We start from the raw sequence: 142,745 nt of genomic DNA on the forward strand, positions 1-142,745 counted from the left end.
AGCACCTTCCAGCACCCCCCAGGGACTCTAAGAAGGCTGGGTACTCCGAACTGCCACTCGGCGCATAAGCGCAGATGACAGTCAGGACCCGTTCCCCGACCTGGGATAGATAACAGTGTGAAGGAATTCCCAGACTTGGATGCATGACTTTGGGTAACCTGCATCAAAAGCGAAAAATGCTTTGAAGCAGTCATCAACAGACCTTAGATTGCTGCAAAAAGCAGTACCAGGCAAGGTTAACAATTTCTTTGGGGTTCCTTTGGTTTTGAATTCTTCTTCCTGATAAAAAGAAGCCTTTTCGTCACATTGCTTGGCACTCCCCTAGAAATCCAGTTGCTGGCCTAAAAGTTCCGCAAGGGCTGAACCATGCATCCTGAAATTTTTAAACAAAAGAAAAGGGTTGATAGAGTACAATTTAAAAGATTATTTGCAGTTGTTTGGTCAATGTCACGTTGTCTGTAATCCTGGAGCGATGAGCTCCAACACTATGGTTGACATTTACTCAGAGGACAAAACAACAATGAAATAATAAAAAAGTAATAAAGAATCTCCGTGAATCGCTACCTTATCGTGGTGGAGGGGTTTGTGTGTCCCTGGGATCCCAGGGGCTATGTTGTCTGGGTGTTTTTGCCCCCTGGTAGGGTCTCCCATGGCAAATTGGTCCTGGGTGAGGGACCAGATTCAGAAGACCCTTATGAAGAAAACATCGAGGGAACAGTTTACCCTGCCCTGCCCTTGAGCCAGGCCCGGGGAGGGTACCCGACATGGAATGTCACCTCTCTGGCGGGGAAGGAGCCTGAGTTAGTCCGTGAGGTTGAGAGGTACTGGCTAGACACAGTCGGGCTCACCTCTACGCATGGCTTGGGCTCTGAAACCAGTCTCCTGGAGAGGGGGTGGACTCTGTCTCAGTCTGGAGTTGCCCCTGGTGAGAGGTGGCGGGCTGGGGTGGGTGTTCTAATATCCCCTCGACTTGCTGTTGGGGTTCTCTCCGGTGGGTTTGTTCCCTGCACCTTAGGGTTGGGGAACGGGTCCTGACTGTCATCTGTGCTTATGCACCGAATGGCAGTTCAGAGTACCCAGCCTTCTTAGGGGGGAGGCTGGAAGGTGCTCCGCGAGACTCTGTTGTCCTTTTTTTTTTTTCTTTTTTTTTTTTGTGTGTCCCGTTTGGATCTATAGCCATCAGAATTGTTGTCTTAAGGCCAAGAAAGATGCCAAGCGGATTTACTTTATCAAGTGGATCATCATGGCCTTGCCATATTGGTCCATTTGATTGACCTTTATTATAATTATGAATTTATTTTATTTTCAGTTGCTACAAACGGGACAGACATGACTGTGGGATAGGACAGGGAGAGAGAATGAAAGAAAGAGAGGGAGAGAAAGAAAACCAAAGTGGGGAAGAGACGGTGAGAAGGGGGGGGGGGGGGGAGAGAGAAAAAAAACAAATAAACAAAAAAAAAAAAACACCTGGGTTCAAGGTTCAAGGTTCTTTATTTCTTTATTTGTCACATGCATAGTTATACAAGTATAACACACAGTGAAATGTAGCCTGACACGCTCCTCGACATGTGCAAAAATCTGGGGGGGGGGGGGGGGGTGTAGAGGAAGAACATTATATATATATATACATATATATATATATATATATATATATATATATATATATATATATATATATATATATATATATATATATATATAGTATATACACTGGGTGAATGTGCAGTAGTAGCAGCAAGCAGGTGAATTCTGTACATTAATATGAATAGACATCTGACTATTTTACTGGATAGACAATATAAACATATTTAAAATTAAAGGAATTTGGAATGTACATTGCGCCTTGGTTTAGAGTGTCTGGAAGAGACTCCTGTCTCAGTCAATTATAGATGATGTGAGAGGGCGGGTGTGTGTGTTTAGGGCACGGATGGCTTGGGGATAGAAGCTCCTCTTGAGTCTCTCTGTCCTTGCCCGGAAGATGCGGAACCTTCTACCAGATTGCAGAAGTTGGAACAGTTTGTTGCCAGGATGGGACGGGTCCTTCAGTATCTGCGCTGCTCTAGTCCGGCATCTCCTGGTGTAGGTGTCCTGAAGCGGGGGGAGAGCAATCCTGCAGCAGCGTTCTGCTGTACGGATCACTCTCTGGAGAGCTTTTTGGTCCTTCACACAGCTGTTCCCGAACCACGATGTCATGTTCTGTGTGAGGATGCTCTCCACAGCGCCTGTATAGAAAATCCTGAGGATCTTTGGAGAGACCCTGAACTTCCTCAGTTGTCGTAGGTGATACAGGCGCTGCCTAGCCTTTTTGGTCTGGACCTGAATGTGGGCAGCCCATGTCAGGTCTGAGGTGATGTGGACACCAAGATACTTGAAGGACTGCACCCTCTCCACTGGAGCTCCATTGATGATAATGGGCTTGTAGTCTCTGTGCTGACCCCTTCTGAAGTCCACCACCAGCTCCTTGGTCTTGCAGACATTCAGCTGGACGTGGTTCTCCTGGCACCACGATGCCAGATTCTTCACTTCATCCATGTAGGCCGCCTCATCGTTGTTGGAGATGGCACCCAACACCACTGTGTCGTCAGCAAACTTCACAATGGTGTTGGAGCCATGGGTGGCCACACAGTCTGAAGTGTAGAGGGAGTAGAGCAGTGGCGAGAGGACACATCCCTGAGGTGCTCCTGTGTTGATGGTGATGCTGTTGGAGAAGCACCTGCCCACCCTCACCACCTCAGTTCTGCCAGTGAGGAAGTCTAACACTCATGCACACAGACGGCTGTTAAGTCCCAGATCCCTGAGCTTTGTGAACAGTCTGCAGGGCACTATTGTGTTAAATGCTGAACTGTAATCAACAAACAGCATTCGCACATAGTTACCCTGTTTCTTGTCCACGTGGCTGAGAGTGGTGTGTAGGACGTGGGCGATGGCATCCTCTGTGGATCTGTTGGATCTGTAGGCGAACTGCAGCGGATCTGTGGTGTCTGGGATGGAGGAGGAGATGATGTTCTTCAGCAGCCTCTCAAACACCTTCATTACTACCGAGGTCAGTGCAACTGGCCGGTAATCGTTCAGGGATGAGGGTTTGCTGTTCTTGGGCACAGGGATGATGGTGGATCTTTTGAAGCATGTGGGGACCACAGACTTCGCCAGGGACTCGTTGAAGATGTAAGTGAACACACATGCTAGCTGGTCAGCACAGCAGCGCAGCAGACGGCCGGTGATGCCGTCTGGCCCCGCCGCTTTCCTTGTGTTCACTCTCCTCAGTGCCGCTCGGACGTCATGCTCTGCGATGCTGGTCACCGGTCTCTCGCTGATGACGTCACTGTCCTCGGTAGTCAGGCGGTAGATAGCATTAGCCGCCTGGCTAACCTCGAAACGGGCGTAGAACCGATTCAGCTCGTTGGTGAATGCAGAGTCGGCGTTGATCGGCGCAGTGTCCCTGGCTTTGTAGTCCGTAATGGTGCGTAGTCCGTGCCACATACTCCGTGTGTCGCCCTGGTGGAAGCGGGACTCCACACGTTCCCGGTACCGGCGTTTGGCATCTCTCACCGCGTGCCGCACGCCGTATGAGGCCGCTTTGTAGGCGCTCATATCGCCAGTGGCGAGACCCGCGTTGTAGGAGGCGGTCCTGGCGTTTACTGCAGTGCGGATCGATCTGTCCATCCACGGTTTCTGGTTTGGGAATGTGGTGACTCTCGCAGTGGGGATAATCTCCTCCGCTAGCATATTGACGAAGCATACTGCTACTTCCGTAAACTCGTTGATGTCGACTGCGCATGCTCTGAACATGTCCCAGTCGCCGTCGTTGAGTGCGTCCTGTAGCGTAGCTTCTGATTGGGCAGTCCACCGTTTTACCTCCCTCGTGGTCACGTCTTCCCTCCGTATGCTTTGTTTATACTGGGGAATGAGGAAGATGGCGTTGTGGTCAGACTTCCCAAAAGCCGGGTGTGAGACAGCTTTGTAGTCCTGCTTGTATGGCGTGTAGCAGTGATCCAAAATCCGATCCCCTCTCGTTGGACACGAGACATGCTGGTAAAAGTTTGGCATGACTTGTCTGAGGTTCGCTTTGTTAAAGTCTCCTGCTACAATGAGGGCTGCGCCCGGGTCCTTGTTTTGAAGCGAGCTCAGCACATCATGTAATTCGGACAAAGCCATACCTGTGTCCGCTTCGGGTGGGATGTAGACCACCGTGGCGATGACTGAGGTGAACTCACGGGGCAGATAGAAAGGGCGGCACTTAATGCTCAGGAACTCCAGATGTGGCGAGCAGCCGCTGGAGAGAGTAGAAATGCTCCTGGCATCACACCACTTTCTGTTTACCATGAAACACACTCCTCCACCTTTGGTTTTGTTCGACTTTGCCGTTCTGTCCGCGCGGAGCACAAAGAATGAATCCGACAGAGTTACGGCCTGGTCCGGCACAGTGGGGGTCAGCCATGTCTCCGTGAAGCACAGAATGTTGCAGTCCCTCATGTCACGTTGGAAGGTGACCCTTGCTCTTAGGTCATCGAGCTTGTTCTCCATGGATTGTACATTGGCCAGTAGGATACTGGGCAGTGGTGCGCGATGCGCCTGCTGTCTCAGTCTGTTCCTAATACCAGCGCGTTTTCCCCGGCGCTTCTTTGTTCTGCGCCTCGGATGAGCGGCCCGTCCTTTGTTGTTCTCCGCGCCGCGTAGAATCTCTGGCGGCCAGGAAGGGTCAGGTTTAAAAGTGTCCAAGATTAGATGTGCAACCTTGGCACCGATGTTTACAAGTGATCCGCTGTCGTATATTATAAGACTAGAGGATTTTGGGATGTAAACCAGAGCAAAAAATAAGTAAAAAACAAGAAAAGTGGATAGTCGGAGCGGAGCGGTCAGGAAGGCGTCTGGACGTGGCCGCGCCATCTTGGGTCACCTGTATGGAGAAAAAAAAACAGAAGAGAAAGCAAACAACAAAGAGCAACATAATAAGAAAAAAAAAGCACCATCACAATAAACTAGCTAACAGTAGATATCAATAGTTACTAAATAATAAACGATACTGTGCAGCACGCAAGATAGACAGCGCACAGTGTGCTTTGAGGCAGCAGCCAAGAAAGCTGTAGTCCGCGTCTGTGAATACCCATGTGTACACCTGTGTGCATACCTGTGTTCATTAGCATGCTTGCATTCCAAAGGTTTCTCCATGTAATGATCTGCTAGGGAGTGTGGGGAGCCACAGCCCTGTCCTCTATGGTATCAAGCAGGTATGGAGGAGATCAAAACTCCAGACATCCAGAGGCCCCCAGAACACAAGAGACCAAGGAAGACCCACAGAGGGGCAGCCGCACCACTGTCCCAGTAAGAGCTAAGGAGAGTCCCTGATGAGGGCTCACTCAGCAGCCGCGGAGCAGAAGCCAGGGGGAGTTGCAGTGACGCGCCCGTGAGCTCCGCCGGCAGCCAGCTGTGCCTGAGTGACCGAGCCCCAGGCCGAGAGGCCGGGGGCACCCCACCTCCGAAGTGGCCCGAGCGAGCCCCAATAAGCGGCCGCCAAGGAGTGAGCCGGTGCGTACCCGGACGCCCACCACCAGATACAAAGAACCACCAACGCACCGACACCTGAGGGAGTCCGCAGGGGAAGTGGTGGTGGGTGGAGATAGGCCTCCAAACCTTGGAGGGCCTGAGATGTCCCCAGAGAGGTGGCGTCTGATACCCAACCTGACATATAGACACAGACATACAGGCACACACAGACACAAACATCCATTCCCACCCTCATGCTCTCATATGCACTTACTCCACACTCAACCGACGTGGAGACAGACATAAAGAGACGCTGTATACACGATCACACTCCCCAAGCGTACTCTACGAACTGGGTCTAGGTACCCTTGCCCCTGGAGGGGGGGAACTGCACCCAGACCCAGATGGTGTTACCCTTTTCCCTGCGGTGGGGAGAGGCAGACCGCCCCAACTCCGCAGCAGCAGGGAGGCCCCACACCCCAGTCGGACGGCCAACTCCTCCTAGCCCCCCCGCTCCAGCAGGCCGCAGAGGACGGGGGTGGGAGAAGACTCCAAACCTCCCTCCACCCACTCATTGTAGTGTTGATGCATGTGTGTTCTAAGGTGCAATTAAAACCCAGGAGGGCATGGAGCTACCTGCCAGAGAGCAGCAGGTAAGTGCATAGTCCCTCCTGCTAGCCCTCAATGTCTACGTGTATTTAAAATTGAGAGGAGGGCAACGATGCCAGAGGTGAGGTGTACACCCTAATGGTAACTTGGACTCCGTGTATCGTGCCCACCCCCAAGATCCTATATGTATGTGTAATGAGGGTGTGAGTAATGTGAATGTCTAAGTTGTGGGATAAAATTGAGGCAGAGGCAGCCAGAAGGGGACAGAGGAAGAGGGGGGGGGGGGGGGGGGTAGCCTCCTCTGCACCCTGGTGACATACCCCTACTCCAAGGCCCTGCATGTGTGGGTGGTTGTGGTGGAGCGGGAAGAGGGAGGCAGCTGGAGATGGGGAGGGAAGGAAGGGAGGGGGAGACTCTGTTGTCCTGCTGGGAGACTTCAATGCTCACGTGGGTAACGACAGCGAGACCTGGAGGGGTGTGATTGGGAGGAACGGCCTCCCTGATCTGAACCCGAGTGGTGCTTTGTTATTGGACTTCTGTGCAAATCACAGTTTGGCCATAACGAACATCTTGTTCAAACATAAGAGTGTCCATAAGTGCATGTGGCACCAGGACGCTCTAGGCCGTAGGTAGATGATCAATTTTGTAATCGTATCACCAGACCTGCGACCATATGTTCTGGACACTCGGGTAAAGAGAGGGGCTGAGCTGTCAACTGATCACCACCTGGTAGTGAGTTGTATCAGGTGGTGAGGGAGGATGCTGGACAGACCCGGTGCACCTAAACACGTAGTGAGGGTCAGAGGCAGAGGCAGACATTTGATACACCCGGGGCTTAGCCCTAAAGGGTGAGGGGGGGTGAGAAATGACTGAAAGATTAATAGGGTCTGTTTTGAGTTTTGTTCAAAAAAGAATGACTTCATATAGGGAAAAATAAATATCACCTTAAACTTAAATTGGATAACATCTTGGAGAAGCTCACTGCGGTCGTGAGTTCTCAGAATCGGCTCTTTGACCACAAGAATGACAACATCACGGAACGTAAGTTTGGATAACATCATAGAAAGCTCACGGCTCTCCGACAGGAGATTGAGAGACCAGTGTTGGACTGTTAGAACAGCTTTGAAATTCATATGAGTTGTTCGTGTAACGGAGCGAAGGTGATTTTATTTCCACAGTGTTTTTTTTAAAGGAGGGAAACCTTCCTCCAAACGGACAGAGCAGTGGAGTTGCCAAGGGAAAGCACACGAATTAAAAACTGTATAGTTAAAATATAATTTATTATATTTAAATAGTTAAAAATATAAAATGTATTAAAACAACCCTGGCCAGGGAACAACACAATAAAAATCAATAAAACACAACATTAAAAGTCCAGTGGCATCCGTCACGGTATAAGAGTCACCAAGAATTAAAAATCCAGTGAAATGGTGCAGAAGGGAAACCCGGCGGCGTCCTCGCCTTCCTCTCCGCGTTCTGCGCTAAAGAAAGGGAGGCAGCGGCAGTCACTAGTCTTTTAGGCAGCTTTCATTCATTAAAAGGGGACAAGTCAAAAGACTTACCCCGGGTGGGCAGAGCTCTTAACTCTGCCCGCCGTTTCTTTGTAACTGACAACCGGCACCAGCCCGTCCGCCGCCTCTAATTTCCCCCAGACACGTAATCTGGCTTCCTGTTGCTGCAGCAGTCGGATCACTCGCTCCGCGTCCCTGGTTGCTGGCGCTGTATCCTCCTCTCTCGAACGCCAAGCTCCACATAGGCTACGTTCACACTGCAGGTCTTAATGCTCAATTCCGATTTTTTGATCAAATCCGATTTTTTTGTCTGCTTGTTCACACTACAAATAAAATGTGACAGCAAACGCGCTCCAGTGTGAACCCTCAAAGTGGCCCAGATGCGCAAAAGAAGACGTCACACACAACGCGCTCTGTTTAGTCCCAGACCAACCAGTATTGTTTGACTGATGGCCCTTAATATAAAGACTTGTTTCGGACTTTACGTTTCCCAATTTTGCTTAAAGTTATAAGGTTATTTTGTTATTTACATATGGCCTAATAATTATCCGTATTGCTGTTTTAGAGAGGAGCGGTGCTTCAAAGGATAGTTGCAGATTTCTGTCAGAATCTGCAGATTATACAGTACAAATAAAATGTTCACGTTTCTCCAACGTTGTCTTCCCAACAGTTTCACTGACATCTACACTGGACGGCCAGGAAGCGTTCGTGATCTCTTCTCCGGCGCTGATAATTGGCATCTGTCTTGTGTCAGTGACGTAAAAGACGGATTTAATGCGACGTCACCATTTAAACAGCAGTCGCTTTCTAAAACATCAGATATGTATCGGATTCAGTACCATGTACGAAAGTGGCCCAGGTCGGAGTTGAAAATATCGGATTTGTCCTGTTCACACTGTCATACCATGATCAGATATGGGTCGCATAGGGTCAAAAAAGTCAGATTTGATGCGCTTTCGCCTGCAGTGTGAACGTAGCCATAGTCTTATGTGTCACTGAGCACGCTCTGTAAATTACCACTGCTCCTTTCTCTCAGGTGTGTCAAATTAGTAAAACGGGGAAAAGGGGCGGAGTCTCTCCAGGACAAATTGACAGATGCAACCAAAACATGGAGGATAAATAAAACATTCCACAAGATATAACCAAAACATGCAATATAAAAAATAAATAAGCACACTTCACATTAAAATACAGCAAAGTAAAACAACATCCGTCCTTCCCTGGATGACATCCGCACTAAAGTAAAAACAAACATCACTTCATGCGGAGACCCCTTTGGTGCCAGCTGTGGTCTCAAGGCTGGAGCTGAACAACAACACCCTGGTAATGACTGTGTTTATCTTTCCTCATGTTGTGCTTTTCCATGTTATACCTCTCTGACCTGTCTTCCCCATGTGATGTTTGTGTAATGTATGCATGGTCGGATGGGCAAGATGGTGCCGCCATTGCGTACAATAGGTCGGCAGCCTTAACATGAAATTTCCCCTTGTGGGACTAATAAAGGTATAAAGGTATATCAAACTAGTTTTTTAATTAAGCAGCAAGGCAGAACAAAGTCAGGGCTGTATCAAGACACGCGGACTAAACCCCAATTCAACCAGACCCAGGACTGATCCGGAATTAAAACAGGACTACAACAGTTCAAAATCAGGACTACTTGGGACTTAACCAAAACAGAACCAGAATCAGAAGTAGATGATAGTAGCACTAAAAATCATCATAGACCTGCACTACACTTATTTTTTAATTCTACCAAAGTCCACTATTTAGAAAAGTTTATATAATTATTTAGCCTTGTTGTACAAACAAGCCTGCAGAACTTAATAAATGTAGAATTTGAAAAATAACAAACCTAAAAAGAAACACTAGGTATGAGCTACACGAGGACCTATGATACAGTGATACTTTTGGTAAACAACCATTTGACTAACATGTGTGTCTCACCTGCTCTTGTTCATCTCTGTTCTGTCCTCATTCTCCATCTCCCTCTCTGCTCCTCTCTCTCCCTCTTTGTGCTGTCAATCAATCCAAACACCAACATCATCAAATATACAGTTGAAACCAGATATTTACACACTCTTCAGATCAAAACACAAACACTTTCTTAATTGTAACATCAAATCAGGCTAAATGTTTATTTTTTTAGATTGATAAATATAAAAAACATATTTTTTAACTTTGACCTCCTAGGACCTGGCGTCCACATATGTGGACATCACATTTTGGGTTATTTAGGCCAAAATACTCAATTTTGCTCAACAAGGGTCTGATATCCACTTATGAGGACATTATACTGCTACTGTTCTATCATAATTTTAGACGAATACCCTCATTTGTAGGTCTTATTTTTCTTAAAAACAAAAATAAGGTAAAAAATAAATCTAATAATTCTTTGTTTTTATATTCATTGGGCCCCAATATGCCCAAATAAAAAATTAAAAATGCATGCCGTGGAAGAGTTCGGGTCTTAGGAGGTTAAGGGTAAAGAGAGAAACTTTCTGTATTTCTTAATTGTAAATGGCACCAAATTGTATTCAAACTGAGCCACACTTATGGAGCTCCACGGTTCTCTTCCTGGTGTTTTGGTTGACATCTCTTGATTTTCCCATTTCAAAGAAACAGGCTCTGTGTTTTGCCTTATATGCATCCACAGCTGTGCCACCAATTTACTCACATGGACTCTACTAACCAATCAGAAGCTTCTTCAGCTCAGAATCGAATCGTCTGGAGTTTTCTTATTAATTAACAATAAACTGGTAAATGGACTGGTTCTTATATAGCGCTTTTCTACTCTTCTGAGCACTCAAAGCGCTTTACACAACTTGTGCATTCACCCATTCGCACAAGCACATTTTTCCTAGGTGCTTTCTAACTGACATTCACACACATTTAGACTCCGATGAATGCATCGGAGAGCAATTTCGGGTTAGTATCTTGCCCAAGGATATTTGGCATGCAGACTAGGGGAAGCCGGGAAACGAACCACCAACCTTCCGATCAGTAGATGACCTGCTCTACCACCTGAGCTACAGCCACCCAACTTAGTGTACATGTACTCCTAAATTTGATGAAAGTGATAAAAACAGCTCTGTCTCTCTTTATTCTGACATTTAACTAATTCAAAATATATTTCAATATTTATTTATCCAAAACAAAACAAGTTTACTCTAAATTGATGTTGTACAGTAAAAAATGTTTTTGTGTTTTCTCCATAAAGTGTATGTAAATATCTGGTTTAAACTGTGAATATCCTGCTGTGTATTGAAGTTCCTCTTGTTTTGCATAGAAATATACTGAACAACATACAAAGCATAATATATAAAATAACATCTACCTGAGTTTTTTCTTTGAAAGAAGCTCCTTATGTCCATTCTTGTATATCTGTGCATTACTGAAACCGATTTATTTAGCCGTGGAGGGAAACAACTGAAAATATGAAATAAACATAAATGTAAGCTAAGACTCTCTAAAGAAAAAGCATTGTTGTTGTGCTTTTCATTTTGCCATTTGTTGATTCACTTGAAGTAACGTAATATGGGTAAAGTGATCAGTTTGATATCAATCTTTCGTGATACACCGTCATATTTACATTATTTGTACAGTACAAATGATTTTCTTTGGTACCTGGTCGAACTTCAGTTCTCCTCTGTCTGCCTGGCTCCGTTTCTCCAACAGCGCACTTGAAGCAGCAGCTCCCCCGCCCCCTTGCTCAGTGCTTAGTGCCTGAGCTCGGATCATACCAATATTAGGGGGGATTCACGCACAGTCGTAAATTCCCACAGTGTGCACTATGTTCTTTGAATATTGTGTGTAGTTTTTGTTTTATACAGTTGTCAGCCAGGCATCTAACTATGAAAAAATTACACTCCAAAAGACCCCGGGCTTCTGACAAAACAACCCGGGCTTAAGCCCAGTAAGCCACCCCCACGCTCCGCCACTGGTCTGAACAGAACAGCTTCTGTACCCAAACATAAAACATGAAATACATTAGAAAACTCTGAGAGAGACTTAAAGAGTAGATATGTGTGTGCTATCCATTTTCTTTGGTTTATTGTTGAGTTGCTCAGTTAGTCTTTGAGTGCTGATAAAAAATAATTTGAAGCTAAAAAAATAATCTTAACAAAAGCTTTGGATCTGGTACAAACGTATTTCTTATTTCTGTTGCATCTGCTTTAAATGTTGTGGTAATCATGGTGACTTATTATGTCTGAACTGGATTGTGGGCTATCAGAAATCAGAAAAGAGAATATGCAGTAAAAATGATCTATGAACAGATTTGAAGAGTTTATTGATTGTCAAATTAATGTAGATAGTATACAGGTCTACAACTTACGTATGAAATATAACTGCTAATAATTACTTACCAAGGCTATCCTTGGAAGCCTTGGTGTTCCTTCGGGAAGGTGGGAGGTGGTGGCCAGGGATGGGAGGTCTGGACTTCCCTTTTTAGGCTGCTCTCACCGTGACCCGGCACAGGAGGTGTAATATTTTACGCTAGTTGACAAATCGTCAACATGTTATAGGGCTTTGGAGCGTGATGTCACGGGGGTGGGCGTGGAAAGGATTTTGGCCCGATTCGCCATTTTGGGGGTCTAATGCAAGTGAAAAGGGAGCGAAGGCACACACAACAGCCATGGTTCGTATTTACTGTGTGGTCGGCTGCAATGTTCGATCACACGACCAGCAAGACAATAAGCTTGAAAATGGTTTATCTTTTCATTCTTTTCCAACCTGGAAGCAACATGAGGCAGCTCGTGTATTGATGTTAGCAAACGAAGGCGTGGATAGCAGCTGTGAGACGAGCTGATATCCAGTTCTCTTCCATCTCCAAATATCTGTTGGTGCTCCAGACATTTTCATTCCGGTAAGTTCTAAATATGTTCATATCACTCTTCAGAGCCTATTAGTTTTATTTTCTATGCACTCTGAGCTCATAGCAAATTAGAACAAACATCCTACTGAGTGATTTTGCAGAACTACCCTCTATTTAGGCAAGGCAAGGCAAGGCAAATTTATTTGTATAGCACAATTCAACAACAAGGTGATTCAAAGTGCTTTACAGAGACATTAGAAACAAAAACAAATAAAAAGCATGATTTAAAATTGATTAAAACAAGCAAACAAACAAACTAACTAAACACACACATTCACATTCACACCTGTTCGCGCGATCTGAACCCTTATCGTAAGGGGAGCTACCAGTCCTTCTGTGGACGAGCTACTTTCTATTTTAAATTCCCTGAATTTAAAATACTCTCTAGCTATTTATAGAGTTGCTAATTATTTGGCATTATTGCAGCAAACCAGCCGATGAAATGGATGAAACATCGTGACTGGGTTCCAGCGCTAAACAAGGGACCTGCTTCAAACATACCACCATGCCAATCAGATTACTTCTTCCATGTGAGGGTGAAGAGGTGACCCTTCAGGATAAGATGGTGAAGGTTTGCTGCGTTTGGTGAACAGTGTGATAATAAAACCAGGGAAGAATGAAACCTGCTCCTGTTAAATATTCTTAAGTCTTGTGCTGTTAAAATTGCTGTATTTTTTCAAAAGATACAGTAAATAAAGTAATGATAGTAGTGGGTGATATCATGTAAACACTCATGATTTTGTGTAAACATTTTGTCATTTGTAAACTATAAATGACATCATCACTGTAACTGATGTGATGTTCTGTAAGGTGGTTTTAATAAAAAAAAGAGGCAAAAATTAATTTGTTTCTTTATTCAACTTTTGAACAGTGGGACTCAGTCAGTACATATTCAGTAAATGCAAATTATTTACATGGCAGTGCACTGCAGGCATAAATCTAGACCCCTAGAAAAAACATTCTGGGTCATTCCCACAACCCACAGCTTTACTGTGTTCCAGCAAAATATCCAATAGCAGTGACAAACCCCTCCGCAGTAGCAGGTGGAATTTTCCTTTTTTGAGGACGGCTCCTTTTACCTTTCAATACAGATGGTCTGTTTATGTTTTGATCAAGAGCCTTTTTTGGGCAGCTGAAGAGGAGAAGTCTATCTTACCTCTGGCTGTATCTTGGTCACATTACCCAGCAAAACCCAGTATGCAGGTTCATCTGTAACAGTCCTCGTGCCACAGATCAACACTGTTGCTTCTACTTTAAACAGAAGAGCAGCGACATGGCTGCAGGTCTCTGCGACTCCGGCCTTACAGGTGCAGTGGGCGACTTCAACCTTCCCTGTGATGCTCACAGTGACCCATGGCTGCAATGCTGGTTCATTCAGTCTTTGAGAGTGCAGGACCTGAAACACACACAGACAAAGTTCATTTAAAGACAAGAACTATGAGCCAAGGCCGACACAAATGTGTTTAATCTACTTTATCATAAATGGAACAAAGTGTTTAGAAAGTTAGCACATACATGTGATTTTTCATTTCTTTATGTGTCCATCTATAGAACGCTGCATGTTATAGTGTAAATCTGTCTGTTCTCTGTCAGAAACCTGCCTGCAGAAAATGAACCTAAAGCATGTAATGCAAGGATGTCATCACTTTAGAGATGGAGAAAGCATAAAGTGACAATTATGAATCACTTAATGTGATAAGGAGATTCTGCAGGTCATTAATCAATGTATAAAACTAAAATAAAATGTATTTTTAGTGACACAGGATACAAATATGGAAGCAAGATGTATAATTAGAATTATTTATAATAAATATGAATAAATTAGTGCAATTTCTTTAACCATAGGGAATAACTAAATCCTTCAGGACAATGTCACATCAATGCACTGAACTCACTGTTATCCCTCTAACAGCCTCCACACGTTCTCACTGTAATTTCCCCTCATGAATGAATTTATGCTGCACTAATGTGAATGTTTGCAGGGAAATCAAACGCATTTCACACGCAGTACTCGAGCTGACTTACCTTTGTTTGAATGACGACTTGTACGCGCTGACTCCACAGACAAGGTACGAAAATATGTCAGGCTACGGTCTTCAGGGTTTCTACTCCACGGCCGTATTTCATACGGGTCCACATTTCCAATGCACGCTATTTTCTGCAAGTACCGCCGCTTCGCCTCTGGACGCAATCGGACTCTATACAGTTCACTCTCTTTTGAGCTGCTTTTAAGCATCTTTCTTGTAGTCGTCGTTCCAACACAGTGTGTTTGTTTTGATTCGTAGACCCCGAAAATGGCGCTGCGCTCTCACAATGCATTGCGGCGTGACGTCAACTCCAAAGCCCTATACTTCTGGACACCCAACACGTCCCTAAATGACGACATCGGGAAAACGAGGAAACATGGGAACCGTTTGGAATCAATACACACATGTTCCTTCATTTTCCTCAAATCGCTTTGGAAAACATTATTTAACATCATTAAAGTGCTGGTTAAGGTAATGATAAGGTTATGGTTAGGGCTGGAATACATGGCTGGAACGTGTTTTACCGGGGACCATCATTCTACTGTATTTCACTCATAACCCAGTGCGTACCATAAGAATGCTGAAGGTCGCCTATCGCGTTCCTCAGGAACACCGTGGGATGTGACAAATCGTCAGGATGTTAAGCCACGGGAGGGAGAACGGGCTGGATAAGCGAAAGAAAACAGAGAGATGGAAATGCTGTGTGTACATATGTGTTTATATTTTTAAACTGCACCAAACAAAAGAATGATAATATAAAAAAATAAAATAAAAAAAGTGCAGTATTAAAAACAAAGTGAGATGACATACGATGTTCTTTTATTGTGTATTTTAATAACTCTCTGGCATTTTAAATCTAATGCCTCACATTTTCAATAAATAGTAAGAAATGTAACTTTATCTTTTTGATCTCCCAATAATAAATAAATAGAGTATTATATTTTCTTGGGTATCTCGGGCCCTGTTCTCTGTTCATGTCAGCTGCTTGTTGTCTTTGGTTCTCTATGAACTCCTTCCCTCCTGCTGAGGTGGGGATGCAGCACCACTGTCGAGCAGGTGTTGTTGGCTGTAGGGGAGCAGCTGGGACATGGAAACATTTCAAACACTTCATGTATGAAGTCATATTTTTGAAAGGGCAGGGGTTTGTCAATCAGCTTATAGAGGGTGGCCTGTATTTAAATGATGAATTTATGTAGGTTTCACCCCTCGCAGTGCCCTCCACTCAGATCACTGGGTGCCTCCGTTTATTCCCAATGCGGCTTTGGAGCAAGAACTGAAGCGCTTTGGGAAATTTGCAAGTGGCTTCCGGACAGTGAGTCTGGGCTGTAAGGACGCCAAGTTAAAGCATGTTCAGTCTCTTCGGAGGCAAGTGTTCATGTTTTTAGACTCCCCCACACAGATACTGGATGTCTCCTTCCGTGTCAAACATGAAGAAGGGTTCTACATGGTGTATGCTAGTTCCAGGAATATGAAATGTTTTGAGTGTGGAGATGTGGGTCATAAGAAAATAATGTGACCTCACAGACAGCTAGCAGCGGGACCCACTGTGGGTGTTAGTGGGGAGGGGATTAACAGGCAGCAGGCGCTAAACATGGCTGTGTCTCCGGTGCGGCGTGAGGCCGCTGTTGCCCTAGCTGACTTACTTATTTTCAAAAGTAATTAATTACTTAGTTACTTTTTAAAAACACGATTTACAACCTGAATAGGTGATAAAGCGATAGATCTTTCAGCCCAATTCTACTTTTTCTACATAATCCATCATACAAAATGTAATCAAATGGAAAAGTCTCTTTTTAAAACTTGTTTTATTAGTTTTAATCTTTTAACTTTATGCATCAAGCAAAATTTTAATTATATGCAACCAGAGGAGGAGCCAGACATTCGAAACACCCGGGGCTTAGCCCTAAAGGGTAGTATGCATGTGGGATTTTTTTTTTTTTTTTTTGAGGGGGGGGGGGGTGTAGAAATGACTGAAAGATTAATAGGCTCTGTTTTGAGTTTTGTTCAAAAAAAGAATGACTTCATATAGGGAAATATATATATCACACATGCAGGACACCTTAAACTAGTTTTTTAATTGAGCAGCAAGACAGAACGAAGTCGGGGCTGTATCAAGACACAGGGACTAAACCCCAATTCAACCAGACCCAGAACTGATCCAGAATTAAAACAGGACTACAACAGTTCAAAAGCAGGATTACTGAGGACTTAACCAAGACATAACCACAATCAGAACTAGATGATAGTAGCACTAAAAATCATCATAGACCTGCACTACACTTATTTATTTAATTCTACCAAAGTACAATATTTAGATTGAGAAAAGTTTATATAATTATTTAGCCTTGTTGTGCAAACAAGCTGCATAACTTAATAAATATAGAATTTGAAAAATAGCAAACCTAAAAAGAAACACTAGGTACGAGATACATGAGTACCTATGATACAGTGATACTTTTAGTAAGCAACCATTTGACTAACATGTGTGTCTCACCTGCTCTTGTTCATCTCTGTTCTGTCCTCATTCTCCATCTCAATCTCTGCTCCTCTCTCTCCCTCTTTGTGCTGACAATCATCAAATATACAGTTGAAACCAGATATTTACAAACTCTTCAGATCAAAACACAAACACTTTTTTAATTGTAACATCAAATCAGACTAAATGTTTATTCTTTTTAGATTGATAAATATAAAAACATATTTGTTAACTTTAAGAGTAAAGAGAGAAACTGTCTGTGTTTTTTAATTGCAAATGGCACCAAATTGTATTCAAATTGAGCCACACTTATGGAGCTCCACGATTCTTTTCCTGGTGTTTTGGTTGACATCTCTTGATTTTCCCATGTCAAAGAAACAGGCTCTGTGTTTTGCCTTATATGCATCCACAGCTGTGCCACCAATTTACTCACATGGACTCTACTAACCTATCAGAAGCTTCTTCAGCTCAGAATGGAATCGTCTGGAGTTTTCTTATTAATTAACAATAAACTTAGTGTACATGTACTCCTAAATTTAATGAAAGTGATAAAAAATAGACAGCTCTGTCTCTCTTTATTCTGACATTTAACTAATTCAAAATATATTTCAATATTTATCTAAAACAAAAGTTTACTCCAAATTGATGTTGTACAGTAAAAATGTTTTATGTTTTCTCCCTAAAGTGTAAATATCTGGTTACAAATGTGAATATCCTGCTGTGTACTGAAATCCCTCTTGTTTTGCATAGAAATATACTGAACAACATACAAAGCATAATATATAAAATAACATTTACCTGAGTTTTTTCTTTGAAAGAACCCTCTAATGTCCATTCTTATATTTCAGTACATAACTGAAACCGAATTAGTCGGGGAGGGTAAGAACTGAAAAAATGAAATAAACACACGTAAGCTAAGACTCTCTAAAAAATAGCATTTGTTCGGCTTTTCATTTCGCCATTTGTTGATTCACTTGAAGAGCAAGTAAAATAATATTGGTCAAGTGATCAGTTTCATATCAATCTTTCGTGATGCACCGTCATATTTACATTATTTGTACGGTACGAATGATTTGCTTTGGTACCTGGTCAAACTTAAGCTCTCCTTAGTATGGCTGGCTCCGTCTCTCCAACAGTGCACTCACGGGCAGCAGCTCCCCCCGCCCCCTCGCTCAGTCGCTTAGTGCCTGAGCTTGGATCATACCAATATCAGGGGGGGATTCACGCACAGTCGTAAATTCCCACAGTGTGCACTATGTGCTTCGAATATTGTGTGTACTTTTTGTTTTATACAGTTGTCAGCCAGGCATCTAACTATGAAAAAATTACACTCCAAAATACCCCGGGCTTCTGACAAAACAACCCGGGCTTAAGCCCCGTAAGCCACCCCCACGCTCCGCCCCTGTATGCAACATTCTCTGACTTGAAGAAATTAGTTTAACATTTAAACCTATTTTCTGCACATTCCAGCACATATTTTTTGTGTTTACACTCACTCTTTCAAATAGATGCAAGTAAAACACAGCAGAAAATAAATAAAATCAAACACTAGCGGTCCTGTTGCTCTATTTTCACCTGTATAGCAGGACTGGGGTAGGCGGAGGTTTACCCTGGTGCGGGTGTGCCGCGGTCAGTGGAAGAATCCGCAAGTTTCTCTGTGAATTTCCCATTACGTGGTAGCTACTCAGTGCTTGCTTGAATGTTTAGGGAGTTTTTTCACTGTAAAAAGAAGTTTTCTTCCCACGCACAACGGACGCTAATGTTTTTGTCACTTCTTATGGAATCAAACTCAAAGTAAGGTCAGTGCTTCCACGCTTTAAACGCTGCACGCTCATACTCTCTCCCGCACTCGATATATTATCCATTGTTGATCTGCACACAGCTGTTGCCATGAACGTCGCACTTGCGTACGTCACTGTCATGAGACATTCTCGCAAAAAAATCACGGTTTTAGTAACGCAGTAACGCAGCGTTCCTACGAGAAAGTAACAGTAAAATAATTACCGTTTTTGCAGTAGTAATCCCTTACTTTACTCCTTACTTGAAAAAACTAATCGGATAACAGTAACGGTTAATCTCTGTTCAGGACATTCACTTCACCAGATGCACCTTGTTTCTTTTCCTCACCTTTGATTGGGTGTGGTGCTTTCCCTTAATTGCACTCACCTGTCACTCGTTATATAAGGACTGCACTCACCTACAGCTCACTCTTGGCGATGAAGAGTTTTTGGTGGTTTGGTGGGTTTTGATGGAGAGAGGACTTTTTCCAGTTTGTTTGAAAGTTGTCAACAGAGAAGCAGAGGAGGGAGGAGGAGAGGTCGGTCATGGATGGAGGAGAGAGGAAGGATGGCAGCGGCATCTGCTGGCAAAATTGGTTGGAGCAATGCCAAAAATTCAAACTTGGTTGGCAGTCCACCCGTGGCGGCGGTTGAACACGACTGTTCCGTGAGTGGGTCAGCTGTAGGCAGCTGGGAAGACCATGTTGATTTAGACGAAGAGGAGAAAATGCCTCTGGAGCAAGTACAAGGTGAGCAGAGGAGGAAAACCCTAAAAGAGGAGGGAGCAGTAGTGGTAGGGATGATTCTTTAGAAGCCAGAGAGAGAACAAGAATGTTTGTTGTTCTGAGATTCAATGAAAGAACACAAGTTGTTAATATTAAAAAACTGAGTCCGTTCGTGTTGACATCTGAACTTAACAGTAAAGTGGGAGATATAGTTTCTGCTAAGGTACTCTCAGATGGAAATCTTCTTGTGCAATGTGTAAATGAGGAGCAGCTCAACAAGGTTTTGAACTTGAACAGTTGGGGAAGTTTACAGTGGAAAATGCTGGGCAAGTGGGTGCACAGACGGGAGGTGGATGCAAGGGGGCAATTTCTGGGGGGCCCATTAGTGTGAAAATGGATTATCTGAAAAGCAAAATAAAATCAGAATCAGAATCAGAATCAGAATACTTTATTGATCCCTGGGGGAAATTATTTTTTGTTACAGGAGGAAATGTAGTACTTATTCTTCCATGGAATGCAAGGAGTCTCTTGGTCAATGGCCAAGAGTTGAAGCATTTCATCAAACTACTTGATGTTAAACCAGATGTCATTTGTGTACAGGAATCTCGGCTTTAATCTTCTTTGGATTTTGTGTTGTATGGGTACAAGATAATAAGAAATGACAGGGACCGTGGTGGAGGGGGAGGGTGTGCAACGTTTGTCAAACAAGACATTCCATATAGACTCCTGGGTAAAGGCAATGATTTGGAGTATATAGCTATTGAGGTTTGGGACAGGAATGAACCAAATGTTATTGTGAATTTCTACAATCCTTGCGCCAAATTGGTGTTGCCACGTCTTTGTTCAATTGAAGGAAGTGACTGTTGCAGTTATTTGGTGCGGGGATTTTAATGCCCATAGCAGTGTGGGGAGGCACACACACAGATAAAAATGGTAAGGTAATTGAGGAATTGATGGATACATGCAATTTGGTGTGCCTGAATGATGTTAGGGGGACCAGATGTAATGTTGTTAATGGAACAGAGTCGGTTTTGGATTTAACTCTGGTCTCAACTGTCCTTGCAGGAATAAGTCAGTGGACCATCAGAACAGACACTACCATAGGAAGTGACCATTATCCTGTTTTCTGTGATGTTGGACGGAAGATACAGGTTACTCTAAGAGAGGTGCATAAGAAGTGGAGTTTTCATAGGGCTGACTGGACAAAATTCCAAAAATAATGTGAGGAAACGATTGTCAAGGTTGATGAGTCTGGTAGCGTTGATCAAATGAATAATCAGTTTATTGAAATAATTATGGTAGCTGCCAAGGCCTCAATCCCAACCAGTAAAGGCAAGGAAAGTAGGACATTGGTGGGTAGACAGAGGAATGTCAAATTGCTGTAAAGGAAAGAAACAAGGTGTTTAAATTTCTCCAAAGAACCCTTAACATACAACCTCTGATTGCATACAGGAGAGCAGTGGCAGTGGTCTGGAGAACAGTGAGAAAAGCAAAGTGGAGTAGTTGGAGGTCGTTCTGTTCTAAAATATGAATAACCACTCCAGTGGGGGAGGCCTGGGGCATGGTATGAAGAATGTGAGGTGACCGGCGGGAATGGGATTACCCAGTTCTATCTTCAGGCCAACAGAACTTTGTAACAGCTCAGGAAAAAGTGGAGGTTATGGTGAAAACTTTTGCGATAGCTCTATAGAGTCATAGCTCTGATAACATATCAGTGTTGGGAAAAGACAGAATGTGCCAAACTGAAACACGGTATTGGGAGGCTCTAGTAAGAAAGGCGCACATAGACAGTACTTTGGATGCGGTGTTTTCTCTGGAGGAAATGGTGAGAGCATTTAAAAAAACAAAGCCCACAGCCCTGGGAAAGGATCAAATTTGTTATTTAATGTTGAAGAACCTTGGTACGAAAGCGCTTAATAAACTGCTGTGTTTGGTTAACACAGTCTGGATTAAGGGTGAGCTCCCAAGTACTTGAAAGGAGGCTGTTATTGTGCTGACAAGAAAGCCCGGGAAGGATCCATCTGAACCAGATAGCTACAGACCAATCGCTCTTACATAAATGTGTGCAAGTGAATGGAACGTATGATAATTGGCAAGACTGTCCTTTGAGCTGGAAGGAAAAGGGGCTTTAGCCAATTATCAAAGTGGTTTCAGGACAGCTCGGAACACAACTGATGCTATTATTAGACTTGAGACTGTTGTTAGGAAAGCGCAGGCTGGGGGAGAGTCATAGGAGAGGTGGAGAATAAACTTAACCTGGGTGTTTACCGTCTTGTGCAGTCTGGGAGATGATTGAATGTTAGGGTGGGTACAGTTTCCTCTGCGGTGGGGTCGGGTGGGCTGCCCCAGGTCCTGTGGGGCTGGGCAGTCCTGCTGCCGTAGGCCCCCATCTGGATGGGCCTGGGCTCCCTTGCCTTGGTGGGTGCCGAAGGACGGGGGTGCCTACTGGGGTCAGTGGGGGAGCTGGCCCCAGGGAGGGGCATCTTGCTCCTCCCTTCTATTCCTCCCCATCCCCGGCTGCCTCCCTCTTCCCGCTCCAACACAACCACCCACACAAGTAGGGCCTTGTGTCACCAGGGTGCAGGGGACGCATCTGAGCCTGGGGTGGTCTGCTTGCCTCCACCCCGGGGGAAAGGGTAATATCTCCTGCGTCTAGGTCCAGGTACCCTCCCGTGGCGAGGGTACCTGGACCTGGGGGTATAGAGTTTGTTTGGGGAGTGTGATTGTGTGTACAGTGTCCATGTATGTCTATCCCTACGTTGGGTGAGTGCTAAGTATTTGTATATGTGTGCATGAGGGTGGGAATACATGTTTGTGTCTGTGTGTGCCTGTTTGTCTGTTTATATGTCAGGTCGGGTATTACACTCCACCTCTCTGGGAACTCCCAGGCCCTCCAAAGGCCTATCTCCCCTCACCACACTTCCTGCCGGTGACTGATGCCCTCAGGGGTCGGTGCATTGGTGGTTCTTGGTGTCCGGGGCTGGGCGCTAAGGTAGGTACCGGCTCACTCCCGGTGATTACTTGGTGGGGACTGGTGCCTGTTGCCCGGTCAGGCCTCTTCCGGGGCGGTGGCCCTCGGGCCTCCGGCCTCTCGGGCCTGCGGCTTGGTTCACTCTGGCACAGCTGGCTGCCGGCAGAGCCGGCGGGCATGCAGCCCCCTCTGGTTTCTGCTCCATGGCTACTGGGTGACCCCTCATCTGGGGCTCTCCTCAGCTCTTCCCAGGAGGGTGGCACGGATGCCCCTCCGGTGGTCCTCCTTGGGCTCTAGCACTCTGGGGCCTCTGGATGTCTGGAGCCTGGATCTCCTCCATGCCTGCTTCATGCCCTCGGGGACAGGACTATGGCTCCCTACATCCTCTAGCAGACCATTACATGGGGAAACCTTTTGAATACAAGCGCACTGATCCACACAGGTGTGTACACGGGTGTTCACTGTTCATAAACATAAACTACACCTCTATTGGCTGGTATTTCCAAGCACATAGTGCGCTGTCGGTCCTGCTTGCAACACAACAACATTTTTTTTCTCTTCTTTCTCTTTTTAAGTGCCCTTTCTCACTGTCCCTCTTCCTTTCTGTTTTTCTTTTCCTTCATCTTTCTTTCTCCCTTTCCTATCCCTCAGTCATGTCTGTCCCGTCTGTAAGAACTGAAAATAAAATAAAATAAATAATAACAACAAAGGTTGATCAAATGGACCAATACGGCAAGGCCGTGATGATCCATTTGGCAAAGTAAATCCATTGGGTATCCTTGTTTGTCTTCAGACAACAATTCTGATGGCTAAAGAACCAAATGGGACAGGCAAAAAAAGAAAAAAGAAAAAAAAAAGAGATAGGTTGATCATATTTAAGATTGAAGCATTAATTAATGGCAGGACTTCTTTGAGCAGTTTTGTAGGAATGGGGTCTAAAAGACACGTTGATGGTTTGGAGGAAGTAATCCTCCCAAACATCTCCCAGGGTCACAGTGGATCAGGTCAGGAGACAACTGAGGAAGCTTTGCCCCAGAAAGGCAGCAGGCCCAGACAAGGTGTGTCCTAGGATGCTAAAGGCGTGTGCTGCTGAACTTGGGGAGCCGCTACAACGAGTCTTCAATCTCAGTCTGCGACTGGGGAGAGTGCCCGCCCTATGGAAGACATCCTGCATCGTCCCGGCCCCCAAAAGGAACCGGCCCAATGAGCTGAATGACTTCCGACCGGTGGCACTGACGTCACATCTTATGAAGACTCTAGAGCGGCTCTTCCTCAACCTCCTCCGACCACAGGTACAACATGCCCAGGACCCACTACAGTTTGCATACAAGGCGGATGTCGGAGTGGAGGATGCCATCCTGTACCTCCTGCATAGAGCCCACTCACACCTGGATGGGGGAAAAGGCATGGTCAGGATCCTGTTTCTTGACTTTTCCAGTGCCTTCAATACCATCCGGCCCTGTATGCTTCAGGAAAAACTGAACAGGATGGAGGTGGACCCCTGCCTGGTGGCTTGGATCTCCGACTACCTCACTGACAGACCACAGTACGTCAGGCTGAAGGACATCACGTCTGACACTGTGGTCAGCAGCACAGGAGCACCACAGGGAACTGTGCTGTCCCCTCTTCTCTTCACCCTGTACACCTCTGACTTCTGCTACAACTCTGAATTATGCCACATTCAGAAATTTGCAGATGACACAGCCATCATGGGGTGTATCTGGGATGATCAGGAAGAGGAGTACAGAAGTCTTGTGAGGAACTTTGTCGCATGGAGTCACACAAACCACCTTCAACTCAACACCTCAAAGACAAAGGAACTGGTTGTGGACTTCGGGAGGTCCAGAGAAGGTCCACTGCCGGTTCAGATAGAGGGGGAGGAGGTGGAGGTGGTCAACAAGTACAAGTACCTCGGGCTGTGGGTGGACAATAAACTGGACTGGTCATGCAACACAGAGCACCTGTATAAAAAAGCCCAAAGCCGACTGTACTTCCTCAGGAGGCTGAGGTCTTTTAACATCTGCAGGAAGCTCCTGAGGATGTTTTACCAGTCGGTGGTTGCTGGAGTACTTTTCTATGCTGTGGTGTGCTGGGGGAGCAGCACAGCAAAGAAGGACTCATGCAGGCTGGAGAAACTGATCAGGAAGGCTGGCTCTGTGGTCGGCATGAAGCTGGACACTCTGGTGACAGTGGCAGAGAAAAGGACACTAAAAAAACTGCTGGACATTATGAACAATGCTGGGCATCCTCTGCACACGGCCATTAACAACCAGAAGAGTCTGTTCAGTGACAGGTTGCTTCTCCCCAAGACAAGAACTAACAGACTTAAAAACTCCTTTGTCCCACACGCCATCAAACTGTTTAACTCCTCTCTGGAGGGGAGAGGGAGGGGAAACAGGAGGACAAAGGAGGGGGGAACAACTAAGCTGTAGTGCCTCTTCACCTCACTGTGCAATACCTTTTGTGCAATACTTTTGTTAATAGTCAATGGTGCAATAGACCTCAATACTTGAAATGTGCAATTCACTTGTATTTTTATTTTTATTCCTATTTATTCTATTTATCCCCTTTGTATATTTTATTTATATTTGTCTCTGTATTTATATATATGTGTGTGTGTGTGTGTGTGTGTGTGTGTGTGTGTGTGTGTGTGTATAATATTCTGTAACTCTGTAACTTCTGTCGGTGCTGTGCTTTTTGGAAACCGAATTTCCCAGAGGAACCCACCCGAGGGATTAATAAAGTTTTATCTTATCTTATCTTATCTCTTATCTTACTCTTACTTGAGTACAATTTTGGATACTGGACCCACCTCTGGTCACCAATGCGCTTCTCATAGGTCATATGATTGTTGGGCAGCTGGGATAGGCTCCAGTATCCCACGTGACCCTGAAAAGGATAAGCGGAAGCGAATTGATGGATGAATGGATGAACTGAACTAAATAAATGTGCAGCAAGATCATAAGTTCTTTATCCTGGCTTATTCATCAAATGGCCAGTAGATGGCGACACATCAGCAGTTATAGTGGCATTTGATGAAGCTGCACCTGGATACAGTTTTGGTTCCAGATAAAAAACTAAAATGAAATAAAATAAAATAATTACATAAATGAACAGATAAATAACTGGCTAAGATTATTGATAGGTTTGTAGCATAAACCTACTCGCTGGAAAGTTCAAGACACTTCTACACAGCAAAGCAAGACGAGCGATTAGGCAAAGTTCTTTATGTTTCTCGTGCACGAGGACGACAACTGGACAAATGCCGTTATGCTGTACTTAATTGAAAAAATTAGGTTAATTTTATATTTTCATATAAGGTATCCAGTCTATACATTTTAACATTTCATATTCTTTAAATCTCATTTATTACAGGTTTTCACCACATGCCATTTTAAAATCCAGCATATGGATATTTATGTATTTATGAGACATCACAGGAGCCTTTTCGGAAGTTTGTTGGTGTCTTGGAATCTCTGCAGCTCAATCACTTCTACTAAATTAACCTGAATACCTGAGATGTTTTTACAGAGGACCAAACACAAAACTAAAGACCTAACAATGTTCTGTTTATCCAAGAGACACCAGATGCACATTAACTTTGTTTTATTGAATTCAGCAATAATTTGTTACTATTTCACTTTACAAAATGAGCTTTCATTGATTTATTTTACCAAGATTGACCCCCCCCCCCCCAAAAAAAAAAAAACCAACAACAAAAAAACAAAAGCAAAAAAGAAAACAATTCAGAAAGCAATCGTTCATTCGCCAGTTTGTAGAGAACAAAGAAAAATTATGGCTAAAAATCAAAATTATAACATTTTTATCTACGAGTTTAAGATATCAAATAACTTCATGGTCAAACTATTTCTCATATCTTTACACTGGACATGATCTGACACATGACATTATAATTTCTGCTGTTTTTCTAACACCATGATCACTGTGTCCAGCAGCTTTTCCACCTGAGCTGAACCTGATCTGTTATTCTCAAAGAGAACACATCTGTTGCCCAACTGTTGAATCATTTCCTTCAGATCAGGTTGGCAACTATGCAGAACATCAGTCAGCGTTTTTCCAGAACGATGCAAATCATCTGATTTAGTGAACAGGATGATAGTTTGTTCTTTAACATTCCTCCCAAAAGCTTTTTCCAGTTTTTTCAGTATGTTTCTCTCACCATCTGTAAATCTGCTTATGTGCATCACAAGTACATACACACAAGGGTGTGACTCACAGAGCTCTTTGCACTGTTTTAGATATTTGTTCTTAACTGATTCTTCAATGTCATCATCAAACATGTCTGGAGTATCTATCACACGCACATGTTTGCCATTTATCTCTGTTTCTGCTATCTCACAATCTTTGGTGACTGACTTTGAACTGGGTCTAGAGAAGAAGACTGGCTTTCCAAGGATGGTGTTTCCACTCGCACTCTTTCCAGTCCCAGACATTCCCAGGAGAACAAGGTTCACTTTGTTGCTGGTACGCTTTCCTGATTAATGTATAACAACAGTTAAATGCAAATAAGTTCAGAAAAGTCAACATACTTATGAACAATGAAGTTGAACTCAATTGATATAAGTCTGAACAAGTCTGAAAGACAAGGTTTACCTGCCATTGCAATCTTAGTGCGTGGTGCTGGCAAAGGTGGAACAGGTTTATCTGTCATCCTAATGTTCAAACAAAGCCTGTTGAAGTAACATACCAACCCTTCCCTCACAAATACAATAAAAAAATATTACACTGTTATGTTATTTTTCATCCTTACTTTGTTTTTGCTGGCATCAGATTTCTGCTTTCAGCCAGTCTGTCGAGCTCACTGAAAACCTGTTCCATGGTGCAGGATATGAACGAGTAATCTGTGGGTTTATAACTCAGTGGAAGCAAAACCGTAAACTCTTCTGCAGGTTTTTCAGTCTTATTGCTCAGATGTTCTATCTGCTTCCGAACATCGTCTGGTGAAAAGCCATGTTCTACCACCAGCAGACACATGTCAGGATATCGATTAATACACAACAAGTCTTGTATGTCCTTAAATTCTGCATACAAGTCTGGCGTAAACATGACTTCATATATATCATTTACATAGATCTCAATCTTTTTCAAAGTTTGTCTTTTATTTAGTTTAGATAAATCTTTTCCCAGGATGTTGGTTATTAGAGCTTTCTTCAAGACTTCATCTCTTCCCAGGATAACAACTACAATCTTCCTTTCTGTGAAAACAATAAGTCACATGGTTAGTTTTCCCATTTGCTATGCAGTTCTTTTCATTTCAGCAAAACAACTAAAATACTATTTACAGAACATTTTCACCCACTAGAAGACATAGTCCTTCAGTCCTTCAGTCCAGTTTAGCAAAGTGAAGAAGACGAGCTGTGTGGCGTCTGCAAGCTGTGCAGATCTTCGTCTGTTTTAATAACCTGTTATGCAAATGCTGGAGGTGTGTCATGTGTGAAGCTATATATAACGTTTTTAACATTCAGTTGTGTCGTCTTTGTGGTGGAGAATTCGTCAGAAATTTGATTTTCATCCACTAACACCCAAACCAGACAAACTGAAGAGGTCACGAGCAAAAATAAATTGCGTGATGTGCTGAAGTCTCATGTCCTGCTGATTATTTAGGCTAGCTGAATCCAAACCCTGCAGAGAATTTGGGAATAAAACTTAAAATGTAAAAGACTGAAGTGAATAAGAATATAGGAAAGTTCATGAAATTATTAGAACAAAGAACCTTTTCATGATATTGTACTGTTATGAAATGCACTAGTACGATTATGAAAAGACTCAGTTTGCTTTGCTGTCTTCATTTCATCACATTCACTGTGTGAAAATTCTATCCCAGATATTTTAGTATATGTATAGTATATTTAGTATGGGGCGATCGTGGCTCAAGAGTTGGGAGTTCGCCTCGTAATCGGAAGGTTGCCGGTTCGAGCCCTGGCTTGGACAGTCTAGGTCGTTGTGTCCTTGGGCAAGACACTTCACCCGTTGCCTACTGGTGGTGGTCAGAGGGCCCGGTGGCGCCAGTGTCTGGCAGCCTCGCCTCTGTCAGTGCTCCCCAGGGTGGCTGTGGCTACAATGTAGCTGCCATCACCAGTGTGTGAATGGGTGGATGACTGGATATGTAAAGCGCTTTGGGGCCCTTAGGGACTAGTAAAGCGCTATATAAATACAGGCCATTTACCATATATACTAGAATATTCTTCTTTTTATTTTTTTTGAGGTTGAATGTTATGTCCCTTGGTATATCCTGATCTCATTGTGGTTTGCTATCCTTTATCTTTCTCTTTGTCTCTTACAATTGGGTTTGTGTGTGTGTGAATGTTAGGCTCACCTTTCCTGTAACGCAGCATACTTAAGTACTCAAAGACTGAAGTGAATAAGGAAAATAGGAAAGTTTATGAAACATTATTCATGTTAATGTACAATTATGAAAAGACTCAGTTTGCTTTGCTGTCTTCATTCCATCACATTCCCTGTGTGACAATTGATGAAAAAAAATGATGTTATCTCAAATATTTTAGTATATGACAGAATATTGTTTTTTTTTTATTGTTTGAAGTTTAATGTTATGTTCTTTGTTTTATCCTGATCCCATGCCTCCATTGTGGTTTGCTATTCTTTCTCTTTCTTTTGCGTCTCTTACACTTGGCTTTGTGCGTGTGTGAGTGCTAGACTCACCTTTCCTGCAAGGCAGCATAATTAAGCACTCATGCGCTCATGCAGTCCTCTGTCTTCAGATTACTTAGGTACCTGTACCACTCTTTCATTCACCGTGTCACCTACCTTCTCCCTTTCTTCCAGGGAACACCACTCCACGATATATAAACTTAGCACTAAATGCATGGACATTTATCTTGTTATGGCTATAATAAATTGCTAAACCGCCAACCACCAACTTCTATCATCCAATCCAATAAATGACACATAACAAGATTCAGCAGCAGAATAAGCTGTTTAGCATTGGCAGAGAAGATTTAACAAGTTTTTCATAGGCACAACCCACATATTTAAACTGTTCAACCCACAAATGTAGTCTAAGGAGCTTGCAAAGAAAAGCGTCTGGACTTCTTTAAGTTGCTTGAAGACATTTCACCTCTCATTTGAGAAGATGCTTCAGTCCTAAGGTCAAATGGTGGAGAGTCCCAAATTTAGGCCCTGTGGGAGTATCACATGAGCCAAGGTGTGAAAATGGGTCCTGAGGTCAGATGGCCAAGGGGGTGAGTGCCATTAAGGCGTCTGGGAAGGGATCTCAAAACTGGATTATAGATGGCAGACAGTTGGTGTCGTAAACCCCCGCCTCTGTTCAAAGATGGTCGCTCACAGTGGACATAGATGGCTTCTTTCACTCCTCTTTCAAACCATCTGTCCTCTCTGTCCAAAATGTGAACATTGGCATCATTGAAAGAGTGACCTTTGACCTTAAGATGCAGATGGACAGCTGAGTCTTGTCCTGTGGAGGTGGCGCTTCTGTGTTGTGCCATGCGTTTATGAAGTGGCTGTTTGGTCTCTCCAATGTAGAGGTCTGGGCATTCCTCGCTACACTGTACAGCATACACCACATTGTTAAGTCTGTGTTTAGGAGTTTCTCCATAATGTAACGTCTTCAAGCAACTCAAAGAAGTCCAGACACTTTTCTGTCCAAGCGCCTTAGACTTAAGATGACCTGGATGACTGAGAACCTTCATTGACAACCCACAAATGTATTTTCTTTACAAATGTGGCACCATTTGAAAGGAAATAAACCGGTGTTCCAACTTTATAACATTTCTTGCCAAGAAGCAATAAAATTTTGTAAGAAATATATGTTTGATGACAACATGGAAAAAACAGCTCTGTTAGGGTGCAGACCAACTTCTGATAAAGCCCTCTCTATAGTCGCAAAATAACTTAAGTCTCCTCATAGTAGATACAGACTCACAGACTGGCTACAGTGCTGAAGAGAAACCTGGGGTTGTTCTTATTGTCTTCAATCAGTGATGAATAGTAAGATGTTCTGGCTTTGCGGAGGGCTTTCTTATAAATCAACAAACTATTTCTCCAGGCTAAATGATGATCTTCTAAATTTGTGCCACGCCATTTCCTCTCCAGATTACGAGTCATCTGCTTTAGGGTACGTGTTTGAGAATTATACCACGGAGTCAGGTACTTCTGATTAGAGACCTTAGTTTTCACTGGAGCTACAGTATCCAGAGTCGTGCGTAGTGAGGAGGTAAAATTATTAACAAGATAATCAACCTCTGTTGGAGTAGCGTTCAGATAGCTGCTCTGCTCTGTGTTGGTACAGGGCATTGAAGATGATAACAGTGGGTGGATTATATTCTTAAACTTAGTTACAGTGCTTTCAGAAAAACATCTACTGTGATAAAGTCTACTCTCCACCGCTGTGTAATCAATTATTGTAAATGTTATCAGGAAATGATCAGAAAAAAAAGAGTGGTTTCAGAGAATACTGTCAGAACAAGATCTAGAGTGTGATTAAATGGTGGGTGGGGTCTTTTACAATTTAAAATAAGCAAATTGTGTCTTATAAACGATCAAATCCCCTCTTGAGGCTGTCATGTTTAGTATCTACATGAATGTTGAAATAATAATAATAATTTTTTCTGAGCTGGGAACTAAATCTGATGAAGAGTCTGAGAAATCAGAGGGAAACTGAGTAGGGACTACTTGGATGAGAGATAACAAATAAAACTACTTTTTTGAGTTTTACAGCTGGGGTGGACAAGATTAAGCATCAGGCTTTCAAATGAATTAAAACTCCGTCTGGGTCTTTGGTTGATTAGTAAACTGGCAATACTGACAATTAGTATGGCTTAATTAATTTAAACTAACATAAACTTCTTGTAACTGTGTGTTTTTTTTTAAGAGTTACACAAACTTGTTATTAATTATTGTTATATTTTATACAGTTACAGGTCATTTGAATGAGGTAGTTTTTAAATTTCTTCTTCAGAAAATGCAAGTTGCCAAGGGCAATTGAAATATAGTTTTCTGTGAAAAACAGTTGTTCTTATACTTTAAGCAACTACAAATCTTTCTTCTCCTTACTGTTTCCTCACTTATGCTGTGCTGCTCTGTCAATATTTCATAAACCTGTTATGCAAGTACTGGAGGCGTGTCAGCTATGGAGCTATAAATATTGAGTTCAACAGAAATATTCACATTCATAGCTCTCACCTCTGCCGGGACAATACTTCAATAAAATATGGCTTTATTTCCACAAGGTAAGCTCTACCTGTGTATAGTTAATATCCCAAAATGAGATTCTGAGATGCTGAGTTATTGATTTCTGACATCGTAAATAGTTCCGGGGAAATCTGTGTTTCAGGTCCTGACTATTTTCCTTTGAAAAGTGTCAAAATTTCCCAGTTTCACTGAGGTTCTTGTTACACCCTTGTGTATATGGGTTAAATCAAATTAGTTAATTGTGTTTCAGGTCCTGACTTGAGGATTGTGCTGATTGGAAAAACTGGTGTGGGAAAAAGTGCAGTTGGAAACACCATCCTGGGAGAAAAATGTTTCTTTTCTTCTCCCAGTTCAGAGTCAGTGACTGAATCTTGTGAACAACATGTGAAGAAGTTTGGTAATAGGGTAGTTAGTGTGGTAGACACACCAGGCATTCTGGACACGGGAAAATCCGCAGAAATCATCAAAAAAGAAATTGTGAGATGTGTTGAAATCTCCTGTCCAGGTCCTCACGTGTTCCTGCTGGTTATCCAAGTCGGTCGATTCACCAAAGAAGAAAAAAACTCTGTGGAAGCCCTGCAGGAGCTGTTTGGTCCAAGGGCTAACCATTACATGATTGTGTTGTTCACCCGCGGTGGCGATCTTGGAGACATGACCATAGAGCAATATGTAAATAAAGGCCACCAAGGTCTTAAAGACATTACCAAAAGATGTGGAAATAGGTTCCACGTCTTTGAAAACACAAACAGGGGCAGAAAGCAAGTGAATGAGCTAATCAGCAAGATTGATCGCATGGTGGCTGAGAACACGCGCATGTACTACACAGATGAGATGTTTCAAGAGGTGGAGGCCGCACGGAAAATAGGAATGCGTGTCACTAAGTACAGGTTCCTTGCTCCATTGCACCAGAGCGTTTTACGTTTTCATTCCATTCTTGCAAGAGATTAAATCAATGTGATAAACTGTCTAAACACAATCAACATAATGGAAACAAGACAGCCTGTGTACCCATATGTGAACATATGAAAATGTCTGACACACACTTCGTGTAGATAATTGTGTGTCCTTGGATGCTAATACGGGTATATTAAAGTTTAATAATAACCATAATGCAAGTTTTGGATCTGATTCTAATCATTAGAGAAAGGTACTTCTTGTATCTATTCTAAATGCAGTCCTAAATCATTGTAGTTTATATGTGTAAACACAACTCTATTATTTATTGTAAAAATATGTATTTAAATCCATTTTTTCATCACAATGTTTCTTTAAAAAGTTTAGTGTTCTTTTTGTCTAGTAAATGAAAGTCAAATTAAATAAACATCTATACCAAACAGTCTAATTTGTTGTGTTTCTGTTATTATTAAAAAAGTAGATTCTGTGCAGGTCAATTTTATGTGTTCTCTTTAAAAAAAAGAATATTCTTTTCCATTGTTTATGCATTTAAATATTAAGTTACTCATGTTGAATTAAAACAAACCTGATCTATTATAAATCTCATAAACGTTCATGTAACGCTACTGGTTTGTACAAAAACTTGTAGAATAAATCTTATTCTCTTGATGAGTGTAACGATAAGAAGTCACTCTTTGGATTGCTGACTAAAGTATAAAATTATTTTTCTGTCTGACCTTATGCAACACATGATCAAAAAAGGAATGGTAGGGATGAGACACTCGACACTGACGTTTCAACACAGTGTTACGCTTCTGAAGTGCAGATTTTTCTAAACACTGCTCTGAAGTGTGGTTAGAAACACCAAGGATGTGTGATCATAATTTAATTTAAGGTTTTAGTACACTTGACCTGATTTATTCAGCATTGTGCCCTCACTCAATCTACTCGATGGTTTTTTTCCTGCAATCAGAGTTCTGATCAGTGCAGGATGGCGAGCTGCCTGACCTCCATGCCATTGCTGTACGACCAATAAAATCCTTATGAATCAATAAATGAACTTAAACTCTGTACCTGTTTGGAACATGGCCTATCATAGGTCAAATGAACTTGACTGGAATTTGTCCAACTTACTTCTTGACCCAATTGTTTGTTTATCATCATTCTTATTCTTATTCTTCTTCTATTTCTTCTTCTTATTATTATTATTATTATTTACTTTACTGTGTTACATGTGGTGAGCCAGCCAGGTTTCTTTATGTGTGGGTAGTTTTGGGTTATACACGTAAATTCTTCTTATTTTTCTTTTGAAAAATCTAAAATGTATTCTGTTTACATTCCGGCATAAATATATCACAGTCTGTGATGCCGATGAGGAAAAATTCCTGACTGCTTGTGTAGCTGGCCCAACGACGATCGTCTTCACCTCCTGCCAGTCAGTTTTTCACTGACCAGCAGGGGGCACGACCCTGTCAAAGTCAGACTGCACCGATTCTGAGAGTGTACAACACTCAAACTCTGGTAATTGGTGATTCTGTTCTCAGACATGTGAAGGACCAATAAAATCCTTATGAATCAATAAATGAACTTAAACTCTGTACCTGTTTGGAACATGACACCAGCAACCATAGTCAATTGTCTTCCAGGGGCCAGAGCAGGCGACATTGAGGGAAATGTAAAACTGCTGGCTAAGGGTAAACATAAATACAGTAAGATCATAATTCACGTCGGCAGTAATGACACCCGGTTACACCAATCGGAGGTCACTAAAATCAATATTGAATCGGTTTGCAACTTTGCTAAAACAATGTCGGACTCTATAGTTTTCTCTGGTCCCCTCCCCAATCAGACCAGGAGTGACATGTTTAGCCGCATGTTCTCCTTAAATTGCTGGCTGTCTGAGTGGTGTCCCAGAAACGATGTGGGCTTCATAGATAATTGGCAAATCTTCTGGAGGAAACCTGGTCTTGTTAGGAGAGACGGCATCCATCCCACTTTGGATGGAGCAGCTCTCATTTCTAGAAATATGGAAAAATTTATTAAACCCCCCAAAATATGACTATCCAGAGTTGGGACCAGGAAGCAGAGTTGCAGTCTTACACGCCTCTCTGCAGCTTCTCTCCTCCTGCTACCCCCCCAAAAACCCATCTCCATAGAGACTGTGTCAGCTTCCAAAAAGACAAAAAACAAACTAAAAACCAGCAACAAACAACTTAAACATAAACAATCACAAAGAAAGAACAATACAGTATCCACATCTGAACCAAAGAGTAAAACAGTGAAATGTGGATTATTAAATATTAGGTCTCTCTCCTCCAAGTCTCTGTTAGTACATGACTTAATAATTGATCAACAAATTGATCTACTCTGCCTTACAGAAACCTGGTTGCAGCAGGATGATTATGTTAGTTTAAATGAATCAACACCCCCAAGTCATTCTAACTACCAGAAATCTCGAAGCACAGGCCGAGGGGGCGGTGTGGCAGCAATTTTTCACACCAGCCTATTAATTAATGAAAGACCAAGACAGACTTTTAGCTCATTTGAAAGCCTGATGCTTAACATTGTCCACCACAGCTGTGAAACTCAGAAACCAGTCTTACTTGTTATCATCTATCGTCCACCTGTGTCATGGTCCTGGGTCGTGCGACCCAGTGTTTTGTGTTTAGTCTGTTTTGATGTTTATTGATTGTTTAGGTTCATTTAGTTATTCCAGCTCATTTGTAATTATATTACCCTTGTATATAGCCTCCCTTGCCCTTCATGTGTTTATGTCCGTGTGTCTTGTGTTGTCAAGTTCATGCTGTCGCTTCTGTCATCTTCCCCTGTACTGAGTCTCCCTGGTTCGTGTGTCTATCTGTCATGAGTCATGTCTGCATGGTTATATTTACTTCATGTCACGTCTAATCTCCATGTTTCCTGTTTTACTTTGAAAGTCTGTATTGAATGTCAGTGTATTCAGTTTCACTCCTCCTGTCGTTAAGTTCATGTATATCAGCTGCGTTCCCATGTGTGGCCACTTCCCCTGATCATCCCTCATGTGTATTTAGTCTCTGTGTTTCTTACAGTCTGTGTCGCGTCGTCTGTGTTCCCACCCTCTGTGTTCCCATGCCTGGGCTGTTGTCTTCCAAGCCATAGCCTCACCATAGTTTGTTCCCAGTTTAGGTTTTTGTTTAGCCACGCCATCCCTGCTGTATTTGCACACCTTGTTTTCAGCCATATTAAAGGCTCGCCTTCTGTTAAAGCTCACTCCCGTCTGTTCACTTGTGTACGCACCTGGGTCCATTACACGCATTCTCCACTCGGTCCGTCACAGCGGACCGTGACAACCTGGGCCTTACACAGAGTTTCTGTCTGATTTCTCAGACTTTATATCTAATTTAGTTCTGAGCTCAGATAAAATAATTATTGTGGGTGATTTTAACATCCATGTAGATGCTAAAAATGACAGCCTCAACATGGCATTTAATCTGTTATTAGACTCAATTGGTTTCTCTCAAAATGTAAAAGAACCCACCCACCACTTTAATCACACTCTAGAGCTTGTTTTAACATATGGCATAGAAACTGAACATTTAACAGTGTTTCCTGAAAACCCTCTGCTGTCTGATCATTTCCTGATAACATTTACATTTACAATAACTGATTACACAGCAGTGGGGAGTAGACTTTATCAAAGTAGATGTCTTTCTGAAAGCGCTGTAACTAAGTTTAAGAATATAATCCACCCACTGTTATCATCTTCAATGCCCTGTACCAACACAGAGCAGAGCAGCTATCTGAACGCTACCCCAACAGAGGTCGATTATCTTGTTAATAATTTCACCTCCTCACTACGTACGACTCTGGATACTGTAGCTCCTGTGAAAACTAAGGTCTCTAATCAGAAGTACCTGACTCTGTGGTATAATTCTCAAACACGTACCCTAAAGCAGAAAACTCGTAAGCTGGAGAGGAAATGGCGTGTCACAAATTTAGAGGATCATCATTTAGCCTGGAGAAATAGTTTTCTGCTTTATAAGAAAGCCCTCCGCAAAGCCAGAACATCTTACTAATCGTCACTGATTGAAGAAAATAAGAACAACCCTAGGTTTCTCTTCAGCACCAGGCTGAATTTATTTTAGGTTCCAAAGTCATGAACTAGACCTTAGAGCAGCATTCGATACTGTTGACCATAATATCCTATTAGAGCGATTAGAACATGCTGTAGGTATTACAGGTACTGCACTGCAGTGGTTTGTATCATATCTATCTAATAGACTCCAATTTGTGCATGTAAATGGAGAGTCCTCTTCACACACTGAGGTTAATTATGGAGTTCCACAGGGTTCAGTGCTAGGACCAATTCTGTTTACATTATACATGCTTCCCTTAGGCAGCATCATTAGAAGACATAGCATAAATTTTCACTGCTATGCAGATGACACGCAGCTCTATCTGTCCATGAAGCCAGATAACACACACCAATTAGTTAAACTGCAGGAATGGCTTAAAGACATAAAGACCTGGATGGCCGCTAACTTTCTGCTTCTTAATTCAGATAAAACTGAAGTTATTGTACTCGGCCCTGAAAAGCTTAGAAATATGGTATCTAACCAGATTCTTACCCTGGATGGCATTACCTTGGCCTCCAGTAACGCTGTGAGGAACCTTGGAATCATTTTTGACCAGGACATGTCCTTCAGCGCATATATTACACAAATATGTAAGACTGCTTTCTTCCATTTGCGCAACATCTCTAAAATTAGAAATATCCTGTCTCAGAGTGACACTGAAAAACTAGTTCATGCATTTATTACTTCCAGGCTGGACTACTGTAATTCATTATTATCAGGATATCCAAAAAACTCCCTGAAAAGCCTTCAGCTAATCCAAAATGCTGCAGCAAGAGTCCTGACAGGGACTAGAAAGAGAGAGCATATTTCTCCTGTTTTGGCTTCCCTTGATTGGCTTCCTGTTAAATCCAGAATTGAATTAAAAATCCTGCTCCTCACATACAAGGTCTTAAATAATCAGGCCCCATCTTATCTTAATGACCTTGTAGTACCATATCACCCTATTAGAGCACTTCGCTCTCGCTCTGCAGGCCTACTTGTTGTTCCTAGAGTATTTAAAAGTAGAATGGGAGGGAGAGCCTTCAGTTTTCAGGCCCCTCTTCTATGGAACCAGCTTCCAGTTTGGATTCGGGAGACAGACACTGTCTCTATTTTTAAGATTAGGTTTAAAACTTTCCTTTTTGCTAAAGCATATAGTTAGGGCTGGATCAGGTGATCCTGAATCCTCCCTTAGTTATGCTGCAATAGACATAGGCTGCCGGGGGATTCCCATGATGCATTGAGTTTTTCCTTTCCAGTCACCTTTCTCACTCACTATGTGTTAACAGACCTCTCTGCATTGAATCATATCTGTTATTAACCCCTGTCTCTCTTCCACAGCATGTCTTTATACTGTCTTCCTTCTCTCACCCCAACCGGTCGCAGCAGATGGCCGCCCCTCCCTGAGTCTGGTTCTGCCGGAGGTTTCTTCCTGTTAAAAGGGAGTTTTTCCTTCTCACTGTCGCCAAAGTGCTTGCTCATAGGGGGTCATATGATTGTTGGGTTTTTCTCTGTATTTATTATTGTGCGATCTACTGTACAATATAAAGCACCTTGAGGCGACTTTTGTTGTGATTTGGCGCTATATAAATAAAATTGAATTGAATTGAATTGAATTGTTGCCATGAACATCGCACTCGCTTACATCATTGTCATGAGACATTCACAAAAAAAAAAATCACGGTTTTAGTAACGCAGCAACGCAGCGTGCTTACGGGAAAGTAACGGTAATCTAATTACCTTTTTTTGCAACAGTAATCCCTTACTTTACTCGTTACTTGAAAAAAGTAATTGGATTACAGTAATGCATTATGTTACTGCCCATCTCAGGACATGACAGAGCTAAAAGACAGAGAGCAATAAGGAGACAGAGAGAGATAGCATGAGGTGCAGAGAGACAGAAGCCCCAGATAATCATACAGAGACATGACTGGGGAAACAGGTGGCGGGGGCCAGAATGGAGAATTCCAACGCCAAAAACAGTGAGGAAGTGAGTCCAAAAACAAAGTAAGAAAATAAGTCCTGGAGAATGACCGCATGCTTCACAGGGGACTGACGGAAGTGATGGGACAGTTAAGGTGGCTTAAGTGGAGGCTAGCATCAGCAGAAGCAACAAAACTTGGGTGGCTTGGCTGGGGACTGACAACTGGAACTGACCACTGGCTTGGGTGGAGCAGGACAGGGCAGAGTAGGAGCAGACACTGCAGAGACAGACCAGGACCAAATGGCGTAGAGACCTCTAGCCGAGATAGAGCAGGACCAGATGGTGGGAGGACCTCTGGCTAAGACTGATGATCTGCCTGGGGCTGCACAGGGTATGCAGCAGGCCCAGGTGACTCAGGATGAGCTGGCTCAGGGGAGAAAAACAGTCTTTACATGTACAGCCAAAGGTCCACAAAAGACTTTAGAAGTCCAAGAGAAAGCAACATTCTAATTTATTTTAGGTTCCAAAATTAAATAAAGTTTGAAGTTTGTAATGCTCAAAGTTTTTGTAAGGAAGAAAGAGAATTGTATTGATTGAAGTGATTGTTGATTGAGCATTAAACACCAAGTGTTGTTCTTCTTTCAGCCCGAAGATCAAAGAGTTGGGGTTTTTAACATAAGCTTGTTGTCTTGAAATCTGAGTTTTTATCTGTGTGTTTCCTGTTTTATTTTGATAGTCCTTGCCCTAGATCAGTGTGTCTAGTTTTTCTTCTCCTTGTCTCATTATGTATGATAAGTCCCAGCTGTGTTTCCACCTGTTCCCAATCCTCTCATTATCCAGCCTGTGTATTATAGTCCTCAGTCTTCCCCTGCTTGTTTTTGTGTCATTAACCTTCATGTGGCCTCTCTGATGTGTGTTTTCCTCTGTGCTTCCTAGTTCTTTGTTCTTAGTTTTGTTCCCTATTAGGTTTTAGGTTTGAGTTTCATGTTTCTAGTTTCTTTTTTTTGGCTTAGTTTTGTATTAGTATGGACTTTGTTCCCAGCAATAAGGGTGCCGCATGGAGTTTAATTCCTCTCTGTGTATGAGTCCTGTGCTTGGATTCTACTTCCTGCCTGCCACACAGCATAAACATGACAATAGGATTAAGACAAAGCTGGAAACTTGGACCCTGTGCAGCTGGTTAGAAAGATTACGTAAAGTACCCTCTGAAGGTACTTTAGGTAGAAGATAGTCCGTAGTATGGATGCAGCACTACGGACAACCCCTACTGCGACCATCACCGAAATCAGCCAGCTGATCTACAGCATGGCATAGCAGTGATCAATGAGATGCTTTGCTACAAGATGAACAGCTACAAGGAATAGTACCCTCCATGGATAAGGAGACTAGATGCCAAGATCAAGGTAGCATGGAGGGAAGTTAGCCAAGTATTGGACCTGCAGAAAGGTTCAATGAAGAAGGCGCCTAGGAGGTACATCAGAGAGCTTAAAGGCAGGAGAATATGCCTGGAGTGAATAAGACATTGATTCACTTATCCACACCACAAGGATATAGAGCAACAACACTGAAATGTCATTCGGAGTGGAGAAGTGTAGTTGTATGGTAACAAAGAGAGGGAAAGTAGTCAGAAGTAAGGGGACTGCACTACCAGAAGGCAACATTGCAGACATCAAGGACAGCTACCAGTACCTGTGTCATGGCTGGGATGGCCAGTGTGCTTAAGGAGCGGACCTAAAAGTAGGAAACACAAGGGGCAGAACTGAAGCTAATTAAAAGCAAGAATTTTATTCTTGCTGTTAGAAAAACATAGAAACAAAATGGCAATGGTGAAAACTAAATTACAACCTAAACTGGGAAAGCTGAAGCTAGACATATAAATGTAAAATATAAACGTGAAAATGAGCATGCACCTAAGAAAACCGGGACTTGAGATGACATGAGTTCCAGGAACATGAGGTGAGGTAAACAGACGACCTGACAATGAACAGAGGGAGAAAAAGAGACTTAAATACACATGAGAGTAATGAGGAAAGTGCAAACACCTGGGGGAACACATGACGCCAAAGGGGAAAGAAAACTAAACACACTAACCATGGAAAATGGGACGCTTCAATATAAAACAGGAAACATAATGGGAAGTAGATATGGCAACATGAGCTTGACAACATGGAACACACAGATATGAATCACATGACAGTCTGGGGAGACATGGAACACAAGGAGAGACACATCAGAACAGATAAGGGAAACAAAAGCACAGGCATAACTAAAAGTTAAACATAGAGGACAAGACCGACTACACAGAGAACAGACAAAGACTCAAAACTAAAAGGACTTTGATATCATAGATTAGACTAAACCTTAACTAAAAATAATGCAATAACTTAACATATTCAAATATAACCTAAGAAACAAAAAAACTAAAAAAACTCAGAATGCTGGATCGTAAAAACCCAACCCCTTGACAACCTGGGAATCTCACAGGGAAATGTGAATAACGAAGAGGCCGCTAATAAAGCTACAACCACCAAATACCTGCAAGGCAAGTCCTGAGGAGTCAACTGAATGGCAAGAACAAGATCTGGGCTATCAACACCTATTACCCTGTACTGTAGCACTGTAAGCTAAGTGAACGGAAGTAGGCTGAATACTAGTGAGCGCTTAGTGAATACCTCATCAACAGAAACCCAAGAAAGAAAGGAGCAATAGGAGGAAGCATCATGGAAGGACCTGCCCCTGCATGGTATATACCACTGGCAGATAGAGAAAGTGGCTGACATCCAGAAATCCTACCAATGGATGAATAAAGCTGGATGGAAAGACAGCACAGAGGAAATAACCATGGCACCATAGGCTTAAGCTCTAAGTACAAGATCCATAGAGGCAGGGGTCTACCACACCAGGCAAGATGCCAGGTGCAGGCTGTGTAAAGATGCCCTTGAGATAATCCGACACATAACAGCAGGGTGCAAGATGCTAGCAAGCAAGGCATACTTGTAATGCCATAGCCAAGTTGCTGGCATAGTATACAAAAACATCTGGCCTGGAAGTCCCATGTCAAAAATGGGAAGGGTGGCCAAGAATGACCGAGGTAAGATCCTGTGGGACTTCCAGATACAGACAGACAAACTGCTGATGGCTAACCAACCGGACATAGTAGTGGTAGACAAGCAGAGGAAGATGGCAGTAGTGCTAGATGAAGTTATACCAAACGACAGTCGGGAAGTACCAAGGGCTCAGAAAAGAACTGAGAGAAGAACTCTAGAGGACGTGGAGGTTGAAGGTAATAGTGGCTACAGAGGTAATCGGAGCACTCAGTGTAGTGACCCCCAAGCTAGGCAAGTGGCTCCAGTAGATCCCAGGAACAACATCTCTGTTCAGAAGAGTGCGGTCCTAGGAACAGCAAAGTTACTGTGCAGGACAAGGTGTCTGGAAGAGGACCCAAGCTTGAAGGATAGACTGCCTGCAGGGGTGAGAGGGAAATTAACTTATATATATATATATATATATATATATATAAACACCCAGCACGCCCCTGCGGGCGGTTTATCCTTCAAGCTCGGGTCCTCTACCAGAGGCCTGGGAGCTTGAGGGTCCTGCGCAGTATCTTAGCTGTTCCCAGGACTGCGCTCTTCTGGACAGAGATCTCCGATGTTATTCCCGGGATCTGCTGGAGCCACTCGCCTAGCTTGGGAGTATTGAGGAAAACATCTTATTTTACTGTCACTGTATATCATTCATAAAGCACTGTCATTATTTCATTATTACTTCATTAGTCCGCATCAGCTTATCATCAATATTATCATGTATCACTTATCATTTAGTAAATCTGCTATAATAGAATTCTAGATACAATACTCTATCAGTTAGTAAAGCACCAGTTTAACTAGGGGTCCAGTCAGGCCGCAGTAAGTCATATGAGGACACTCAACTTTGGTTGGCCTGAACTCACAATATCACAAAACTGCACACTTAGATACACACTATTGGTTATGTTCCCAGAATACAGAGGAGTAGAAACATCTGGAACATGTTGTTGTTCTTAGCCATACAAGGACATAGAAGGGAGAACTGACTGATATACTTATCATGTGACTTGACGTCATCATTGCAATAAAAACCTTGTGAAGAGACTGTTCTGAGGGAGATTGACTTGTGACGCTCATCTTCCCCATATGTACATATGTATAATAAAATCACTATTCTGACATCTACTGAGGGACCATGGAGTCGTTTGTCTCTTCCTCAAATTCGAACCTTGACAGGAGTCACCGCACCTAGTGCTCCGATTACCACGGGGACCACCGTTACCTTCACCCTCCACATCCTCTCCAGCTCTTCTCTGAGCCCTTGGTATTTCTCCAGCTTCTCGTGTTCCTTCTTCCTGATATTGCTGTCATTCGGAACCGCTACGTCGATCACTACGGCCGTCTTCTTCTGTTTGTCTACCACCACTATGTCCGGTTGGTTAGCCATCAGCAGTTTGTCTGTCTGTATCTGGAAGTCCCACAGGATCTTAGCTCGGTCATTCTCCACCACCCTTGGGGGCATCTCCCATTTTGACCTCGGGACTTCCAGGTTATACTCGGCACAGATGTTCCTGTACACTATGCCGGCCACTTGGTTATGGCGTTCCATGTATGCCTTGCCTGCTAGCATCTTGCACCCTGCTGTTATGTGCTGGATTGTCTCTGGGGCATCTTTACACAGCCTGCACCTGGGGTCTTGCCTGGTGTGATAGACCCCAGCCTCTATGGCTCTTGTACTCAGAGCTTGTTCTTGTAGTAGTAGTAGTATTATTTATTGTCATTGTCAAGAACAATGAAATTGCGTTTGGGGCTTCCATACAACCCAAAAAAAGAAGAAAATAATAAATACCCCTTAAAACCCAAGTGTACATATTTAACCCAGTGTGACTCCAATGCAATAAGACAATCCTTAGCAATAATGTTCGTAGAAATTCAGACAAAGACCTGAGAAACATGACAAAATACAACAATGCAACCCATTCAATATTATTGTACTGTGAGATATGATATCAGCTATGATAGTTATCTATTTAAGAAAGAGGGGGGGGGGGGGGCAGGAGGGGGAAGAGAATAAAGATATGATGCACCAATGCAGACCAGTTCATTGCTATTAAGAAGTTGGATATGGTTATTGTCCGTGAGAGGGGGGCAGAGAGTTCAGGAGCCTCACAGCCTGTGGATACAGGCTGTTGGCCAGTCTGGATGTTCTGGCCTGTATAGACCTGTACCTTCTCCCTGAGGGCAGCAGATGGAAAAGGTGGCGCGCAGGGTGATGTTGGTCCCGCAGGATACTGTGCACCCTCCTCAGACAGCGAGTGGGGAAGATATTACTGATCTCTGGCAGACTTGTTCCAATAATTCTGCCAGCTTCCTTCACCACCCGCTGGAGTGCTTGCTGATCGGCCTTGGTGCAGCTGGGGAACCACACTAGAAATCCATACGTCAGAACGCTGCTGATGGCACAGTTGTAGAAGTTCAACATCAGAGATCTGGGAATGTGTGCGCTCCGCAGTCTCCTCAGGTAGTAGAGGCGCTGTTGGGCCTTCCGTGCAACTGAGGTGATATGGTTGCCCCAGGACAGGTCCTCGGTCACAGTTACCCCCAAGAATTTAAAACTGCTCACCCTCTCCACCGCCTCACTGCCAATGAAGAGAGGCAGATGGTTGTTATGACCCTTCTTCCGGAAATCTACAATGATCTCCTTGGTCTTTTTGGTGTTTAAGACCAAGTTATTGTCGTGGCACCATGACTCTAGTTGTTGCACCTCTGTCCTATAGTTTGTCTCATCATTGTTGGATATAAGTCCGAGCACTGTAGTGTCATCTGCAAACTTAACAATGAGATTGGACGCGCAGGAGGAAATACAGTCATGGGTGAAGAGAGTGTATAGCAGAGGGCTCAGAACACACACCTGAGGGGCACCGGTGTTGACCACAAGGGTGGAAGAGGTGTTCTTACCCACTCTGACACTCTGTCTACGGTTAGTGAGGAAGTCCACAATCCAGTTGCACAGAGAGGAGTTAAGTCCCAGTTGGTGGAGTTTGGGACGGAGTTTGTATGGCCGGATGGTATTAAAAGCCGAGCTGTAGTCTACAAAGAGGAGCCGTGCATAGGTGTTCCTGTGTTCCAAGTGCTTCAGTAATGTGTGCAGCACTGTGGCGATCGCATCCTCGGTTGACCGGTTCTCCCTGTATGCAAACTGGTGCGAGTCCAGGGATGGTGGAAAGGCAGCTCTGATGTGTTTAATAACCAGTCTCTCCAGGCATTTGGCGGGAATGGGGGTGAGTGCCACAGGTCTGAAATCGTTCAGGCATGTGACATTTGACTGTTTTGGGATGGGAACGATGGTTGCTGCTTTGAAACATGATGGTACCAGTGAACAGGACAACGAGGTGTTATATATAGAGGTGAAGACGTCCGCCAGGTCCGCAGCACAGTCTTTTAGCACCCGGCCCAGCACTCCATCTGGCCCGGCCGCCTTCCTGGTGTTAATGCTCCGGAACACACGCCTCAGCTCATGAGTGCTCAGGACTGGAGCAGGATCGGTTGAGGGGAGAGGGGGCAGGACAGGGTCGGTGTTCTCCCTATCAAAACGGGCATAAAAGAGATTTAGATCCTCAGCCAGAGTAGAACTGTCGGCTGAGGGTGATGGTGTTCTTCTTTTGTAGTCCGTGATAGCCCTGATGCCCTCCCAGACCTGCCTTGGGTTTGTGTTGTTCTCAAACCTGGCCTCGATACGCCTCCTGTGCTGCTGCTTGGCAGTCTTGATGCCTCTTCTCAGGTTGGCCCTGGCAGCACTGTATGCCTCCTGGTCCCCGGATTTGAAAGCGTTGTTCCTCGTTCGAATAAGTTGTTGAACTCCGTGTGTCATCCAGGGTGGATTATTAGGGAACACACGGAATCGTTTCCAAGTTGTTACATTGTCCACACAGAAACAGATGTAGTCCAAGACAGTGGAGGTGTAACTGTCCAATGCGACACGATTGTCAGTGTCCTGCACCTTGAATACATCCCAGTCTGTGCAGTGGAAACAGTCCTGAAGCATCGGAATAGCATCCTGCGGCCATGTTCTCACGGTTTTGGTTGTAATCCCAGTGCTCTTGATCTTTTGTGTGTATATTGGGTGTAGCAGAAGGGAGAGATGGTCTGACAGACCCAGGTGGGGATAAGCCTGGGCTCTGTACGCATTCGCCATGTTGGTGTACACCTGGTCCAGCGTTCTATCTCCTCTGGTAGCACACTTCACATTACGGTGGAAATTGTGAAGTACAGATTTCAGGTCCGCGTGGTTAAAATCCCCAGCCGCAATAAAGACACTGTCCGGGTGTGCTACCAGGCTGTTATTGATGCTGCTGCTCAATTGTGCTAACGCTAGCTTAGCATTAGCATCTGGTGGAATGTAAACAGCGCAGATGTAAACGGCAGAAAATTCCCGAGGGAGAACACCAACAGTTCTACCTCTGTACTGCACAGTCTTTCCGTTACCGTGACGTTCGTGCACCAAAAGTTGTTAATATAGATGCACAGCCCCCCGCCAGTCTTCTTACCCGAGTCCGCAGACCTGTCGGCTCGATAGGCGGTGCGGCCTGCTAGATCAATAGCCGCATCGGGAATGGCGCTGTCCAGCCAGGTTTCAGTGAAAATCATGCACGAACAGTTATTAAAAGTCCGTCGAGTGGCGATCTGCAGTCGTATTTCATCCAGTTTGTAACGGATTGAACGGGCGTTGGAGAGGAATATGATCGGGAGTGGTGGTTTAAACGGACTAGTCTTTAGCCGTGCCCACAGGCCTCCCCGCCTGCCTCTCTTCTGCCTCCGCTCGCAACGTCTCCTCCTGCGGCTTGCTGTTGCGGGTAGCCCCGGGGGTTACTTAACGATCTCCGGGGGGATGAGATACTCGGATGTTAGTTGAAGATCTCCACGGCTTAGTTGTAGTAGATCATCTCTGTTGTATTGAAGTAACCCCAGACTGTGTGAAATACACAGTACCACCAAAAGTGCAAAAGTGTAGGAGCTCCGGGCCGCTGCGTCTGTGCGCGCCGCCATCTTGTTTGTGCTGCCATGATTAGTGCCTCTGTGCTGTCTTTCAGTCCAGCTTTGTCCAGCCACTGGTAGGATTTCTGGATATCAGCCACCTCCTCTATCTGCCGGTGGTACATACCGTGCAGGGGCCTGTCCTTCCATGATGGTTCCTCGTCTCCCTCCTCTTTCTTGGGTTTCTGCTGCCTGAGGTATTCACTGAGCACTCGGTCAGTTGGGGCCATCTTCCCAATGTATTCTTGGATGTTCATTTTCTCATCCTGGACTGTGGTGCTGACACTCACCAGTCCCCGGCCTCCTTCCTTCCGCTTAGCGTACAGCCTCAGGGTGCTGGACTTGGGGTGAAACCCTCCATGCATGGTAAGGAGTTTTCTTGTCTTTATGTCAGTGGCTTCTATCTCCTCCTTTGGCCAGCCTATTACCCCAGCAGGGTACCTGATCACGGGCAGGGCGTACGTGTTGATGGCCCGGATCTTGTTCTTACCATTCAGCTGACTCCTCAGGACTTGCCTGACCCTCTGCAGGTACTTGGTGGTTGCAGCCTTTCTAGCGGCCTCTTCATGGTTTCCATTTGCCTGCGGGATCCCCAGGTACTTGTAACTGTCCTCTATGTCTGCAATGTTGCCTTCTGGTAGTTCAGTGGAGATTATTGTGGACTTCAGGAAGCACACAGCCCCACTCCCCCCCATCATCCTGACTGACACCCCCATCACCTCTGTGGACTCATTCCGCTTCCTGGGTACCACCATCACCCAGGACCTGAAGTGGGAGCCCACCATCACCTCCGTCATCAAGAAAGCCCAGCAGAGGATGTACTTCCTGAGGCAGCTGAAGAAATTCAACCTGCCAACACGGACGATGATGCAGTTCTACACTGCAATCATCGAGTCCATCCTCACCTCCTCCATCACCGTGTGGTACGCTGGAGCCACTATCAGGGACAAACAGAGACTGCAGCGTGTTGTGCGCTCTGCTGAGAAGGTGATTGGCTGCAGACTCCCATCTCTGCAGGACCTGTACACCTCCAGGACATTGCGGCGTGCAGCTCGGATCTCAGCTGACCCTTCTCACCCTGGACACAGTCTGTTTGACCTGCTCCCCTCAGGCAGGAGGCTCCGGTCCATTCGCACCAGAACCTCTCGCCATAAGAACAGTTTCTTCCCCTCTGCTGTTGGACACATGAACAATAACCATATGACTGTCCCCGCCACAAACACATGACCCTACGCTGTGTCACTGCATCATTCCATGTTTGGCACTGATCATCACCTGCACTCATGTATATATCTTTCTACGCAGCACTTTTAATTCTTATTCTCATGTATATATCTCATGTATATCTCATGCACATATCTTTCTACATAGCACTTTTAATTCTTATTCCTACTTTTATTTTTTTCATGTCTATTTAATCGCAATTTATGACAGTATGTTTGCACTGAAGCACCGCAGCAATTTCCTAATGTTGTAAACCTGCTCAACATTTGGCAATAAACCCCTTTCTGATTCTGATTCTGATTCTGATTCAATCCCCTCAGTTCTGACTACCTTCCCTCTCTTTGTTACCATCCGACTACACTTCTCCAGTCTGAACGACATTCCAATGTCATTGCTGTATAGCCTGGTAGTGTGGATCAGTGAATCGATGTCTCGTTCACTCTTGGCATACAGCTTGATGTCATCCATGTACAGGAGGTGGCTGACAACTGCTCCGTTCCGTAGTCGGTATCCGTAGCCAGTCTTGTTAATGATCTCACTGAGGGGGTTCAGGCCTATGCAGAACAGCAGTGGGGACAGAGCATCTCCTTGGTAGATCCCGCACTTGATGGTGACTTGTGCTATGGGCTTGGAGTTGGCCTCTAGTGTTGTACGCCACATCCCCATTGAGTTCCTGATGAAGGCTCTTAGGGTCCCATTGATCTTGTACAATTCTAGGCATTCCAGTTTCCAGCTGTGGGGCATTGAGTCATAGGCCTTCTTGTAATCAATCCAGGCAGTGCACAGGTTGGTCAGTCTGGTCTTGCAGTCTTGGCTGACTGTTCTGTCTACCAGTAGCTGGTGTTTTGCGCCTCTGGTATTTTTGCCAATTCCTTTCTGTGTCCCGCTCATGTATTGACCCATGTACCTGTTCATCTTAGCCGATATGATGTCTGAAAGGAGCTTCCATGTAGTACTGAGGCATATATATATATATATATATATATATATATATATATATATATATATATATATATATATATATATACACTCAAAAAAATCAACTAGGGCATGTGTTTGATTAACAAAGTAGTAATATGTTTACATCACATGAAGAAATCATTTTTATGCTCATTAAATGATTCATTCTTTTTTGTTGAATATAAATCAAAGAAAACTTTGATGAGTTAAATTCGTTCATGGCAATCCAATGAGAATGAGGTCCATCAAACCAACGGCTCTGATAGCGTCATGTATTGCGCATGCTCCACGCCCACCATGCGGAAAGGTCCGTTGAGAAGTTAACGAGCGCACGTGGAGTTACTTCTTTGGCATACCTGATAGTGAGGTAAGTAATATTTCTTGATATATTTATTTAGGTTAGTGGAGTGAGAGATAAATACTATTAGTTATAAATTTTTACCTGTGTAGTGTGGAGATTTAGAGGAGTTTTATATACAGTGGGGCAAAAAAGTATTTAGTCAGCCACTGATTGTGCAAGTTCCCCCACCTAAAATGATGACAGAGGTCAGTAATTTGCACCAGAGGTACACTTCAACTGTGAGAGACAGAATGTGAAAAAAAAATCCATGAATTCACATGGTAGGATTTGTAAAGAATTTATTCGTAAATCAGGGTGGAAAATAAGTATTTGGTCAATAACAAAAATACAACTCAATACTTTGTAACATAACCTTTGTTGGCAATAACAGAAGTCAAACGTTTACTATAGGTCTTTACCAGGTTTGCACACACAGTAGCTGGTATTTTGGCCCATTCCTCCATGCAGATCTTCTCGAGAGCAGTGATGTTTTGGGGCTGTCGCCGAGCAACACGGACTTTCAACTCCCGCCACAGATTTTCTATGGGGTTGAGGTCTGGAGACTGGCTAGGCCACTCCAGGACTTTCAAATGCTTCTTACGGAGCCACTCCTTTGTTGCCCGGGCGGTGTGTTTTGGATCATTGTTATGTTGGAAGACCCATCATCTTCAAAGTTCTCACTGATGGAAGGTGGTTTTGGCTCAAAATCTCACGATACATGGCCCCATTCATTCTGTCCTTAACACGGATCAGTCGTCCTGTCCCCTGGGCAGAAAAACAGCCCCATAGCATGATGTTTCCACCCCCATGCTTCACAGTAGGTATGGTGTTCTTGGGATGCAACTCAGTATTCTTCGTCCTCCAAACACGACGAGTTGAGTTTATAGCAAAAAGTTCTACTTTGTCATGTGGTCAGATGAAACCATTCTCCCAATCCTCTGCTGTATCATCCATGTGCTCTCTGGCAAACTTCAGACGGGCCTGGACATGCACTGGCTTCAGCAGCGGAACACGTCTGGCACTGCGGGATTTGATTCCCTGCCGTTGTAGTGTGTTACTGATGGTGACCTTTGTTACTTTGGTCCCAGCTCTCTGCAGGTCATTCACCAGGTCCCCCCGTGTGGTTCTGGGATCTTTGCTCACCGTTCTCATGATCATTTTGACCCCACGGGATGAGAACTTGCGTGGAGCCCCAGATCGTGGGAGATTATCAGTGGTCTTGTATGTCTTCCATTTTCTGATGATTGCTCCCACAGTTGATTTTTCCACACCAAGCTGCTTGCCTATTGTAGATTCACTCTTCCCAGTCTGGTGCAGGTCTACAATACTTTTCCTGGTGTCCTTCGAAAGCTCTTTGGTCTTGGCCATGGCGGAGTTTGGAGTCTGACTGTTTGAGGCTGTGGACAGGTGTCTTTTATACAGATGATGAGTTCAAACAGGTGCCATTCATACAGGTAACGAGTGGGGGACAGAAAAGCGTCTTACAGAAGACGTTACAGGTCTGTGAGAGCCAGAGATTTTCCATGTTTGAGGTGACCAAATACTTATTTTCCACCCTGATTTACGAATAAATTCTTTACAAATCCTACCATGTGAATTCATGGATTTGTTTTTCACATTCTGTCTCTCACAGTTGAAGTGTACCTCTGGTGCAAATTACTGACCTCTGTCATCATTTTAAGTGGGGGAACTTGCACAATCGGTGGCTGACTAAATACTTTTTTGCCCCACTGTATAGCAGGGAGGTTGTAGACCCAAACATTTTTCAAATGTAAGTCGGTGAATTTAATGTTTTTTTAAAAACTTAACCGGAGTCGCTAATTGTTGCAACAGAGCAAAAACTGATGAGGTTATTTTGGTAAGTTCCTTTTTTTTTTTTTGTTTCTGTCGACTTTGAGCGAGGTTGGTTTCATGGTTATCTGCGTTGGTAGGACTGTTTTTCTTCTCTGGAGTTAGCTAACTTTGAAGAGCGGGAAATCCGCGTAGAGCCGTAACGTCTTCGCATATAGCTCCATGAATGAAGGGTTACTTTCTGCTTAACCGGAGTTGGTGATTGTTGGTAGTAGTGGTAAGACTGACCGACATGGTTTTGGTGATTTTATGAGTGTTTTATGATGCTCTAAAATTCCTGTTTTTGTCAGTGGAGTTTAGTCGCGGGCAACCGCATTAACTGGATTGATGAAAGGTTTAATTCAACTAAACCAGCGTTTAGGGGAGTTAATAACAAGGAGTAAGATACAATCTGTCACAATAATTGCATGTGCATTTTCTTTTTCTGTATTATATTCACTTAGTTTTCGAATTCAGAATGATTTAGGTGGATAATTGTTTGGGTTATAGTTTCTCTGGTGCTCTGCATTAAGGCTGACTAACGGTGCGTTCACACCAAACGCGATAGACTCCCCTAGCTGATCGCGTGCACATTTGCACCTCGAAGCGCTTCCAGCATGAACTGGTCGAGCTTTATATGCAATTTTCACGCGTATGAAGAAGAGATCTGGGAGGAAGTAGTGCCAGACGGTATGTTATTAAAATGGCAACTGTCAATCTAGCGTTTTTTTATATATTTATTATTGTTTACTCTATTTAATTTGCAAAATATGTGTACACACACACACACACACACACACACACACACACACGTAGGAAAATATTTAGTATACACATCCAGAAATGCATATACTATTATATATTGTACATATATTTATTAGTTTCAGATTAGCCATTCTTGTATTCTGCTTGTTTACATTATTGTATTTTGCACAACTCTGTTGCTTGTGAAGCGCGCACACAAGAATGTTACTCACATGTGCTGTACCAATGTACCTGCACATGTGATGTGACAATAAAAGTGATTTGATTTGATTTGATTGAAGAAAGAGTCTCCCTTCTCTATTTGCTGTGGAGAGCAGAGGAGTGCCTAAAGGACGTCCTCACCGTACCTGGGTCCATCAAGTCTTCCACAAGCGTGAGCAGTTTGGTGAGTTTCACCACTTGCTCCAGAAGCTCCGTCTGGATGACGGCCGCTTTCAGCGGTACCACCTTCTGTCCTTTGCCGAGTTTGAGGAGCTGCTGTCCCGCAGATTTTACTAGCTCGAGCGGTAGATGTGATAAGCGCGAATGCACAAAATGCACCGCACAAACTGCAGTGCGTATTTTACTTCGCGCTTCAAAGGCGTCAGTCATGTGAAGTAGGCAGAAAAGCGTTTTCTCAATGCAAATCTGCTTCCGAAGTTTAGCTGGACCTCCAGTCGTGCTTCATCGTGCTCCTCCATTGACTTTACATGTAAACCTGAAGCTCTGGTCGCGTCTATCGCGTTCGGTGTGTACGCACCGTAACAGTCTTCACATTTAACAGTATGTAGATATTAACACAAATTTGTCAGAGTAATAACTTTGTTTTAATTAATTTCTCTCGCCAGAAATACATCACAAAATAAAGCCACATTCCCATGCGCTGAGATTCTTATGCACCTCCTCAACAATACATGGTAAGTTCATGTTTGCCTTATTATTATTATTATGTTATTTATTTATTTTTTTTGGATGATGCAGAAGTTTAATCTCCTTGACGTTTTCTAATACATATTTCATTTTTTATCAGTGACGTGTATGTGGCAGTGCAAGCATTGTGTTACCAGAGAGAGCAGCAGGTACAAATTACTTCAACATTATAAACTACATCATCATTATCATAGGTCAACATTATCTGTGCATATATGTTAATTGTCCGTGCACATTTAAGACTTGGAGTGGACTGAACACTCATGTCTATAAAGCTCATTCATCTCAGTTTACACAGACAGCTTCAAGTTCAGTAACTTTTAAATGTCAATTACTGTCCGCAGTATCCAAAAGGAGAAACCACTGACAGCCTGGAAAAAGAGAGAATTGCACTGCTTTCAGAGGATCAGAGGAGAAACAATGACAATATAGTGGCAATGAAAATGCAGAAGACTTTTTCGTACAGAAGGCAAGAAGTTATTCAAGGACAGCCCTTCGTTGCAGATTTTAAAAGCAGATGGCCAGCTCTGTTCACCGAGAAAGAGGTGCATGTCCTATATGTCTAACTTTTAGAGTGTGTTTATGGTTGACCAGTTATTTCTTGCTTCACTAATATTGACATAACATAGTGATAAAACAGCTAATAATTCCTGGTATGTCCTTCCTCTGGTGCATATTATAAGTGCATTGTTCATGTTTTTCAGATTGACAAGGAATTCCTGCGCATATCGACAGTACCGCTGCTATCTAGATTCTTTTATGAGCTAGACTTGTACACTCCACGCATGATGGAGCTCTTTCGAGGCAAAGGTGGGGTGGCTGGCAGAAAAATGAGACTCATCATGGTGGCCATCTCCAAGGTGGGTTAGATATGTGCTTAAGAACTTTTTATGCCCATAATCTGGCAATTTTTTGAGCAAAGATATCTATACAGATGGTAGGCAAAAGTGCTAAGAGGTTTTCATATTTTATACAAATTATATAAGCATCAGTCTTATATTAATAAGTAATTGATAAAATCGTATGGTTAATTTTGATCAAAATGGAAAAAAAAACCCAAAAAAACCCCATTAGTGTTTAGTTGCCTCATTTTGTGTCTGATTTGGTTTAGACAGATGTTTTGAGGTGGCTGTAGCTCAGGTGGTAGAGCAGGTCAGCTACTAATCAGAAGCTTGGCGGTTTGGTCCCAAGCTCCTCCAGTGTGCATGCCAAATATCCTTGGGTAAGATACTAACCCCAAGTTGCTCACTGATGCATTCATCGGAGTGTGAATGTGTATGAATGTTAGACAGTAAGCACTAAACCCGGTGGCGCCAGTGTTCGACAGCCTCGACCTCTGTCAGTGCGCCCCAGGGTGGCTGTGGCTACAATGTAGCTGCCATCACCAGTGTGTGAATGGGTGGATGACTGGATATGTAAAGCGCTTTGGGGTCCTTAGGGACCAGTAAAGCGCTATATAAATACAGGCCATTTAAACAGTTTAGAAAAAGTGATTGGGTGAATGAATTGTTGTATAAAGGCAGCTTTGAGTGCTCCGAGTAGAAAAACGCTATATAAGAACCAGTCTATTTACCATGTGGCCTTTTGGACTCTTCCAAACTAAGTATTCATTTTTCAAACTGCTGCCTAAAAGCTAAATATTGTCATTATGGATTCCCTTTTTTCTTAGGATGACACAATACATACAAGACGAGCATGCATCCTGAAGTCCTTGTGTGTCTACCTGAATGAAGACCATGAGAAACTTGTGAAGGAATATATGGTCAGTTACATTCACAAGTTGTTCTGTGTTATGTAATTTGCTCCAGGAGTTATGGGTAATTTCGATATATGAAATGGTAAAATGTGACACCACGTGTGAATAAAAGATATTGCAATTGGTCCTTGTTTTGTTTCATGTCAAATTTCTGAGGTGTGAAACCAGAGACATAGAATTTAGTAAATATATCAGCATATTCACACTGATTGCTGAATTCCTTTTTTTTTTTTTTCATATCTAGACTCAAACAAATGTATTATTATATTTTACGTCACAGAACACTGAGGCCAACACTGAAGCCATGGAACAAACTGTGATGGGAGTGTATGTCATACATCAGGAGGGTGCGGAGCCTGGAGATGACCCAGAGAACATCGGTGTCCTGATTGAAGGCGTGGAGGTTCTCACTGGTTTGAGGAGCATTGCAATTGCTTGTGCTCTGTTATTTGGACTGATATACTGTCTGAACCAAAGCTACCCACCGGAGCTCAAATGCACTTTTGAAGTCTTGCAAAAGATTATCATGAAGCTGGATGGACAGAGGTTGTCATCCAAGGCACAGTTCCTAAAAAACAAGCTAATGGGGTGAATGAGCTTGAAACAGACTCAGGCAAGCCAGATATTTTTTTTCAAGGTTTCTGCAATGCAAATATGTGTTTACTGTTTTAAAGTTTAAAATTGTAAGTTATAAAATGTTCATATAAACTATGTGGTTTGCTCTGTGGCTATTATACAAAGATTGTTCGTTCATAACTTAAAGTCTTATACACTTGAAGTGTAAACACTGATATTTGTAACAATTTTTGCATTTGTTACAAAGGCAAATGCACACTGGTTTTCACAAATTGTTTGAGTGGAGCAGTTATACTCAAAATTGAATGTTTTCTCCACACATTAAATAGCATAAAGTCACTATTAATGGATACAGCCTGATTAAATGGAGGACTAATGTATGCAAGCAACATAGTAATGTTGTAATGTTATAGTAATGTTGTGTCATGGTGAAATGGAATTAAAGGACTCAGGTGCGAGACTTCTTGCAGAGTGACAGTGAATTTATTCACAGTGAAAAGGTGAGTCAATAGTTCGAGTCTGTAATCCAGAAAGAGCAGTGCAGTAATAATCCAAAACCGCTCCTATGACTTCTCCCCGCAGTGACAGTGCTGTAATGATCCAAAACCGCTCCTTGACTTCTCCCCGCAGTGACAGTGCTGTAATAATCCAAAACCGCTCCTTGTGCCGGCTCCTCCTCCGATCTCTGAATCCTGGGGGCAGATGAGAAAAACACACGCACTGTAACTCAACCGTTCTCTCTTTCACAAGCTGAGTATACTAGCCACAATTACGCTACCCAGTTTAGTTCAACGTTCCAGCGTTGGTTGTGACTCGACTGCACCGTTAAATAGGGCTGCTTCAGATCAGTTGTAGCCGGCGAAGTAATTACGTACAGGTGCGACGCTTCCAGCTCCGGACCCTCCCCTCCGGTCAGCTGCCATGCCGTGCCACGGCTTCCGGAGGTACATGTCTCCGCAGCAAAACACATGCACAAGATGGAGAGGAGAACACGACGCAGTACACACAAACACCCCCAAAAAGTGGCAAGGTAATCGGTGAGGACCACCTAACCGTGACAGTACCCCCCCATTAACGGGAGCCTCCCGGCGACCGACCAAACTTGTCAGGGTGCCGGCGGCGGAACTCTCTCACCATGGCATCATCGAGAATCGCAGACCGCGGCACCCAGGAACGCTCCTCCGGACCATACCCGTCCCAATCCACCAAGAACTGAAAGCCCCTACCGCGGCGCCGGGCATCCATAATGCGGGTGATGGAATACGCCGGGGCGCCGTCGATAATCCGGGCGGGAGGCGGGGGCCCGGAGGGCGGGCACAAAGGGCTGGTCCGGACCGGTTTCACCTGGGAAACATGAAACACATTATGAATCCTCATGGCACGAGGAAGGGCCAAGCGAACAGTCACTGGGTTCAGAACAGCCTGGATCGAAAAGGGCCCAATGAAACGCGGGGCCAACTTCCTGGATTCAGTCCGCAAAGGAACATACCTGGAAGAGAGCCACACCTGCTGCCCAACACGATAGGCAGGGGCAGGGGTGCGGCGACGATCAGCCAGCCTCTTATTCTGTTCCGCCGTCCTCAACAGAGCCGCCCGGGTGGCGCGCCACGCTCGCCTGCAGCGTCTCATATGATGCTGAACGGAGGGGACGGCCAGCTCGCCTTCAGTGATGGTGAGTAGAGGCGGCTGGTACCCCAGCGACGCCTCAAACGGAGACACCCCAGTGGCCGCTGACGTGCTGGAATTGTGAGCGTACTCGACCCAAGCTAATTGGCCACTCCAGGTGGATTGATTCGAGGAAACCACACAGCGCAACATAGACTCCAACTCCTGGTTCGCCCGCTCCGCCTGACCATTCGTCTGAGGATGAAAACCTGAAGACAAACTCACTCCGGCCCCCAGTTCCGAACAAAACGCCCTCCACACCCGAGAAGTAAACTGGGGACCCCGATCAGAAACAATGTCCCGTGGCAGTCCATGTAATCGAAAAACATGATCAGTGAGGAGCCGAGCAGTCTCCAAGGCCGTCGGGAGCTTAGGCAATGCCACAAAGTGCGCAGCCTTGGAAAAACGGTCTATCACAGTGAGTATGGTCGTGTTACCTGACGACGGCGGTAGACCGGTGACAAAATCCAAAGCGATGTGCGACCAGGGGCGCTTGGGGACGGGCAGAGGGTGCAAGAGACCGGCCTGGGGAGCACTGGGGGTCTTATTCCGAGCACAGGTAGGACAGGCTGCCACATAGTCCCAAACATCCCTGTGGAGAGAGGGCCACCAAAAGAAATGTTGCAAAAAACTAATGGTGCGGTTCTTACCAGGGTGGCAGGAGAACTTTGCGGTGTGGGCCCAGTGTATAACTCTGCCCCGGACCGTTGTGGGGACGAACAACCGTCCATCAGGGCCCATCCCTGGGTCTGGCTCCTGCTGCTGGGCCTCTCTGACCGTCATCTCAATCTCCCATGTGATGGCCCCCACGATGCATGAGGCGGGCAGAACGGGTCTCTGGCTCTCTTCGTCATCCATGTGGGGCGAAAATTGGCGTGACAGAGCATCGGGCTTCATGTTGCGTGATCCCGGTCTGTAGGTTATAGAGATATTGAAACGTGTAAAGAACAGGGCCCACCTGGCTTGACGAGCGTTGAGACGCTTAGCTGCCTGGATATATGCCAAGTTCTTATGGTCTGTCCAAATCACAACGGGGTGTTCTCCTCCCTCCAACCAGTGCCGCCATTCCTCCAGGGCCAGTTTGATGGCGAGGAGCTCCCGATCGCCCACGTCATAATTTCGTTCCGCTGGCGTCAGCCGTCGAGAGAAAAAGGCACATGGGTGCAGCCTGCTCTCCACCCGCTGGGAGAGAACGGCCCCCACCCCTGAGTCCGATGCGTCCACCTCCACCACGAATGGTCGGGTGAGGTCAGCCTGGATCAAAATGGGAGCAGAGGAAAACAGACGTTTCAAATGGGCAAACGCCCGTTGTGCTGAACTAGACCGGAGAAAAGGCTGCTTGGGAGAGGTGAGCCGTGTGAGAGGAGTGACCACCGCACTAAAGTTTCTGATGAACTTCCTGTAAAAGTTGGCGAACCCGAGAAACCTTTGCAGTTCCCGACGTGTCTTGGGCTCGGGCCACTCTACCACTGCCCTCACTTTGGCAGGGTCGGCTCGCAACTGCCCCTTCTCCACAATAAACCCCAAAAACGGCACAGACTGAACATGAAACTGGCACTTCTCACCCTTGACGAAAAGCCGATTCTCCAGCAGACGCTGCAGCACCAGTCTCACCTGTTTCACGTGTTCGGCTCGGGTCCTAGAGAAAATGAGGATGTCGTCTAAATAAACAAACACAAAGTGGTTAATAAAGTCACGCAGCACATCATTAACCATAGCTTGGAAAACAGCGGGGGCGTTGGTGAGTCCGAAAGGCATAACCAAATATTCGAAGTGCCCCAGATGGGTGTTAAACGCCGTCTTCCATTCATCCCCTTCGCGAACACAAACCAGATGGTATGCATTACGGAGGTCGAGTTTGGAAAAGATGGTCGCCCCCTGGAGTAGTTCGAACGCTGAGGCCAGAAGAGGGAGGGGATATCTGTTCTTGACTGTAATCTTATTCAGGCCCCGAAAATCTATACAGGGGCGGAGAGACTTGTCCTTTTTCTGTACAAAGAAGAATCCAGCCCCCAGCGGGGACGTGGATGGGCGAATTAGACCGGCAGCAAGGGAGTCTGTGATCTAACGCTCCATTGTCTCACGTTCGGGTTTTGAGATGCTGTAAAGCCGGCTGGTGGGTAATGGGGCGCCGGGGTGCAGATCTATCCCGCAATCGTAAGGGCGATGAGGCGGGAGGGACACTGCCAGGTCTTTGCTGAATACCTGAGCCAAATCGTGGTACTCCGGAGGGACGGCTGAAAGATCAGGTGCCTTCACTTGAGCCGCTGGAGTTAGGGGCAATAAACTGGGCACCGCTGCACGTAAACAATGTTCATGGCACCACTCGCTCCATCCTGTCACGCGTCCCTGAGCCCAGTCGATCTGCGGGTTGTGTTGTGTGAGCCATGGGAACCCCAAGACCAATGGTGTGCCGGGGGCTCTAAACAGAAACAGGGAAACTTTCTCGACATGGTTACCAGAAAGAACTAAGGTCAGATCGGCTGTGCGATGAGTTATTTCCGCTAACGGGCTGCCGTTAAGAGCCGACACTTGAAGAGGCTCCTGGAGAGGAACTGCAGGAAAACCCAACCTCCTAGCGAGCGATTCATCCAGAAAACTCTGTTCGGCCCCAGAATCCACTAACGCACTACACAGATGGGTGTGAGATTGAAAAACCAACTTAGCAGGACAACTCAGATGGGAGGCAGTGTTCATGGTCGCACCCGTCAGTATTCCCACAGCTACTGACAGGCTTGGTCGTTTCCCCGAGAGGGGCATGCGTCAGCAAAATGTCCCTTCTTCCCACATGCAAAACACTCACCCGTCTGGCGTCTCCCCCTCCAATCTGTGGAGCTCAATCGTGCTCTGCCTAGCTGCATAGGCTCCTCCGCCTCCGTAGGTCGCGGGTCCGTCCCTCTCCATTCCAGAGCCGGCAATTCCGCCCGCCACCTAGCGCCTCCCGGTGTCCGCCTGCCGAACTCCCGCAGGTGGTCGTCCAACCTAATACATAAATCAATCAACGCATTCAAAGTGTTAGGCAAGTCTTTTGTAGCCAACTCACGCTTCAGTCCCTCATTCAGACTGTTCAAGAAGGCGCCCCGGAGCGCCGTTTCCTCCCAACCAGTCTCCTCAGCGAGGATCCAGAAGTCCACCGAGAAGTCAGCGACGCTCCTCCGGCCCTGCTTCAAGGTAAACATCCTATGCGCAGCACTGTCAGGGTTAGTTCCTTTATCAAAAATGCTACGAAATTTGCTCAAAAACTCAGTGTAAGAAATCTGAGGCTGGGAGTTCAGGACCGCTTGCACCCACTGCAAGGCTCGGCCCATCAACAGCTCCACCATCAAGGCTATTTTAGAACCATCAGTGGCGTAGGCCTGAGCCTGCTGCCTAAAGATGAGGGCACACTGCGTCAAAAATCCCCTACTCTTGTCTAATTCCCCAGAAAATTTTTCTGGGACAGGCAATGAATGTTCCCGTGGAGGCGGAGGAGGGGAGGGAGGCAGTGGGCAAGCAGCAGCGACGCTGATCGGGGGTGGCGCTGGTGAAGGGCCCCCCGCAGCTCCAGACGGTAGATAGCAGCATACCTTTTAGCTCCGTCACAACCTGGATTAGCGCTGATTGCTCCCTGGAGACATGGTGTAACATTTTCTCGTGGCGTTCTAATTGCCCCGCCTGGAGCGACAGCTCGCGCCGCCAGGATGACGAGTCCGCTGAGTCCGCTTGGCTGGAACGTTCTGTCATGGTGAAATGGAATTAAAGGACTCAGGTGCGAGACTTCTTGCAGAGTGACAGTGAATTTATTCACAGTGAAAAGGTGAGTCAATAGTTCGAGTCTGTAATCCAGAAAGAGCAGTGCAGTAATAATCCAAAACCGCTCCTATGACTTCTCCCCGCAGTGGCAGTGCTGTAATAATCCAAAACCGCTCCTTGTGCCGGCTCCTCCTCCGATCTCTGAATCCTGGGGGCAGATGAGAAAAACACACGCACTGTAACTCAACCGTTCTCTCTTTCACAAGCTGAGTATACTAGCCACAATTACGCTACCCAGTTTAGTTCAACGTTCCAGCGTTGGTTGTGACTCGACTGCACCGTTAAATAGGGCTGCTTCAGATCAGTTGTAGCCGGCGAAGTAATTACGTACAGGTGCGACGCTTCCAGCTCCGGACCCTCCCCTCCGGTCAGCTGCCGTGCCGTGCCACGGCTTCCGGAGGTACATGTCTCCGCAGCAAAACACATGCACAAGATGGAGAGGAGAACACGACGCAGTACACACAAACACCCCCAAAAAGTGGCAAGGTAATCGGTGAGGACCACCTAACCGTGACATGTTGAATGTTATGTCTGAGCTTTAAATTGTGTTAAAATTCATATTGTTGTTTGCAATGCATATTTTACTACATTTTACGAAAGTTGCTTTGGGGATAATATTTTTTGTCTGCAAACTATTCAACAGACTTATTTCATTTTTATTATTAGGGTTAGGGTTATTTTTATTGTATTTTTTCTTTCAGTCATCATGTCTTGATCTGGAAGTTCTGTGGTCTTAGTATGAGATGGTTAAAGGGGAGAAAGCTAGGCTGAACTGGGATCCTGCCAAATGTTTTAAGAATGTTCAAGCAAAATAAAAGAGATGGTTTTGCAAGTTATCATTTATGTATGTTTCATTAATTTAATTAAAAGTAATGTTTACATAAGCAATACAAACACTAACTGAAACATGATTGGTGTAAGTACTACAGACATAAACTACATTTGTTCATTCAACAAGATTAACATTTGTGTAACAAACAAATATTTTACTAGTTCATGTAACAAGACTGACTTTTGATGTGCCAATGTGTTTAAACAATATAACATGAATTTAAATTAATTTGATTAGACTAACTTGGTACAAACATGTTAACTGAATAAAAATCAAATTAACTGAATGTTAATGTTTAAATTATGTTACACTTACAAACATTTTTAGTGTTGAAACAACACAATCAAGATGGATTGATATAACATGATTGGTTTAGATGGAATATAGGTGGCAAGATAAAATTAAGTTCATCCAATGAATTATTTTTTTGAGTGTATATATATATGCTACCAGTCAAAAGTTTAGACACATCTTCTCAATTGATGTCTTTTCTTTATTTTCATGACTATTTACGTTGTAGATTCCTACTGAGGGCATCAAAACTATGGGTGAAAATATATGGAATTATGTAGTAAACAAAAAAGTGTGAAATTATTTAAATATATATTTTAGATTCTTCAAAATAACCACCCTTTACTTTGTTTACTGTTTTGCACTCTCTTGGTGTTCTCTCAATGAGCTTTCAGTCACCTGAAATGCTTTTTAAACAGTCTTGAAGGAGTTCCCAAACATGCTCAGCACTTGTTGGTCCTTTTGCCTTCACTATGCGGTCGATCTCATCCCAAATCATCTTGATTGGGTTTAGGTCAGGTGACTGTGGAGGCCAGGCCATTTGGTCAGAGAAGTCCATCTCCTCCTTCCTGGTGTTTCTTGGCCCAAACAAATCTCTTCTGCTTGTTGCTTTTCCTTAGTAGCTATTTGCTTTCTTAGGAGCTATTTGACCATAAATGCCTGATTTATCCAGTCTCCTCTGAACAGTTGTTGTTGGGACGGTTCTCATGTGAGCCAATTTCGTTTTAGTGCCGATGGTTTTTGTGACTGCACTCGGGGATGCATTTAAAGTTATAGCAATTTTCCAGATTGATTGACCTTCAGTTCTTAAAGTAATAATGGACTGTCGTTTCTATTTATTTAGGTGATTTAGGTTCTAATATGAATTCTAACAGTTATCAGATAGGGCTGCCAGCTGACTAGTGAACTGAGTGCTCATTATGCTCAAGACATTCATGTTTTGCAATTTTCAGTAGGGTCATGGTTTAGACATTGCTAACAAATCCACAGAACAGAAAAAGAACCGAACTCAAAAACAGTATGTCCTCAGTGCAGGTTGACATTCAGAAAAATCAAATGCCTCAGATTGGCTGGTTTGATTTGGTTTCTCTTTTTAGTTAGTGTCTGCTTCTTTAAACTCAAGCCAGGTGCTGCATCGTTTATGGGTGTCAGTCACATTTATGTGTTTTTGCAATGCACTTGCACTCTCCTCTTCACTGTTGTCTACACTGCCGTCTCACTCAGTGATTGGGGGGTAGTGATGTGAGGAGCAATCCTGGAATACCGATACTTCCGATACCAGTATTTCATGTTGCAGGATCAATTCCTGCTCTATTCCATTTTGTTTTTAATCATAAATATGACATACAGACAAAAGTAATAATAAAGTACTAAATAATTAAACATTAGCTATTAATTCTGTTGTCTTTCAAAGGAGAAACATCAAACTGAAATGTTTGTAAAGTTCCTTTATTGAGTTTCTCCTCACAAGTGGGTGTGAAACATATTCAAAGTAAAACAAGCAAGCAAGCAAAAAACTTCCACAACCAACTCTGAAGTGAAACAGTGGCATTAACACTGAATTTTGGAGCAAAGGAAAACATGAACATTCCTCAGTACTTGTTAGCCCACTAACACGGGTGAATGAAAACATTTTGGGTGTAACCCACAGGTGTTACATCACTGCCCAACTTTCTGTTATAATTGTTTGAGTCTCATGCCAGCATGTTTGTTCTTCTATAGGAAGCTGATGACTCTCAGGAGATATCTTATCAAGTGGTGATAGGAGATTAGGGTTGGGTCAACAGCTGAATTATCAGAGCAGATCTGACTAAGCAGGGTTTCTGTTTAGTAACAGGTTCATTACATTGAACAAAAACATAGAAATTCTTCTCAAATCAAAAGTAAAAGCTGTTGTGCAGTTTACTTCCTCCATAGTGATCTAGCCACATTGGAGGTTTTCTGAATCTCTACAACATTAACTCACAATATCTGAATCAAATGATGAGTAAATACTGTTATACTGTTGTGGGGACGTAACAACAGTATAAAACAATAATTCCATGAAATATACGATGCACATAACAACATTTACAACATCTTTTGCCCTATTTTGCTTTCTTATTTGAATGGAGAAGGAGAACATGGACAGTCTCAGCAGTCTCTCTATAATCTTTTATCTTCAGTATCTTTACTTCAGAACACTGAAAACAGCAAAGGGCTAGAGGTGGGGTATCCATTTATATTTTTTATAGAAAAACGTCCTGTTAAGGTCCCTGAATTTGTTCTCAGTGTTTTGCGTTTTTTGGGATTTTTGAATCTTTGTTGTATTGTGTTTTGAGAAGTGAGTTATTTTTCTTGTTCTTAGTCTTAGTTCTTCTTTGGATCTGCCTCCAAACTGTCAAAGGTAAATGTACTCAAGTCAGCAGGATTTCCGAGATACTTATGTGAGCTGGAGGCCATCACTTGATGAAGCAACAGAATCACATTTTCTGCAAAAAGTAAAGATGAGATTCTGAGACTACATAAGTGAAAGCCTTCTGCCACTTTACTACACCTAGAAATTCTGTCCATAAAAATCATGAACAGAATCAGTGACAAAGGGCAGCTCTGGCGGAGTCTGACACCTACTGGAAACGAGTCCGCCTAAAAGAGTCTGCCCAGGGGACCAATGGAATATTATCGGTCATGAATTGGTACATTCCTCAGAGTATATATCTCTTACAGGAAAAGTAAATTGACACTGATACATTTCAACATGTGGCTTCCCTCTGTGTGCCTGATACACATGTGAGAGTAACTCGTAAGAAACCACCACCAGGACCTAATTTATGGTGAACACAGGCAATGGCGATAATGAGTCTATCAACAATAATCAAAATATATGATACCTAGTTTTTTGCACATACAGAATTTCCATAAATACATGCATCCAACAACAGCCCCACAGGAATATATCTAAATATCTGAAGATAGAACAAGGAGAGTGTGTGAATGATGGATAGAAAGCACTGAATACGGCAAGTTACATGAATGCTTTGAGTGCTCAGAGTAGAAAATCGCAATGCAAGAACCAGCCCATTTACCATTAGCAAATTGGCTTTTCTTCATCTGATCCCTTCTACATCCAGAATCAAATTTAAAATCCTTCTCCTCACGTGGAATGTTTTGAATGATTAGGCCTCATCTTCTCTTGAACATATCATAGTACTGTATCACCTAAATAGAGGACTTTGCTCTTAGATTGGTAAATTGTAAATGGACTGGCTCTTACATACTGCTTCTCTACTCCCATTGCACACTTCAAGTGCTTTATACAACTTACCTAATTCACCCAGTCATACAAGCACCTGTTTCTGTGCTTTCTATCTAACATTCACACATATTCATACTGTGATAGATGCACTGGAGAGAAACTTGGGGTAAGTAGAAGATGGGACTCGAACCACCACCCTCTACCTCCTGAGCTTACTCACTCACCCCCATTGCTTACTTGTTGTTAATAAGATATTTAAGTAGTACTTAAAATACCTTACAATAGAAAGCACCTTAAGGCCACTGTTGTTGTGATGTGGTGCCATATAGATAAAATTGAATTGAATTGACTCTTAGACCATAGGACAATTGGACACTTTGTACTGAAAATCTTAGTTTTATTAAATTGGTTCCGGTTTACAAAGGTTAACAAGCTTTCATTGCCTCCTGTGACAGAAGTCCAAGAAAAAATATCAGATCATTCTTCTCATCTGTATGTTAATTCAAATGAAATTTATTAAAGAAAACACCAAAGATTCACATTTGTAGCTGTATTAGATCATCTACCTCTTCAAGATACTGATTCGCTCAATGCTCTATTTTTACATATATGTAAAAAAATAATAATAATTTCCAAGCACTTCAATTTATACATTATTCTGGTCTTTGAGTATTGTGTTTACCACCTTCATTAGTTTTTCAACCTGATCAGGACCTGATTTGTTGTTCTCAAAGAGAACACACCTGTTTCCATACTTTTCAACCATTTTCTTCAGATCAGGTTGGCAAGAATGAAGAAAATCCTCCAAGCCCATTCCCGCCTGCTGCAAGTCATTTCCTCGGGTGAACAGGATGATTGTTCGTCCTCTAACTTCCCTCCCAAAAGCTTTTTCTAACTTTTCCATGATGTCTCTCTCACCATCTGTAAATCTGCTCACATGCATCACAAGTACAAACACACATGGTCCTGACTCACAGAGTTGTTTGCACCTTTGCACATGTTTGCCCCTAACTGATGGTGCAATGTCATCATCAAACATATCTGGGGTATCAATCACATTTATGTCTACACCACTGATCTCAGTTTGTACATTCTGGCAATTTGTGGTGACGGCCGTTGAACTGGGTCTAGAAACAAAGTGTTTCTGTCCAAGGATGGTGTTCCCACTGGCACTCTTTCCAGTCCCAGACATTCCCAAAAGAATAAGGTTCACTGTGGTGCCAGTGTGTCGTCCTGCATAAATGTATACCAATAATAGTGAAAACTTATTATGCTACATTAAAAAAAGAATCAATTAAAAGTGAATGAATTAATTTAAGATTGAGTCTTGTCCAGTACTATTAGAACACAAAAGAATGTGGTTGCCATTAGTGAATCTTTATTGCATTATTTTTCATTTTTCAAGTGCTCTTTGCTTCAGAAATCATATGAACAATGCTGCTTGACTGAAAAACCCACTAGTATGTGCTTTATATCGCAGTTCAAAGAGATAGTGGTTTACCTGTCTTTGCCTCATCAGTGTGTGGACTTGTTAAACATTGTAATCCCACGCACTTCATCAGGAAGCTGGTTGTTCTGTCATAAAAAGTTAGAATTATAATAATATGCAAACATTTCAGAGTATCTCTATGAGCTACATTTACAAAATATTTCATAGCATATATGTACCCCATGAAAAGAAACTTGAGTTACATGCTAAAGCTAAATCAAGAATGCTCGACTTTTAGCTTTACCTCATATTGTCTGCCGCCGGTTGTCTGTCTTTAGTCTCGTTGCTTCCGTCTTGCCATTTGCTGAAAAAGTTTCCCATGATGCAGGATTTGAACGAATAACCTGCGGGTTCAAATGTCAGTGCCAGCACAACTCTTCACTTTTGTTTAACTATACTCATTTAACAAATTAGTATATCTCTGTTAAATAAATACATTTTTCTGATACTCTTAGACACTCTTGATTAGAAATTATTTTTTATTGCTACAAAGCAAAGAAATGTAGAAGCACAACTTACAGTGAGTGGAAGTTGTTCGGTCTGTTGAAGCATAACTCTGTGTGACACTGTCTAAAGCCTGCAGACTGCTGTTCTCTGACTGTATAATACTGCAGGAGGCGTGTCATCTGTTGAGCTATAAAAAGCAACATGTTTGTTGCAGTTTTAGCATTCATCTCTCACCTGTGCAGCGACAACAGTGAAGAGAAAACATGGCTTCATTTCCACCAGGTAAGACTTATTATTAATCATTGTGTCTTTACTTACTTTCCTTTGAAAACTATCAAAATTTCTCAGTTTCACTTTGGTTCTTGTAAAACTCCTGTATATATGGGTTAAATCAAATTAGTCATTTGTGTTTCAGGTCCTGATTTGAGGATTGTGATGATTGGAAAAACTGGTGTGGGAAAAAGTGCTGTTGGGAACACCATCCTGGGATGTGAGCGTTTCAGATCTTGTCCTTTATCTGCATCAGTGACTGAGTTTTGTGAAAAAGGTGTGACACAGTGGGGTAACAGGGTGATTAGTGTTGTAGACACACCAGGGATCCTGGACACTTCAAAATCAGATGAGTTCATCAAAAGTGAAATCGTCAAATGTGTTGAAGTCTCCTGTCCCGGTCCTCACGTATTCCTGTTGGTCATCCAAATCGGTCGATTCACGAGAGAAGAGAAAAACTCAGTGGAAGCCCTGCAGGAGCTGTTTGGCCCCGAGGCAAACAAGTACATGATTGTGCTCTTCACCCGTGGTGGTGATCTTGGAAGCATGACCATACAGCAGTATGTACGTGACGCTGAGCCAGGGCTTAAACGCATCATCCAAAGCTGTGGAAAAAGGTACCACGTCTTGGACAACACTAGCAGCGACAAAAGGCAGGTGGTGGAGTTGGTCAAGAAGATCGACAAAATGATGGTATTAAATAAGGGCACGCACTACACAGATGCCATGTATAAAGAGGTGGAGGAAGCACGCAAAAAGGGAGTCACACTGCAGCAGTACAAGTTCACTGAGCCATTGTGTAAACGTATCAAACTTTTTCGCATCATTCTTGGGAAAGATTAAAGTGTTGTGGTTAATTGTAATTATTCTATTCTGAATAGGACAGCTTTTTTACCTACATGAAATATACAGTTTGTTCATGATCACACACAGTGTGCAGGATCAATATATGTTGATTTCCCATAAAGAAATAATAAAGCAAAATATTATTATGTGACTTTATCTCTCTCTTCATCATTTTATAATAATCATAACATAAGCTATGCTATTAAAGTATTTATTGTCTCTGTTGCATCTATTCTGATTTGTATATGGGCATCAAATCATGGTGGTTATGTATATATCATACATTTGGGAGACACAAGATAAATTTAGTCAATTAAATATTTTGTGTTAATTCGAACTGTGAATTGTTTTCTGTTTTAAACAATGATGACTTCAGTTTCTATAACGGTGGCACTCTGCCTCTGTTTCACTCCTTTGCTGGACTGACTTCTAAAGGTGGTACACCATAGAACAGAAGAACACAAACATTTGTAAGGGCACAGAAAAGTTGAATCAGTGATGTTCAGTAAAGATTTGAGGGCTTTTGTTTTCATGCACATTGTCTTCCACTGACAGAAAAGATAAGATAATGGCGATGAAATGGATTCCTTTCAGTCAGCAACAAAAATCAACATACGTGTTCAAAACAAAACAAATAAAAAACCATCTGATAATAACAAACAAAACCAAAATCCAGTCTAACTTGTGCAAATGTTTTACTAAATTCAGACTATTGAATTCCTGAAATATTCATGTTTCTAATGTTGTCCATAGTTACTGTCACATGGCTACCTTCACTTTGTTCAGTTTGGATGTACTGATAGAGAAGTAAAAAGTGAAATAAAGATTAAAAGACGAAGACTATTCGAAAGAGAGCAAGCCCAATCAACTATGACACACCACATTTTGGTACATAAAAAAGTATGAAAAGGCATGAAAGAGGGAGAGAAGGAAACTCATGACATGACTTATATGCAGTCTAAGGGAAAATAAGACGGCCCAACATAAGAAAGCTGGCGTCCACATTTGTGGACATCACGTTTTGGGTTGTCTAGACCAAACTACTAAATTTTGCTCTACAAGGGCCTGATATCAGCTTATGAGGACATTATACTGTTCAAACAGCAAAAGAGAATTAGCAAAGAGAAACGGAAAATGCATGCCATGAAAGAGTTTGGGTTATTGGACCCAGTTCTTTTTATTCTTTTATTAGACAGAGAAGACGCAGAGTCAGAGTGGTCAATGCATTTATAATCATTTTATTCAATCATCTTCCGGAAGAGAGTTGTGCACAGCGCTAAGTCACTTGCAGATCTGAAGCACTAGAAGCCTATGACCTATATGATAGTCAGGTCCCTGCCGTGTTATTTTGGTACTCACGTCATACACAGTTTAGATCAAAACAACTTCTGCGCTACACTCTGCCCTTACTTGATATGTTTATGTTTGTGTTGCTGGTGGAGTGATTACGTGTGCTACCCTCTGCCTAGTTCCGCTTTTTCTGTCTGCATCTGTTTCCTGTTCTTAATATACTGCCTCTGCTAGTAGGCTAGCGACCTGTCCAAGGTGTACCCTGCCTCTCACTCTAAGACAACTGGGATAGGCTCCAGCCCCCGGTGCCCCTGAAGAGGATGGATGTTATGGATGCCATAGAACAGAAGAACACAAACATTTGTAAGGGCACAGAAAATTCCAAGATTTGAAACAGTGATGTTCAGTAAAGATTTGAGTAACTCCAAGGCCATTGGCTTCCATGTGCATTGTCTTCCACTGACAGAAAAGATAAGATAATGCCAATGAAATGGATTCCTTTCCGTCACCAAAAATCCATATGTGCGTTCAGAAGAAAAAAACAATCTGATAATAACAAATGGAAACCAAAATCCTAACTTATCTAAATGTTTTTACTGAAGTCACGCTATTGAATTCCTGAAATATTCCTGTTTCCAATGTTGCCCATAGTAACTGTCACATGGCTACCTTCAGTTTGTATGTACAGAGAAGTAGAAACTGAAATAAAGATTAAAAGAAGACGACTATCTGAAAGAGAGCAAGCAATCATGGAGTGTCATCTTTCACACTTTTTCATAAGTTAATGATCCTTTGTATACATATTAAACATGAAGCTTTGCTTCTCTATGTCCTCATCTTATGTGACTCGTAGAAGTCAAACAATTTCATCTTAGCAGATGATGTGTTGAATCTTTTCTGTGCTTTGATGTTTCAGTAAATGACCTGCAAATGTAACTCGGAGTCTAATAGAAGTCACTTGGATGGGTGACGAAACGTTTCTGCCACTGAAAACACACAGATGAACAGAATCAACCTTTTGGGGTCAGTGGCAGTCAAGAAATGATATCAGTTTTTACTTTAGATTAATTTTGAATTGTAAAACAACCATGTCAAGCTGGAAAGACTTGAATGATATGCATTTTAAAGAAAAATAAGGTGCCTCAACGTAACAAAGTTTAGCAAGAAATATCCCTAAGATTCATGATTTCATTCAACTTGTTAAAAATAGACTTTTCAAAGAAAGAACTTCTCTTTGGGATCTACTTGACACAAAATGGACGTATTTATGTATTTATTTTATTTCTTTATACCGTGCCAAATCACAACAGCAGTTGCCTCAAGATGCTTTATTTTGAAAGCTAAAGATCCTACAGTCATATAAAGCCAATTAAAGAGTAATGTATGCAATGATGATGGTGTTTATATTTGAATGTTATTGCCAGCTCAACTTTTTGACTTTTCCCAGGTCATGTTGTCCCATCTTGTCCCAATGTGTATAACCTCCAAGTTACTCACATTTATCCGTTAACTTATGTGTGTGTGTATAAGATAATGTGTATATGATCAAACGAGATGAATTATTATGTATACTGTAGAACACAAGGAGACAAACATTTATAAGTACACAGAGAATTCTACGATTTGAATCAGTGATGTTCAGTAGAGATTTGAGTGGCTTCTGTCTTCCATGACAAAAAATGTAGATAATGCCGATGAAATGGATTCCTTTCAGTCACTAACAAAAATCGATATGTGTGTTCAGAAGAAAAACAAATGTGATAATAACAAACAAAACCAACATCCAGTCTAACTTGTCTAAATGTTTTACTGACGTGAGGCCATTGAATTCCTGAAATATTCCTGTTTCTAACGTTGTCCATAGTTGCGGTCGCATGGCTACCTTCAGTTTGGATGCACTGATAGAGAAATAGAAAGCGAAATAAAGGTTAAAAGACGAAGGCTATTCAAAAGAGAACAAGCCTAATCAACTATGACACACCACATTTTGCTAGATAAAAAAACAAAGTTTGAAAAGGCATGGGAGAAAGAGAGAAGGTAAATCCTGTGTCATGTTATGATTTATTTTTGAAAATGATGAAGCATCATCTTTCACATTTTTTCATAATGATGTGACATGAGAAAAATGTGAAGCTGTGAAGTTTGATCAGTAAATAATAATAACATAGACATAGAGATCTTCATTTTGAAATTTGAAATGACAATGTCAGGTATGAGAGACGTGACATTGGATTGTAAAGGAAAAAAAGGCAGCCCAAGTTTTAGGCTGTGAGCAGCTGACATGTGCTTCTCCTATATTCACTGCTCATTGTAGGTCTGTTCAGCTGAATTCAAAAATATATGTGCAGATTTTACATGAGGAATGAAAAGGTTATACTCAATTAACAAAGTAAAAATCAGTAAATATCCAAGTAATATCATGGTAGCAACAGTGGTTACAGTTAGGGATGGGTAAGGGTATCCGGTGCCATGATGGCACCAGTTCTGACATAAACGGTAGTAACCAGACCGAAAAGCAGCGCACATTTCGGTGCTTTATTTCTGTCACGGCTGCGGGGGCAGACGTGTGGTGAGTGTGAGACAGAATCCAGACGCAGGCACTGCCTTGGATGTGAGCGAGCTTTTATTAACACACTGGTGGTACAAACTGAAATGCGGCAAACAGAAACAAACCTAGACTGGAAGAAACTAACAAAACGGACCTGAAAGGAAGACTCTAGGAGAAACACTAACATGAGTGGACACAGGCTATAAATACACAGAAGGGAACGAGGCAACTACACACAGGAGGGAGGCACAGCTGATTGTGATCAACAAGACGAGACAGGGGAAACGCAAACTGAACACACTGGCATAAGACAGACTTTCACAATAAAAGAGGATACTCAAAACACATGCGAAGATACAGACACAGAGACGCGGGCTTTACACAGAGACCTATCTACACTAGAGGGATACACAGGTAGGGGTGACACAAAACAGAGGGAGCACAGAATAAACACTGGGAGGTAAAATAACAAAACCTAAAAATCAGAACTCAGGAAGTACCACGAAACTAGGGCGCTACAAACACTAGGACAGAAAACCCAAAACACAAACAGTCACAAACCATTATGAAATCAAAAGCGAAAGTACAAAAACCAAAAACACTGGGTCACCGACCCACGACCACAACAATTTTGGTGCTTTTTTTTTTCTTGAGATGTCATACACTTTTGATTCTAGCCAATCATTTTACCTTTGCAAGTGTAGTAGGTGGGCACAGGTACGTATGTTCTTTTAGAGAAGAGCTACAGATTAAAAATGCCCAAGGCGAAGCGGTCAAAGTCTGGCTGTACTTCACAGCAAAAGATGCAAACTCAGCAGCCTGCAACAAGTGCTTTAAGGTGATACTGTCAAAGGAGGTAACACCTCGAATCCGATGAAACACCTGGCACACCAGTGTGTGAATGTGTGTGTGAATGGGTGGATGACTGGTTGTGTAAAGCGCTTTGGGGTCCTTAGGGACTAGTAAAGCGCTATACAAATACAGGCCATTTACCATTTACCATTACCTGGCAACGCACAGAATAACTCCAGTTTTGAAGCACATCAAACTTTATTAATTTGTTAGTCTGAAGAAGTATTCTTGGTGTGTATCCTGTGTTCTAGTACCTACATTTCCACTCAGCAGCAGAGGTAGAACTGCATAAAATATCATTGAAAATTTGAATTTTCAAGCTAACTTGAAACTGAAATTCAGAATATTGTTAACAATCTTAAAATATTCGTTTGTCAGATTGGATTCTCGGTGCTTGTTGATAATTCTGGTATCATAGTGTATCTGATCAAGGCATCTCACAGGAGTTGGTGAACAGACACATACGCTAAAATCATCAAAGAAAGACGAACATGCATTTATGATGTGTCATCTTAAAACTGGTGTGACTTGTATAAATAAATAAAATCCCATTTGTCAGGTTAGACTGTGAAATCAGAAGCCTAATGCAGACAGACAGGGATCTTTTATTGAAGGAAAACCAAAATCCATAAAAAATACAAAGAAACACTGTGGAAACAATGAGACTAGAAAACATAAGGAAGACATGAAGCAGGAAACAGGCTACGTGGCATCTTGGTTGGATGTAGGCTACTTTAGAACATTGTAAAATAAGACATAAAGCTATTTATAAATCCAATATACAGCACTTTAAGAAACAGACTAATGCTCTAACCTATTTATTACTTGAGGCAGGAAATGGCACGTATTTTAGTGCTCTGATCTGATAAATGTAGTCATCATTTTTGCTTTTCTTCTGTCACACTGATCACGTTGTCCATTAGCTTTTCCACTTGAGCTGAATCTGATCTGTGGTTCTCAAAAACAACACACCTGTTGCCACACTTTTCAAGTATTTTCTTCAGATCAGGTTGACAGGTATGTAAAAAATCCTCCAACCCCAGTCCTGCCTGTTGTAGGTCGTCTCCTCGGGTGAACAGGATAATTGTTCGTTCTCCAGCTTCCCTCCCAAAAGCTTTTTCTAACTTTTTCAGTATGTCTCTCTCACCATCTGTAAATCTGCTCACATGCATCACAAGTACAAACACACAGGGTTCTGACTCATAGAGCTGTTTGCACCTTTTTACATGTTTGTCCCTAACTGATGATTTCATGTCATCATCAAAGATGTCAGGAGTATCAATCACACATAAGTGTACACCTTCTTTCTCAGTTTCTTCCATCTGGCACTTTTTAGTGACCGGCATTGAACTGGGTCTAGAAACAAAGAGTTTCTGTCCAAGGATGGTGTTCCCACTGGCACTCTTTCCAGTCCCAGCCATTCCCAGAAGAACAAGGTTCACTGTGGTGACAGTATGTCTTCCTGAATTGATTTACGATAATGATAATTTGAGAGAAACAGATTAAAGTTACATTAAAACAAACACTTACTTTCTTTAATTTTAGGCACATTATAAGCACAGTTCATACTTTTTGATCTCTTCTTAGGGTCACTGTAGGGCTTTTCTTTATGTTTGCCACCTGAATAAAATAGACAAATGAGAGTTTTTGTATCAGTTTCTATGAAGCATAGTGGTTTGTTTAAATAAGCCACCACACAAATCATTTTTAAGGGAAAGTGCTGAGTGAGATTGTGGTTTACCGCTCGTTGCTGTGTCAGTGTAAGTGTGTAGCCTAGCTGTGGTTTGTGATTTATGGCCAAATCTGAAGTTTTGTAACAGTGAACATATTAACTTAGCAGTAAACTGTTTGCTGTTTCATAACAATTAATTATTTAATAGCATCTTCTGTTGAAAGCAGATTTACATGAAGTTAACTGTAATTATAAATCAGCCACTCTCTACTCTCCACCTTCACCTCTTGCTAGTTGCCTCTGATGGTCTGGATTTTGTCTGTTTAACACTTTTTTTCAGTTTGAAGGGCAGGCAACTCATGGTGCAGGATTAGGAGGAGTAATCTGTAGGTTCATATGTCAGTGGCAGCAGAATTCTGAACTCTTCACCTTCATTTATTTATATTTCATAAGTTTTCTTTTGGGTAAAAAAAACAGATAACTGTTTACACAAGATGCTATATCAGTTTTCAAGGCTTTGTCAAACACTTTAGCAGTGTAAACTGAAAAGTTACTATGATAAGTATTCCCCTAGTGTTGTGCAGTAAAAATCATGTATGTTGTCTGTGAAAACAAACATGAACTCGTCTGAGAAGGTTATAAGTCTAAGGAGACTGGAAAGAAAAACGTCTTTCCAAGCTCATTAGACAAACATCAAATCATTTGTCTGTAATGTTGTATCTCATGTTTAGGTAATCATTAAACACTCTTTCCTTATATCTACATTTTATTCATTAACAATGGTTTTTTAACTAATGCAAATAAAAGAAAAGTCTACAAGTGAACTTACCGTGAGACATTCCCTTAGACAAGCAGCAAAACTCTGTGTGGTGTCTGAAGCTGAGCTGCACTGTGTTTCTATTATGTGGGGGTGTTATCCAACCAATGCAGGCATGTCAGAGGTGTATCTATAAATAACCAATGCAGTTAACAGAAGCTTTAACATTTATCTCTCTCATCTGTTCAGTGACAGCAGTCACGATAAAAACAACATACATTTCAATGAGGCAAGAACGAGTTTTAATCTTCTCTTTCTGCATGATGTCTAATTATCAATTCAGTTCAAGCAGATTATGTATGAAAAATGTTGAAATACTTTCAGATTCATTGAGGCTTACATGCACAGATTACACTGAAGTTGTGAATTGTGTTTCAGGTCCTGATTTGTCCCTGTTCATTATCAGTGACTGAGATATTGTAAAAACAAAAACAAAACTGTGACACAGTTTACTAAGTGTGGAAGACACCAGGGATTCTGGATTCTGGAAAATCAAGTATTTGATCAACAAAAAAATTGTTAAATGCATTTAAGTCTCCTGTATAGTTCCTCAGGTGTTTCTGTCGGTCAAGTCAGTCAAATCACCAGAGAAGACAAAAACTATGAAAGAGCTGTTTGGCCCTGAAGCAAATAAGCAGATGATTGTTTCTGTTCACTTGTGGTGGTGAGCTTGGAGACCCGACCATACAGCTGTACGCCAGTGAAACTGAGTCAGGGCTTCAACATATCATTCAGAGCGCTGGCAACAGGTTCCACATCTGTGAAAAGATTGATTTAGCGCCACCAAGTGGTGGAGCTTGTTAAGAGATGGACAACATGCTGGCAGCAAACGGGAGCACACACTACACAGATGCCATGTTTAGAGAAGTGAAGGCAACATGCAGAACAGAATGGAAATTATTAATATATATATTAATATAAATATATTAATATGAAGATCAATATCAATCAACTCAAATTCATATGATTCATTTTTTGTGAGAGATTAAAATGACAGAAATAATAATAAGATATAATTCTCCTGAAACTTTGCTTTTTATACTTTGAAAGATAATATTAGTTAGACAATAATAATAATAATAATAATAATAATAATAATAATAATAATAATAATAATATTAGTTAGACATAACAAAAGGAAACAAAATAACACTTCACCATCAGAACAGATAAAACTAAGATTTAAAAGTACATCGCGAATTCCAAGAATGTTCAAAATGAAAACTAAAAGACTTTTAAATCACATGAGCCAAAATGTTGTTCACAACAGAAAATAAATGACATGACAAATGTTTAAACTGTCCATAATGAGCTCGCTTCAAATTTTATGCTTGTTACTGGTCTCAAAATAGTTGGGACATGGACATGTTTACCATGGCGTAGCATCTCTTCTTCTTTTGGAAACAGTTTGAAGACATCTGGGCAGGTGTGAGGTTATGATTTTCTGGAGTTTTGGTGTTTGTATTCAATCCCATTCTTGCCTGTTATAGGTTTCCATCTGCGTAAGAGTTTGTGGTCGTCTTTGATGTATTTTTCGTTTAATAATGCTTCAAATGTTCTCTATAGGTGAAAGATCTGGACGGCTGGCAGCTCATTTCAGAACTTGGACTTTTCTCTGACAAAACCATGCTGCTGCAACAGCTACAGTATGTGGTTTTGCATTGGGCTGTAAATGCATTTAAAAAACCAGCCTCATTCACCTTCAACTTCAAGATCACACCATGAAATTCTGCCTGCTGCTGTCTCTTTGGATGGAACCAAAATCTCAGTTTCTCCTTTTTTTTTCCTTCTTAGAAATATCAGGACATATTATATTTCATTGCCAGGGACAAATTATATTTACCAAATTTTATTCATAATGCAGGGACAAATAAAACACAGTTTGAGGACAAATATTTTGCATGAACACAAGGCATGTGGTGTGTTTGTATACATTAATGACATGTTCGCATCATAAAAATTCTCCTAAGAAGTAAGTGTTTTTTCATTATTAGGTTCCTGCACTGAAATGGAAAAATCCATCTGTGACCTGTAATGTAATTGTTTACGAATGCCTTTATGTGTCGCTGTCTTGAGCACATGCAACTAAATGATTCAAGGATAAAGCATATTTTATTTTGAGGGCCAGGTCTGGCAATGATGGCACTATTTATGTTCCTATTTTCCCATTTTAGTTAGAAATGGTAAATGGCCTGTATTTGTAAAGCGCTTTTCTAGTCCCAAAATGCTTTACACCTCCAGTCATCCACACACTGGTGATGGCAGCTACAGCTGCCCTGGGGTGCACTGACAGAGGAGACGCTGCTAGACTCTGGCGCCACCGGGCCCTCTGACCAGCAGGCAACGGGTGAAGGGTCTTGCCCAAGGACACAACGATCAAGACTGTCGGAGCCGGGGATCGAACCGGCAACCTTCTGATTACAAGGCGAACTCCCAACTCTTGAGCCACGATCGCCCCTTAGACACAGAAGACACAGAAGACACAAATGCCATGTTGTAATACTATACTGCTATGGACAGATAGATGAAAATACAATAATACAATACAATGACAGAATACAGATAGAATGAAAATACAATACAATAGAATGTCATTCTACATGTCATTCTAGAATGATACCTCCCGGCTAACATCTTCGAATGTGTCATTCACCTTTTCCTTACTTGCAGATTGGACTACAGCAATTCATTGTATTTTGGTCTCAACCAGGCCTCCATTCATTGTCTTCAGATGGTCCAAAATGCAAGTACTCACCTGCTAACTGGTACCAAACAGAGAGAGCATATAGCCCCACTTTTATCTTACCTACACTGGCTTCCTGTCCCCTACAGGATCCAACTAAAACTTTTACTTTTTGTTTTTAAGTCACTCAACACCCAAGTTCCCTCTTACCTGTCTGAGCTCCTTTGTGTTTAAAAACCATGAGGTCTAGCTCAAAGTTAATGCTGCCCATCCCACAGACTTATCTCAAATCTCTGCCTTCTCTGTGGCAGGTCCCAGACTTTGGAATAGTCTTCTCCTAAATATTAGATCTGCAGTTACAGTACAGTGGAAATACATTTCACATAAATAATTTAGTGCTGAACGAAAATTAAAATGTTTAAAAACGAGTTCATTTCATGATGTTTGTAAATGTAGTTAAAAATGAAGTACAGAGTACACTATTGTGTTTTGTTTATCTTTGTAAAACAAATGTGTGTTTATTGTGATACACTGTGAATGTGATATAGTCAATGGATTCAAGCAACATTTTGTTTATGTTTCGTCAAAGCTGTATTCAGAGATTAATACAGTGTCGAGCTCAGGAAGCTGTGGCCATGTATGGTAAATTGGACTGAAGTATAAGGCCATTTCTAAGCTGTTGTGAAGAATAAACCTTCCTGTTGTGAAACTGACTTCAGCTCAACGTGTGTCCCTTTTTCTATTCTTTATCACAGCACCACAGGTTGTTGAAACCAGTTGCCCCTCTGGTCATCATCTTAGGGAGGCAACATATTCGTACATTGCGTCTCTATAACATAAGCCAACATTTTCTGCCACCATGCAATCGATTGAAATTGGAAGGCGGAGCATTCAGCTTTCAGGCCCTTCTTCTGTGCAACCAGTTTCCAGTTTGGGTTCCAAGACACACAATCTACTTTTTAGATTAGGCTTAAAAATGTCCTTTTTGATTAATTAAATTGCATCATTCAGCACAGTTTATTCATTTATCCAAATGCAACATCTTTTCTAATCTGTAAATCAAGAAGTCTAAGAATAAAATTATTAAGCTGAATATTAGATTCATGTTTAAGAGATTATCCATTGAATGTTCAGTAGATGATGGCACACTGGCATTTTTGTACAACTCATAATTCATTTTTATTCCACTAAATTGACATAAAGCAACTGTACCTTTCTGTGTGTACCTGAAAGTTAAAGACAGTGACAGAGTTCAACACTGAGAAAAATTCAGCTCTTTTCCCACTGCCGCCACAGTGCTTGTTGGGTTGTTGTTGGGTTTTTCTCTGTACGTATTATTGTATGGTCGACCTGCAATATAGTGCATCTTAAAGTGACTGTTGTTTTGATTTTGCACTGTACAATGAATTGAATTGAATAGTGCTGCGAGTGGATCCACAGGGCTCAGCCATCCCGACTGCCTCCCTCTTCCCGCTCCACCAAACCCGCCCACACATGCAGGGCCTTGGGGTGCAGGTGTGTCACTAGGGTGCAGGGGAAGCATCCCACCCTGTCCCCTTCTGGCCACCTGTGTCTCATTTGTATTCCACAACTTAGACATCCACATTACTCACACTCTCATAACACATACATATAGGGCCTTCAGGATGGGCACGTAGTACGGCGTCCAGAGGTCGGTCTGTGTATTCAACCTCACCTCTGGCGCCGGTGCCCACCTCTCAATTTTAAATGCATGTAGACAATGAGGGTTCTCGGGAGGGGCCGTGCTAACACCTGCTGTTCTCTGCCAGGAAGCACCTTCTGTGTTTTAAATGCACTTTAGAACAACCCTAGCAACACTACACATGAGCGGGAGGAGGGAGGTATGGAGTCTTCACACACCCCTGTTCTCTGTTAGCCATCTGGGTGAAGGGGCTGGCCGTCCGATTGGGGTCTGAAATGCGGGATCTCCCTGTTGCACTGGCAGTCTGCTTGGAAAGGGTAACATCTCCTGCAGGTGCAGTTTCCCCCTCTGTGGGCGAGGGTACCTGGACCTGGGGTATTATCTTGAGTATGTTTGGGGAGTATGATTGTGTGTACAATTTCCATTTGTGTCTGTCTTTACGGGTGAGTGCTGATTATCTGTATATGTGTGCATGAGGGTGGGAATGCACGTTTGTGTCTGTGTGTTCATGTTCGTCTGTGTGTATATGTCAGGTCGGGTCTTAGACTCCACCTCTCTGGAAACATCTCAGGCCATCCAAAGTATGGAGGCTTATCTCCCTTCACCGCAACCTCTGCTCGTGGCTGATGCCCTCAGGCCTCAGTGCATTGGTGGCTCTTGGTGTCCGGGGCTGGACGCTCAGGTAGGTACCGACTCACTCCTGGCAGCAGCTTGGTGGGGCCTGACGCCCGTGGCTTGGTCGGGCCTCTTCGGGTGCGGGGGGCCCTCAAGCCTCGTGCAGCTGGCTGCCGGCAGAGCCTGCGGGCATGTCACTGCAGCCACTTCTAGCCTCTGCTCCGTGGCTGCTGAGTGACCCCTCATCTGGGGCTCTCCATAGCTCTTCCCAGGAGAGTGGCACGGCTGCCCCTCTGATGGTCCTCCCTGGGTTCTCGCACTCTGGGGCCTCTGGATGTCTGGAGCCTGGATCTCCTCCATGCCTGCTTCATGCCCTGGGGGACGGGGCTTTGGCTCCCCACACCATCTAGCACAGTGGTTCCCAAACTTTTTTGGGAACTCACACCCATATTTTGTTTGCAATATCCATTGCAGTTTATTTCACACCTCAAACATATAGTAAACAATTAATCAAATACAAGTAATCTGCAATAAATTACAGGTAGTAATAAAATGCAGTACTAACTCTTTTACGCTACGTCCGCACCTACACGGGTATTTTTGAAAACGCAGGTGTTTCTATGCTTTTGGGCCTTTCATCCTTGCGTTTCGTAACAACTGAAAACAAAATAAAATAAAACAAAATAAAATAAAATAAAATAAACGTTGATCAAATGGATCAACTTGATGATCCACTTGGTAAGTAAATCTGTTGGATATCTTTATTGGCATTCAGAGAACAATTCTGATGACTAAGGAACCAAACAGGACAGGCAAAAAAATAATAATGATAAAATTTAAAAAAATAGTGCTGCAACAACAAAAGTTCTTTATCCTGGCTTATTCATGATATGTCCAATAGATGGCGACACATCGACAATAATAGTGATGGTTGTTGAAACTGCACCTGGATACAGTTTTGGTTCCAGAAAAATATAACATAACATAAAATGAAATTAAATAATTAAATAAATTAACAGATAAATAAACTAAAAGATATAACTGAGGGTTCATGACATCAAAGGATTCATTGAATAAGGCCGTTGGAGTATAAATCATATTTAGAATGATTTTAAAATGCCTTTGGGTGCATTTTCTCACGCTGGAATAGATTGTTATTAATAATTTCTTAATTACTTATTTGTTTGTGAAATATGCAGTACTTACATTGGGAAATTAAGTTAATTTTATATTTTCATTGTCTAATATAAGGTACCCATTCTATACACATTCTTTAAATTTAAACTTTTAACAGGTTTTCACCACATTACATTTTAAAGTCCAGCATATGGATATTTATGTATTTATGTACATCACAGGAGTCTTTTCGGAAGTTGGTTTCTTGGAAAATCTGCAGCTCAATCACTTCTACATAATAACATAAATACCTGAGATGTTTTTACAGTGGACCAAACAAAAAAACTAAGGTTCTAACAATGATCTGTTTATCCAAAGAGACACCAGATGCACTTGATAACTTTTATTGAATTCAGCAATAATTTGTTGCTGTTACACTTTATGAGCTTGATTAATCTGACCAAGATTCACAAACAACAATTACAAAAAAACCCAACATAATTTTTAAATCCATCACTCCTTCATTTGCTGATTTGTAGAAAAAAAGTGAATTAAAGCCTAAAAATGAAAATTATAAGATTTATGAGATTTATAAGATCTACTGGTTTAATACATCAAATAATGTCATGCTCAAACCTTTTTCAATTTAATTTAGTTCAACTCAGTTTTATATATACAGCTCCAAATCACAGCATCAGGTGTCTCAAGGCACTTTATAGTTTCAGGTAGACCCTTGAATAATACATATAGAGGAAATATAGAGGAAAACCCAGTTTTTATAATTTTTTATATCTGTACACTGAAAATGATCTGACACATGACATTATAATTTCTGCTGTTTTTCTAACACCATGATCACTGTGTCCAGCAGCTTTTCCACCTGAGCAGAACCTGATCTGTTATTCTCAAAGAGAACACATCTGTTGCCCAACTGTTGAATCATTTCCTTCAGATCAGGTTGGCAACTACGCAGAAAATCAGCCAGCATTTTTCCAGCACGATGCAAATCATCTGATTTAGTGAACAGGATGATAGTTTGTTCTTTAACATTCCTCCCAAAAGCTTTTTCCAGTTTTTTCAGTATGTTTCTCTCACCATCTGTAAATCTGCTTATATGCATCACAAGTACATACACACAAGGGTGTGACTCACAGAGCTCTTTGCACTGTTTTAGATATTTGTTCTTAACTGGTTCTTCAATGTCATCATCAAACATGTCTGGAGTATCTATCACACGCACATGTTTGCCATTTATCTCTGTTTCTGCTATCTCACAATCTTTGGTGACTGACTTTGAACTGGGTCTAGAGAAGAAGACTGGCTTTCCAAAGATGGTGTTTCCACTCGCACTCTTTCCAGTCCCAGACATTCCCAGGAGAACAAGGTTCACTTTGTTGCTGGTACGCTTTCCTGTATGGAAGTGTTGTATTGTATTGATTCCTGTAATGAATTTCAGAAACATCGACATAGTTTTGAATAATGAACTTCCAACTGATATCAGTCTGAACAAGTCTGAAAGACACTGTATAGATTGTGGTTTACCTGGCATTGCCATCACAGTGCGTGGTGCTGACAAACGTGGAAGAGGTACAAAGGACCGTGACCCGACACTCTGTTCCTGTGGTTGTTTAATGGTTTTGATTGATTTTTCACTTATAGGCTGTTTTCCTGGTTCGGCACACACATCCGCTGGCTTTCCAGCTGTCTGCGCACTCTCCCGTCTCTGATCTCTGATCTCACTATAAAAAGGGTGAAACCTCATTAGTTCAATCATGTCCACCTCATCCTCCAACCAACACTGTCCCTTGAGTGCACTGCACCACCCTCCTCTGCAGCTGAGCCAGGGAACACGCCTTCGCCACAACAGGATTACCTGTGGACCTAATGTTCAAATTAAGCCTTAATACCTGTGTTTTAGTAATATAGCAACCTTCCCCCACAAATACATGAAAAATACCATAAAGCATTATGTTATTTTTCATCCTTACTTTGTTTTAGTTAGCATCAGATTTCTGCCTTCAGCCAGTCTGTCGAGCTCACTGAAAACCTGTTCCATGGTGCAGGATATGAACGAGTAATCTGTGGGTTTATAACTCAGTGGAAGCAAAACCGTAAACTCTTCTGCAGGTTTTTCAGTCTTATTGCTCAGATGTTCTATCTGCTTCCGAACATCGTCTGGTGAAAAGCCATGTTCTACCACCAGCAGACACATGTCAGGATATCGATTAATACACAACAAGTCTTGTATGTCCTTAAATTCTGCATACAAGTCTGGCGTAAACATGACTTCATATATATCATTTACATAGATCTCAATCTTTTTCAAAGCTTGTCTTTTATCTAGTTTGGATAAATCTTTTCCCAGGATGTTGGTTATTAGAGCTTTCTTCAAGACTTCATCTCTTCCCAGGATAACAACTACAATCTTCCTTTCTGTGAAAACAATAAGTCACATGGTTCATTTTCCCATTTGCTATGCATTTCTTTTCATTTCAGCAAAACAACTAAAAATTCTATTTACAGAACATTTTCACCCACTAGAAGACATAGTCCTTCAGTCCTTCAGTCCAGTTTAGCAAAGTGAAGAAGACGAGCTGTGTGGCGTCTGCAAGCTGTGCCGATCTTCGTCTGTTTTAATAACCTGTTATGCAAATGCTGGAGGTGTGTCATGTGTGAAGCTATATATAACGTTTTTAACATTCAGTTGTGTCATCTTTGTGGTGGAGAATTCGTCAGAAAAATTTGATTTTCATCCACTAACACCCAAACCAGACAAACTGAAGAGGTCACGAGCAAAAATAAATTGTGTGATGTGCTGAAGTCTCATGTCCTGCTGATTATTTATGCTAGCTGAATCCAAACCCTGCAGAGAATTTGGGAATAAAACTTAAAATGTAAAAGACTGAAGTGAATAAGAATATAGGAAAGTTCATGAAATTATTAGAACAAAGAACCTTTTCATGATATTGTACTGTTATGAAATGCACTAGTACGATTATGAAAAGACTCAGTTTGCTTTGCTGTCTTCATTCCATCACATTCCCTGTGTGAAAATTCTATCCCAGATATTTTAGTATATACTAGAATATTCTTCTTTTTATTTGTTTGAGGTTGAATGTTATGTTCCTTGGTATATCCTGATCTCCATTGTGGTTTGCTATCCTTTATCTTTCTCTTTGTCTCTTACAATTGCGTTTGTGTGTGTGTGAATGTTGGGCTCACCTTTCCTGTAACGCAGCATACTTAAGTACTCATGTGCTCATGCACTCCTCTGTCTCCGGATTACTTAGGTACCAGGCCACACTCTTTCATTTGCTGTGTCACCTTCCTTCTCCCTCTCCTCCAGGGAACACCACTCCACAATACATCAACTTAGCACTAAATACATAGACATTTATCCTCATCCTCTTGTGAGGAGGAGGAGGTGCCAAGCTGTTGCGGTGATGATTAGTCTAAATTCTACAAAGTTTTCTGTTTGTTAAATTAATAAATTGTTAAACTGCCAATACAGACTTCAATCATCCAATCCGATAAATGACACGTAACAAGATTCAGTAGCAGAATAAGCTGTTCACATTGGCACAGACGATTGGACAAGTTTGTCTTAGGCATAACCCACATAATTAAACTGTTCAACCCACAAATGTACTTTCTTTAACAATGTATTTGTTAAAGAAATGCATTGTTATGCAATGCACAACACATTTTTCAGCATCATTCTAAAAAAAGACCTTTCAAATTTGAGAGATTTTGCACAAATGGAAGACAGCAGTCCTAAATATTTGTTTAAAATGTGCACTAAAGGACATATCCGGGTCAAAAATGACTCCAAGGTTCCTCACAGTGTTACTGGAGGCCAAGGTAATGCCATCCAGAGTAAGAATCTGGTTAGATACCATATTTCTAAGATTTTCAGGGCCGAGTACAATAACCTCAGTTTGATCTGAATTAAGAAGCAGAAAGTTAGCGGCCATCCAGGTCTTTATGTCTTTAAGACATTCCTGCAGTTTAACTCATTGGTGTGTGTTATCTGGCTTCATGGACAGATAGAGCTGGGTATCATCAGCATAGCAGTGTAAATGTATGCTATGTCTTCTAATGATGCTGCCTAAGGGAAGCATGTATAATGTAAACAGAATTGGTCCTAGCACTGAACCCTGTGGAACTCCATAATTAACCTCAGTGTGTGAAGAGGACTCTCCATTTACATGCACAAACTGGAGTCTATTAGATAGATATGATACAAACCACTGCAGTGCAGTACCTGTAATACCTACAGCATGTTCTAATCGCTCTAATAGGATATTATGGTCGACAGTATCGAACGCTGCACTGAGGTCTAGCAGGACAAGCACAGAGATGAGTCCACTGTCAGAGGCCATAAGAAGATCATTTGTAACCTTCACTAAAGCTGTTTCTGTGCTGTGATGAGCTCTGAAACCTGACTGAAACTCTTCAAATAAACCATTCCTCTGCAGATGATCTGTTAGCTGTTTGACAACTACTCTTTCAAGGATGTTTGAGAGATTGTCACGGTCTGCGGAGGCAGACCGGGCGGAAATGTGTGTGGTGGACCCAGGAGTAAACAACACTGACGGGAGACTGTCAAAGTAAAACAGGAAGTACACAGGTGCAAACAGGAGGAGAGAGAGAGCGCGGGCATAGTGGGCTGGGGAAACATGGAATGATACAAGGAGGGGAGATGAGGGCTCACAGATACATAGCGGGGCACACAGGGGATAAAAGTCACAAGGGGAAGTCAAATAAGGAACAACACAACAGGACAACTTAGGAAACATGGCCTAAATAAGGAACGAAATACAAAAATATAAGAAACTAAGAATACTGGGCCCACATGGCCCAGAACCATGACAGAGATATGTTGAGAGGTTGATCATAATTAAGATTGAAGCATTAACTAATGGTAGCCCTCCTTTGAGCAGTCTTGTTGGGATCTAAAAGACACATGATGATGATTAATCCATGCACAAACAGGGACTTAGAAGAGACACACCTCACAGTGGGAAGAAAAATAATTAGACAAATGAACAGGTTCGTGTAGCCAACCACTTCATGGTTTAGTTCCTGTCATTCCCTATTGTTTCCACTTTGTTATAATACCACTGCCAACAGTTGACAGTGGAATATTAAGGAACGTGGAAATTTCAAGACTGGACTTGCACAGGTGGCATCCTATCCTGGTACCACTCTGAGAACGACCCATTCCTTCACAATTGTTTGTAGAAGCAGTCTGCATCCGTAGGTTGTTGATTTTACACATCTGTGGCTAAAGAAGAGATTGGAACACCTGAATCCCACAATTTGGATGGTTGGGTAAACCATGTAATTTACCTCCAGTTCACTGCCTTTGTCTACTCTTCATTGTTGTACTGTCTAAAGAACAATCTTAAAAAAATCTAATTAATAGAATGTAGCAACCCAAGCTTATTTAATAGAGAATTTAATTGTTTTTGCCATTAATTCGATTGACAGAAACTCTGCTTTAAGGTTCCCTAACTTAACCATTTCTAATCTGATCCAACATCAGTTTTCACTGATAAGTAATTGGTTTCCTACATCTTTTACTCAGTTACTGTTAACCCTCTCAGGCTCAAATTAAGTTTTTTGTTGCTAATGCATTCCCAAGTCCTGCAGTGGTACTTCTGAGTAAAAAAAAATCATAAAATATGTATGTGGGGTAATCAGGCTGTTAGTTTTTAACTGTTGCAAATCAGCATTGGATCTTGCCCTGATCTGGTCTGAATCCATGATGTATCTGTCCCATCAGACATGGTTTCCTGATTCCTTACAGAGCCTTTGATTCTTTTGGACAGATTCAACTCTGGCTGACCCACCGAGACCAATTTTGATCATTTAAGTAGAAAATATGATTAATATTTTCTAGAGATGGACCGATCCGATATTACGTATCGGTATCGGTCCGATACTGACCTAAATTACTGGATCGGATATCGGAGAAAAATAAAAAATGTAATCCGATCCATTAAATATCACGAAAGCACCTCACAAAACTTGCAACACACCGTAACTCACCTCAGGTTAGCACGTCGGAGCAGTATACATCACGTGATAGAGCGGCTGTGGCATGCGGGACCTGTCGGTGGTCTGGATAGCATTTGGAGCTTCGCTAGCAACCCGGCATTTCATCTCCGACAAAGTTATCCCGAGAGAAGTAAAGCAAGTGTGTAAGTCCATCTCTGAATGTTTGTAAAGCATTCCTGCGTTAAGCTTAACAAACGATATATGGAGCGACTGCCTCTTCTTGCTGCTACTTCAATCATGAAACTGCTTAACGATCAGCTGATCGGCTTTTCTGTCACGAGTCCGTGTCTCTAGTTTGCTTTTGGCCCACTTTGCACCAGAAAGAGGAAACCAGCGGCTGAACAACAGCAGCACGTTTAAGCTTGATCAGCTGTTGTTAGAATTTATTTAATATTACTTTCTACACCAGGATCTTTTTCTACATAGCTGAGGCTGGTAACTGTGCAGGGGCGGATCTAGCAAAGTTTAGCCAGGGGGGCCGATAGGGCATTAACAGGGAAAAGGGGGCACAAAGACATACTTTTCTTTCTTATTCTCATTTAAAATGTCTAGCTTTTAATAAATAATTATCTGACAGCCAAAGTTTTAATTTGATGCAAAATGAATAGAAGTCCATTACTGTATATAGTAACTATTAAGTCTAATATATATACCCTAGTAAGCTATAGTACTTTTTCCTTTGGGAAGGTACCATCTGTGCAGTCTGCAATTTTGTTGAAGAAAGATGTTGAATCTATTTAATATTTCTTGAAAAATAATTGATTTCTGTGCATTTTTTTTTTCACACTGCATCAAATTAAGGTTGATTACGGCGATTAAGCATCATGAGGTGGAGCGTGAGGGGTGGTTCCCTATTTTTTATTTATTTATTTTTGTTGTTGCTGGGAGTTGGAACCCTATTAGTTAGGTTGCTTAATATTTATGCTAAGTACTCTTTAAAATACCAGAATAGGGAGGATGGTGTAGGTTTAAGTTTATTAGATTGATCAGTATTGCTGTACTATGAAATATTTTTTTTTGCATACAGGTATAACAGAATAGCTTTAGTGTAGTTGTTGTTTTAAACTTGAGTATGAACTTATACAAAATGCAGCAAGATATTTAAAAAACAGTTTTGTTGATTAAAAAACACCATATCGGATTCATATCGGTATCGGCAGATATCCAAATTTATGATATCGGTATCGGTATCGGACATAAAAAAGTGGTATCGTGCCATCTCTAATATTTTCATACCTATGAATTTGTCAGACACATGTTGTCTGTCTGAACTACAGTGTTTAAGATATATAAATAAATGTATCCATCCTGCTGCACTGACATCCGAACAGAATATCTTCTTGGTGCCTCCTGGGTGAGGTGTTCTGGGCTTGTCCTGCGCACCTCCAGCACAGGTGGCCTTTGATGGTATTTATATTTATTTATGGTTCAGAACTACAACTTACTAAGTAGTACTAATGTAGTCTTTGTCTTGGTAGTAATGCAAGGGGTTTATTATTCAAAGTGTGAAACACAATTTTTATAAACTTTTACACAAACACCTATAAAGTGTTTATATAGTTTTATACAAAAATTTTAATTTTCCTCTTCAGAAAATGCAAGTTACCAAGGGCAATTGAAATATAGTTTTCTGTGAAAAACAGTTGTTCTCATACTTTAAACAACTACAAATCTTTCTTCTCCTTACTGTTTCCTCACTTATGCTGTGCTGCTCTGTCAATATTTCATAAACCTGTTATGCAAGTACTGGAGGCGTGTCAGCTATGGAGCTATAAGTATTGAGTTCAACAGAAACATTGACATTCATCGCTCTCACCTCTGCCGGGGCAATACTTCAAATAAAATATGGCTTTATTTCCACAAGGTAAGCTCTACCTGTGTATAGTTAATATCCCAAACTGAGATTCTGAGATGTTGAGCTATTGATTTCTGGCATGGTATATTGTTTTGGTGCAATCTGTGTTGCAGAGGCTGACTTGAGGATTGTGCTGATTGGAAAAACTGGTGTGGGAAAAAGTGCAGTTGGAAACACCATCTTGGGAGAAAAATATTTCTTTTCTTCTCCCAGTTCAGAGTCAGTGACTGAATCTTGTGAACAACGTGTGAAGAAGTTTGGTAATAGGGTAGTTAGTGTGGTAGACACACCTGGCATTCTGGACACGGGAAAATCCGCAGAAATCATCAAAAAAGAAATTGTGAGATGTGTTGAAATCTCCTGTCCAGGTCCTCACGTGTTCCTGCTGGTCCTTCAAGTCGGTCGATTCACCAAAGAAGAAAAAAACTCTGTGGAAGCCCTGCAGGAGCTGTTTGGGCCACAGGCTAATCATTACATGATTGTGTTGTTCACCCGCGGTGGCGATCTTGGAGACATGACAATAGAAGAGTATGTAAATAAAGGCCACCAAGGTCTCAAAGACATTATCCTAAGATGTGGAAAAAGGTTCCATGTCTTTGATAACCTAAGCAGTGACAGAAAGCAAGTGGATGAGCTAATCAGCAAGATTGATCGCATGGTGGCTGAGAACAGGTGCACGTACTACACAGATGAGATGTTTAAAGAGGTGGAAGCTGCACGGAAAATGGGAATGCGAGTCGCTCAGTACAGGTTCCTTGCTCCACTGCACCAGAGCATTTTACGTTTTCATTCCATTCTTGCAAGAGATTAAATCAATGTGATAAACTGTCTAAACACAATCAGCATAATGGAAACAAGACACCCTGTGTACCCATATGTGAACATATGAAATATATTAAAAATCTCTGATCCACACTTTGTGTAGATAATTGTGTAGCATTAATTTGCTTTAATTTATCAGAACAAATATAAAATAAAAACACATCTTTCAGTGTGTCCTTGGATGTCAGTAGGGTTTAATAACAAAAGTTTAATAATACAAGTTTTGGACCTAAGACTAATTATTAGATAAAAGTACTTCTTGTATCCATTCTAAATGTAGTCTATATGTCCGAACTCAAATCTATTGTGTATATTATCTATCTATCTATCTATCTATCTATCTATCTATCTATCTATCTATCTATCTATCTATCTATCTATCTAGATATGATGTATGTATCATATAATTTTTTCATAGAATGTTCATCCCAATGTGGCTTTAAAAAGTTGTTCAGTGTTCTTTTTGTCTAGTAAATGAAAGTCAAATTAAATAAATATCTATACCTAACAGTCTAATTTGTTGTGTTTTTGTTATTATTGAAAAATAGACTCTGCACAGGTCAATTTTATGTGTTCTCTTTTTTAAAAAAGTGTTGTTTTTTTTCATTTTTTATGTATTTCAAATATTAAGTTACTCGTGTTGAATTAAAACCAACCTGAGCTATTATAAATCTCATAAATGTTCATGTAATGCTACTGTTTTCTACAAAAACTCATACAATAAATGTTATTCTCTTGATGAGTGTTAAGAAGTTACTCTTTGGATTGCTGACCAAAGTACAAAATAAATTTTCTGTCTGACCTTATGCAACACAAGATTGAAAAACAAATGGTAGGGATGGGACACTCGATACTGACATTTTGATGCTGTGTCGAGCTTCTGTAGTGTAGATTTTTCTAAACACTGCTGTGGTTAGAAACACCAGGGAAATTATTATGACATTCTAAAGGTTTTCGTGCACTTAACCTCAGTTTTAACAGGTGGTGTATCTGCTGCCATTATCCACTGGGAGGCACCAAGATTCCCTTTTTTTTTTTTTGACACTACGGCTTCTATTAATTACACATGCATTTGTAAAAGAAAATACCCCATCTCTAACTATTTTTTTGTGGATTTGGGAGACCAACATAGACAGTCCTATCACATAAGATAAGGTAAACCTTTATTAGTCCCATAAAGACTGGAATCCAAAGGGTAATTTAAAAAATATGGTGTGATGGCCCACTCCACCCTGCCTTCCTTTTGTCCTGTTTGTGTGTTTTGTCTGCAGTCATTAGAGGGGTGGAGTTCCCATTTACAATAAATGAAACTGACATTACCTGGGCCAGGGTTTTTTAAAAGCCTTCAGAGCTCAGTTGCTGGTGGGCACTGTCCCATGAGACACCCTGTTGGACTTTGGTTGCCTTTAGGAACATAATGCATACACCATTCTTACGCACATACACTCCCCTAAACCACTGACTGTACAGACTACACACCATGGTTGGTGTAAGGTTTCTTTTGTTTTTGTTTTATTTACATAAGATGAAATAGTTTTTGAACACCATTCCTATGCATCTCTGAGGTTTTGTCATGGCCGTGTGGACCGATTTGTGATAATGGTCGTATTTGAATGATTACTGTCATACAGATGAGAGAAAGCGTGAGACAGAGACTGCTGGAATTAACTCTATCAGCAGAGAGAGAGAGCGGTACACTCACTGTAAATTCATTAAAATATTTCATAAAAGCTGCCTCTGCTTCAATGAGAAAGCAAAACAGAACAAGTTTTCAGGTCTGCCTCTACTCTACTTTTTTCTACTTTCAACAGAAAATCAAGTGACTTTATCCTCACTCTAACCCTGAGTCACACACTGTCCTGCCATAAGGAATATATTCACACTGCCAAATGCACGTTTTTCTAGCTTTTATTAATTACAGGTGATCTACTTCTTATGACAGAGGAATTTTTTCTATTCCTTTTTTATTACCACTGATGTTTCTGGTGACAATATCTCAAAACAGCTGTGTAGTTAATACAGTAAACACAGCAGTCTTGTTCAAAGAGGGATCATTTTGCTGAATAACACTGTTATTCTTTACCAACACAGTTTTTCTGTGAAAAAGGTGTGTTCACCCAGAGGCAGGAACCCGTGATCAATGTTGGTCAAGTTACTTGAAAAAAGTAATCAGTAACTAATTACTGATTACTTCCCTAAAAAAGTAATCCAGTTACTTTACTGATTACTTATTTTCAAAAGTAATTAATTACTTAGTTACTTAGTTACTTTTTAAAAACACGATTTACAGCCTGAATAGGTGATAAAGCGATAGATCTTTCAGCCCAATTCTACTTTTTCTGCATAATCCATCATACAAAATGTAATCAAATGGAAAAGTCTCTTTTTAAAATGTGTTTTATTAGTTTTAGTCTTTTAACTTTATGCATCAAGAAAATTTTTTAATTATATGCAACATTCTCTGACTGGAAGAAATTTGTTTAATATTTAAACCTATTTTCTGCACATTCCAGCACATAAAATATTTTTTTTTGTGTTAACACTCAGTCTTTCAAATAGATGCAAGTAAAACACAGCAGAAAATAAATAAAGTCAAAGACTAGCGGTCCTGTTGCTCTATTTTCACCTGTAAAGCAGGAGTAGGATAGGCGGAGGTTTACCCTGGTGAAGGTGTGCCGCAGCGGTCAGTGGAAGAATCCGCGAGTTTCTCTGTGAATTTCCCATTACGTCACAGCGTTCCTACGGGAAAGTAACGGTAATCTAATTACTGTTTTTGCAATAGTAATCCCTTACTTTACTTGTTACTTGGATAAGTCCTATCCATGAATATAAACACAAACAAATGAGTAAAAGAGACAAGAGAGGAGAGAGGAAAACAGAAAAAATCAAAACCTGGAGCAGACAGCCAAGAAGTACTGAGGGACTATAAGTTTGTCAGTTAGTCAGAGTAGTTTTTGGTAATAACATCAATGAATAAAAATAAATGTGGATTGTAGTATTTCTTAGAGAACAGGTTTGCTTGTTTTTTATTTATTTTTGTTCCCTGTCTGTTTGTATGAAGATAGTTGAAAAACAAGTTGTTCTCTGGGCTGATGGTCAGTTATTCAGAGAATTTTATTTCATTACAAATAATGTATTTACATCAATGTCATTCCAATCCAGAACCCCAATTTCTAAGTTTCTCATTGGCTTGACAGCATAGCTATCTGTTGGATGAGGCCATCTAAACTTCACCAAGGTTTAGGTTAAAGGTCAGGGCAGATGTTACTCAGGAGAAATTGCTATTCAGTCAAAGTCTTATTGTCTTGGAAAGAAAACTGTTCAGCCTTAGAGTGACAACTACTGGACTAGAGAACCCAATAACAGCACCTGCCACACTGAAATAAATCACTGAGGTGCTTTTTAAACGGTTAACCTCTTAGCATTTCATTTTATATTAGCTAATATGCTGGTAGGTAATGTGCTCTAAGCTAACTTTGCTCAAAGCAATCTCATGTTTCTAAATAAAAATGCAAAAAAAGCAGTTACTCACATCATTTCATATAAGTATAATTTTTGCTGAAATTGTAACTCCACGAATGAAGAAAATTTGGAAAGAAAGTTTACAGTACCTACAAAGCAAACCCAGTGCAATGGTTTCTGTGTGAGAACAGATAGTGAAATTTGAGAATTTAAAGAAAAACAACAACAACAACAAAAACACGTTCTCGTTGTTCCTGTTGTTTGATGATGCCTTCTCCATAAGCGGATGGATCCTGTTTGGATGGCCAGAAAGTGGGGCGGATCTGCTGACCTGAGGACAGATCTGTCCTGGAGTGTGTTGCTTTCTGGATAGTATCTAAGAGTTACTGGGGCTCAAACTCCAGAAAAAATTTAAATTTGAGCCCAAGTCTCGTCAGGCAGTTATCAATATCATTTTTTATTTCTATAGCACATATACTAACATAAAAACAAAACAAAATAAACAAAACAAACATAAAACAAGTCTGATGGCAATCAAACTGAACTTGAATTAAAAGCCAACATAAAAAAGTGAGTTTTAAGACTCAGTTTGAAAGACTGAATGGACTCTGAAGTACAAATATCAACTGGCAAGTTATTCCAGAGTCTAGGCGCTTTATCTGTGAAGGCCCCATCTCTTCTATGCTTCAATCAAGACCTTCAATCTAGACCTAAAAAGCATCTGGCTAGACGATCTCAGTGCTCTTTTGCGGTTGTGTTGAGGAGTTTGCTTAAATAACTGTGCGCTATACCATTTAAAACTTTGAAAGTAAGTAAAAGAAGCCCCACGTCCCCGGTACCGGGGGCAAAAAGGAGGAGATCACGTTTAATCGGTTATAACATGAGGTGAGAAATATAAGTCCAGACATATGTGGTATCCACAGAAACCTCTGAATCTTAGCTAAAATGTCATATAAACCATTTCTACAACCACCAAACACATCGAAAACAAGCCATGATTAAACGAGCAGTTATGTAAATGCGCAGAAGACCGCCAAACAAACAAAACCGAACCGGAAATTCTCCAGACTTCATGTAACCGGCTAAAGATAGGCTTGTTAGCTTCCAGAGCTATCACTGACTCCACACACCAAGTTTCACCACGATCAGACCAAAATTCACTGAATGAGTCGCAAAAGAAGACAAAAACACATAGCGGCGCAAATGTGCTAAGACAGAGATTGGCTTACCGTCCCGATTTCCTCCATTATTTTTTCCGGTAGCCTGTAGCCACATGATTATCAGAAGTTACCACGCCTACCTAGCTGCATCAGAGCTGTTTTCCATCAACAACCTCCATTTTAGACCCACCTACAGACTGGGCAGCCTAATTACATTTGGCCCGCGAAGCCATGCCAAATTACTATTAGAGCTGGCCCACTGGTATTATACAGCTAATGTATATATCGTTTAGTATTAAGCTTTGCTTGTTCCATATTCAGTTTTTCAGCAAAACTTGTTTGAGTCCATAAGAAAAGATTTATTCTTATATCTGGAGGAAGATTTTTTTTTTTTTTTTTTTTTTTGGCCTGTCCCGTTTGGCTCTTTTGCCATCAGAATTGTTGTCTAAAGGCAAAGAAAGATGCCCAACGGATTTACTTTACCAAACTGACCATCCCAGACTTGCCGTAATGGTCCATTTGATTCACCTTTTATTGTTTATTTTATTTTCACTTACTGAATACGGGACAGACTTCACAGTGTCCTCCGGCAGCTTCAGGTGGGTTTTGATGAAGCTTTTTACCGTGGTCTCCGCGTCCTCTCCAGCGGCTTCTGGAATACCAGAAAATACCAGATTATCACGCATGCTACGAGCTTGTAGATCGATAACTGTTTCTTTTATTTTTTTATTTTCTCTATTGAGCTGGGTAACATTATCTGTGAGACATTTCACCGACTCCCTTAGCGTGGCATTTTCAGCAGCAAGCGTTTCCACCTGCTGCTGGCTGTACTCCAGGGATTCTCGCAAGCATTTAAATTCTCGGTGAAGAATCTCCACCAAGGACAGCCTTGCGTCGAAACTGGACAATCGCTTGTCGATTGACTCCAATATGTCGGCAATATCTTTGCCGGCTGGCGATGTTGAGCCGGGGGAATCTGCCGGGCGTTGTCTTTTCGACGACGGCGTCTCAGCTTTGGCCGGGGAAGCTGCACACGGGGTCTTCTTCATCACGAGATCCTGAAAGCACTGATCGATGTAATCTTGGAGAGTCTCTAAACTCTCCTCGTTGTTCTCCAGGGTGTTGGAGATTATTTAGACAAATAGTGTTAGTTATAAGACAATTGATAAGTGTATTTGGTAATGCTGAAGCTTAAATGAATTTGTTCAAATCTAAACTACCATTTGCTTTAATTTTCCGCCAAAATCTCCGGCGTCTGACGTCAGTTACAACATGAGTCGCTTACCTTGTCCGTCACTTCCGTCACTTACTCACCTGCTCCGTCACTTCTCTTTTTTTTTTTCAATAAATATTAATGTTAGCCTGCGACTTTGTTCCAGTTTTGAATTTTGGCCCACTGTGTATTTGAGTTTGACACCCCTGCCTTAGATCGAGCAACTCCCAATCCCCAACGTTATAATTTCTCTCCGCTGGGCAGAAGCGGCGCAAAAAAGAAAGGCGCAGGGTTGAAGCTTTCCGGCCGGGTCAGAGCGCTGGGACAACACCGCCCCCACCCCAACATCTGATGCATCCACCTCAACTACGAACTGTTTACTGAGATCAGGATGGATTAACACTGGTGCAGACGTGAATAGTTCTTTCAGCTTAGAAAAGGCAGCATCAGTCTCCTGACTCCAGATGAAGGGAAGTTTAGAAGATGTAAGGCAGGTAAGGGGAGTGGCTTTTTGACTCTAATTTCTTATAAAGTGGCGATAGAAATTGGCAAAGCCCAGAAAACGTTGTAAGAGTTTTCGCGATGTTGGAACGGGCCACTCGACAACTGCTTTAACCTTAGCTAGGTCAGTCCTGGGTCACCTGTCCCCCTGCGAGGATGTAACCCAGGAACGACACGGAAGGAGAGTGGAACTCACATTTCTCAGCTTTGACGAATAATTTGTTCTACAGCAGCCACTGGACCACAGCCTGGACATGTACTCTGTGTTCCTCAAGATTCTTAGAGAAAACCAGGATGTCATCGAGATATACAAAGACAAAATGGTCCAAAAAATCTCAGGTCCTCCAAGGTATGGAGTCCAGGTACACACCGGCTCACTTCTGGTGGCTGCTTGTCGGGGCCTGGAGCCTGGGGCTTGCTTGCCCCCCCCCCCCCCCCCCCCCCCCCGGGGTTGGGTGCCCTCGGCCTCTGGGCCTGGGGCTCAGTAACTCTGGCACAGCTGGCTGCCGGCGGAGCTCACAGGCGTGTCACTGCAACCCCCCGCGGCTGCTGAGTGATCCCTTATCTGGGGCTCTCCACAGCTCTTTCCGGGAGAGTGCCGCGGTTGCCCCTCCGTTGGTCTTCTTTGGTCTCTTGTACTCTGGGGGCCTCTGGATGTCTGGAGCCTGGATCTCTCCCATACCTGCTTCATGCCCTGGAAGACGGGGCTGTGGCCCCCCCACACCCTCTAGCAGATCATTACATGAATTATATGAAGGAACCTTTTAAATACAAGCGCGTACACACGCGTGCTCACAGACACAAAATACACCCTTTTTGGCTCCTACCTCAAAGCACACTGTGCGCTGTCGATCTTACGTGCTGCACAATAATATTCAATATTTAGTATTTACTGTTATATTCATTCAGATTAGATAGGAACTGGGTATAGAAATATCGGAATCAATGTGGGACAAGTGCTTTTCAGAAATTCATTCCTGCTCTGTTAACATCAATGTCAGAGATCAATTAATATAATTTAAAGTTTTCCATTGGCTACATTACTCCAAGTCTCGACTACACAGAATTTATCCATCGACTTCCTCCATATGTGACAGATGTAAAATCTCAGATAGCATTCTGGCTTATGCTTTTTGGCATTGTCCCTCATTGACTAATTTCTCATCCAGAATATTTGATTAATACTCTAAAGCTTATAGAATCTTCTTCCCACCCAATCCAGAAATTGTAGTTTTTGGCTGCGTATGTTCCAGAACTATTTCTGCAACTACGAGGGTGCCAGTTGATCTCGGAATGATGGTTGCGAAAAGACTTATTCTAAAGGAATGGAAGTCCACTGTTCCTCCCTCCTTCAATGTCTGGCTCAACGACATGCAATCAGTCATACAAACTGAAAATATTCGATACCTAGAAACTTCTGCAGCAAATGTTTTCTCAAAATCCTAGTCCCCATTTTTTAATTACCTTGGGAAAGGTTGATTCTGGATACTGGTATTTCTTATTATTACTGTGCTACTTCCTATCTTCTTAAGACTTAAGATGATCTTAAGTGATCGATTGCTACCTTTAAGGTGGAAAAAGTTAAAGGCTCAAACTGTTTTTCAACAGTAGGGCAGATCTAGGTCTAACACTGCCGGTGAATGTGGAGGCTTTAAAGAGGAGATTTTTTTCAATTAAGTGTTTCAAAACATTTTCAGAAAGTGTAGAAGAAGCCTCCATAGGAACAGTGGAACAGGGGTTGATCACAGAGTTAAAAATAAACATTTAAAAAGAACTTGTGACTGTTGGTAGAAATTACACTGGACAGAAAATCAGATTTTGAGAGTTTTCTGTCTCAGCACCTCCAAATCTGAGGCCATGGTCCTCAGTCGGAAAAAGATGGCGTGCCCACTACATGACCCTGCCCCAAGTGGAGGAGTTTAAGTATCTCGGGTTCTTGTTCACGAGTGATGGGAGAAGGGAGCGGGAGATCGACAGACGGATTGGTGCACCGGCTGCAGTGATGCAGACTGAGGATAAATTAACACGAGTCACCAGCCTCAGAAATCACAAGTTGACAGCACCTCAGATTAGACCCCCAATAATTAGCACACATAATAACAGCAGCAGACACAGCTCTGCAATAATTGTTCAGAGGAGACTGCAAGAAGCCTTTATGATCAGATAGCTGCTAAGAAACCACTACTAAGGAAAAGCAACAAGCTGAAGGGATTTGTTTGGGTCAAGAAACAACAAGAAGGAAAGTGATGGAGTTCTCTACCAGATGGCCTGGCCTTCACAGTCGCCCATGGTTTGGGATGAGATGGACTGCAGAGTGCAGGCGAAAAGGACCAACAATTGCTCAGCATCTTTGGGAATTCCTTCAAGACTGTTGGAAAACCTTTTCAGGTGATTGCCTCATGAAGCTCATCAAGAGTTATTTCACACTTTAATGTTTACTATATAATTCCATATGTTTTCATTCATAATTTTGATGCCTTCAGTAAGAATTTACAATGTAAATAGACATGAAGATAAAGAAAAGACATTCACTGAGAAGCTGTGTCCAAACTTTTGACCCATAACATATATACATAAACTAATTCCCCCGTCAACACTGAGATCTTGTTCCTGGGATCTACTGGAGCCACTCGCCAAGCTTGGGACTCACTGCACTGAGTGCTTCGATTATCTCTGGAACCTCAGCTACCTTCAACTTCCACATTTTCTTGAGTTCTTCTTTCAGCTCTTCTTTCAGCCCTTGGTACTTCCTGAAGTTGCTGTCATTTGGTACAGCTACATCTATCACTACTACCATCTTCCTCAGCTTGTCTACCACTACTATGTCAGGTTGGTAAGCCATCACTAGTTTGTCTGTTTGTATCTCACAGAATTTTGGCTTGATTATTCTCGACCACCCTAGGGGACGTGTCCTAATTTTGCTTCAGGACTTCCATGCCAGATGCTCCTGGAACAGATGTTCCTGTATGGTATGCCAGCAACTTGGTTATGGCATCCCAAGTATTCCCTGCCTGCTAGCATCTTGCACCCTGCTATTATGTGTTGGATTATCTCAGGGGCATCACAACCTGCACCTGAGGGTCTTGCATAGTGTGGTAGACCCCTGCATCTATGTATCTTGTACTTAGAGCTTGTTGCTGTGCTACCTATCCATCCAGCTTTATCCATCCACTGGTAGGATTTCTGGATGTAAGCCACTTCCTCTGTCTGCGGGTGGTATATACCATGCAGGAGCATATCCTTCCATTACGCTTCCTCCTCTTGTTCTTGTTCTTGAAAACTTCTTCTATGAAACTTAGCTGCACAGCTGTGGAATGTTCATTAGTTTCCAAGAGACGTGAGGAGTGAGGGGTACTTCACCAAAGTCTGACGTGCAAACAACTATATTAAACTGTAACTTGTCCATCCCAAAAACTTGATTCTGTTCATCTGGACGTAGCGTTTTCAGTGGTAGAAATGTTTCATTACCAACCTTATAAACAGCACATTTGCATAATAACTGAAACCAGCACACTGAATGAACAATGGGCTGGGAGGTCAGTTCCATGATCATTAATATGCAAATTGATATGAACATTGATCAACGACCACTGATCAAAGACCACTGATCAATGGCCATGAGTACTGTTCTCACAGCATTTTACGTAAATGTAACTTCTCTACTCTGATAGTACAAAATAATAAAATATTACTTATTAATTCTGTTATCTATGAAAAGAGGGGAAACATCCCTCTGATATATTTGTAAAGTCCCTTCACTGAATCAGAGATTCTCCTCACAAGATTTGGTAAAACATATTCAAAGTAAAAAACAAAACAAAACAAAGCAACTCTGAAGTGAAACAGTGGCAGTAACACATGAACATCAGCTGAAATCAAACAATTAGTTTTGCTGATTAAAACATTCACACAGAACTTTGTGCTTTTCTCCCACATCTACTCTGATCAATGTATTAAATAATCAAATATTAGTTTTAGTTTTTATTATTAAATATTAGTTATTTATTTAGAAATTACTAATATTAGGGTTTTTATTATTAGTTTTTATCTATTAAAATAAGGTGATTTTGATATGTTATTAAAGTCTCTTTTTTTTTAAATCAGAGACTATCCTCACAAGATTTGGTGAAACATATTTAAAGTAAAAAAACCAAACAAACCCACAACCAACTCTGAATCGAAACAGTGGATTCTGGAACAAAGAACAACATGAGCATCGTCTGAAATCAAAAAGTTAGTTTTGCTGATTTAAACATTCACACAGAACTTTGTGCTTTTCTCCATCACAAGATTTGATTGACTGAATGAAAACATTTTGGGTGTAACCCACAGGTGTTACAGGTATTTTCACATCACTGTCCAACTTTCTGTTATATGTGTTTCAGTCCCATGAGAACATGTTTTTTATGATGTGGTGATAGGAGAGCAGGGTTGGGTCAAATGTTAATCTGAATAATCAGAGATCACTGTCTAGTAACAGGGTCATTATGTCCAACAAAAACAAAGAAATTCTTCTCCAATGAAAAGCGAAAGCTGCTGTCCCAGATTCTTTTCTGCATAGTGATCTAACTGGATTGGCAGGTTTTCTGAATCTCTACAAGATTAACTCACATAATCTGAACCAAACAAAACAATAATTCACATGAAACATACAATGCACATAAAATATTTACTTGATCTTTTGTAATATTAAACTTTCTTGTTTGAATGTAGAAGGAGAACGTGGACAGTTTCAGCAGTGTCTCTGTAATCTTTACCTCAATACGTCACTTTGAAAAGAGCAAAGGACTAGAGGTTGTAAACTCTGCGTTTTGGGTATTCTGATGCTGTTCCCAGTGTTGTGTTGTGTGTGTGTGTCTGTTTTTTAAAAATATATGTTGTAATTTGTTATGAGAAGTGAGTTATGTTTCTAGTTCTTTGTCTTTTGGTAATTTAGTCAGTTCCTTTTTGTGTGCAGGTTGTTGTCGTCTCACCCATGTGTGTCCTTCCCAGTGTCACCAGTCTAACATGTCTCCCTATGGATGTCAAGTTCAGTTTAGCTGTTTCTGACTGTCTCTGCATTTGTCACTGTTTCCATTCCTCAGTGTTGGTGATTTACTGTGTTTTGTGACAGTCATTGTTTTATGTGATTTGTGTTCAGTGTTGCTGTCTCTGTCTCGTTATGTCTACTTTACTCCAGCTGTGTTCCATGTGTCTACACCCTCGAGTGTATATCTTGTGCCTGTCTCCCTTTGTGCTTTTTCAGAGTGTATTGTTCTTTTCCAGTCTTTGTTTATCTGCTGATGTCTAGTTGATTGATGAGCCATTAAAGGTTAAACCTCCTGCTGCCAATGTGTCTGCAATTGTGGGTCCTCCTTCACCACACCCTGACAGATGGAGTGTACACTGAAAGCTCAGTAGTGTTGTCATTTTCAGTTTTTGTGTGTGACCTGACAGCACTGATGTTGTTTTGAAGTTTGTTGAACTTCATTTGCGTATTTGGTTTGGTTTGGAAATTTGAGAATATGATGACGTGATTCCAGAAATGTTTTTTCTTGAAAAGAGAAAACTATAGGTCAAGTTCTCTGGCTTGCATCAAAAGTATTAGAACAAATTCTTCTGGATAGACTTTAACAGGACATGAGAACTACTGACAAAAATAAACAACAAAGATTTCTGCACATATATTCTGAATGACCTTGTTTCCATGTCTGACAAAGAAAATGTGACTTTGTTCATCCGAGTTTCAAAAAGGTGAGATATTGTCACCTGTTCCGTTTCAGTTTGTACATGGATGATCTTTCTAAGTCACGAGTAGAGTACTGGTTATATGATAGACGAGAGTCTTATTGATATTTTGATAGATGCTGAAATTTCAGTTATTCGATTGCGTCATAGTGCTGGCTCACAACAGCTGTTCACAGAGTAAGTGCTTCAGTTGAGGATTTTTTCTCTTCTTCTGTGTGGGAGATGAAGAGGTAAATTTTGTGAATGCAGGTGGATATTGAGGACATGCGATCTCTGTGGTGATGATGTTGAGAATGTGCAGAGTTTGTGTTGTAAGTACAACCAGATATCCTTGCCTGTAATTTTACATCTGCTCAGATTATGTTAAAATAGCTGTTTTTAGAGACTACTGTACTCCATTATTTACTGCACACCCGTGGTGTATATTTAGTAAAGCAAAAAAAGAACACTTCAGGGTGCATGTCACCCTGACCTTGATCAAGCCTCCAAGGTGGAAAAGGACATGCCAAATGTTTGTGATGCATAAAGTTCCTACCTTCCACTATCTGCTGATAAGATTTTAATCAATGAATGGATTCAGATGGAGTCATAATGGCCTTGATTGGACCAACTTTAAGTGACACAAGATATTTCACCTGCTTCTGGAAACAGTGGAATAAAAGCTCATTTAATTGTTGCGTTTTGGTTTATTTTGTGTTATTACAGAGGTGATGATGTTGTGGGTGTTATTGTTCTTATGTTTTTAGAATTTAGATTAAAATAAAAGCATGTCTCTTAACATTTATAAATAACTGCATTAAACTTTCCCACATCTACTCTGATTAACATGCTAAATAATCAAATATTAGTTTTAGATTTTATTAGTAATTATTAGTTATTTATTTAGCAATTACCAATATTAGGGTTTTTATTATTAGTTTTTTTTTTATTAGTTATCTTTCAAAATAGGGTGATTTTGACATGTTATTAAAGTCTCTTTTTTTAAATCAGAGATTATCCTCACAAGATTTGGTGAAACATATTTAAAGTAAAAAAAAAACCCTCCACAACCAACTCTGAATCGAAACAGTGGATTCTGGAACAAAGAACAACATGAGCATCATGTGAAATCAAAAAGTTAGTTTTACAGAAAAAATTATTCACACATAACTTTGTGCTTTTCTCCATCACAACAGTTGACTGACATAATATTTCTTGACAGCAGCCCTTCCTCAGTGCTTGTGGTTCATTGTTAGCTCATTAACACGAGTGAATGAAAACATTTTGGGTGTAACCCACAGGTCTTACAGGTATTTTCACATCACTGTCAAACTTTCTGTTATATTTGTTTGAATTTCATGCAGGCATGTTTGTTTCTCTCTAAGAAGCTGACGACTCTCACGAGATAGTTTATGATGTGGTGATAGAAGAGCAGGGCTGGGTCAACTGTTAAAATAGCAGAGCAGACCTGACTGAGGTCAATTGCACACAATAAGTTGGTTGTTTTAGTAGCCTCTTGTGTCTAACAAAAACATTAAAATTCTTCTGTAATGAAAAGGGAATGTAATGAAAAGTGAAAGCTGTCTCAGTTTTCTTCCAGTGATCTAACCACTATCGAACCTTGTTATTATTTATTAATATTTATATTTATTCATATCTTAAAATTCTCAATTGAACAAAACCACAAAAATGGATAAACGAGAACATCGGCACTCACAGGTGTATATAAAATACTTTAACTCTTCCTGGAAAAGCAAATGGACGCTGACACATTTCAGCATGTGGCTTCCCTCCATGTTTCTGATACACATGTGAGAGTAACTGCTGAGAAAGCACCACCATGACCTAGTTTATTGTGAACACAGGTGATTGCAATCATCAGTCTATCAACAATAATCAAAGTACATGATGCCTAGTTTTGTGCACTTAAGTACATGCATCCAACAACAGCTGCACATAAATATATCTAAATCAAGAGAAAAGAAGGAGAGAAAACAGGTAGACATGAAATAAAAAAAGTCAACACATATGGGAGACACCGGTGGCAAACAGTGTATCTTGGAGTATTAAATTATGAATTATTGTCTTTTTTTTTCACTGATTATCCTTATGTGCTGCAGCGAACCAATAACTCTTGTTGCTATGTGTCTTCAACTATTGAACATTTAGATTTTTACACGTTTAGCTTTTTGGAAATATGACATGCTGTATTTCATGTTTGGTATTATTCATATTCCTCTCTTTGAATGAGTTTCAGCAGTCAGTAACCACCTGTCTTCTATAGTGTTATTTTTGTGCCTCTATTCTGAGCGCATATAAAAAAAATTGCAAGTGCAAATATACACACACTATAACAGCCCAGAATGTGGCTAAATCCAGCGGAGTGGTTTAGTTTAAACTATATAAAAAACAACAATGGTCTTGAAAAACTATGTATTTAAAATAAAAAAATTAAACATACTAAGCCAAAGAAGATATAGCTATATTCTGGACCATGTTTCTGGAATGCAGTAGCTAGCAAGCTGATTGAAGACTGTAACAGCCAATCAGAGTTTTTGCATCCAGGTCTGTGATTGGTTGGTTTTGTGGCACACTTATAACCGTACAAGAGTTGAGCATGCGCGGTGCAGAGATGTTGAGAGCAAGAGCGAGAGCGACACACTCAAACTCAAACACTGTGTCACACTACCCAGTATTGTGACAGTATACGGATAATAGCAAACACTCAAATACATTTCTTGCATGCAGCAATGAATTTTGTTTGCTCAAAATAATTTTCTTCTCAACATGCAACATTTGCACTTGCAAAATTTTTTGGCGTGCGCTTAGAATACAGGCACAAAAATAATGCCATAGTCTTGAATGCTCAATAAACGTCTTGTACACCTGATAAAAAATGTCTGACTATAGGGGACTGCTTGTAATAACTTCTAATGCTACTCTTGTGATCAGAAAGCCTAGTTCTTGCTCACTTTGTATGATGATTGCTCTTCGGTCTCCTTTAGTAATAATGACACTTAAAATAATAGTATTATTTTAATAAATGAATTTGCCTGTTCTATAACTCTGGAGGCCAGGATCACTGAATTGGAGACCCAGCACTGTACCCTTGAAAAACTCGTAGCTAGCCAGGTTCCTGTAGTCAGTGTATCAAAGGTAGCGTAGTCCCCTGGGAGGTTGTGCTGAGAAGCTGGAAAAGCAGGATTGCTGGGTGACAGTAGGAGGGGGTGTTTTTCCCCACTCTGCGACACACCGAGTGGGGAATTTGAGGTCACAAAAATTAATATTGAATAGGTGTGTAACTGTGCCAAAACAATGTTGGAGTTTTCTCTGGTTCCTCCCCAATCAGACCAGGAGTGGCATGTTTTGCTAAATGTTCTCATTTCTCTTCTTCTTAAATATCTGGCTGTCTGAGTGGTGTCCCAAAAAGACTTTAAAGATAGTTGGGACACTTTCTGTTAGGAGAGAATGCATCCATTACACTTTAGATGGACCAGCTGTCATTACAAGAAATTTGTTCAATTTTATTACAACTCTCCAAACATGACTATCCAGACATGAGAACTGTTTGGACTGAATGTACACATGTACTTTTGTTTTACTGTAATTGCTTTGGAAAACACTAACACAATTAAAAAGGCGGTTAAGGTTAGGCATAAGGTTATGGTTGATTGGGATTAAGGTTAGGATTAGGGCTGTAATACAGGGCTGGAACATGTGTTACCACCGGGAGCGTCAATCTATTGGATTCCATCCACAACCCGCGATGTCTCATACTGAAAGCGGGAACGCGGAAGGTTACCTTTTGCGTTACTGAGGAAGGCCTCGGGACTTATCAAATCGTCAGTATATTAGACTGTAACTGTAACAGCCAATCAGAGTTTTTGCATCCAGGTCTGTGATTGGTTGGTTTTGTGGTACACTTATAACGGTACAAGAGTTGAGCATACATCGGAATGAGAACGGGCTCAAATAAAATTCAATTGGATTGAATCCTGGACCAAAGAACAATGAGACACTTTGTTTCTTAGTTTATTGAAGTAGTTTGTTCCAGTTTACAAAGGTTAATAAGCTTTCAGTACCTCATTTAACAGAAGTTCATAATAAACCATAAAAGATCATTTATCTTGTCTCGTCTGTCTGTTAATTCTTATCTAGTCTATTAAAGAAAAAAAACTGTATTGCATCATCTACCTCTTCATGATACTCACTCACTCAATGGTCTATCTTTACGTAAAAGAAAAAAACAATTTCTGAGCACTCATAGCTATAAGTTCTTCTGTATTGTGTTTACCACCTTCATTAGTTTTTCAACCTGATCAGGACCTGATTTGTTGTTCTCAAAGAGAACACACCTGTTTCCACACTTTTCAACCATTTTCTTCAGATCAGGTTGGCAAGAATGAAGAAAATCCTCCAAGCCCATTCCCGCCTGCTGCAAGTCGTTTCCTCGGGTGAACAGGATGATTGTTCGTCCTCTAACTTCCCTCCCAAAAGCTTTTTCTAACTTTTCCATGATGTCTCTCTCATCATCTGTAAATCTGCTCACATGCATCACAAGTACATACACACATGGTCCTGTCTCACAGAGTTGTTTGCACCTTTTCACATGTTTGCCCCTAACTGATGGAGCAATGTCATCATCAAACATATCTGGGGTATCAATCACATTTACGTCTACACCACTGATCTCAGTTTGTACATTCTGGCAATTTGTGGTGACAGCCGTTGAACTGGGTCTAGAAACAAAGTGTTTCTGTCCAAGGATGGTGTTCCCACTGGCACTCTTTCCAGTCCCAGCCATTCCCAAAAGAACAAGGTTCACTGTGGTGCCAGTGTGTCGTCCTGCATAAATGTATACCAATAATAATGTAAGTGAAAGTGAAAAAAAGAATGTGGTTAAAATGAGTGAATCTTTGTTGCTGTGTTTTTCATTAAGTGCTCTTTGCTTCAACCATCATGAGAAAAATGCTGATTGACTGAATAACCTGTTAGTATGTTCTTTATATAGTACTTAAAAGAGATTGTGGTTTACCTGTCTTTGCCTCGTCAGTGTGCGGTCTTGTTATACATTGTAATCCACGGTCCCAACTACAAGTTAGTAATAGAAGAAATACGAATTAATCAATAAGCTGCTTGTTGTTCCATTAAAAATTATTACTATAATAGTTTGCAAACATTTCAGAGTTTTTTCTATTAACTACATTTATAAAATATTTCATAGTATACATTTACCCATGTAAAGACATTACGTTCACAACTTGATTTACATGCTAAAGCTAAATCAAAAGTGCTCAACTTTAGCTTTACCCCAGTGCCGCCGGTTGTCTGTCTTTAGTGTCGTTGCTTCTGAATATGCTGAAAAAGCTTCCCATGATGCAGGATTTGAACGAAAAACCTGTGGGTTCAAATGTCAGTGCCAGCACAACTCTGAACTCTTCCTTTTTGTTTAAGTATCCTCATTTAACAACTTAGTATATCTCAGTTGTTTTCAGATGATTCACATAAATCTTAAATAAAAGTTAACAAATGTCTATTAAGAAATTTATCATGACAGATGTAAAAATAGCCTTTCTCTGATACTCTTTAAGAAATCAGAGCCCTTTTTTCTCATTACTTAGATTTTTTTTTATTGCTACAAAGCAAATACATGTAGAAGCACAACTTACATTAAGTGGAAGTTGTTCGGTCTGTTGAAGCATAACTCTGTGTGACACTGTCTAAAGCCTGCAGACTGCTGTTCTCTGACTGTATAATACTGCAGGAGGCGTGTCATCTGTTGAGCTATAAAAAGCAACTTGTGGCAGAGCAGTTTTAGCATTCATCTCGCACCTGTGCAGTGACAACAGTGAAGAGAAAACATGGCTTTAGTTCCAGCAGGTAAGACTTATTATTAATCATTGTTTTTTAAATTATTTTCCTAAAGTGTGAAAACTTCTCAGTTTCACTTTGGTTCTTGTAAAACTCTTGTGTACATGGGTTAAATCAAATTAGTCAATTGTGTTTCAGGTCCTGATTTGAGGATTGTGATGATTGGAAAAACTGGTGTGGGCAAGAGTGCTGTTGGGAACACCATCCTGGGATGTGAGCATTTCAGATCTTGTCCTTTATCTGCATCAGTGACTGAGTTCTGTCAAAAAGCTTGGACACAGTGGGGGAAAAGAATAGTTAGTGTTGTAGACACACCAGGGATCCTGGACACTTCAAAATCAGATGAGTTCATCAAAAGAGAAATTGTGAAATGTGTTGAAATCTCCTCTCCCGGTCCTCACGTGTTCCTGTTGGTCATCCAAATCGGCCGATTCACAAGAGAAGAAAAAAACTCAGTGGAAGCCCTGCAGGAGCTGTTTGGCCCCGAGGCAAACAAGTACATGATTGTGCTCTTCACCCGTGGTGGTGATCTTGGAGGCATATCCATAGAGCAGTATGTACGTGACGCTGAGCCAGGGCTTAAACGCATCATCCAAAGCTGTGGAAACAGGTACCACGTCTTTGACAACACCAGCAGCGACAGAAGGCAGTTGGTGGAGCTCATCAAGAAGATCGACAAAATGATGGAAGTAAATAGAAACACGCACTACACAGATGCCATGTATAAAGAGGTGGAGGAAGCACGCAAAAAGGGAGTAACACTGCAGCAGTATAGGTTCACTGAGTCGTTGTGTAAACGTATCAAACTCTTTCGCATCATTCTGGGGAAAGATTAAACTGTTGTGGTTAATTGTAATTATTCTATTCTGAATAGGACAGCTTTTGTTTTACCTACATGAAATATACAGTTTGTTCATGATGACACACAGAGTATAGATAGCTGTGTAGGATCAATATACGTTGATTTCCCATAAAGAAATAACACAATAAAATATTATTGATTATGTGAGTTTATCTTTTGATGTTAAAGAAGAAAGTATTTATAAGTGAAATAATGATCATGTAAGCTGTCTATCAAAGCATTTATTTTCTCTCTTGCATCTATTCTGATTTGTATATGTGAATGAAATTATGGTGGTTATGTCTGAGTTTAATTGTACACTAATTTAATCTATTGAACAATTTAGGGGACAACGGTTAAATTTAGTCAAGTAAATATTTTATATAACTGGGAACTGTGGATAGTTTTGTCTTTTAAAGAATGATGACTTCGGTTTATAAGGAGTTTTTATGTTGGGTCTGTTCTGCTCTGGCTGTTTGTATTAAAACATATTGTGAAAATTTCCCTTTATGCTCATTATTGTTTGACAATTATTCGTGTAAAGCTTCTAGCCTAATAAAAACTAATAATCACACCACGTTCACCAGTTATTTGTGATTCTAAGATGACAATGTCAGAACCAAACGTTCAAGCACTTCATTCATTATTATTTTTGCCTCTTTCAATGAGAGAAAATTAGATGACATGTATCAACAGGTTTCTAGGTATCCATCTATAAAGATTATTGGTTCTCACTTATTATGATTTAACTGGTTTGATATTAATCATAATGACTTACAATTATATATATTACCTTTTGCTTTTACTGTTCTACTGACATATTTAGTTAATTTCCTTTAAATTATTTTGACTATTTAGTTGATTTGCTTTATTACTTCAGGTTTGACTTCAGATTTCCACGTCTGTCCTTACAAGAGTGGGAAAACATGTTCATATTAAAAGAACATGTAAATAATATTTAAACACTTCTGTTGTGAAACAGCAGACTCAAACACTTAAATACTGAACCATGTTTTGCAGAAAGACAGATGCATCAGCTGAACAACAAAAGTTTTAATACCTTTAATACGTTCAACCATCTTTAATATTTCTGGTTATCAGCACAAGCAGGTGAAAATATTCTCTATGGAAACAGGTATTACCGGTATTTCAACATCACTATACAACTTCCTGTCATGACAGCAGAGGTGTTCCCTCTGAGAATCCTGGCTCTGCGAAGACATTCCTTTGTTCTTTTAAGAGTTTAAGAGTTGGATGCACAAGGTTACATTTATTTAGGATTATTTCTAATCTGCACAGGGTCAAAGTGTGAGGGTTCCCCAGTCTTCCCTGCGTGCTGTCAGCGCCTCTCTCCCTCACTCTGTCATTCTTTGTTTGTTTTGGTGTCTACTTCATAGGCAGGGCTAATTCCAGCTCCCTACAAATCACTCCCTTGAGTGATCGCTACCACTTCTTGGCAGTCACTCCTCACTGGATCGTTGACCTACCTCGTTAGTTAAGCCCCAGCCCCTCGGGTATTTACTGCTTACCATGTTTCCCTGTGTGATGGTGTTCTCCGGTGTTCCATCCTAGGTGTTTGGTGAAAGTGTGAATCTTGCTAGCTTGCATTGGATGTGACAGAACAACCCGGCCAAACATCAAGGACTCAGGCTCTGACCCTGTACGCCTCTCCACCCAAGAGGCACAGCTCAGCAGGCATGAACAATTATTCTGCCTCTTCTCTGGCAAACAGGACTCCATGGTTCTAAAAATTGCAGATATGCTCAAGCAATCTCTAACTCCATCTAATGCCAACATTTCACCTCAACAGCTACCAGCAGAACCCTGACCATCCTGCACTGAGAGAGGACTGTGCCAACTCCTGATGAGTTAGAGAAAAGTACAGGTTTTGTCACTCAGTGCTCATTAGTTGGTGGGCATCCTATTGGTGGCGCTGTCACTTGGTGTTCGCTCGCTCTGTAGTAGAGTATCACTTCCTGTTCCTGCTCAAACACAGTGGTGTTTCTGAGTAGCTTATTTGCTTACCAATTTAATTAACAACTTTTAAATACATTCTTTTTCATAGTATAATCTTCACATGCTTCATCCGAAGCACACTTTCTGTGTACTCACTACCTAATTTATAGCCAAAGTATTCACTCACTGTCTCTGTACTGTCTTGCTAGCTTAGCTTAGCTCGTAGCCGACTCGTTAGCACCATGGCTACTTCACCTGTCCCTCCTGCACTTTCTTGCTCATTGTGTCAGATGTTTAGTTACTCCTCGGCCTCCTTTAGCAGTAATGATATCTGTAACAAATGTAGCATATTTGCAGCTCTGGAGGCCAGGATTACTGAATTGGAGACTCGGCTTCGCACCCTTCATTCACCCGTAGCTAGCCAGGCCCCTGTAGCTGGTGCAGCCGAAGATAGCGTAGGCCCCGCTAGCTGTTCCCCGGCAGACCCCAAGCAGCTGGGGAAAGAGGCCGGCTGGGTCACGGTGAGGAGGAAGCATAGTCCTAAACAGAAGCCCCAGGTACACCACCAACCCGTTCATGTGTCTAACCGTTTTTCCCCACTCGGCGACACACCCGCCGGGGGTCAAACTCTGGTAATTGGCGATTCTGTTCTCAGACATGTGAAGCTAGAGACACCGGCAACCATAGTCAATTGTCTTCCAGGGGCTTTCATATCAAAAATCCTCGAAAGAGTAGTTGTCAAACAGCTAACAGATCATCTGCAGAGGAATGGTTTATTTGAAGAGTTTCAGTCAGGTTTCAGAGCTCAGCACAGCACAGAAACAGCTTTAGTGAAGGTTACAAATGATCTTCTTATGGCCTCTGACAGTGGACTCATCTCTGTGCTTGTCCTGCTAGACCTTAGCGCAGCATTCGATACTGTTGACCATAATATCCTATTAGAGCGATTAGAACATGCTGTAGGTATTACAGGTACTGCGCTGCAGTGGTTTGTATCATATCTATCTAATAGACTCCAATTTGTGCATGTAAATGGAGAGTCCTCTTCACACACTGAGGTTAATTATGGAGTTCCACAGGGTTCAGTGCTAGGACCAATTCTGTTTACATTATACATGCTTCCCTTAGGCAGCATCATTAGAAGACATAGCATACATTTTCACTGCTATGCTGATGACACCCAGCTCTATCTGTCCATGAAGCCAGATAACACACACCAATTAGTTAAACTGCAGGAATGTCTTAAAGACATAAAGACCTGGATGGCCGCTAACTTTCTGCTTCTTAATTCAGATAAAACTGAGGTTATTGTACTCGGCCCTGAAAATCTTAGAAATATGGTATCTAACCAGATTCTTACTCTGGATGGCATTACCTTGGCCTCCAGTAACGCTGTGAGGAACCTTGGAGTCATTTTTGACCAGGACATGTCCTTCAACGCACATATTAAACAAATATGTAAGACTGCTTTCTTCCATTTGTGCAACATCTCTAAAATTAGAAATATCCTGTCTCAGAGTGACGCTGAAAAACTAGTTCATGGATTTATTACTTCCAGGCTGTAATTCATTATTATCAGGATGTCCTAAAAACTCGCTGAAAAGCCTTCAGTTAATCCAAAATGCTGCAGCAAGAGTCCTGACAGGGACTAGAAAGAGAGAGCAGATTTCTCCTGTTTTGGCTTCCCTACATTGGCTTCCTGTTAAATCCAGAATTGAATTCAAAATCCTGCTCCTCACATACAAGGTCTTAAATAATCAGGCCCCATCTTATCTTAATGACGTTGTAGTACCATATCACCCAATTAGAGCACTTCGCTCTCACTCTGCAGGCCTACTTGTTGTTCCTAGAGTATTTAAAAGTAGAATGGGAGGGAGAGCCTTAAATTTTCAGGCCCCTCTTCTGTTGAACCAGCTTCCAGTTTGGATTCGGGAGACAGACACTATCTCTACTTTTAAGATTAGGCTTAAAACTTTCCTTTTTGCTAAAGCATATAGTTAGGGCTGGACCAGGTGACCCTGAATCCTCCCTTAGTTATGCTGCAATAGACGTAGGCTGCCGGGGGATTCCCATGATGCATTGAGTTTTTCCTTTCCAGTCACCTTTCTCACTCACTATGTATTAATAGACCTCTCTGCATTGAATCATATCTGTTATTAATCTCTGTCTCTCTTCCACAGCATGTCTTTATCCTGTCTTCCTTCTCTCACCCCAACCGGTCGCAGCAGATGGCCGCCCCTCCCTGAGCCTGGTTCTGCCGGAGGTTTCTTCCTGTTAAAAGGGAGTTTTTCCTTCCCACTGTCGCCAAAGTGCTTGCTCATAGGGGGTCATATGATTGTTGGGTTTTTCTCTGTATCTATGAAGCGCCTTGAGGCGACTTTTGTTGTGATTTCTCGCTATATAAATAAAATTGAATTGAATTGAATTGAATTGAACTAGTTTTTCAACAACAACCCTGGAAGTATAAAACAGATGGTTCCAAAATAGCCATTTTTTTCAGTTGCTCCAGGGCCAGACGCTGAAGTGGGTCAATGCTTTTTTGAGATCAAACTTTGAGGTCAATGAACAGGTTCGATGGTGCTGCTCAGTCGTCAATGTTCGATGACTGAGCAGGTGAAAAACAGTCTTTAAAATCTGGAGAGCTGGAAATAATAGGCTCAGAAATTATAACAGTCTGGGATTGAGACTCCACAGAAACCTTAGCAGTCTCTGTGCACAAAGTCTCATGAGTCCTTGGGGGCAGCTTACTAAACTCAGCAGTCCAGCAAACTCAGGAGGTGCCAAAATATAATATTCTCTCCCGGAGTTAGCTGACTGGACAGCATGAGCAACAGTCTCAGCATTTGAACAGGAAAAGTGCTCTCGTGATTCACCACTCTGTGCTGCTCTGTAATCTTGGGAACGGGCTGTGAAGAGGAGTGGCGGCGGCGAGGGTGCTGTTTCCTCCTGGATGAAGGAATTGGAAATGGTGGAGAAATGGAGACCTGCTTCTCATCCTCTGATCACATAGCCGTCAGGAAGGAGGCCGGCGAATGGGCAGGTGAACGAGGTCCCAGCGGGTGTGTGGAGGGAGAGGAATTCCGAGACACCGGCGCAGAAACCCTGTTCTGTTGTAGCGACCGCTGATTAAGCTGCTTCTGTTGCATCGGCGTGGAGAGAGACCAAGTAAAATTGCCCTGACGTGCTCCCCCCCACGCAGCTATGGTCCTGACAAGAATGGTGTTTGTGGCAAATTGCTGAATCTGGGGGTTGATTTTCACTATTGCTTCCAACGCTCTCAGTTCCTCAGACATAACCCGCAAGCTATGAGACTGGGGGATGCCATCCAGCAATTTAACCAACCTCTCCATCTCAGCCTCAAACTCCAAAGCGGAGCAGTCTGCGGGGTCCATCTTCTGGTCGTGACCTTCTGTTATGTGTTATGTGCAGGCAGGAACCAAAGTGCAGACACTCGGAGGCAAAACGTGAACTCAAAAGATCTTTATTGCTGAACATAAAATAACTAAGTGAAAATATCAATAAACTAAACAGGCAGGCTGGCAAACGGAACACACAGTGTGGGATGAGAGCAAACATGAGGGTAGATCACAGCACAGACAAAGGAAAACACAGGGCTTAAATACACAGAGGGAGCAATCAGGGAATAGGAGACAGGAGGGAAACATGTGGAACAAGGGCTAACAAGACAAGAGAAGCAAAACCAGTTACATTAACATGAGACACAGAATTTCAAAGTAAAACAGGAAACATAACACAGAGACGTGGACTTGACAAGGGGATAGAGCTGACAGTGGAGATGGACTAACCATGGAACAAAGAGACCGAAACCAGAAGACAGAATTCTAAGAAACCAAAAGACTAGAAAGGATAAATAATGGCAAAATCAAAGTTCGATAATAATGTAAACTCACTTGCATCTTACATAGGTGCGCTTATTCTTTGCTACGGTACTTTACTGTTCCAGTGAAACAAGAAGATTTCTTTTTAAAGTACATTTTTGTCCATCTTGTGATCTCATTTGCCATATTCTCTTAATACCTTAGAGCTATTTCAAGGGGGAAGAATGTTAGATACAATTTTTAAATCAGGTTGTGATCTTAAAGTCAATCTCACAGCACTGATTTTAGAGCAATGTGCACCAGTTGTAATGTCAGTTAGAATTCCAAACTGTCCTTTCTCCAGTATTGGTTATGGTGAAATGTAAGTTGTTCTTTTGTGTGGTTGCACACTGCCCATGACAGCGTCGCTTAGTAAACTGTACAGCAGAAGTTTCAATTCACTTTTATCTATACATCACCAAATTACAACAACAGCCAGCTGGTAGTGAGACTGTTAGTCACACACGGTGGACAGAAAGTAATTTTTGAATTTAGAAAAAATAAAATGACTCAATTATCATTTATGGTTTTATTTATTATTACACCTTTTTTCCAGTCTTCTTACAACTATGACAAAGTGTGTATGGACTGTATGGGGGACCGTATCTTAACTATTAAGCTCACCATTTTAACATGATGTGTACATTACTTCGATAATATAAGCATGACAAGGAGTTTATGACTTATCTTATATAACACCTGTTTTTCTTTTCTCAAAAAAAAAGACAGAAAACTTCACAATATGTTCTTTTCGTTATATATGTTATATTTTTCTAAATAATGTTGAGGCAATTGGATTGCTCAAATGAAAACATTTGATCTCTTATGTGTTTTTGTCATGTTGTTCAAAATTCAGATGATTACAGAACAGGAAGCCACAAAGCAACCATATTTTTCTCAAGTTTAACTCAACTTAATATTATTTGTATGGCCGTATTGCAACAACAATCTGCTACTTAATGTTTCTATATGTATTGTGCATTTCATAGGAATTATTGTTTCATGATTTGGTTTACTCTGCATTTGGTTCAGATGATGTGAGTTAAAGTTGTAGACATCCAGAAAAACTCTACTATGGTCAGGTGACTATAAAGGAAGTTGTCACGGTTCTGGGTCTTTGAGACCCAGTATTTTGAGTTCTTGTAAGTTTAGATTATGGTTTATGTTCTAAGTCCTTGGTTGTACTGTTTTAATTATTGTCATTTCCCTAAACAACTTATTCAGATCGGCTCTGCTATTTTAACAGTTGACCCAACCCTGCTCTCCTATCACCATATGAGAAGATTATCTCGTGAGTCTTCTTAGAGAGAAACAAACATGCTGGCATGAGACTGAAACAAATATAACAGAAAGTTGGACAGTGATGTGATCATTCTAATGTTTGGACAGTAGACGTTATCTCGTGAGAGTCAAACAACCAACTCAATGTGTGCATTTGATCTCAGTCAGGTCGGCTCTTATCTTTCTACAGCTGACCCAACCCTGGTCTCCTATCACCAACATCTCGTCTCATGTTGCCATGAGACTGAAAGAAATATCACAAAAGGTTGGATAGTGTTGTGAAAATACCTGTAAGACCTGTGGGTTACACCCAAAATGTTTTCATTCACTCGTGTTAATGAGCTAACAATGAACCACAATTACTGAGGAAGGGCTGCTGTCAAGAAATATTTCTGTCAGTCAAATGTTCGGTCAAACCAATGTTGTGATGGAGAAAAGCACAAAGTTCTGTGTGAATGTTTTAATCAGCAAAACTAATTGTTTGATTTCAGCTGATGCGCATGTGTTGCTGCCACTGTTTCACTTCAGAGTTGGCTGTGGCAGGTTTTTTTTGGGTTTTTTTTAACTTAGGACAACCTGGGACAACAGCTTTCACTTTTCATTAGAAAAGCATTTCTTTGTTTTTGTTGGACATAATAAGCCTGTCACTAAACAACTTATTCAGATCGGCTCTGCTATTTTAACAGTTGACCCAACCCTGCTCTCCTATCACCATATGAGAAGATTATCTCGTGAGTCTTCTTAGAGAGAAACAAACATGCTGGCATGAGACTGAAACAAATATAACAGAAAGTTGGACAGTGATGTGATCATTCTAATGTTTGGACAGAAGACGTTATCTCGTGAGAGTCAAACAACCAACTCAATGTGTGCATTTGATCTCAGTCAGGTCGGCTCTTATCTTTCTACAGCTGACCCAACCCTGGTCTCCTATCACCAACATCTCGTCTCATGTTGCCATGAGACTGAAAGAAATATCACAAAAGGTTGGATAGTGTTGTGAAAATACCTCTAAGACCTGTGGGTTACACTCAAAATGTTTTCATTCACTCTTGTGTTGAGAAGCTAACAATGAACTGCAAATATTCAGGACGGTCTGTAAAGTAACACTTTTGTCAATGAAATGCTTTGATGGAGAAAAGCAAAAAGTTCTGTTCAGTTGATGTTCACGCTGTCCTTTGTTTCACTTTTCTGTGTTTCTAAGACAGTTTTCTCTTAATGTTTGTTATGTTTGTTCTTCATTGTTGTGTTTATGTGTTTTTACCCACCTCCATGTGGACAGAAATACAACTCAAAGTAAGGAATTGGTGCTACAAACTCATTGTGCTCCTCCACCTAATAAGACACAGATTTAACTCACTAATATGGTTGTTATGAAATGACTTCCAACTTTCCTCTTTGGCAGCTTTTGCAGAATTATGATGTGAAAGCACTTTAGGTTTAAAGGTGATACATACATGAATGAACTTGATGAAATTAAATTTTAGCTGACATTTTTCTTTTATTCTTTAAGTCAACAGTTTCTTCTGATGGGAGGCCGTGCTGTCATGCCCCAGGTTAAGAAGTGTGATATTCTGATGTTATTATAGTCTAAAAGTATTTTCTCTGACATAGAAATAAACCTAAACAGTGTGTTTTCCCTGAAGATTCATAGATTTGGTATTCCTTGTCTTCTGATTGGAGTTATTTTTGTAACTCCAATCAGAAGTTAAATAAAACCGCCTTTAGTTCACCTCTCTTGTTTCTTCAGTCCACCTCTGCCTGTCAAACAGCTGGCATTCACACCCAGCAACACTGTGAAGAATCTGTGAGTCATTATTGACCACAATATGTTCTTCAGTTCACATATGAGTTAATGCTCCATTTGAACAATATCTCTAATATTAGAAACATCCTGAAAAACTAGTTCATCCAGCTAAGCCCCAAATGGCTTTCTGAGCTTCCTGCTTGAAAATTACATGCTCAAAATGAATGGAGTGTTTCTCTGCAATTACAAACTCTGTGTAAACAATCCTGAAATCAAAATAAAGATAACACTTGAGATTTCATCAGTGGTGTAAAGATTTCAGCAGATGTTACTGTGTCAAAGTTACTGAGTCTAGAACACAGAAAAACTAAGTAGATTTTTTTCATCGCCTAATATATTTATTTATTTAGCATATAACCCTTTTAAAAACATGCTTTAGTTCACCTTTTAATCAAAAATTCTGTAATCAACACATAAACATCATCTGTGCAAAGATTTATGTTTCTAAAGTCAAACAGTCAAATTACAGCACATTTAATAAATAAATATTCAGGCATTGTCCAGCCATGTACAATTTCAGCACACTGGGCATCATATATGAGTTGCATTTTTTTAGGTGTTAAACAGCAGAAATTATTTAACTTCATTAACATGTCTAAAAAAGCTTGTTTTTTGAATATAAGAATTAGCCACAGCTGGCCCTTTCTGCCCTGCGCACGGAGCCTTTAAATGGCCTCTGGAGCTTTAAACTCTGAGGGGCTGTAACTTTGGCTACAATTTGCATGATTGACACCTCTTTTTAATCATTTGAGCCAATAGAATCACAGTTTATAAGGCTGCGGAAACAAGCAATCGGCTGAGACTGAAGAAGTCACTTAGATGAGTGATGAAACATTTCTCCCACCGAAAACACTACGTCCAGATGAACAGAATCAACTTTTTGGAGCTACACTATATTGTTCTTTCCTTTTGATTTTTTTTTTTTTTATATTTAAAGATTTTTTGGCGATTTTTGGCTTCTGTTTTTGTTGGTTTGGGAGCAGATACAGGGGTTAGGGCTAACAGCAGCTGCTGTGCTGTTAGAAAAATTCAGGAAGAATCTCATTTTAAGTCCTCTTAGTACAAGTCAAGTAAAGCAAAACATCTTTTACATTATAAATCACTCCTTGTACTTTAGTGTTCACTTTTATTATTGAGTACTGTGTGGTAATACATAGAAAACTTCGCTTCAACCATTAAGTACACTTCAGAAAAAAACAATCAGGAGCATTAATCCAGTTTCATTTAGAGACCACACAAACATTTTACTTTGGAAGTAAACCATCTTGAAGTTGATGGACCTCTTATAATATAAAACTACATGAATTATATATAAAGCCAGATATAATATGTTACCAGGACATGTACAGGGGATGTTTTTGATAGAGAGGGAAAGTTAAAGCTGAAGACTGTTAATGCACAAACAATAGTTAAACATTTTATCTTATTTGTGGAGTAAAACTTTTGAACAGTTTTACAGTGAACCTACATAAATGTTCAGGAATTATTCAGTATAAAAAACATTTCTGAAACTCCTTTTGGAAGCATATGTTAATGACTTCCAGGATTCCAGGGGACCAGCTCCACTCGCTCCTCACAGCGAATTCCTTCCTCGCACACACATCCAAGCCAAACAGCCAACACTCTAAAAACTAAAACTGATTTTTACACCTAAAAATATTGAGTAGATTGGAAACCAGTCAAATCTGTTCAATATACTTGATCAATTGAATAACTAAAGCTTAAACATATAAAGTTGAAATGAATAATAGTAGTTGTTACACCAACATGAAAAAACTGAGTAAATAACACTGACATGCTTGGTCATTGTAACTGAAATATAGATGGTCTGTTAATCCAAAATCATTTTCCATTTACGTAATATGACCATCACCAGTAGGCCACCGAGACTGTCGGTGCTGGGGCTGGAACCGGCAACCTTCTGATTACAAGACGAACTGCCAACTCTTGAGCCACAATCGCCCCCTAACATTGAAGGATAAATGGCAAACCAGGAGAGCAAACACAAAAGCTCAGAGTATTTAAAAAACAAAATGAACAAAACAATGAAAAAGGCTCATGGTACAATAAATAATATTTGAATAATTAATGATTTTAGTACAAGATACTGATGAGTATAGATACATATTTCTCAAATATTTTGATTCAATCTTAAACAAAAATATTAAGTACACGCAAAGAAGGTATTCTGTGAACCACATACTGAATTTCCTGTCTGAGATAAATGTAAATACATACCTTAATTTAACAAAAACACATACGTTAACATTTTAGACATTTATTTCAACTTCTCACACTCAAATAATTACTAAAAGGACATTCATAGATTTTTATCACGCTCATCTAACTTATATTTATAGTGATATTTACTAAGCCTCTGAATTATTTTTTAGAGTGAATACACACGCTCAGGGGTCCAGGGATCAGGATATAAAACTGGTCCAGGGAATCTATACACAGAAACGAATGTTACTTCAAGGCAAAGGCGGGAGCTCAACATGAGGTTCGCCCAGGCAGTGTGACAGGAGCAAGAGTGAGCAAGAGAGAGAAACCAATATGAGAACCAATATAACATATGAGATCACATGTACACCTGACTTTGACATATTCTGTGATGACATACAGGAACTATTTTGTAAGAATGGATTTTCACCAGAAAATGTGGGAAAGCAAATAGAAGATTTGAGCAAGAAAACTGGAAAACCAAGAGAAGAGTTCACAGTCGTGCTGCCACTGACACATGAACCCTCAGATTACTGTTTCAAATCCTGCACCATCCAGCAGCTTTTCAGTGAACTGGACAAACTGGCTAAACACAGACGACCTGAGTCAACAGATAACAGGTTAAACTGAAAGTAGAGACTGACTGATTGTCAGAGTTAACTTCATGGAAACCAGATTTAAAGCACATTCTTTTTAACAGTTTATAATGTTACTCTGGAATATTTTGGAAATGTATTTTATAAGAAAAGTCTGACTTGTTTACTCAATTCTAGCAGCGGCCATGGATTACAAACTATGTCAAACATGCCAAAGACAGGTAAACCCCATCTTACACAGTATCAGTATCTTACTAATATATTAAAAGGTGAAGTGTTCAGTGAAGGTGGATTGTTTAACTGAAGTAGTAAGTTTTATATGACCTTTAATTCAGGTGGCAGTCATGGCAAAGATTTCTTCACTGACCCCAAGAAGTGTTTAAAAAGTAAGACCAGTGCTTTGCTGATGTGTTTGAACTTACAGAAAGCAAAATATTGCAAGAAAGGTCTACTGATGCTAGCCAAGTTACTGTGGTTAAATGCAGCTTCACATTTATTTATTGTATAGCATAACAACTGATTACTATGTGGCGAGACGAGGTTGGGATATAAAGTAAATACTCTTCAGTTTTAAAGAACGACAACGCCACCCTGGGAATTTCACCCAGAGAATACTGGAAATGACACTAAATCACCAAAAAGGCACTTAGGTTCGCTATACTCAATCCAGAGACGAGGTTCAATAATAAACAAATTGACAATTTATTGGTAATTATTTAAAACACCGAATAAAAACATAATCATGAATATTCAAATACAAATATGCTTAAAAAGGTATTCAGAGCTGAGGCTTACCAGTGGAGGGGCAGGGATGCCACACACAACTAAAGAAAGAAAACACACCAAAACACAAGTGCAACACACTATCACACACTCACACTAATAAACTAGACAAGGCAGGTGTGTACACTCAAGGGATCCCACCACCAAGGCACCCTAGTCTCCTCCACGTTGGCACTCCGCATCTGAATAAAAGAAACAAAGAAAATGTTAATATATTACAACAAACTAATGTGTAGCACCGGGGGATAACCCAACTGCAGGACCACACTGGTGATCTACAGCTAGAAAAAGGGCCTCCCACCAGTGGTGTAACAAAAATCCAAACTACAAATCAAAAAGCAATAAAACATACAATCTGAATAAAACTCTAAAATCTGGAGCAAACGGAATCGCCGTACTGCTCCAACTTGCCGTCCACACGACGATAAGTTAACAGTCAATCAATATGCACGCCAGCTGACTCCAATAACCGGCATGCATATGGCCGTTGTCCACGCCGACGTCCACTGTAAAAGCTGACAGCAGCAGGGAAAGAATTCTCACAACGAGAACAGACGGTAAAAGCACAGCAAGGCAAAACAGCAGCACTTCAGTTCGCGTAGCTTGGCGCAAAACTAAGGTCCACACTTCCTGCGAAACATAATAAATAATTACTATAAAAGAACAATAGAAGGCAGAGAGCGTAACAAAAGTTAATTACGTACCAAGTAAGCCGTGTCATAGAACGTAAGCAGAATAGCTCAGGAGGCTTCTATAGCTACGACCAGCCACGATGGAGACTTCAGAGGAGTAACCCACAAATGATCTCTACCACACCGAGAGGAAGTCAGGTGACCAAAAAGGAGATCACAGGCAAGCGACCCAGAGACACTCAAATGGCCACTATTTATACCAGCGCCCCCTAATGGGCCAGGCTGAAAGTGGGTTGGACCGAGGGATAACATTCATCCTGCCACACTATCAAATCATTATTGCCATACATCAATACAGGAAACACACTGGTACCACAGTAAACCTCGTTCTACTGGGAATGGCTGGAACTGGAAAGAGTGCCAGTGGAAACACCATCCTCGGAGAGAAGAGCTTCATGTCTAAACCCAGTTCAAAGCCGGTCACCACAGGTGGCAGAAACTGAGATGAATGACTTACGTGTACGTGTGATTGATAGCCCTGACATCTTTGATGATGACATTGAAGCATCAGTTCGGGACAAACATGTAAAAAAAGTGTAAACAGCTCTGTGAGTCAGAACCCTGTGTGTATGTACTCGTGATGCATGTGAGCAGATTTACAGATAGTGAGAGAGACATCATGGAAAAGTTAGAAAAAGCTTTTGGGAGAGAAGTTAAAGAAAAAACGATCGTTCTGTTCACACGGGGAGACGACCTGCAGCAGGCAGGAGCTTGAAGGATTTCCTGCATTCCTGCCAACCTGGTCTGAGGGAAATAGTTGAAAAGTGTGGAAACAGGTGTGTTCTCTTTGAGAACAGCAGGTCAAGTTCACAGGAAGTGGAAAAGCTGATTGACACGGTGATCGGGCTGTTAGAATAACAGGCAATATAACCTCAGGTGTCAGAGTTATGTCTTATGGTTTGTCTCTGTGTAATCCTTAGTTGCTGTCTCCCTGGTCTGCTATATCCCCGTGTCCAGTCAGTGTCTGTCTGCCCTGGTCCCACATCTCTGTTCCCTCTGTTGCAGTGCCTGCATGTGAGTCTGTGTCTTTAGTTCAGTCTGTGTCATATTTCCTGTTTTATTTTGAAGGTCCTTGTCTGATGTTAATGTATCTGGTTTTGCTTCCCCTTGTCTCGTTAGGCCTGATTTGCCCCAGCTGTGTTTTCCTTCTGTTACCCATTCCCTGATTGTTCCCTCTGTGTATTTAAGCCCTGTGTTTCTTTGTGTCCGTGTCGCAATCTACTCTCATCTTGCTGTGTAAATTTATTTTTGTACTTTTGGGTTTGTTACGTTTTTGCCGTCCAGCAATAAAGCTGAGTTTTGGAAGTACACTTTTGCCTCAGAGCGTCTGCACTTTGGGTCCTCCTTACCACCACTCCTGTCTGCACACAGCCCTAACCTGACAAAATAAGCATTAACAATATATATTTAAATCTCAATATGACAAAGAAACCTTCTGGGTGCGCAGTCTGCACCTTGTTGATAGCATGAGACTGTTCTGCTAGTTCCAAGTTAACATTAGCATTTGGTGGAAGATATACTGCTATTACAAGTAGCGAGGAAAACTCTCTTGGTAGGTAGAAAGGGCGACACTTCACAATTTAAAAAAATCCACCTGGAGTTGAGCAGTGGCGACTCACTTCAGCAGAGTTCATGCACGATAGTTTGTTGAAACCACCACCCCGGCTCCTACCAGATAAGGAGCCTTTCTGTCGGCTTGATAGCATGCTAGCCCGGTTAGCTGGATAGCCGAGTCAGCAATGTCCGCATTCAGCCATGTTTCCGTGAGGATGTAAACACAATTTTTAAACTCACTCTGGCTCGAGTGCTGGAGCCACAGATAATCCATTTTACTGTCCAAGGAGCGAACGTTAGAGAGCAGGATGGATGGGAGTGCTGGTTGGAAAGGGTTAGCCTTTAGCCTAGTGCTAGCACCGGCATGCTTTACTCGCTTTTTTTACATGCGCAGCGCCAGCTGTGCCTCGGTGGGGGGTGGAGTTATTATATAACTCAGCAGCCGGCTGATGAAAAGTCCGGGAATCTGGCTGCGGTGAGGAGCGTCGCTTCTTTGACGATGCCAGGGCCGGCGCGTCAGGCTGAGGTTCCACCAGCTGGTTGGGCTGGAAAGCACCCTGGTTAGGAGAATAGAGGTGGAGAGTGTTAAGCAGAAAATCCGCCACAATCGGAAAAAGATGTCCGACACCCAGGGAAAACAAGTTAGCGTTCCCTGCAACCGCTTCTCCACAGCACGACGTAAATCCTCCGCATGTGCTTCCAGCCACAGGTCACACAGACGATTTACTTTGTCTGTCACCTCCCTCCTGAACCTCTCCGAAAGTCTGCTCGGTCCATCTGGCGGGATCATTCTGCCACGGTCGGCGATGGCCAACCAGGGGGAAGTGAGGAATGAGGACCCAGGCGCGGAGCTCTGTGTGCTTAGCAGTGCGTTTATTTACAGTGGCATGGAAAAATAACAATAAATCCTCAGTGCGTTCCCGACTCCCGTTACGTGTCTTCTTCCCAGTGTCAGTGTCCCTTCTCCCCGCTCCTTGTGAAGTCTGAGCACCCTGTGCTGGCTGTCCTCTCGTCTCCCCACTTCTCCTGGGGAGATAACAAACAGGCAGCCGTAAGACACACACACAGTGCGGAAGACCAATCATACTGACTGGCCGAGAGCCTAACGTGAAATCACACAATGATCCCACATCGGAGAGAGCTCCACCACACTCTCAAGTAGCTCCTCTGACGAGGCCTGATCAGCTGCAGGTGTGTCACAGACTTCAGGTGTGGCCAATCACCTGCCAGGGCCACACACACACCTACATACACACATATATCTACAAGCAGGGAGAACGAGGGACAGCAATAACAAAATACATATATTATCATATATGCATATTATCAAGTCCATAACTGCTCAGAGACCCTGACAAATCCCACTTAAAACCCACTTTTTAGCCTATGTGGTACCCACATGGTACCCACAAAAAACTTGAAAGATGGGGCCCGGGTGGGTTTCTGTGTACTTTGCCCAGTTGGGGCCCATTTAGTTCCCAGATTTTACCAATATTTAGCAAAAAAGTTTGGGAACCACTGCCTTACAATATAAATAAAACTGAATTGGATTGAATCCTGGAAAAGAACAACGGGACACAAAAATCTTAGCTTTATTGAATTTGTTTTTCCAGTTTACAAAGGTTAACAAGCTTTCATTGCCTCATTTGACAAAACTCCATAGAAAACCATAAAAGGTCATTCTTCTCTTCTTGTCTGTATGGTAATTCATATGATTCAGTAAAAGGACTAGATGTTACAATCCCTGACAATGCATTGCTTTAAATGGAGAAAATTAAAAAACAACAACAAAAAAACATCTTTTCCAAGCACTTTAAGTTATACATTATTCTGGTCTTTGAGTATTGTGTTTACCACCTTCATTAGTTTTTCAACCTGATCAGGACCTGATTTGTTGTTCTCAAAGAGAACACACCTGTTTCCACACTTTTCAACTATTTTCTTCAGATCAGGTTGGCAAGAATGAAGAAAATCCTCCAAGCCCATTCCCGCCTGCTGCAAGTCGTTTCCTCGGGTGAACAGGATGATTGTTCGTCCTCTAACTTCCCTCCCAAAAGCTTTTTCTAACTTTTCCATGATGTCTCTCTCACCATCTGTAAATCTGCTCACATGCATCACAAGTACAAACACACATGGTCCTGATTCACAGAGTTGTTTGCACCTTTGCACATGTTTGCCCCTAACTGATGGAGCAATGTCATCATCAAACATATCTGGGGTATCAATCACATTTACGTCTACACCACTGATCTCAGTTTGTACATTCTGGCAATTTGTGGTGACCGGCTTTGAACTGGGTGTAGAAATGAAGTGTTTCTGTCCAAGGATGGTGTTCCCACTGGCACTCTTTCCAGTCCCAGCCATTCCCAAAAGAACAAGGTTCACTGTGGTGCCAGTGTGTCGTCCTGCATAGATGTATACCAATAGTAATGTAAGTGAAAACTTATTATGCTACATTAAAAAAGTAATCAATGTAATCTTGTACAGTACTATTAAAATACAAAAAGAATGCGGTTATCATTAGTGAATCTTTATTGCTGTGTTTTTCATTAAGTGCTCTTTGTTTGAGAAATCATCTAAACAATGCTGATTGACTGAGTAACCCACTAATATGTGCTTTATATAGTACTTAAAAGAGATTGTGGTTTACCTGTCTTTGCCTCATTAGTGTGCGGTCTTGATATACATTGTGATCCACGGTCCCAACTACAAGTTAGATATAGAAGAAATACAACTTCATCAGGAAGCTGGTTGTTGTTTCATTAAAAATTATTACTATAATAGTATGCAAACATTTCAGAGTGTCTCTATAAGCTACATTTATAAAATATTTCATAGTATACATTTACCCATGTAAAGACATTACGTTCACAACTTGATTTACATGCTAAAGCTAAATCAAAAGTGCTCAACTTTAGCTTTACCTCAGTGCCGCCGGTTGTCTGTCTTTAGTGTCGTTGCTTCTGAATATGCTGAAAAAGCTTCCCATGATGCAGGATTTGAACGAATAACCTGTGGGTTCAAATGTCAGTGCCAGCACAACTCTGAACTCTTCCTTTTTGTTTAAGTATCCTCATTTAACAACTTAGTATATCTCAGTTGTTTTCAGATGATTCACATAAATCTTAAACCTGTTGTTAACAAAGGTCTCTTAAGATATTTATCATTACAAATGTTAAAATAACTTTTGTCTAAAATCAGAAAAATCAGAATCATTTTCTCTAAATACTGATTTTAAATTGTTTTTTTTTTTATTGCTACAAAGCAAATACATGTAGAAGCACAACTTACATTAAGTGGAAGTTGTTCGGTCTGTTGAAGCATAACTCTGTGTGACTCTGTCTAAAGCCTGCAGACTGCTGTTCTCTGACTGTATAATACTGGAGGAGGCGTGTCATCTGTTGAGCTATAAAAAGCAACTTGTGGCAGAGCAGTTTTAGCATTCATCTCTCACCTGTGCAGTGACAACAGTGAAGAGAAAACATGGCTTTAGTTCCAGCAGGTAAGACTTATTATTAATCATTGTGTCTTTAATTACTTTCCTTTGAAAAATGTCAAAACTTCTCAGTTTCACTTTGGTTCTTGTAAAACTCTTGTGTACATGGGTTAAATCGAGTTAGTGAATTGTGTTTCAGGTCCTGATTTGAGGATTGTGATGATTGGAAAAACTGGTGTGGGCAAGAGTGCTGTTGGGAACACCATCCTGGGATATGAGCGTTTCAGATCTTGTCCTTTATCTGCATCAGTGACTGAGTTCTGTCAAAAAGCTTGGGTACAGTGGGGGAAGAGAGTAATTAGTGTTGTAGACACACCAGGGATCCTGGACACTTCAAAATCAGATGAGTTCATCAAAAGTGAAATCGTCAAATGTGTTGAAGTTTCCTGTCCCGGTCCTCACGTGTTCCTGTTGGTCATCCAAATCGGCCGATTCACGAGAGAAGAAAAAAACTCAGTGGAAGCCCTGCAGGAGCTGTTTGGCCCCGAGGCAAACAAGTACATGATTGTGCTCTTCACCCGAGGTGGTGATCTTGGAAGCATAACCATAGAGCAGTATGTACGTGACGCTGAGCCAGGGCTTAAACGCATCATCCAAAGCTGTGGAAACAGGTACCACGTCTTTGACAACACCAGCAGAGACAGAAAGCAGTTGGTGGAGCTCATCAAAAAGATCGACAAAATGGTGTCAGTAAATAAGGGCACCCACTACACAGACGCCATGTTCAAAGAGGTGGAGGAAGCACGCAAAAAGGGAGTAACACTGCAGCAGTACAAGTTCACTGAGTCGTTGTGTAAACGTATCAAACTTTTTCGCATCATTCTGGGGAAAGATTAAAGTGTTGTGGTTAATTGTAATTATTCTATTCTGAATAGGACAGCTTTTGTTTTACCTACACGAAATATACAGTTTGTTCATGATGACACACGGTGTGTAGATAGTTTGTGTTGATTTCCCATGAAAAAAATAATAAAATAAAATAGTATTGATTAAGTGAATTTGTCTTTTAAATTTGAAGAATAAAGTATGTGAAAGTTAAATAATGATCATATGATCATCATTGTTATATAATAATCATAATATAAGCGGTGCTATTATAAGTATTGATTGTCTCTGTATCTATTCTAATTTGTATGTGAGCATCAAATCGTGGTGGTTATGTTTGAGCTGAAGTTTACAGTGTTTAAATTTAGTTGTAAATTTGGGAGACACAAGATAAATTTAGTCAATTAAATATTTTATGCAAATGGGACTGTGAATCATTTTCTGATTTAAAGAATGGGGACTTCGGTTTCTAATGAGAAGTCTTTATTTTGGGTCTGTTCTGCTCTGGCTGTTTGTATTAAAACATAACAAAAATTTCCCTTTAGGCTCATTATTGTTTGACAATTATTCTTGTAATGCTTTTGGCCTAATAAAAACTAGCAATCACAGAACTTTCATCAGTTATTTGTTATCCTAAGATGACAATGTCAGAACCAAATGTTCAACCTCTTCATTCATTATTATTTTTTGCCTGTTTGAATGAGAGAATATTAGATGACCTGTATCAACAGGTTTCTAGGTATCCATCTATGTACATAAAACCCCTCTAATATACTGCTTCCCAATCATTAGGATCAAGCTTTTTTTTTTTTAATATTAATCGTAATGGCTTAATATTATTCATATTACTTTTTTCTTTTACTCTTCTACTAATAGTTTCTCAAACATTTACTGAACTTTCTTTAAGTTATCTTGGCTATTTAATTGATTTGCTTCATTACTTTTTCTTTGGATTTCAAAGTCTGTCCTCACAGGACTGGGAAAACATATTTAAAGACATATTAAAAGAACATGTAAATAATAGTTAAACACTTCTGTAGTAAAAACAGCAGACTCAAACACTTAACTACTGAACCATGTTTTGAAGAAAATGCAAAACATCAGCTGAAACGCAATAGCTTTAATACATTTAACCTTTAATCATCTTTAATATTTCTGGTTATCACAATAATGAGGTGAAAACATTCTCTGTAGAAACCCACCCAAGGTGTTACAGGTATTTCAACATCACTATCCAACTTTCTGTCATGACAGCACACGTGTTCCCTCTAAGAATCATCACTCTGGGAAGACATTCCTTTTATTTCTTTAAGAGTTGGATGCACAACTTAAAATGTATTTAGGATTATCTCTAATCTACACAGGGCACAAAGTGTAATGGTCCCTAAGTCCTTTGTGTACTCTCTCAGTGCCTCTCGCTCTGTCTCTCTCTGTCATTCTTTGTTTGTTTTGGTGTCTACATCATGGCCCGGACTCATTCCAGCTCCCTGCCCAGCACACCTAAGGATCATTGCCCACCTGTTACTAATGAATGATAGCTACCACTTCTTGGCAGTGGCTGACGGTCAGTCCTTGCTGGATTGTTGACCTGCCTCGTTAGTAAAGTCCCAGCCTCTTGGGTATTTGATTCCCTTCTTGTTTCTGGCTACTTACCGTTTTCCCCTGTGTGTCAGTCTTCCCGGTGTTCCATAGGTGTGTTGTGAGAGAGTATCCAAATCTTTCCCAAGTGATTTTGATGTGTGGACCTCCCCTTTCTTCCCTTCCTGTGGCCCCCTCCTTTTAGGTGTAACCCCTAAGTCTTGTGTTTGGTTTTAGTGAATATAAATAAACCTGTTGAACTCTTTGAAAGGTTCTGCTTCTGAGCCTAGCTAGTGTAGCCGGATGGGCTACTCACTCGCCACTGCCTTTTCTCTCTGGCTTTCTCTATTGCCCTCACTCTTTTCTGCTCTCTCTCTGTTTCTTACATGGCTGGCTAAGTCAATTACAGGGTGGCAAATGCCATTCACGCCTCCTTTCTCTCCTGCGAGAAGTGTTGTGTGCTGATAAATCTTCAGGTTAAATTAGGTGGTTTTGATCAGGCTAGACAACAGCCACAGGTACGCTGCACATTTATCCTCCTATCATGTAAATCTCAGTCCTGACCCTCAAACAAATGGTCAAACAGAAAGACTCAATCAAGAATTAGAAACAACCCTCTGTTGTGTCATTAATCATAATCCAGCTTCCTGGTCTACACACCTACTATGGGTTAAATATTCACACAATTACTATGTCTCTGCTTCAACTGGTTTACCTCCGTTTGAAGTTTCTCTAGGCTACCAACCCCTGTTGTTTCCAGCCAGAGAAGCAGAGTTGGCTGTGCCCTCGGTCCAACACAGGGGCCATTGTCTCTCCTGCAGTCCAACACACCTGTAGCTCATTCTGGGTAATCAGATTGAGGATTTAAGCTCCACATTGACTCTCCTTCACTGCCAGTTTTTCAACTACCTCAACTCACCTGGACTCTCCATGTCACTTACCTTAAGCGCCAGCTTCTCTCGGACAATCTCTCCAATCTGGAAACCTCTCGGATCCTTACCTGCCTGCCCTCCAGCCATCTCTTACTCTCTCGGACACAGCGGAACTCAGGTCAACCAGCTCATACCATTAACTTACCTGGATACTCACAGCTTGTCCCTCAAAGCCAAACTCTACTCCAGCTAAGTAATCAAAATACCAGTTACACTCACCATCTACAAGCACCCCTGTCCGCTCCACCATCCTAACACTGTTTTCTAGTGATGGCCAAATGAAGCTTTCTGAAGCTTGTATTGAAAAACGGTTCATTACTCGGAGCTTTTCAACACAGTCCTCTCTGGTGACATCTGGTGGCCAAAAATACGAAGAGCAGCTTGAATCCACAAAATAAAACCAACTGCTTCATTATGATTGCCCACTCACTCTACAGAGTGGAATTCTGTCTGATATTGGGCCGCTGTTGTGTTGCTTTGAACGTGTATTTTTTGGTGGTTAAAAAAATGTGGTTTATTTGTTTAATAAATAATTTCGACCAGTAAACTCTCCTTGTTTAAACATGCACCATTGTGTGGTCTTTCTTTGCTTGTGACTTCTTGATGTTGGTAAATACAATAATTGAAAAATACCACGTTACATATAATATGCATATGATAATGTACAACACATTATGGAGTATGCTTCTGCTGTGAGGTCCCGCCTCCATGCACTTATGCAATTAACCGCTAGACGGGTATATATATATATATAAATAATATTATATTAGGGAAATTTTCCCAGACATATTTTTGACCTGGGGGTAGAATTGATTGTGAAATGGAAAATGCTTATGAACTTGCAAATTAAAAACATGATGCATTTAAGGTAACCCTTTTTCATTTTTATTTAAGAAGAGAATTTGTTCCACTGTGCGATGGCCGAAACTGTTCCTTTTCGTGGAGATAATTTCTCCTGCATTAAGGAAAATCCCTTCACGTGGAACAGAAGAGGCTGGAGTGCAGAGAAACTGGTAGAGATGCAGTTATACAGTCTACCTGGGCCCCACAAACTCAGCTAAAGAGAATAAATACATGAAATTGCTGCACATTTGGCAGACTAACATTTTCAGATTGGTTAAACAATAAAATATATATTTTTACAACATTACATGTAAAGAGTCAAGTGGAAGTTTTTTTTAAAGTTATTTAATGATATTTATATTATGGAAGCAGATTTTTGACATTTTATCTTTTCCCCGTTTTCAGATAAAATAAACACGCACAAAACAAAAGCAAACAGCCAGAACACAAAGCTGGAAAACCCACCCGATTGACAAAAATCAACTCAAAATTCTTCCACACAACAGAACCTCCTCTCTTCCTCGCTGGCTCCAAATCTCTCAGTAGAAATATCAGTGGTTTGCTATCTGTCACCATCAAAACACTCCACAAATCCCGCAAATGATTCACTTCCTTTTAAACCATTGAATCAGATACCGAAGCAGTTAGGTTCTAAACGAAGCTTTGGACGTCACTGATCACGTGACTCTGGCCAAACGAATCAAGCTTCGACACAGAGCTTCTGAAGCAGTGTGTCGATTTTTTTGACACACGCACCGGAGCATCAGCTTCAAGCGGACCATCACTACTGTTTTCCTCTCTTCTCAGTTCACCCCTCAGACGTGTCTGCCATGCTCCAGGTGCTCCTGTTCAGCCCCTTTCCCCCTTCTAGACCCACGACCTCATCACCGCGCCACCGACGCCACGCTTTAGCATATTCTATATCTCACTGTGCTTAAATGTTCCCTCTAAGCCTAAAGGGAAAAATAGGGAACACACACATGTGGTTATTCTAATTGCGCTTTCATCAAGTCAGTAAAGAGTCACAGAAAAGGAGGTCAGTCAACAACTAGGGAGGATCAGAAAGACAAACGCAACAATATTGTCATCCCCTATGTAGCCGGTTTATCAAAAAAACTCAACACGGTCCTGGGTTGATGACCCAGTCTTTTGAGTTTTGTACCTGTATTGTTTTATCGTAATGGTTTGATTACAAGTGTTTTGGTTTCTGTCTTTGTATTTGGAGCTCCCTCTGTTCTGTGTCTAGTTTGTCTCTGAGCCTGTCTTGTGCTTCCTGTTTTATTTTGACAGTCCCAGTCCTGTGTGCAGTGAATCTAGTTTTGCTTCCCCTTGTCTTTTTATGTTTGATTACTCCCAGCTGTGCTTTCCTCCTGTGTCTTATTCCCTCGTAATCCCTCACTGTATTTAAGCCCTGTGTTTCTTGCTCTCTCAGTGTTGTGTCATACCCTTGCACGTTATTTGTTTTCCTTCCGTGTTCCTGAGGAAATTCTAGTTCCAAGTTCTGGTTTGTTTTCCTAGTTCATGCATTTTTAGATTCTAGTGTCCAGCCTAGGTTTTAGTTTTCTGCTTTGGATTTTGTTTCTAGTATGATTTTTGCTACAGCGCAATAAAGCTGCTTCCTTTTGTTCACTCCTTGGTTTTTGAGTCTTGCACTTGGGTCCTTTTCTCCTGCCTACCACACAGCATTTGGCTCAGATAATGGGAGTTAATGTTGTAGAGCCTCAGAAAACCTCTACTATGGTTAGATCATCATGCAGAAAATAAACGGGGAAAACAGCATGGACTTTTCATCAGAAAATAATTTCTTTGTTTTTGTTGAAAATTTAAAAAAGCCTGTTACTAAATGGCTTAGTCAAAAGTTCAATTCAATATTTATTTTTTATTTTTTTTAGCGCCAAATCACAACAAGGCGCTTCACAGATACAGAGAAAAACCCAACAATCATATGACCCCCTATGAGCAAGCACTTTGGCGACAGTGGGAAGGAAAAACTCACTTTTAACAGGAAGAAACCTTCGACAGAACCAGGCTCAGGGAGGGGCGGGGCCATCTGCTGTGATTGGTTGGGGTGAGAGAAGGAAGACAGGATAAAGACATGCTGTGGAAGAGAGACAGAGGTTAATAACAGATATAATTCAATGCAGAGAGGTCTGTTAATACATAGTGAGTGAGAAAGGTGACTGGAAAGGAAAAACTCAATGCATCATGGGAATCCCCCGGCAGCCTACGTCTATTACAGCATAACTAAGGGAGGATTCAGGGTCACCTGGTCCAGCCCTAACTATATGCTTCAGCAAAAAGGAAAGTTTGAAGCCTAATCTTGAAAGTAGAGATAGTGTCTGTCTCCTGAATCCAAACTGGAAGCTGGTTCCACAGAAGAGGGGCCTGAAAACTGAAGGCTCTGCCTCCCATTCTACTTTTAAATACTCTAGGAACAACAAGTAGGCCTGCAGAGTGAGAGCGAAGTGCTCTAATAGGGTGATATGGTACTACAAGGTCATTAAGATTTTGTGACCCGTGGTAGGTACCTATTTAAAATAGGACAGAGCCGTAGGCGCACAGTCAGTTTAAAAGAGTTTAATTTTTAATACAAAATAAAAGAAACAGTGTAACAGCAGCACCTAAAAACAATTAAAAACGTTACCTTATTAAAAAAACGATAAAACTGTACGATTGCCCGTGAGGCAGGACAAGCGCTGCGGGGAACAGTTTAAAAACAAATCGACATAGCACACAGGTTAAAAATGGACGGCAACTCACACATGACCCCAAATGGGTAAAACACTATAGAAAAAAAAAGGCAAATCTTCGGTGCCGTCTTCACTCGGGCCCCCCGCTGTGCATGCAAGAGCGGGGAGACAAAAAAAGGATTTGTTTTCCCTGCAGCGCCTTCACCGCCTGCGAATCAATATCTGTGGTGCCTACTGATACAGAAAAAAGTAAAACAAAAAAACAAAACCATCGACAGCCGCAGCAGTCAGTCTGTCGGCTTACACCAGTTTAAAACAAATTAAAACACACTGATGTGTCGGGTCCTTTGCCCGCAGCCAGAAATCCACCTGGCAAAGCAGCAGCTCGGTACTCTGTCCACAAGTTCGTGTCACACCCTAATAAATGTGGGTCAGTGGCGATGAAGTCCACTATACCGTTCTCACGGGAGCAATGTTTCCCACCGTTCTAACAGAAGTTTAGGGGAGGACGCGTATCAGACTTTCATAGTTAACCTTCCTCTCGTGTTAGCTTTCTGTTATCATCTCTTATGTTAGCGGGTCGGTTTTGACCCGTGAATTAAATCAGCTATAAAATATACTAAAAACAATAAGTTATCATCCAATTTGTTTCTCATCTCTTGGTTACCTTGTTAGGCTTCCTTATCCATGAAAATGTTGGTTTTAATACTTTTGGTGTGGGCCTCTGGGTCTTTTTTTGTCACTATACCCCTCGATTTCAATTAAAAAAAAATTGTAAAATTAACCTCAAGAGAATCATATTAATAAATAAAAGGTTTCTGTGTTACCTGAGTATTACTGAGGGGTATAGGACACATCTCTTAAATAAATCTGTTTTATTGATTTTTTTGTTGAATTCTCCCAATTCTTTGAATCTTTGGGCTGAAGGAGGGACAATACTCGGTGTATAAATGCTCAATCAACAATAATTTATTTCCATATAATTCAACAGTCAGAGCATTACAACGTCCGGACGGGAGAGATGCTACCAGAGGGTCAGGCACATGTCTCAAAATGGTGACGGGTTGCTCAGCTTTTTATAGTCTCTAGTGGCCCCCAGCTAGTCGTAAAAGCCAAAACATCACATTTTTTCTCTGTTACAGCGCCTAAGTTATGACCTCGGCAGTTGTTTCTCTGCTTTCTGTAAGGTGGGGGTGTGGAATGTGGTCTGTCTATCTCCCCTGTCTTTAGACACAGAGTCTCCTGCTTACAACCTTCTCTTCATGATTCAACAATTAAGCATGTCAAGAAAACAGTGTAACACATTCCCAGCAGATCAAGGATACAGAGTGATGCACATTTATCTAATGAACTAATATGTGAATATGTTCTGTTAACTCAAAAGTATAATGAGAACTAAACTACATACAGCTCACACACTCTATATTAAAGGGTATAATGTGATCTACAGCAGTATTCTAATTCAACTACTTTGATTACATATATAAGGTAACATATAATAACAGAATAATCTAATAATTCCCCCTTTTGATCTCTGAAAGAGATCACTTACAACATGCACTCCAGGGTCGCAAGGTCCAAGTTTTCTTGATCCTGAGGCCCTCTGTCCCCCTTTAACGGGTGGACCATATGTGGGATGACCTCTGTGTTCACGCAGTTCAGATGCAAGCAAAGTTAGATTTACAACCATAACAGCAGTTACAGATGACTCTCCCATCACTCCCCAATTCTCCCACATCTTTATTTTGGTGCTCCAGTTTTCCACTCCCATTTTAATGCCCCCTTATACCTTTCAAATGTACTTAGACTAGAACCTCTGTCTAAGGAGCTTTTAACCTTTATTTTTATTGCTGCAGCTACCAGTGTCTTCCAGTTGGGTGATTCTCAGCTTCTTTCTTTGACCTCCGGGGTTAGACCACCCTTTAGTCATTGCACAGTTCTGGGGATTATTCTGCCCCGATTTCAAACAAAGATCTGTGTATTTTGGGGTCACCGGCGTGTCCCCCTTTTTGCCAAGAGCCTCTTGAACCTCGTTGGTCTGGTGTTCCTGGTTTTCGCCAACCCCTTCATGGTTATTGCTGTGTTTGTGGGATCCATCTTCTCCAGGAGCCCAAACGTCATGACACTTGACCCCAGTTGCTGTCTCGGCAGTCCCTACATCTGTCCCTGCTGTGAAGGGTCCTCACATCTCCGGGTCCCCGTCTGGTGTCAGTTCCTTTCTCTGCAAGAGACAGAAAACCAAAACACCTCTCTCCCTAGCCTTGATAATCTAATATTGTTATCCATTGTTCTTCTAATGATTCAAATTTGGTTCAAAATATTATGTTCAGGACTTATTCTAATCATAATCTATGTGTGTGTAAAAGAAATCAAAAATTAATGAGTCATCTCTAAGTCTAACCCATTATATGCTTAAGTTTTACCATATTATGTTCAAACTCAACTCCCCCGTTTTGACACACTCCCATGTGTCAATTCATTGGAGCTAGACACTTAAAAGAGAAGGTTGGTGACATCATATCTCAGAAAGTATCAGAAATTCTTCTCTCGAGTACCGTTGCTCCAGCCTTGTCATCCCTGAGGATCTTCGATCCCGAAAATGTCCCTTCTCCTCATGTAATAAAGTCTGTCATCCTTCCATGCCCTGGTAACTGGTCCATCCAGAGCTGTAACATTTTGAAATGTACATACAACAAGCCAAACCACACCTTGGTCACACCAACCCTCTTCTGCCCTGAAGATGTCCAACACCATCTTAGTCTGGACCAGGGTTGTAATAGTTTTGCAATTTTCATCAGTTTTAATCAGTTTTTACCAATTGTTTGCTAGTTTAGTTTAGTTTTTATTTTCTGAAAATCCTTAGTTTCAATTTAGTTTTATTTGTGTTTTGCAAAAATTAAGTGTAACAAAATCTCAGTTCCATCATATCAGTCATGCTCTTCTGGTTATCCTTGGGTGTTGAGACTAATAACTATTAACTCTTGCCGCACCGAGTGGTCCTAATTTTGGTTCAAGTGAATTGATAACCTTTTGAAGGCGATTGTTTCACACCTTTATTTAGATGTCCCAGTCCTGTTGTCTCGGGATGCATCACGCTGCCTTATCTGGGGTTAGCTGTTTTCTGGGGATGCGGGTTGAGTGGGTGAGCTCTTCAAGGAGGGGGAGTGTGCTCCCCCTGATGAGGTCTTCTAGGTAAGCTAGGTTAACCTTCTTGTGTGGGCTTTTCAAGTGCACTTTAAGGTTAGTGGGACTTTTAGTTTTATAAATGTCCCTCATGACCCCCTGATGACCCAGTATTTCATTTTTGCACACTGTAGTACACATTTTAGTTTTTGCTTGTAGCTCGCATACTCTACTTGCCACTCCTCTAATTCCTGATGTTTCTTAGAGAGGGCAACAGTACCTTTAAAATTATATCACATGTGTGGGGGTGTGGCCTTGCCAATTGCTTTGCCCACCTTTTCAAAATGGCTGGCGTGCCCACAAGCACATTTCATGGAAAAAGAAAGGTAAGCTTGATATTTACATTTAAAATGTTTTGTTAAACTCAGATTTTTATTTTATTCTTTTTGCAAGTACCCCTCCTCGGTGGCGAGAAACTGTTGGTGTGGTCAAGTGGGTGCTCTGGAAACAAACGCTCAGGACAGAACAGTTATCAGTCATGTACTTCCTACAAATTTTGCATATGTTTTATTTCATATTGATCCTCTGAGTGTAATGGTACATTTTAATTTGAATTTATCCAAACTAAACACAATATTTTCTTTATTTACTTTGCTCTTGTTCTTTTGCAGTACCACATCCTATCAAATGTCCCTGTCAATTATATTCTACATTTAATAACTTACTATTTCAAGTGAGAACCTAAATCACGTGGACCAATGTTTATTATTGCATATCTCTATTCTGAATGTGGCCAGTCATTCATAGGTATTGTTCAATTTTGGCGATTTTCCTCTATAAAATTTAATTGACTTTTTACAGTGGCCTGCTATGGTTAATAATAACATATTCCAGTCATGAGTGGTATCAAAAGTCTTCTCCACTGTAGCATTTGGCATTCCCAATAATATAACATGATACCTTAATCAAAACACAGCTAATATAGCACAGTTTTCTTAATGCAAACATCGGTAACTCAAAATCAGCAACCACAGTGTTAAGTCTGCAGTTCATACTTATGTGAAGCTAGAGTCTCCTCCTCCAGTCTCTCTTATCCTCCTGCTCCTGAAAAAACAAAACAAAACAAAGCGAAGCGAAGCGAAGCATCCACCCTTCTCTTGTCGGCTGGGTGAATTGTTTATGAATTGTTTATTGGCATTTACGAATCCTAAAGTTGGTGCAGTCATTGTCTCAGTATCAAGTCAGTCAAAGCTTCCAGTCCGTCCATCACAGTCCATTCACATGCATACCTCCATACACATTCATACCAGATGTTGCTGATAATGGAGTCTCACGCGCAACCTATTCGAGCCTCCATCACCAGCAAGATGACGTCATCATTTTAAAGGAAAACAATTCCTTGTTGTTTTTTGGGCCGGATTGACTCGGTGCAATCCTTTTAGACTCAGAACTTCTCAGTGTTCCCTATAAGTGAATTTCTCCCAAGCCAATTACAATCATGGAGAAGCACACTTTGCAACTGTTTTTGTAAGAATATTTCATAGCGCTTTAAATTTCAATCTTTCAGGCCTGGTTTAAAGAGCTGATTGTTAAATCATGAACTCACAAAATATCAACATATCACCACCGGTGGATCACACCTCTCAGATGTTTTTTCTCCAGTGCACTGTAACAAAAACGAAAACAGACATAACCAACAAAATACTACTAAAATAACACAAATTAGGGCCCGTTGCAGACATGTCCAAGCATAAAACTATCCCTCTCTCGCTTACGAGAAAGAACACAAGCCAAAGCTCACTGATAAAATCAAGCTAGCGCTAAACAAAACCAAACAATCAACCAGAAATTCACAGGAACATTTTGCTTCCTGCCGGGACAATATTGTGTGGGAATGAGAACCTCAGGTGCCGTAACACCTTTTGTTCCTCCTTGAATTAAAACTCAATCACAGAAAATGCCGTACTCCAACCTAAAACTTACACTATTAATTCATCATTTTCACTCTGTGCCACTGTTCCTCATCAGGGCTGTGTGAAGCACAGCAAAGAATTCAGTCAAGGCCTTGAGCCATAAACAGACATCACGCACAGACATTGTTTTCATAACCAAACTTTTTTAGACCTTATTCCTAAAATCTACATAAATGCCCTCTGGGTGACATATAACACATTCTAAGTATTTAATGGTAATCAATGGAAATCAATGGCTCCTCATAAAAATTATGCATTGGGATGTTTGTGTGCAGCATTTTGCATATCAGCATAAGCAAAGCATTCTTCATTGCATCAGCGTGTATGTGTGTGTGCGTGTGGATCACTCTTCATTGCACAAGCGTGTGCATGTGTATGTGTGTGCATCACTTCTCAGTGAATCAGCATTCCCGTGTGTGTGTGTGTGTGTGTGTGTGTATGTGTGTGTGTCATTTCTCACTCACTCAACGAGTGCACGTGTTCATGTGTGTATTTCACTTCATTCTGAATCTGTGTGTTTGGAGACGTGTGTGTGTGTGTGTGTGTGTGTGTGTGTGTGTGTGTGTGTGTGTGTGTGTGTGTGTGTGTGTGTTCATCACTTTCCTGTTCTGGTGTTCTGGGTAAACCACGGCCTGAAGCGTGCCCTGGGGTCCTGCCCCCCTCCTTTTCAGTTTGTTTGCGACCATTGCTGCTGCTGCTGCTCAAAATTCAGTCCGTCCTGGTTCTGACCCCAATTGGGGCAGTCCTTTCTCCAGTGTCCATGCTCACCGCAGGTGAAACCTGCATCTTCTTCTGTGTTTTTGTCCATTCTGAGGTGCCTTCTGTCCTCAGTTACTCCTCCTGTCTCGGTCACGCCCTTTTTCGCCACCCGATCATCCGTGTTGGTCCATCACTGTCCTGCACAGTGTGAATGCAAAGTTATCAAGGTCAGCATTCTTTCGCTCGGCCTTACTTTTCATTCGGGCTTGGCGGGCGTCTCGTCACAGCTCTGTCAGCTGACGCAGTCTGGGAATTTTCCCCCGTGTAGTGAAACGGGCCTTAGGTTTAGTGCTCCGTCTCGGCTGCATGAGATCACATTCCTGCAGGTCTGTTGACATTCTCAGGTCGTTGTTGTGGGTCCAGCTGTTGCAGCATTTGGTCAGTGTCACGTATGGGGGAGAGCAGGAGTCCAGTCAGCCTCGGCTTTCAGGGCCGGCAAAGCAGCCTTTAATTAAATATGTATAGAAAAAACAAAAACAAAACAAAACAAAAACAAACAAAAAACAAAAACAAACGAACAGGAAAATGATGTTGTGTTGGCTGTGTTATTCAGAGGGGAGACAATGGGGCCAGGCCCTGTGTCAGCCTTCTCTCCCCCTTTTTTTTGTTTTTTGTCTCCCGATATAATCAACCCACCAAGTTGACAGGACAACACCGGTATATGTTAAAATTCTTAAGATCATGTTTAAAAGCCCAAAAAAGGAACTTTCTTTCATTCAGTAATCACTTTTATTAATCAATCAACAGAAAACATGTCACAATTTGAATCTTTTAACCACTAAATTTGTTGTGTCTTGCCTGGTTGGTCAGACCAGTGTTCCTTTTTTTTTTTTTTTAGTTAAATTGTTGTCCTGCAACCCAGAGGGTTTCTTTGTCAGTAATGTATAGACTTCATCATTTAAGTATGTTAATTTTTCTTTAACCTTGCTGGAAAATCTTCACGTGTTCATGAGTGTAAGCTGTTTCTTCATTGCGTGTATGTGCATTTGTATAAAAGCAGGTTAATTTTATCTTTTCTCAAACTAGGCGTTACCTTAAAAGGAGCCTTTCTCTCAGATTTCTCTGCTTGTGTGTTTTTGTTTCACCTTTTTGTTGTGATGCTCCGGACGCCTTCCCAACCTCCACAAGTCCGTTGGCCCCAATTTTATGTGTTAAAACTTCTCTTAATTTCTCCTCTAATTCTCTCCTCGCTGCTGTCTTTTTCACAGCTGCTGATTCGTGCTGGGTGTGGTTCCCATTACCTATAATTTTGCTTCGACCGCTGTGCTTGTGGGGGCAGTTGGTCCAGGTCCGCAGCTTCCTGTATTAACACACTAAGAGATTTATTTCATTTCATTTTCATCACTGTTAAACAGATAAGCAGGCAACCCGCCTACCTTGACAGCGTAAACTGTACGCCAGTCTCCCAACACATTCCTCTCTGTACTCCTCCATAATTCTCCACTGCACACCTCTTACTATCTCTCCTTTTTATTTTTATTACACCACAGAGTAATACACCTAATTATGCCCGTCTATCTCTATGTGGCTCCAAATTCCCTCTTTATTTAATTTCACACTCGTCAGGGGACAGGCACACAACAATTTCAACCACTGAAACGAGGAATTCAACCTTTTTATATTTCTTTACTAATCTAGACTCAACCTTTGTTCGCAAAATGTGTCTTGTTCTAGTCCGGAATAAATGTGAACCTGTGATTACAAGGCCGTTCCAGTGTTATTTCCGTAGCTATGCGGGGGCCCTCACCTCCCCAAGTCACCACCTCGGCACCCGGACGCCGCCGGTCCTGGCTGCGCGTCCACGGACAGGAGGGTCGCCACTCCTATGGCAAAATGTTCCACAGGTACACTAGGCATCAACCTTTGATCCTAAAATGTGTCTTTGCTCTAATGTCCTCCTAATCAAACACATCAACCGTCACTGTCACTGTGTTCACGCTTCACACTTCACACAAAAAACACACTCAGAGCGCGCCTCACTCACACTCTCACTCAGTGCGCGCTTTACCCACAAGACAGCACCCAGAGCGCGCTTCGCAGCTTCACACACACTCTCACTCAGCGGGAATTTTACACAGAAACCTCTGAGCTCAACTATTAGATCTTCTTAAAGCACACTGCACCATAGACCAAAATACCCCTTTCTCTGCGCAACGGGGCAAAGTCGCATCATAAAAGTGATGCTTGCATCCCCGAAGTTATACCTGACATCATAAACCAGGTGTTGCTATGTACTTAAATTTTACTTTGTATTATGACCGCAGCCCTTAAAACTCGACTGACGCCACAAACCACCGTCAAAACCTCTATCCAATGTACTAAAACTAGCACCAACCACTACTGCACTTCACGGCCGCACCACCGGAACACGCCGTATCATAAACCAAACCTACGGACGTGTTTCGCTCTCGCGTTGCCAGCGTTCAACTGCACCGTGAAGCCAGCATCTGCTTTTCCTTAAATCAACTTCTATTTCATAGCCGGCAAAAGCCAGGACGTCACTGACACCATAAACAAAATAAACAAACCTCGACTTCAATGTACTGGACTAATGGCCGCGTCTTCAGAAGAAATTCTAACGTATTATTGCTACAGAAGCCAGTATTAGACAAAATTAAATGTGGAAGGTAAAGTGGCTGCAACTAGCTCAACGTAGTGTCTTATTAGTTTCTCGGTAGAAGCAGTTTATTTAACACACTGGAATTCAGCCTCAACTTATGTTGTTAGTATCTTGCGCCAAAAACCAGACACTGACAAATTTACTGTGAAAATACATGTGACTCAGTGAACAGATTAATTTGAAAAGCCCAATATGCACATTTGGTATAATACAACAGGCTGTGCTTACCTTTTTATTTTTGGACCGGTCCTCTGTTCACCTCGCCTCACGATCTCACCAAAGGTCAAATCTACACCTCCTCAGCACACCAAAGATCCGGGTCACGGCACCAAGTTGTTGAATTCTCCCAATTCTTTGAATCTTTGGGCTGAAGGAAGGACAATACTCGGTGTATAAATGCTCAATCAACAATCATTTATTTCCATACAATTCAACAGTCAGAGCATTACAACGTCCGGACGGGAGAGATGCTACCAGAGGGTCAGGCACATGTCTCAAAATGGTGACGGGTTGCTCAGCTTTTTATAGTCTCTAGTGG

The 142,745-nt window shown here is 41.5% G+C and overlaps 13 protein-coding genes and 1 pseudogene across 13 annotated transcripts; 7 read left to right on the forward strand and 7 right to left on the reverse strand.

The window, feature by feature from the left end:
* Positions 1–341: 341 nt before the first annotated feature.
* On the reverse strand, positions 342–4,326 carry LOC147321661 (uncharacterized). Its single transcript, XM_086305016.1, has 2 exons — positions 3,225–4,326; positions 342–373 (listed from the first exon to the last, which is right to left on the reverse strand). Exons 1-2 carry the CDS (start codon positions 4,321–4,323, stop codon positions 342–344), a joined length of 1,131 nt encoding a protein of 376 aa, XP_086161142.1. The 5' UTR covers positions 4,324–4,326.
* A 21,889-nt stretch (positions 4,327–26,215) lies between these two features.
* LOC147321662 (GTPase IMAP family member 3-like) lies at positions 26,216–27,835 on the reverse strand. The gene is made up of 4 exons (XM_086305089.1): positions 27,775–27,835; positions 27,226–27,670; positions 27,069–27,127; positions 26,216–26,949 (listed from the first exon to the last, which is right to left on the reverse strand). The coding sequence occupies exons 1-4, from the start codon at positions 27,782–27,784 to the stop codon at positions 26,363–26,365; spliced, it is 1,101 nt and encodes a 366-aa protein (XP_086161215.1). The 5' UTR covers positions 27,785–27,835; the 3' UTR covers positions 26,216–26,362.
* Positions 27,836–31,629: 3,794 nt separating this feature from the next.
* Positions 31,630–32,949, forward strand: LOC147321663 (GTPase IMAP family member 7-like). The gene is made up of 2 exons (XM_086305090.1): positions 31,630–31,684; positions 31,897–32,949. The coding sequence occupies exons 1-2, from the start codon at positions 31,666–31,668 to the stop codon at positions 32,592–32,594; spliced, it is 717 nt and encodes a 238-aa protein (XP_086161216.1). The 5' UTR covers positions 31,630–31,665; the 3' UTR covers positions 32,595–32,949.
* A 20,143-nt stretch (positions 32,950–53,092) lies between these two features.
* LOC147321664 (uncharacterized) lies at positions 53,093–55,128 on the forward strand. Its single transcript, XM_086305091.1, has 4 exons — positions 53,093–53,194; positions 53,354–53,509; positions 54,319–54,411; positions 54,686–55,128. The coding sequence occupies exons 1-4, from the start codon at positions 53,093–53,095 to the stop codon at positions 54,995–54,997; spliced, it is 663 nt and encodes a 220-aa protein (XP_086161217.1). The 3' UTR covers positions 54,998–55,128.
* A 10,083-nt stretch (positions 55,129–65,211) lies between these two features.
* Positions 65,212–66,840, reverse strand: LOC147321665 (uncharacterized). The gene is made up of 4 exons (XM_086305093.1): positions 66,805–66,840; positions 66,530–66,629; positions 66,298–66,371; positions 65,212–66,029 (listed from the first exon to the last, which is right to left on the reverse strand). The coding sequence occupies exons 2-4, from the start codon at positions 66,604–66,606 to the stop codon at positions 65,443–65,445; spliced, it is 738 nt and encodes a 245-aa protein (XP_086161219.1). The 5' UTR covers positions 66,607–66,629; positions 66,805–66,840; the 3' UTR covers positions 65,212–65,442.
* Positions 66,841–66,960: 120 nt separating this feature from the next.
* Positions 66,961–68,161, forward strand: LOC147321666 (GTPase IMAP family member 7-like). Its single transcript, XM_086305094.1, has 2 exons — positions 66,961–67,014; positions 67,148–68,161. The coding sequence occupies exons 1-2, from the start codon at positions 66,996–66,998 to the stop codon at positions 67,843–67,845; spliced, it is 717 nt and encodes a 238-aa protein (XP_086161220.1). The 5' UTR covers positions 66,961–66,995; the 3' UTR covers positions 67,846–68,161.
* A 4,755-nt stretch (positions 68,162–72,916) lies between these two features.
* On the reverse strand, positions 72,917–75,106 carry LOC147321667 (GTPase IMAP family member 7-like). Its single transcript, XM_086305095.1, has 3 exons — positions 75,040–75,106; positions 74,108–74,158; positions 72,917–74,000 (listed from the first exon to the last, which is right to left on the reverse strand). The coding sequence occupies exons 1-3, from the start codon at positions 75,047–75,049 to the stop codon at positions 73,417–73,419; spliced, it is 645 nt and encodes a 214-aa protein (XP_086161221.1). The 5' UTR covers positions 75,050–75,106; the 3' UTR covers positions 72,917–73,416.
* Positions 75,107–81,601: 6,495 nt separating this feature from the next.
* On the reverse strand, positions 81,602–83,703 carry LOC147321668 (uncharacterized). The gene is made up of 4 exons (XM_086305096.1): positions 83,643–83,703; positions 83,093–83,537; positions 82,647–82,843; positions 81,602–82,544 (listed from the first exon to the last, which is right to left on the reverse strand). Exons 1-4 carry the CDS (start codon positions 83,650–83,652, stop codon positions 81,928–81,930), a joined length of 1,269 nt encoding a protein of 422 aa, XP_086161222.1. The 5' UTR covers positions 83,653–83,703; the 3' UTR covers positions 81,602–81,927.
* Positions 83,704–89,012: 5,309 nt separating this feature from the next.
* LOC147321669 (GTPase IMAP family member 7-like) lies at positions 89,013–89,833 on the forward strand. The gene is made up of 2 exons (XM_086305097.1): positions 89,013–89,031; positions 89,136–89,833. Exons 1-2 carry the CDS (start codon positions 89,013–89,015, stop codon positions 89,831–89,833), a joined length of 717 nt encoding a protein of 238 aa, XP_086161223.1.
* A 16,184-nt stretch (positions 89,834–106,017) lies between these two features.
* On the reverse strand, positions 106,018–107,278 carry LOC147321670 (GTPase IMAP family member 7-like). The gene is made up of 3 exons (XM_086305098.1): positions 107,197–107,278; positions 106,922–106,977; positions 106,018–106,731 (listed from the first exon to the last, which is right to left on the reverse strand). The coding sequence occupies exons 1-3, from the start codon at positions 107,259–107,261 to the stop codon at positions 106,154–106,156; spliced, it is 699 nt and encodes a 232-aa protein (XP_086161224.1). The 5' UTR covers positions 107,262–107,278; the 3' UTR covers positions 106,018–106,153.
* A 469-nt stretch (positions 107,279–107,747) lies between these two features.
* LOC147321671 (GTPase IMAP family member 7-like) lies at positions 107,748–108,593 on the forward strand. Its single transcript, XM_086305099.1, has 2 exons — positions 107,748–107,766; positions 107,896–108,593. The coding sequence occupies exons 1-2, from the start codon at positions 107,748–107,750 to the stop codon at positions 108,591–108,593; spliced, it is 717 nt and encodes a 238-aa protein (XP_086161225.1).
* A 13,433-nt stretch (positions 108,594–122,026) lies between these two features.
* On the forward strand, positions 122,027–122,677 carry LOC147321672 (GTPase IMAP family member 7-like; annotated as a pseudogene).
* A 2,392-nt stretch (positions 122,678–125,069) lies between these two features.
* On the reverse strand, positions 125,070–130,096 carry LOC147321673 (GTPase IMAP family member 7-like). Its single transcript, XM_086305100.1, has 5 exons — positions 129,983–130,096; positions 126,660–126,822; positions 126,293–126,380; positions 126,019–126,074; positions 125,070–125,773 (listed from the first exon to the last, which is right to left on the reverse strand). Exons 3-5 carry the CDS (start codon positions 126,355–126,357, stop codon positions 125,187–125,189), a joined length of 708 nt encoding a protein of 235 aa, XP_086161226.1. The 5' UTR covers positions 126,358–126,380; positions 126,660–126,822; positions 129,983–130,096; the 3' UTR covers positions 125,070–125,186.
* On the forward strand, positions 126,852–127,701 carry LOC147321674 (GTPase IMAP family member 7-like). Its single transcript, XM_086305101.1, has 2 exons — positions 126,852–126,870; positions 127,004–127,701. Exons 1-2 carry the CDS (start codon positions 126,852–126,854, stop codon positions 127,699–127,701), a joined length of 717 nt encoding a protein of 238 aa, XP_086161227.1.
* Positions 130,097–142,745: the final 12,649 nt, after the last annotated feature.

This window comes from Aulonocara sp. 'chitande type north' Nkhata Bay, linkage group LG9 (genome assembly GCF_057382095.1).
Source record: "Aulonocara sp. 'chitande type north' Nkhata Bay isolate Kocher_YH1m ecotype deep benthic linkage group LG9, A_spYH_male_GT1.1, whole genome shotgun sequence".
In the NCBI taxonomy this organism is placed as follows: Eukaryota; Metazoa; Chordata; class Actinopteri; order Cichliformes; family Cichlidae; genus Aulonocara; species Aulonocara sp. 'chitande type north' Nkhata Bay.

What these genes read in the sequence shown, in the direction of transcription:
- LOC147321668 (XM_086305096.1), bottom strand. An exon ending in CTGATGCTAACTAAAACAAA is followed by an intron (nt 82,844 to 83,092) that starts GTAAGGATGAAA and finishes CCCTTTTTATAG; the next exon opens with TGAGATCAGAGATCAGAGAC. An exon ending in CACTGTGATGGCAATGCCAG is followed by an intron (nt 82,545 to 82,646) that starts GTAAACCACAAT and finishes AATTCATTACAG; the next exon opens with GAATCAATACAATACAACAC.
- LOC147321667 (XM_086305095.1), bottom strand. An exon ending in CCCTAAGAAGAGATCAAAAA is followed by an intron (nt 74,001 to 74,107) that starts GTATGAACTGTG and finishes AAATCAATTCAG; the next exon opens with GAAGACATACTGTCACCACA.
- LOC147321664 (XM_086305091.1), top strand. Translation starts at nt 53,093, where the DNA reads ATGCAGAAGACTTTTTCGTACAGAAGGCAAGAAGTTATTCAAGGACAG. An exon ending in TCATGGTGGCCATCTCCAAG is followed by an intron (nt 53,510 to 54,318) that starts GTGGGTTAGATA and finishes CTTTTTTCTTAG; the next exon opens with GATGACACAATACATACAAG. An exon ending in AACTTGTGAAGGAATATATG is followed by an intron (nt 54,412 to 54,685) that starts GTCAGTTACATT and finishes TTTACGTCACAG; the next exon opens with AACACTGAGGCCAACACTGA.
- LOC147321665 (XM_086305093.1), bottom strand. Translation starts at nt 66,606, where the DNA reads ATGGGAAACTTTTTCAGCAAATGGCAAGACGGAAGCAACGAGACTAAA. An exon ending in CCGGCGGCAGACAATATGAG is followed by an intron (nt 66,372 to 66,529) that starts GTAAAGCTAAAA and finishes TTTTTATGACAG; the next exon opens with AACAACCAGCTTCCTGATGA. An exon ending in CACTGATGAGGCAAAGACAG is followed by an intron (nt 66,030 to 66,297) that starts GTAAACCACTAT and finishes ACATTTATGCAG; the next exon opens with GACGACACACTGGCACCACA.
- LOC147321670 (XM_086305098.1), bottom strand. Translation starts at nt 107,261, where the DNA reads ATGGGAAGCTTTTTCAGCATATTCAGAAGCAACGACACTAAAGACAGA. An exon ending in AGACAACCGGCGGCACTGGG is followed by an intron (nt 106,978 to 107,196) that starts GTAAAGCTAAAG and finishes ACTAACTTGTAG; the next exon opens with TTGGGACCGTGGATTACAAT. An exon ending in CACTGACGAGGCAAAGACAG is followed by an intron (nt 106,732 to 106,921) that starts GTAAACCACAAT and finishes ACATTTATGCAG; the next exon opens with GACGACACACTGGCACCACA.
- LOC147321673 (XM_086305100.1), bottom strand. Translation starts at nt 126,357, where the DNA reads ATGGGAAGCTTTTTCAGCATATTCAGAAGCAACGACACTAAAGACAGA. An exon ending in AGACAACCGGCGGCACTGAG is followed by an intron (nt 126,075 to 126,292) that starts GTAAAGCTAAAG and finishes TCTAACTTGTAG; the next exon opens with TTGGGACCGTGGATCACAAT. An exon ending in CACTAATGAGGCAAAGACAG is followed by an intron (nt 125,774 to 126,018) that starts GTAAACCACAAT and finishes ACATCTATGCAG; the next exon opens with GACGACACACTGGCACCACA.
- LOC147321661 (XM_086305016.1), bottom strand. Translation starts at nt 4,323, where the DNA reads ATGGTAAACAGAAAGTGGTGTGATGCCAGGAGCATTTCTACTCTCTCC. An exon ending in GAAAGCGGCGGGGCCAGACG is followed by an intron (nt 374 to 3,224) that starts GCATCACCGGCC and finishes TAAAAATTTCAG; the next exon opens with GATGCATGGTTCAGCCCTTG.
- LOC147321662 (XM_086305089.1), bottom strand. An exon ending in CTGATGCCAGCAAAAACAAA is followed by an intron (nt 27,128 to 27,225) that starts GTAAGGATGAAA and finishes TTTGAACATTAG; the next exon opens with GATGACAGATAAACCTGTTC. An exon ending in CACTAAGATTGCAATGGCAG is followed by an intron (nt 26,950 to 27,068) that starts GTAAACCTTGTC and finishes TACATTAATCAG; the next exon opens with GAAAGCGTACCAGCAACAAA.